This window comes from Salmo trutta, chromosome 11, assembly GCF_901001165.1.
Source record: "Salmo trutta chromosome 11, fSalTru1.1, whole genome shotgun sequence".
NCBI lineage: Eukaryota > Metazoa > Chordata > Actinopteri > Salmoniformes > Salmonidae > Salmo > Salmo trutta.
The window spans coordinates 6,330,400-6,474,578 of record NC_042967.1 but is presented as its reverse complement, the minus strand read 5'-3'; the positions used below and the strand labels follow the sequence as shown (position 1 = coordinate 6,474,578).

Genomic DNA, 144,179 nt, shown 5'->3' with positions numbered 1-144,179 from the left:
AAAGAGACCGCGTTTGTATGCGGCTTTATTCACTCAAATGTTTTTACATTGTTTTCAAACTGATATGTGACAGGAATTAATGCCAAAATAACATGCAAAACAGTCAACAAACCGGTGGTGCTCAAAACTGCCCTGAATGGCGGGTCGCCACTGCTGGCACCACACTGCCAGGTCACTGACCTCTTCTCTTACAGGCTGTGTCATTGTCGTCTGTGATCAGGCCTACCACCGTTGTCTTGTCGGCAAACTTATTGATGGTGTTGGAGTCGTGCATTGCCACAGTCGTGGGTGAACAGGCAATACAGGAGTGGACTAAGCACGCACCTCTGAGGGGCCCCTGTGTTGAGGGTCAGCATGGCGGATGTGTTGTCTACCCTCACCACTTGGGGGCGGCCCGTCAGGAAGTCCAGGATTTAGTTGCACAGGGAGGTGTTCAGTCCCAGGGACCTTAGCTTAGTGATGCGCTTTGAGGCACTGTTGTTGAATGCCGAGCTGTAGTCAATGGACTGCATTCTCACGTAGGTGTTCCTTTTGTCCAGGAGGGAAAGAGCAGTGTGGAGTGCAATCGAGATTGCGTCATCTGTGGATCTGTTGGGGCGATATGTGAATTGGAGTGTGTCTGGGATGATGGTGTTGATGTGAGCCATGACCAGCCTTTCAAAGCATTTCATGGCTACAGATGTGAGTGCCAAGGGAAGCGCAGAATCGTCTAGAATGTCATTGTATGCTGTAGCGTAAAGATTTCCCTTCACTTGAACTAAGGGGCCTAGTCCGAACCATGACAAACAGCCCCAGACCATTATTCCTCCCCCTACAAACTTTACAGTTGGCACTATGCATTGGGGCAGGTAGTGTTCCCCTGGCATCCGCCAAACCCAGATTCGTCCGTTGGACTGCCAAATGGTGTAGCATGATTCATCACTCCAGAGAACGCGTTTCCACTGCGCCAGAGTCCAATGGCAGTGAGCTTTACACCACTCCAGCTGACGCTTGGCATTGCGCATGGTGATCTTAGGCTTGTGTGCGGCTTCTTGGCCATGGAAACCCATTTCATGAAGCTCCTGACCAACAGTTCTTGTGCTGACGTTGTTTCCAGAGCCAGTTTGGAACTCGGTAGTGAGTGTTGCAACTGAGGACAGACAATTTTTACGCGCTTCATCACTCGTTGTTCCCGTTCTGTGAGGTTGTGTGACTTACCACTTAGCAGCTGAGCCGTTGTTGCTCCTAGTCGTTTCTACTTCACAATAACAGCACTTACAGTTGACCGGGGCAGCTCTAGCAAGGCAGAAATTTGACGAACTGACTTGATTGAAAAGGTAACATCCTACAACTGCCACATTGAAAGTCACTGAGCTCTTTAGTAAGTCCATTCTACAGCAAATGTTTGTCTATAGAGATTGCATGGCTGTCTGCTCGATTTTATACATCGGTCAGTAACGGGTGTGGCTAAAATAACCGAATGCACTAATTTGAAGGGGTTTCCATATAGTTTTGTGCATATATAGTGTACTATTGGACAATGATGCAGCGGAGGAGAGTGAGTTGGACCACTCCAGACCCATGTCTAAGGACGTCCATGACTCTAAGTCCTCCATAAGGAACAAATCAAAGGATCTTCTTGATGTCTCCTGTGTTGAGGTGAGCCACATTGCAGGATTGTGGGTATTGCAGTCATTTTAAAGTGCTGTAGTAGGCCTGTGTGTATCAAAACACTCACTGCACATCTCTTTCTCTATCTCTCTCTGTCATTTGGAGTTCTGGACAGTTCTGCTCAGAAACATTGGATTCATCTGAACAAAAAGAGAAAGCACAGACTTCCGGGGCTAAAGAAGAGAAATAAGATTGAATGGCTGGAAAACGGGATGAAAGAATCAGTGAAAATAGAAGGGTAGAAAGGAGTTGGACAAAAGCTGAGACCCTGAAATATAAAACAATTCTGCTGTTCTCTCTCTTTCCAGAAACAGAGACCTTCAAGAGAAGATGCACTGCAATCAAAGCCTCTCAAACCCTTTCCTCCTCCCACCATCACTCCCTTCTCCCTCCTCCTCATCTCCTGCCTCCTCCCTCTCTTTCTCCTCTTCCTGCTTCTCCTACCTATGTCTTTTCGTCCTCTGTTTTCTACAACATCCCTCCATCCGCTGAAGAACAAGACCCTGTGACATCACCGACACAGACAACCTCTCTGGAAAGTTCAGAGTTCATTTGACCCCGTAACCATTGGCAACATTTTCAAATACTGTACATTAACATGATGTGCCTCTGAAGTGTGTCTGAAATGGCACCCTACTCCCTAGTGCACTATAGGAATAGGATGTAATTTCAAACATAGCTTATTACTGAATGTACACTGAACAAAAATATAAACTCAACATGTAAATGGTTGGTCCCATGTTTCATGAGCTGAAGTAAAAGCTCACAGAAACTTTCCATACGCACAAACCGGCCTCACAACTGCATGCTGGAGCATTCATCTCCTCTTCAGGGATGAATCCCGGTTTCAACTGTACCGGGCAGATGGCAGGCAGCGTGTATGGCGCCGTGTGGGCGATCGGTTTGCTGATGTCAATGATGCAAACAGAGTTCCCCATGGTGGTGGTAGGGGCAAGCATAAGCTACACACAACAAACACAATTGCATTTTATCGATGGCAATTTGAATGCACAGAGATACATTGACAAGATCCTGAGGCCCATTGTCGTGCCATTCATCAGCTGCCATCACCTCCTGTTTCAGCATGATAATACACAGCCCTACTCGCAAGGATCTGTACACAATTCCTGGAAGTTGAAAATGTCCCAGTTCTTCCTTTGCTTTATACTCACCAGACATGTCACCCGTTGAGCATGTTTGGGATGCTCTGAATCGACGTGTACGACAGGGTGTTCCAAATGTAATGCAGATGTAAGACGGTTACGGTATCTGTAAGGGTGAGAGGCACAGGGAAGAGGTGAGATTACATTTTATATTATATTATATTAGATAATGGACTATCTCGACAAAAAAGGAGAAGAGAGGATGATTTACTTTAAAATGCCATTGTGAAAATTGTATTTTTTAATTTGTAATGACAGTCATAGAATAGACTTTATTCTCAGTCAATTTACCTGGTAAAACAGTGTAGTTATTCCATCGTCCCCTAGGTGGCGCTGCTGTATGACATGCCCAGAGCCTGTGACCTGAATACATTTGACGACTGTTACAGGCTGGGCACCTACTGCATCAAATACTAAAAGGCTTCTCTCAACTTCACTACCAATTTCGGTGCTTTATGAGAAAAAAACATACCATTTCACCTAGGAGCACATGTTCAATTTAATAAAAAAACATGTTTTCCCATCTCAAGAGGTTAATAAAATGTTTACTATAAGTCCCAAATGAAGTAACATGGTTGATGATTTAATCTTCAATCAGCCATAAATCCCCTTGTAACATAGGGAATGGAGGCTTGTTGAATGCAAGAGGAAGGGCAAATGAATGCAAGCTCCACCAAAAAATAAATCATGAAAACATTTCTAGCCTGTCTATGGGTAACAGGGTTGACGTGTTATGCTCGACCCACTCAGTTTTCCACCAGAAAACGACCAAAAGAAAGAGTAGAACCAGCTCACCTGCCCTTACACTATGATTTGACTATTAGATGTTAAATATTTACTTTAAAAAAAGAGTAGTTTCAATATATTAAAACGAGAGTTTAGTTCACCTAACAGGGTTGACCTTAAAATTAGGGATTACATTTTTTTTAATCTTCAAATGAATCACTAATCGCAAATTAATCAATAATAATCTTTAGAAATGACTTTGTCAACGCAACAAAATAACTCAGACTTACATTTTTTTTTATTTAACTAAGCAGCGAGGATTTGAACCAGGGACTGTAGTGACGCCTCTTGCACCGAGATGCAGTGCCTTAGACCACTGCACCACTAGGGAGCCCACATTGATGGTGAAAACTTGGAAACATTTTGGGGTTAAGTGGGTTAAAATCTTCCTGGATGTCACAGAGGGTGCAAAGAGGGACCTGTCAAAATTCTGAATTTGGGCAGTTAGGAAGTCTTTATTCATATTAAAAATCTGATTTATTGAATTCTCTATGTGGTCTATATTAAAGTTCACTGCATTGAATATAACAGGTTTTTAAAATTCAATATGGGTGCACAATTTCTACTTAACATTTCAAAGGGATGCAAAAGGCACTAACATTCTATGAGAGGACAAAGATGTTACAGTACAGTAGATAAGCTCCCAAAAAATACCATATTGTTTGATTTACTATGGAAGCGTGGAAATTGGCACACTTATATAATTTTTCACGCTGAACAAAATCTGATATAGGTCCATTTCAGCACCCCCTATAGGTCAATGGTGAAAAAGCATTCACCTGTATTGACGTTTTGGGTCATGGCTTCCCTTGTTGCCCCAAAATACCTTAAAATATTTGTATTTTATAACCTTTATGATCGCAACAATGATGAAAAACAGAAAACGCAGAAAACGCAGTAAAATGTTTATATTTGTACTTTCAATGTGGTGTATTAATTACAAAGTTACCTTTTACACTCAATTTTACACTAATGTATCCATCTCATCATTAAATGACAATTTACATGACGGTTTTGTTATCCATTCATCATGATGCATTACACCTCATGGCACAACAAGCTGCTTAATACTGATATAGAAATATACTTAATTTTTTCAAACATGCATTCCAGATGAAATCCAGCTCTCTATACACCATGTCACTTGGCTCCGTCATATCCTCACGTGGTCTCTCCTATCATTGCTATGTTGACGACAGTCAATGACTTTTCTCTTTACCCTCTACTGACACCCAGGTGCTGGCACGCATCTCTGCGTGCCTGGCGGACATCTCAGCTTGGGTGTCGGCCCACCACCTCAAGCTCAACCTCGACAAGACGGAGCTGCTCTTCCTCCCAGGGAAGGCTTGCCCGCTATAAGACTTCTCCATCATGGTTGACAACTCCACTGTGTCCTCCTCCCAGAGTGCAAAGAACCTTGGTGTGACCCTGGACAACACCCTGTCGTTCTCTGCAAACAAAGCAGTGACTCGCTCCTGCAGGTTCATGCTCTACAACATTCATAGAGTGCGACCTTACCTCACACAGGAAGCGGGGCAGGTCCTAATCCAGACATCTCCTCTCTCAACTACTAAAACTTGCTGTTGGCTGGGCTCCCCACTTGTGCTATTAAATTCCTGCAACTGTTGCAGAACACAGCAGCCTGATTGGTGTTCATCCATTCCAAGTTCTCCCATGTCGCTCCGCTCCTCCATACACTCCACTGGCTTCCAGTCGAAGCTCGCATCCACTACAAGACCGTGGTGCTTGCCAACAGAGCAGCAAGGGGAACTGTCCCTCCCTACCTCCAGCCTATGCTCAAACCCTACACCCCAACCCGAGCTCTGACACCTCTGGTCTCCTGGCCCTCCCACCTCTAAGGGAGGTCAGCTCCCACTCAGCCCAGTCAAAGCTCTTGTCTGTCCTGGCACCCCAATTGTGGAACAAGCTTGCCCCTGTCCATCTCTCCCGAAAACATCTGAGACCCTACCTCTTCAAAGAGTATCTTAAATAATCCCACAGCACCACCCACCCGACCCCTTGCCTTTTATCGAATTGACACTCGCACTTGACTTTTTTTGTACTAGCATTGCTAGTGCTTTTCCTACTAACTACTTCATTTAGGAAAATGTACTTACTATGACTGAGATAATATGGTTGTCCCACCTAACTATCTTAAGATAAATGTACTAACTGTAAGCTGCTCTGGATAACAGCGTCCGCTAAATTACTAAAATGTAAATGTTATTCAACATTGTGTAAAATAATCATAAAGTAAAACATTTTTGAATTACCCACAGTCCTCGAAAAATGGAGCCACTTGGCAAGTTGTTGCAAGAACTTAAATTATGTTTAGAGAAATATGATAATACATTTTGAGCAACATATTAAATAGGATTTATTCTGAAATGTGGTAAAATGTAATTAACAAATCACTGAAACTACTTGCCTTCATTTTCATTAAGTATATGTTTATTACCTTTTTTTGTCAATTTCAATTAACTCCAGAAATGTTTTTTTTTTTACACTGGCGACAGTAACAGTTTTGTTCTTTGTCCTAGAAGTGGGCTAGGACTATAAATCAGCATTAGTGGGAAATCAGGTGTGGTGGGACATTTGTGATTGATGGTACTGTACTATGATAATGTACACTACAGAGTAATTTCAGTGTGTACAGAATATTAAAATACATGGTAAGTGTGTGGTATGGTGCAATATTCAACCCAAGGTTCAGCTGTTGGAACAATATTGTGGCTTGATTGTAGAGGCTGGCTTTGAGACAAGTGGTCTGAAACTTGATGTTGACCTTCACTGCAGCAGATCCCTCTCTCCTGTGCGCCACCACCTCCTGCCTTCACAATCGGAGGCCCCTTTCAGATAACGGGTGACCTGAATCTGGACCCTCATCCATGGCAAGATAGCATCTGCCACACTGTCGACTTCAGGTTCTTGGCATTACAGCCAGAAACCTAAGCTACAAAATGCAAGATAAGTATTAGAAATGACTTACTATGTTAACATATTTCCCTCCCCCACCCCCTATATTTTTTATATATACATTAATTGTGACAGTTAATAAAAACATTTAAGTTCTTAACAGTTATGTTCTTACCTTCATGTCTGCGGCCCAAACTTGGCACTGTTGGCCTGTAGTGTCTCTCTCCTGGCCCTGATTGAAACAATAACGCCACATTGAAATGAATACCCTAATTGAATGAAACCAGAATAGCAACATGAATAAAAGGGGCTTCAACATGAATAAAAGGGGCTTTTTTCTCCTCTGAATGTGCATATAAAGTTAGTCAATGTTGTTAGCTATCTAGCTAACTAACATAAACAAACCATCTAAGGTTAGCAAGATGGCTAGCTACGTAACTCGGCTAGCAAGGACACAGTCAGATAGCAAACTAGCCAACTTAACAGCATTTACCCCATAATTTAGCTAGCTAGCAACTGCCAAGTTCATGTTTCTAGCTAGCTAAGTAGCTAACATTAGCAAGCCATCTAACTTTAGCAAGCTAGCCAAGTAACGTTAACTAGCTAGGCTAGCTATCTATCTTGCATAATTGTCGTTTTTTATGTTAATGCTTTACACAAGTAAAACTACACACAAATGAAGGAAAGCCGTAACGTTCCTTACTTGGGCAAAAAAACGTTGCATTCCAATCTGGTGCATGAACAGATGAGAACACATTTTTTTTGAACATTTCAAATTAAGTCTATTGTCTCCAACGAACAATCCACTCTCTCTATGCATGATTCAAAATCCATGCTAGTGAATTGGTGATCAATCTATCTACAGTCCCTTCAGAAAGTATTCACACCTCTTGACTTTTTCCACATTTTGTTGTGTTACAGCCTCCCTTTGAGCATGGTGAAGGTTTTCATTACACTTTGGATGGTGTGTCAATACACACAGTCACTACAAAGATACAGGCGTCCTTCCTAACTCAGGACTGGGGAAGGTGGAAAGCTCCTTGGCGTACACATCACTGACAAACTGAAATGGTCCACTCACACAGAGAGGCTGAAGAAATTTGGCTTGGCACCTAAAACCCTCACAAATTTTACAGATGCACAATTGAGAGCATCCTGTCGGGCTCTATCACCACCTGGTATGGCAACTACACCGCCCGCAACCGCAGGGCTCTCCATAGAGTGGTGCGGTCTGCCCAATGCATCACCGGGGCAAACTACTTGCCCTCCAGGACACCTACAGCACCCAATATCACAGGAAGGCCAAAAAGATCATCAAGGACAACAACCACCCGAGCCACTGCCTGTTCACACCGCAATCATCCAGAAGGTGAGGTCAATACAGGTGCATCAAAGCTGACTGTTAAATAGCCATTACTAGCACATTAAGCACATTAGAGCTGCTGCCCTATATGCATAGCCTTGAAATCACTGGCCACTTTAATAAATGGAACACTACTTACTTTAATAATGTTTACATATTTTTGCAGTACTCATCTCATATGTATATACTGTATTCTATTCTATTCTACTGTATCTTGGTCTATGTTGCTCTATTCTTAATTCCATTCCTTACTTAGATTTGTGTGTATTGGGTATATGTTGTGAAATTGTTAGATATTACTTGTTAGATATTACTGCACTGTCGGAGCTAGAAAAACAAGCATTACACTACACCCACAATAACATCTGCTAAACATGTGTATGTGACCAATAACATTTGATTTGAGTTGAGTTGCTGGAGAGGAAGTAAACTTCTCAAGGATTTTACCATGAGGCCAATGGTGACTTTAAAACTGTTACAGAGTTTAATGGCTGTGATAGGAGAAAACTGATCAACAACATTGTAGTTACTCCACAAAGTTAACCTAATTGACAGAGTGAAAAGAAGGAAACCTATACAGAATACAAATATTCCAAAACATGCATCCTATTTGCACAGCCTGGTCTCACAGACTAGACGTAACACAGTAAAGGTCAATCCGGGACACTCAAATGAGTATGATATGTAACGTTTGGTATGGTTACATCAGACAGATGGCTACTTAAGGCAACAACTGGGGAGTTTTTCAGGATAAAAAAGAAACGGAGTGGAGCTATGCACAGGCAGAATCCTAGAGGAAAACCCGTCTGCTTTCCACCAGACACTGGGAGAGGAAATCACCTTTCAGCAGGACACTAACCTAAAACACAAGGCCAAATCTACACAGCGTTGCTTACCAAGAAGACAGTGAATGTTCCTGAGTGGCCGAATTTTGAAAATAATAATGGGCAAATATTGCACAATCCAGGTGTGGGAATCCCTTAGAGACTTACCCAGAAAGACTCCAAAAGACTCCAGATGCCAAAAGTGCTTCTACAAAGTATTGACTCAGGGGTGTGAATACTTATGCAAATGAGATACTTCTGTATTTTATTTATTTTCAATACATTTGCAAACGTTTCTGAAAACATGTTTTCAGATTGTCAATATGGGGTATTGTGTGTAGATGGGTGAGAAAAAAACATATATTTCCACATTTTGAATTCAGGCTCTAACACAACAAAATGTGGAATAAGTCAAGGGGTATGAATACTTTCTGAAGGCGCTGTATATCGAATGTGTGCAGCTAGTGTATTATTGATCAGTATTTCAAAACGTTAGGTGTGTTACTAATGCCTCCTAGTAGGAGGGAGGTGCAGGAATCAGGAGCAGGAGAGCAAGGAAGTTCCAGTGGCACAAACGTTTATTATTGTAGTCCTGGCTCAAATACAACATAAGGGAAAAACACGCACAAAACGAAGTCGCCACACACAGGGAAACTAATTACACACGGAGGAGAAATCTCGACTCCTAAACAAAGTCTCGAAAACGGTAAACACTACCTAAATAAAACGAAAACCCCGTGGTGCAGACACGCACCCCTAACGTAGAAAACATACAAACAATCCCGCACAAAGACTAGCAGGCAGCGGGGTGTAAATAAACCCACCGAAATCAACTAAATGAACACAGGTGTGAAAAAACAGACAGACACAAACGAAAAGGAAATATGGATCGGTGGCAGCTAGTAGGCCGGCGACGACGACCGCCGAGCACCGCCCGAACAGGGAGAGGAGTCACCTTCGGTGGAAGTCGTGACAGGGTGGTGATAAATACTGACAATTAAACGGTTCTTTACCTCCAAAAGCCTGTGGCGTTTTCTTTCTAAAACCTACTGGCTTCTTTGTGTGGCATATTGCTGCCTTTCACAGTTTAGAAAGTGCATTGCACATTTTGTTCACAATAAAGGGAAAATGGAAATGGGGAAAATCTAAATTGCATTAACATCCAACCCTATATCCCCAACAAACCCACAACCCCATCCCACTACTTTGGCCCGGACAGATCCTATACTAGGCCATCAGCCTGAGAGGCTGGAACCCCTTTTCTCAACCCCCCCTGCAGTTCTGCACTAAAATCTCTTGACACCCAACAACGTCTCCGTTGCTACAACCAATTCAATCTTCTGGGACTTCCTTTCCGACTGTGCAGTACAATTAATGACCATCGTAATCAATGCCAAGAAGTCAGCCTTACTAAAGGACAAACTGTTCGGGTAACTCTGTACTGTCCTACTGACTCACAGTGATCCTCTCAGGCTCCCTCACCCTTAGCCCACCATCCTCTACTTTCCTCACAGCCTCAGAGCTACTAGCTACTACCAAGTATCAAAGACAGCTTTGAAAACTTGATGGAGGATGGCAAAAAAACGACTTCCTGTTGAAGGCTTTTCAGCTTCTTCTGTGGGGTTTACACGGTGCCGCCACCTACTGTGACCTACACTTTTCATCCAGTGGGTGAGGCGGTTCGGATTGCCTCAAAAATATTGTATATTAAATCAATGGCAAACATGTAGGCTATTTTGGGGTATATCCTGAGTAGAGAGGACAGCTATCAATCACATCTTGAACGGCAAACTCCGCTCACTTGCTGGCTGTAGGAATTTATAGGCTAAAACCGGCCCTGGTTGGCCTACTTGTTTAAGGAGTAGGCAAGTAGTCAAAGTGTGTGTGCGTGTGTGCGTGTGTGTGTGTGTGTGTGTGTGTATGTGTGTGCGCATCCGTGCACTCCTGTGCACAACATCTGATACACTGTAACACACACCGTAACACACACCAACACCTCAGAACCTCAGTGGAAACAGACAGGGGATTCTATGTGACCCCTTAGGACCACAATAATGCAGAGCTCATATTCAAAGGAAAGCTTGTTGCAGTGATTGAGGATGATGATGGTGATTGTGTTGATGATGATAATGATCCACAATTGGAAGTTTTGACTGAAAGGGACAACGGTCTGGAATCATCAGACAGGGATTCAGAAAGAGAAGAATGGCATTTTGGTATTCCATTTTTGGATGCAGGATTGAAAAAACTGGGCAACGAGGAGGAAGAGGAAACCAGCGAAACCCCTGCTGTGATTCCCAGATGGGAGGGAAGGCAGTTGCTACCCTGTCCCCCTGGACGCCAGACCCCCGCTTCCCCCCTTTTCCCCCAAGAGGAGGGCTAAACCACCGCTACACCCTACAGGGCCACCACCGCCGCCCCCTCCACCAGCCCTCGACCCTAGCCAGAGTGCTCCTGTGTGGGGGAGAGTGGTAGGCGAGGGCCCAGGCTGTGAGCTGAGGCCTACAGGGCATGGGAGAGGGCCTGGAGGCCAGGAGGAGGATATGCTATCGTCCTCAGCAGATAGGCTGTCAATATACTCAGCTGTCACCCTTAAGTCAGAACGCCGATTCTCACAGCCCATTCTGGATTTTACTCCGGGCTCTACAGCACAGAGGGGTGGGGGCGTGCAGCAGTTGGAGACGACTGTCCGTGGCAACACAGGACCCTTCCCACTTGAGGGGGAAGGATATAGGGCGCCCCCCTAAAGCCTCTGAGCCGGTGGGGATGGGGGTAATGGGGATACCCAAACCATTGGAATTCACCGCACCCAAGCCACTTATGCCAAAACCTCCACGCAGAAACAGATCTCTGCCCCAGGGACCTGAGGGGAGAGCCCAGGACAGCCCAGATGGAAGTGCCTCTTCTGGCTGTGAAATGAGAGACATCCCCCCTGGCCTCCAGTCTATACCTCCAGAGACAGAGGGAGTTAGAGAACCACCAGAGCCTAGCAAACACATCGCAGATGGGAGCGAGAGCTCCAGAACCCCTGCAGAGATTCGGTGTAACACGGAGGAGGGAGGTTTGTTAGAAGGGGGGAGGAATTTAGAAGGCACGCAGGAAGTCGTGGTTCAGGACACTGCAACATGGGGTGGTGGGGGTATGCTTGGGTCGAAACGCCCGAATATGAAGAAAATAAAGGGAGGAAAGCTGAAGAAATTGACCAAGAAGATGATGAGCAGATGGAAGGAGAGTCGAGAGGAGAAGAGAGGAAATGGAGAGATTCAGGAGGACGACGGAGGAAAAGAGGTGGAGAGCGAAATGCCGTTAGTGAGTCTTTCTTGCTCATTAATGCGACGAAAGGACATTCGTATTCTTTCTTTTACGCCAATGAACTATCTAACATTAAATAATGAGACAATTATTGCATCAATTTCCTCTTACAGTTATGTTATAACAGGTGAACCTCAATCAAGATCGACATCCAGTTGAACTATTTAACATTGATTAAGAATGAAGTCGCCCTCTTCTTTTAGGGTGATGATCATGGTGTGATCTTTTTGACAGGTGGACCTCCATCGACATTCAGTCAAGTTGCATACTAAAATGTCCGTCATAGAGGAAGAGGAGGAGAAAGAGGAGGAGAAGAGGAGTGATGAGGCTACACAGGAGTCACTAACGATGGAGCAGCCCAGCCAAGCTGAGACGGAGAGGAAGCCTGTGGGACACCATGCACGTTTTCAGAGGTGAGAGACAGAATGAGAGGGAGTAAGATGGGGAGAAAGAGAGAGAGACACGGTTTCAGAGGTGAGAGACAGAATGAGAGGGAGTAAGATGAGGAGAAAGAGAGAGAGAGACACGTTTTCAGAGGTGAGAGACAGAATGAGAGGGAGTAAGATGAGGAGAGAGAGAGAGAGACACGGTTTCAGAGGTGATAGACAGAATGAGAGGGAGTAAGATGAGGAGAGAGAGAGAGAGAGACACGGTTTCAGAGGTGAGAGACAGAATGAGAGGGAGTAAGATGGGGAGAAAGAGAGAGAGAGACACGGTTTCAGAGGTGAGAGACAGAATGAGAGGGAGTAAGATGGGGAGAAAGAGAGAGAGAGAGAGACGTTTTCAGTGTTGATGGAAAGTGAGTTTTGGGGAGTTTCCATCCACCACACCCTCTCTTTTTCCTTGACTCTAATTAAGATGCACAAGATACTGTGCTTGTCAGAGCAGAGCACACACATTCCTTGGACTCTGTGTGTGTGTGTGTGTGTTATGTTGATGAAGTTACAGTAACTCAGACACTACTTCCCCATAGCTGTCATGACTCCCTAAGTGCCCTAAAGTCACCACACACACACACACACACACACACACACACACACACACACACACACACACACACACACACACACACACACACACACACACACACATTCTGTGCTCCGAGCTGTTAGGCCAGTTATGTGGCATTTTTGCAATATCATTATTTCCCCCCCAATCGCTTTGGTGCTATTTTCACAAGTATGTGGTGAATTTTCCCACACAACGACATGGGTGACTCATTCACCTTGACAGGCCTGCTCAATCTCATGGAGTAACTCAATGAGATGTGCAGCATTGTAGGACCAGTGTGAAACCCCCCCTACAAAAAGAACAAAAACAACATTATTTTCAATCCGTTCTTACTGTGTGGGAGATGCATCGGTTGCATACAGTACATCTCTGTTCTTGTCAATATCAGATTTGTTTTTAAACTTACCGTAGAGTCAAATCACAATAGCCATCATCATAATTGTACATTACAGTATACATCCCTTTCCATGACATAGACTGAGCGGGTGAAAGCTATGATCCCTTATTGATGGCACTTGTTAAATCCATTTCAATCAGTTTAGATGAAGGAGAGATAGGTTAAAGAAGGATTTTCATGAGACATGGATTGTGTATGTGTGCCATTCAGAGGGTGAATGGGCAAGACAAAAGATTTAAGTGCCCTTGAACGGGTTATGGTAGTAGGTGCCAGGCGCACCAGTTTGAGTGTGTCAAGAACTGCAACGCTGCTGGGTTTTTTGATGCTCAACAGTTTTCCGTGTGTATCAAGAATGGTCCACCACCCAAAGGACATCCTGCCAACTTGACACAACTGTGGGAAGCATTGGAGTCAACATCCCTGTGGAACACCTTGTAGAGTCCATGCCCTGACGAATTGAGGCTGTTCTGAGGACAAAAGGGGTACACCTCAATATGAGGAAGGTGTTCCTAATGTTTTGTACACTCAGTGTATATCATACGTTATATGTTTATACTTCACAAATATACATTTTTATTCTGTAGTTATAAAAATGAGAATATAGGTTATCAATTAAGAGCAGTTGGATTAAGGAATAGAACAATGTATTTGAACAAATGAGAACAGAATCATATCATAAGTAATGTGAACAATGCATTGTGAAAGGCTATTACTTTATATGAACATGTATTGCAATGTCAAACATGCATTTCTAGATTAAACCCTGATTAAGTGTGGTGAAAAAGTGACTGTGTGATTTTGTGTGTTGTACTTTGTCAATTGAAAATGTAATTAAAGTTTTGAAACAACTGCCTTTTAGATGATATCTTTTGAGTTTTGTACTATCTAGAGTTGTGAAAATGTATCACATACTTGTGAAAATTATTATTATATATATTTGTTTAAAGAAATGTGACTACTGGTTTCATCAACCCATGACAGACGACATAATATATATTTTGTTTCCCAAATGGCACCCTATTCCCTATATAGTGCACTAACTGGTTAAATGTAGTGGTCAAATTATGTGCACTTTATAGGGAATATGGTGTATAGTTTTATCAGAGCACTGTTCAAATGTAGTGCACTATATAGGGAATAGGGTGCCATTTTGTGACAAAACTATTAACTTCAATGTTTTTTCCCCTCTATTTTACAGCTCCTTCAGCTCTTTCAAGTTCAACTTCAGTCCCATCAGCTTGGTGGACGAGATTCTAACAGGAGAGGAGTGGGCACCATTCCTGTCCATCAAGAACAGTCCCGCCCCCTCACCGTCCGTTTACCAATCAGAGGCTGCTAGCCAACACGGTTATGATGAAGGCGACCAATTAAAGACTGGACCAGAGTCACGCCTTCCCAGCGACGTTCAACGTAACCACGAGGACATAGGCCTTTCTTTATACGAGGCCGTTAGCTTCAGCCAATCAAGTCCGAATGAGATCGTGGACAACCAATCGGACAACAGACAACAGGAAGTAGACAACAACAATGACACAGGAGCTGATGCCATTGCTGTCATCAAACCGAAGATACTATTGGACAATGATGCAGCGGAGGAGAGTGAGTTGGACCACTCCAGACCCATGTCTAAGGACATCCCTGACTCTGTTGAATTGTGCAAGTCCCCCATAAGGACCCAATCAAAGGACCTTCTTGACTTCCTCTGTGTTGAGGTGAGCCACACTGCAGGATTGTGGGTATTGTAGTCATTTAAAGTACTATTGTAGGACTATGTCTATAGAACAGGGCTCTCCAACCCTGTTCCTGGAGAGCTACCCCCCCGTGGGTTTTTGCTCCAACCCCAGTTGCTACTAACCTGATTCATCTTATAAGCCAACTAATTATTAAAATCAGGTGCTCTGGATTAGGGTTGAACACCTATGGGACAGTAGCTCTGCAGGAACAGGGTTGGAGAGCCCTGGTATATAAACACTCACTGCAAAATCTTGTTCTCTCTCTCTCTCTCTCTCTCTGAGTTCTGCTCAGAAACATAAAATTTGTCTGAGCAAAAAGAGAAAGCACAGACTTCCGGGGCTAAAGAAGACAAGTAAGAGTGAATGGCTGGAAAACTAGATGAAATAATCAGTAAAAATATACGGGTAGAAAGGAGTTGAACAAAAGCTGAGACACTGAAATATTCATTTTTTTCTGCTGTTCTCTCTCTTTTCAGAAACAGAGACCTTCAAGATAAGATGCACTGCAATCAAAGCCCCTGAAATAAAATTCCTCAAACCCTCTCCTCCTTCCACACTCTCCCCCACATCACTCCCTTCTTCCTCCTCCCTCTCTTCCTCCTCTTCCTGCTCCTCTCCCTCCTATGTCTTTCCGTCCTCTGTTTTCTACAACATCCCTCCGTCTGCTGAAAAACAGGACCCTGTGACATCACCGACACAGGACAACCTCTCTGGAAAGTTCAGAGTTCATTTGACCCCGTAACCATTGGCAACATTTTCAAAGACTGCATATTAACATGATGTGTCTCTGAAGTGTGTCTGAAATGGCACCCTACTCCCTAGTGCACTATAGGAATAGGATGTCATTTCAGACAGACTGTAGCTTATTACTGAATGTGATAATGTATATTAGCATCACTAACCTGGTTTCCATCCAACCTTGTTACGTGAGTAAAGTACATGTCGGATAAAACATGTCAGGACAGGCCTGATGGAAACAACACATTTGGCTGTAAACTTTCCAAATGTCGACAAAACAAAATACGCCAGGCAAGGTGGGATCTTTCTGTGTTGGTAAAATGAATTATGCGAGAAATGGCGGTGGAAACACCTTTATGCGTAGATGTTGATATAATAACCATCATATCGAAGTCAACTTGGATTCAGGTGATATGGTGTGTGGTCCTCCCTCTACGACTCGGGAAAGGCTACAGTTTATTAGGCTAGAGGTGAAATAAGTTATGATGAACTTTACAGGGTGGTGAAAGTGCACAGTGATGAGCTTGATCCTGGGTTGACAAATAAAAATAATCTTTAAATAATCTTTTTTTCCATAATATGTCATCACGCACAGCTTTTTATCACAAAAGGTACATTTTAAGGAAACACATCTCTGGTGGGAAAATAGTGAAGTTGTTTTTATGCAGATTTTAGAATATTGACATGAAAATCTGTCGCCAATTGGATGGAAACCTAGATATTGGCAGAGACCACTTCAGTACTCCAAATATTTCAAAATGGTTCTTTCTCTCGCTCTCTCGCTCTCTCTCGCTCTCTCTCAGAGACCACTGACAGCAGCAGAAAGCCAGGTTCAAGTCCCAAGCCGCCGCTGTCCAAATTCATGACAGTCCTGAGAGACAAAACCAAAAGGAAGCTTAAACAGTGAAGAGAACTAGGTCTTGGTGATCCAATAGTAACCCATAGCTTCTTCTCCATAGCCCCTACCTCTAAGCCCTAGCCGCTACCTCTTTAGTGTTTACAGTTTTAGGTGAGTAAGCGATAACACCGCAGCTGCACACAGTAATGAAATGTGTATGCCTATCTTTGATCAAATTATTATCTTGCTATATTGAGTGTGTTACCAACACTTTTAGTCACTAATACATTTTCTCTAACATCAGTGAGATTCTGTAAGATCTGAATAAATGTTATTTTTTTTGTATTCACCCCCCCAATTTCGTGGTATCCAATTGGAAGTTACAGTGTTGTTTTACATTTACATTTTAGTCATTTAGCAGATGCTCTTATCCAGAGCGACTTACAGTAGTCTCATCACAGCAACTCCCGTATGGACTCGGGAGAGGCGAAAGTCAAGAGCCGTGAGTCCTCCGAAACACAACCCCAACCCAATCAAGCCGCACTGTTTCTTGACACAATGCCCACTTAACCCGGTGAGTTTCCTCTGCACCAATGTATCGGAGGAAACACTGTACACTTGGCTACCGTGTCAGCGTGCACTGGGCCCGGGCCGCCACAGCAGTCGCTAGTGCGTGATGGGACAAGGACATCCCTGCCGACCAAACCCTCCCCTAACCCAGACGACGCTGGGTCAATCCATGGGTCTTCCGGTCGCGGCGACAGAGCTTGGACTCAAACCCAGAATCTCTAGTGGCACAGCTAGCACTGCGATGCAGTGCCTAAGACCACGGAGCCACTCGAGAGGCCCCTGAATTTATTAATTTAAGCACAAGTATATGGTGTTGCATGGTAAAATGATAGAGGGTCATAAGAACTGAGAGATCTGACTATGGGGTATTATGAGGGAGTTAACACTTTTCAGTAGCCAGCCTCTGTGACAGCTTTAACTGCAGTTCATTGTGCTAGCAAATAAGCATTTCACTGTACTTGTGCATATGACAATAAATCATGAAACTTGCTGGTGTCACCACACCACAACAGAGTGTTAACAGGAAGTCTGCGTCTCAAATGGCACTGTAGTCCCTATATAGAGCTCTACTTTGGACCAGAATCCACAAGAATAGTGCCATTTGGGACACAGAGGGAGAGGGGTGGGGAGGGTATTTTGAGGACACAAAACACTTATGAAAACTGTATACAAAAAAAATCTGCCACCCCAAAAATACACTATAGAACAAGAACACACAAACAATTAATCAATGTATCCATCCATCCATCAGTTTATCAAACAATTTATTGGAACTAGATCATGATGATAATGATAATGCAGAAGTAAGACATTATGGTATCTGTAAGGACGGGGTGAGAATTACAGGGAGGAGGTGAGAATACATTTGCTATAAAAGAGGGGAGTACCAAATGTGTGAGAGAGAAAGTATGAAAGAGGGAGAAGCAACCTAGTCCACACTCTGGTAAGGTTATTTTTCAGATTACATTGTGCAAATGTTCCTTTTTTTTGCTTTGCATTATCATGACACAAGGCGAGACCCAAATGCAGACACGGGAGGCAGATGGTTGGAGTTTAAGATGCAAGAGAATGGTCGTGGACAGGCAAAAGGTCAAAACCAGATCAGAGTCCAGGAGGTACAGAGTGGCAGACAGGCTCGTAGTCAAGGCAGGCAGAATGTACCCGCCTGCCTGACCAGAGTCCAGAAACAGGCAAGGGTCAAAACTGGGAGGACTAGCAAAAAGAGAAAAGAGAAGGCAGGAGCACGGGGAAAACTTAACTTAAACACACGAAACCAACTGGCACAGAGAGACAAGAAACACAGGGATAAATACACTGGGGAAAACAAGCAACACCTGGAGGGGGTGGAGACAATAACAAGAACAGGTGAAACTGATCAGGGTGCCTACCTGGGCGCCTACCTGGTTGACCGGGGTGTCGGCGGTGGAAGTTGGTGATGAGGGCTGGATCCAGGATGTCTCTAGCGGGAACCCAGCACCTCTCCTCCGGGCCGTAACCCTCCCAGTCAACCAGGTAATGGAAACCCCTGCCCCGTGGTCGAACACCCAGGAGATGTTTTACCGTGGGGGGGGGGGGCCTGGGGACAGAAGACAAAGAACAGTGAGACACGGGCTTAATCTTAGACACATGGAAGGTAGGGTGAATACGGAGGGTACGGGGTAACACAAGACGGGCAGCGGTGGAACTCAGGACTCTGGAGATGGGAAACGGCCCAATGAAACGAGGGGACAGTTTGCGGGACTCAACCCGAAGGGGCAGGTCCCGTGTGGACAGCCATACCCTCTGCCCAATGCAGTAGTGGGGAGCTGGAGTTCGGCGGCGGTCCGCTTGTCGATGATACCTGGAGTTGGTCTTGAGAAGTGCTACCCGAGCTCTTCTCCAGGTAGGTCGACAGCGGCAGACGAACATCTGGGCCGAGGGTACATTGACTTCCGGTTCCTTTTCTGGGAAGAGTGGCGGTAGATACCCCACGGAGCACTCAAAAGGGGATGAACAGGGATGGTGTTCCGGGCATACTCCACCCAGACCAGTTGTTGGCTCCAGGTAGTGGGATTGGTCGAGACCAAGCATCTTAGGGTGGTCTCTAGGTCCTGGTTAGCTCGCGCCGACTGGCCGTTCGACTGTGGATGAAACCCGGAGGATAGGCTGGCCAACGCCCCAATAAGGGTGCAGAACGCATTCCAGAACTGTGTGTGGCAGAGGAACTGTTTTGGCGAGAGAGAGCGTCAGGCTTCACATTTTTGGACCTTGGGCGGTAGGAAATGGTGAGTTTAATCTGGTAAACAACAGAGCCCACTGGGCCTGCCTGGAGTTAAAGCGCTTGGCTGTACAGAGATATTCCAGTTTTTTATGGTCGGTCCAGACCAAGAATGGCTGTTCTGCTCCTTCCAGCCAGTGCCTCCACTCTTCCAACGCCATCTTGACTGCCAGGAGTTCTCGGTTGCCTACATTGTAGTTCCTCTCTGCAGAATTGAGACGATGGGACAGGAAGGCACAGGGATGAAGCTTTTGGTCCTGGGCAGATTGCTGGGACAGAATGGCCCCCACTCCAACATCAGATGCATACACCTCAACCACAGGTCCGGATGGATGAGGATGGGTGCTGTTGTGAACCGATGCTTCAGGTCCACAAAGGCTTTGTTGACAGCAGGAGACCATTTGAACGGTACATTGGGAGAAGTGAGTGCCGAGAGGGGGCCTGGCAGGGTGCTGTAACCTAGAATGAAACGGCGGTAGAAGTTTGCAAATCCTAGGAAACGTTGCAACTGCACCCTGGACGTAGATTGAGGCCAATCCACCCCTGCTTTCACCTTTCCAGGATCCATCTGGACATTACCCTCAACAATGACATATTCCAGAGAAGCGATTGTAGAGCCGTGGAACTCACACTTCTTGGCTTTCATGAACAGAGGTTCAAAAGCTGAGGAGAGGAGTGGTAATGTGTAACGATTTTTTACAACAATGCTATTCAGTCCCCGGTAGTCAATGCACGGAGGGTCTTGTCCTTCTCCACAAAGAAAAACCCTGCGCCGGCAGGAGATGCTGACGGACGGACGGCCCCAGTGGCCAGAGACTCCTCTATGTACTTCTCCATAGCCTTGGTCTCTGGCCTGGATAGAGAATATAGCCTGGGAGAAGATCAATGGCACAATCCTAAGGACGGTGCGGGGGTAGGGAAGTAGCACGTGCCTTACTGAAAACTTGAAGCAGGTCATGGTACTCAGTGGGAATGACAAACATCCGAAGCCTTGCTGACGTCCTGAGGAAGACGTCTGGGGGAAAGTTGTGCTGCTTGAAGACAGTGGGAATGGCAAGATGGGCTCCAACCCATGATGGAGCTTGTGGTCCAGTCAATAATAGGATCATGTTTTTGGAGCCAGGAAAACCCCAAAACAACAAGTACATGGGGAGATGCAATGAGGAGGAACTGTATGGTCTCACTGTGGTTACTGGAAATCCGTATTTGAATGGGCACTGTACAATAGGTGACTCCATCTATTGAGCGGCTGTCCAGTGCCCTAGCATCCATGGGAACCGAGAGAGGTTGAATGGGAATACTTAGCTCAGAAGCAATAGTAGCATCCATAAAACTCTCATCCGCCCCAGAGTCAATAAGCACTCGGAGAGACTTAGATTGGTTTCCCCATAGCACAAGCACAAAGAAAGGTTTCCGGGTGATGGGAATTAGGGAACTCCCAGTCTGACTCACCAAAGTACTTGTACCCACCAGAGACAAGGGTTTCCTAACAGGGCAGGTAGCTATGTAATGTCCTGCCTCTCCACAGTACAGACAACAGTTGGAATTCAGCCTACATGAGTGTTCCCCAACCGATAACCTAGCTCTTGCCAACTGCATAGGCTCAGGACAATCCAACTCACCCGTCGTAGATAGTTCACAAGGGAGCTCGGGTGGCTTCAGATCCTCTCGGGAAAACTGCCTTCGTGAACTTCCGGATTCCTTTGAAAATGAGCGAGCCATAGCGGGTGAACGAGTGTGCCCGAGGCCAGACCTCCTCTCACTCCTGCGTTCCCTTAAGCGTCCATCAATTTTAATGGTAAGGGCGATGAGGGAGTCGAGATCCACCGACAATTCCTGAGCAGCTAGCTCATCTTTTACCACCTCGGATAATCCATGAAGAAAGGTATCGAAGAGAGACTCTGGATTCCAGGCACTCTCGGTGGCCAACATGCGGAAATCCACCGCATAGTCTGCCACATTATGGGAGTTTTGACGTAAATCAAGAAGTTTACTGGCCGCCTCTCTCCCGGATACCGGAGACTCGAATACCTTCCTCACTTCTGCCATAAATTCCTCCAGATGACAAAGTGTGGATTGTTGCTCCCAGACAGCCTTGGCCCAGGAGAGCACCCTTCCCGACATTAGCGTAATAATATACGCCATCTTCGATCGGTCCGAAGGGAACGAAGATGGCTATAGCTCAAATAAGCGAGCACTGAGAAAGAAAACCCCGACAGGTACCAGGATCTCCAGAATATCGCTCCGGAGAAGGTATGCAGGGTTATCGGGGAACTGGGGTAGGCTGTACCAACTCACCACTAAAAGGAAAAAATGTACTGGGAGGTTGGGGTCTCTCAGGGATGGCAGACATGCGTGCCCATCTCCATCCGGAGCAGCTTCTGGAATGACCTCCGCAGGTAGTTGCATCGACATTTGAGGGGCCGAGACCAAGCACTCTCCGATACATTCTCCACCGGGCTGCCAGAATCCCAAAGGCGCATTCAACAACTAACCTTGCCCTGGATAGTCGTTTGTTAAAGATCCTTACAGGCTTTGGCAATGGCAGCTGGCGTCCAGCGTAGGGCCTCATGAGGTTGGGTCTCAAAGGGAAGGCCTCGTCGCTGACGAAGACGTGGGGAACGGGTCCCAGGTGGCCCTGGTCCTCCAGTCTTCCTCCTTGGGGACAGGCATGTATTCACCAACCAGACAGTCCCAAATGGCTTCTGCCACAACTCGGAAGCTGAATCCGAAGGTCCTGTAGGAGTCCCCTGTTGCCAAGAATCTGAAATATAATTTAAAATAATTATATTTCCCCAAAAAAGGTATGGCATGAGCATGTCATACATGGGCTATATAGTAAGACAGAGGGGCGCTGTTTCGCTTTCTTGGATGCTTTCTCCGCTGATAGTTTCAGCCACTTGCGAATTGAAGGAAAGTTGACGGGTGCACAGCGTACAGCTCAGACGCTGGACTTATTTTGGATAAACGTACGAAGGTAACCTACTTTTTGAAGTGATTTGTTTAACAATCAGATAAAACCTCATGACTGGTTGTGTTCATGGCACATTAAAAGGTAATACATTTGTATAGTTAATTAGATGTGTTAACTATAAATCTATGGAATGCCGTTTGGGTTTTTACGTGTCAAAAAAGATACACATCAAATAACACTATTCGACGTGTTAAATAAGCTTTTAATTTGTCACGTCAAATAACACAATTCTATTAGAATGTTATGTGTGATGAGTTTGCACGTGTAAGCCAAGCTCCACCACTATCAGTAACACTGTCAAAGCTGTACAAAAATGTTGGCAAACAAGCACACACTGGCCACGAACGATGTGTTTACAGTACCGCGATTATTTTAGATGATGGCACCTAACTATATAGCTACTGAAACAGATTGACGTTTTGCTGTGTTTTTGGGGAAGAACGTTGTTTGCATCCATGAGCTAGCTAGCTTTATTTTATGACCAGCACTGTAGGTGCGCGAGACAACTTTACCAGCGTCATAGCATACGTATCGATGAATCGTTGTGACATATGAAATACGATGTTTGAATGTTAAATGACGAGACAGAGGCATGGATGCGAGTAACCAGTCTTGTTCAGTATATTGCAATACATCCGGGTATTTCAAGCACACCGGTAAAACACTGGAGTTGCAGTAATTAACATTTACCAACAGATGGCATCACTGTGCCATCTTACACCCATAACATCTTTCCTTTTATAAAATAGGACAGGAGCTATCTATTCACTAACAAAACAAACCTAGTAATAATTTCCAACATGAACAGTTTAGTATTTTTTTTTTTTTTCAGGTAACAACTTAACACATTTTGATACTCTCTTCACTTTTATCTCTGTCTGTCAACAATCCCTAATGGGAAACCTACAGATTAAGTATTTTTGGTGGCTGGGACAGACGCCCACAGCGTGAAAAGACAGGGGGCTTGTCTGCGAGGACTGCGGGTTCCCGCACAGGCGTGTCACCTGACTGTCTAAGGGGAGTATTGATGGGCGAGGGAGCGGCCGACCTGTGATCCCCTGGCTCTTCGCCCAGTGCCTCAGGCCCCATGTGACTTGCTGGGGTTCTGTCTTTTGTCATGCGACCCCTTTGACCATCAGGGTTCTGAGTAGGTGCTGGCTCAGCAATCCGAAGGTCAACCCTGTTACGACGGTACCGTGATCCATTCACCTCGACCAAGTAGGAGCGTGGTGCCACTTTCTGTACACAGGATCCGAGTCTCCAGAGGCCAGTCCGGTCCCCTGGTAGTGGCTTCATCCGCACCGTTTCACCCACCCTGAGCTCAGGTAAGTCTTTTGCTGATTTGTCATAGATGAACTTGGAGACCTGTCTTCTGTGACGTAGCTTCACCAGCACGTCTGTCACCACACATGGCTCCAGGAGAGTGCTGGCTACTGGCAGAGCTGCTTTTAAGCGCCGTGCCATGAGGCGCTGGGCCGGGCTGCTATCCATGCCTTCTGTCGGGGTATTGCGCCACTGCAGGATTGCTTTCCAGGCATCTTTGCCCTCTCGCAGAGCTTTTTTGCAGAGGTTCTTTGCGATTTTGACTGCGGACTCCGCCTTCCCATTAGCTTTTGGGTGTCGTGGTGATGAAGTGACGTGCTCGAATTCCCAATCTGCAGCAAATTTTCGGAACTCAACTCCGGAGAATTGGGGTCCATTGTCTGAAATTACCCTATCTGGCTGGCCATAGCGGGCAAACTGAGCCTTGCAGCGTTTGATTGTTGTCTCTGCTGAGAGGTCGGGGAGGAGGTCAATCTCCCAGAAGTCTGAGTAATGATCGACTACCAGCAGAAAGTCTTTGCCACTGTGCTGGAAGAGATCTAGACTTACTATCTGCCAGGGGCGCATCGGTAGCTCGTGGGACATCATCGTCTCTCTCTGTTGCTCAGTGGCATATTCATTGCAGATTGTGCATTTACTGACATAGTCTTTGATTTCACTCTGCATTCCTGGCCAATACAGTGTGTCACGTGCTTGTCTGTAACAGGCCTCACCTCCTATGTGACTTGAGTGCACGCGCGCCAACATCTCAGGGCGCAGAGACCGGGGAATAACGACTCTCTGACCCTTGAATATTACTCCGTTTTGAACACTGAGCTCCTCTTTGACTGGCCAATAATCTCTGACGGCTAAAGCAGTTTCTTCCTTGCAGTCGGGCCAGCCCATCAGAATCACAGACCTCAATGCCTGGAGTTGCTCGTCCCTGTCTGTGTGCTGTCTGATTTGTATAAGGCGCTGGTCCGTGACATTGAGGTAGTCAGCCTGGTTGATGTGTTCAACATCCACTTGCTCTGTTTGTAAGCTGCACACTGCGTGTCGTTCATGCATGGAGCGTGTGTGAGTGCCTGATGCAGTAGCCCTGCTGAGCGTGTCACTCACATACATCTCTGGCCCTGGCTTATACACCACCTTGAGGTTGTAGTTTTGTAGGGCCAGTAGCATGCTCTGCAGTCGTTTCGGGGCATTCAGGAGAGGCTTGCAGAATATAGCAATAAGGGGCTTGTGATCTGTCTCTGCGGTAATATTGTCGCGCCCGTACAGATAGTGGTGGAAGCGTTGGCATGCAAACACAATGCTGAGGCACTCCTCTATCTGGGCATAGTTCTGCTCTGTTGGGGTGAGTGCCCTAGAGGCGAATGCCACAGGCTGGCCCTCCTGCATGAGGCAACAGCCAAGTCCATACTGGCTTGAGTCACTCTGAATCGTGACAGGTTTTGACACATCGTAGTATCGCAGTACAGGTGTCTGGGTGACCAGTTGTTTTATTTCCCTCACCGCTGCGTCATGTTTTGGGAGCCAATGCCAGATGGTGTCCTTGTCCATGAGCCTCCTTAGTGGCTCACACACTTCAGAGAGCCGCGGTAGGAACTTGGCCAGGTAGGTGACGAATCCGACGAAGCGCTGCACTGCCTTCACGTCAGATGGGTGGGGCATTTCCAAGACAGCCTTCACTTTTTCAGGATCCGCCTTCAATCCAGTGGAGGACAAGATGTGCCCATGAAAGCGGACCTCTGGCACTTTAAACTGAAGCTTTTTTATGCTTAGCCTTAGCTTGACCTGTCTGCATATGACCATCAGGGCCAGCAGCTTGGCGTCATGGTCACATTCTGCCTCCTCATCACTGTCCCCACAGCCCACTACGAGGATGTCATCTGCTATGGGTTCCACGCCACTGAGTCCCATCAACAGCTCATGCTGTTTCCGCTGATACACCTCTGGAGCCACGGAGACACCAAACGGGAGCTTCAACCACCTCTTCCTGCCCCAGGGTGTCCAAAAGGTGGTCATGTAGCTGCTGGGCTCGTCGAGCTTGCACTGCAGGAAGGCATCTCTGGCGTCCACGAGCGTGAAGACTCTGGCCTTTGGGAGCTTGTAAAGAACATCCTCCAACGTGGGCATAATGTAATGTGAGCGTCTCAGAGCCCAGTTGAGGTGTTTAGGATCAATGCATATCCGTAGCTTGTCTGGTTTCTTGACGATGACCATATTACTTATCCAGTCTGTAGGCTCGGTGACGGATATCATGTGGCCATCTGCTTCGTATTTGTCAAGCTGAGCCTTTGTAGCTGCTTTCATGGCCACTGGTACATTGCGGGGTGCACACTGGACAGGCTGGATTGCTGCGTCCAACTCAAAGTGGACTTCGCCGGGAACTGACTCGACCGGTGCGTTGAAGACATCATGGTACTTGCTCAGGAGTGTCTCCTTGCTCAGGGGCCCAGCCTGGACATTGTCTATAATGTTAAGATCAGCTGGGATGGTGAAGTTAATGAGTCCAAGGCGCTCGCATGTAGAACCTGACAGTAATGGCTGTTGACTAGCCTCAACTATTTCAAACTCAAGGGTGTGTTTCTGGCCACGTAAAACACACTCTGTCACAAACAGGCCTAAAGAGGTCATGAACTGTCCCGAATACAGTTTCAGCTTGGTGCTACTCTGTGTGAGTTTGTCTCTAGGCGCGAGCCTCCTTTTGTCTCTAAGGCTCATAACGTTACATGTGGCCCCTGAATCTAGCTGGCATTGCTGTGGTTTATTATTAAGTAGCAGAGTGACAAACCACTTTTGTCCTTTTGCCCTCACTGCCCCTATGCACTCGCTAGCATATACATCCTCTGTGCTGTTGTTCCCTTCATCTGTGTTTGTTTCAATGGAGTGCACTTTACCCTCCTTTCTCTTGCTTTTCATGCAGACCCTTGCGAAGTGATTAGCTGTACCACAGGATTTGCATATTTTTCCATAGGCTGGGCAGTATTCTTTTCCTCGTCCATGAGAAATGCCACAATATCTGCACGTATTGGGGTTGTCTGCTGCAGAGTTGGCTGTAGTATTAGCATTAGCAGTGGCAAAGGGGAATTTCCTTACTGGCTGCCTGAATGTAGCATTGACATTGTCCATATGTTGTCTTTCTAGTTCCATGGACCTTATCCGTATATCAGTAAGCTCTGCTGCACGGCATGTCTCCACCGCCAAGACCAGCGTCAGGTCGCGTTCTCTCAGCAAACGTCTGCGGGTGCCCTCATCAGTTATGCCAAGCACTAGCTTATCTCTGATCAGTTCATCTCTTAAAGCACCATAGTCACATGTAGCTGCCTTTTCCCTTAGCCTAGTGACAAAGCTGTCAATGGACTCCCCGTCCTCCTGTTTGCAACAACCGAAAACATAACGCTCGTAGATAACGTTCTTTGCTGGCTTGAAGTAATGTTCAAGAGCATCAAGAATAGCTGTAGCGTTACCTTGCTGAGCTGCTGTTAGGTTCAGGTTGTGTTTGTATATGTGTCGGCATTCTGTTCCCATTATAGTCCTCAAAGTGGCAGCCACTACCTCATCGTCCTTTTCCAGAAGTCCCGTTGCTAGTGCATAGTCCTCCCATTCACCTCTAAACGTATCCCAGTTTGTGCTCCAGTCTCCGCTAAGCTTCATAACGGCGGGAGGGGGAATGTTCGCTGCCATGTCTAATCGGTGCTAACAACACTGAAGCTAACTAGCAAACTCACTCTAGCTAAGGACAATTCCGGCGTCAGGCGAAGTTTTACTCAAATAAGCATTTTTCAGGGGGTAAACCAGAACAGGTGGCTCTAATTTGCGGAAAGCATGGTTAGTTATCCGACTCTGACACCATGTTTGAATGTTAAATGACGAGACAGAGGCATGGATGCGAGTAACCAGTCTTGTTCAGTATATTGCAATACATCCGGGTATTTCAAGCACACCGGTAAAACACTGGAGTTGCAGTAATTAACATTTACCAACAGATGGCATCACTGTGCCATCTTACACCCATAACATACGAGTGATAGTGTAATCAATGTGAAATAACTACGTAAAAAAATTATGAACGCGTTAAATTATTATGTGACGTGTAGTCATATTCAGGTCCTGATTGGTCAACAAGCTTATTTGACACGTCAAATAGTGTTATTTGACACATCAAATAAATAGTATATTTTTTGACACGCAAAAACCCAAACAGCGTTCCATATAAATACCATTAAAAGAAAATGGTGCATGCGCATTAGTGGCATGGGCCTCTGACTGGCCTCTCCCTGGTGCTCCAAATCAATTGGTCTGCATATTCTTACTCCTTCTCGATCTCTCTCCTTCCTCCTGCCCTCTCTTTTTCTCTCACTCCTTCCTCCTGCGCTCTCTTTCTCTCTCACTCATTCACTCTTTCTCTTCCCTCCACCTATTTTCTCTCTTTCCTTTCCTCCTCTCTCACATCCCTCTCAGATGAAGTGCATCTGCTGCCCCCGGTGGCCACCTTGTGTCAGTTTATAACAAAAAGGGCAACGCGGACCTGCTTTAGAACCAAGCCAAAAGCCCTCGCATCTGGCTGGGAGGCTTCAAACTCTTCCAGGTAGGAGAGGAATTGATGGATGGAGAGAGGGATATGGATGGAGAGAGAGGGAGTGATGAAGACAGGGCGGATAATGGGTGGATGGAGAAGAAGGTAAATTAAGGTGGGAGGAAAGAGTGATGTTCGGTAGAAGGGGAATGAGGGAAGCTTTGCAGCACAACATTTACTTTGAACATATGACTTCTGTCTTTATCTACATTTACATTATTCCGACCCCCTTCACTTTTTCCACATTTGGTTACGTTACAGCCTTATTCTAAAATGGATTCAATTGTTTTTTTCCTCATCAATCTACACACTACCCCATAAATGACAAACACAGGGTTTTAGAAATAAAAAACGGAAATATTACATTTATGTAATTATTCAGACCTTTTACTCAGTACTTTGTTGACGCACCTTTGGCAGCGATTACAGCCTCGAGTCTTCTTGGGTATTACGCTACAAGATAGGCACACCTGTATTTTGGGAGTTTCTCCCATTCTTCTCTGCAGATTCTCTTAAGCTCCGTCAGGTTGGATGGTGATGTCACGTTCGTCGTAAGGATGGGACCAAGGCGCAGCGGGAATGTGTATTCTCATCTTCTTTATTTACAAAGAAAACCAAAACAAACACTTAAACAAAAACAATGACGAGAAACAGTCCTGTGAGGCACACAGCTACACATACGGAACAACTACCTACAAAAACCCATGAAAAAACACCCCTACTAAATAGGACCTTCAATTAGAGGCAACAAGAAACAACTGCCTCCAATTGAAGGTCAAACCAAAAAACTAAGCATAGAAATAGATAAACTAGACACAGACATAGAAATAGACTAACATAGAACATTGCCCAACAAACCCCGAAACACATTAAACAAACACCCCCTGCCACGTCCTGACCAAACTACAATAACAAATAACCTCTTTACTGGTCAGGACATGACAGGTGAGCATCGCTGCACAGCTATTTTCAGGTCTCTCCAACGATAGTAAATCGGGTTCAAGTTCGAGCCTGGCTGGGCCACTCAAGGATATTCAGAGACTGGTTTTCATCAAGGATCTCTCTGTACTTTTCTTCATTCATCTTTCCCTCGATCCTGACTAGTCTCCCAGTTCCTGCTGCTGAAAAACACCCCCACAGCATGATGCTGCCACTACCATGCTTCACCGTATGAATGGCATTGGCCAGGTGATAAGAGGTGCCTGGTTTCTGTGACACTTGGCATTCAGGCTAAAAAGTAAAATCTTGGTTTCATCAGACCAGATCATCTTGTTTCTCATAGTCTTGAGAGTCCTTTAGGTGCCTTTTGGCTAACTCCAAGTGAGCTGTCATGTGCCTTTTACTGAGGGGTGCTTTCCGTCTGGCCACTCTACCATAAAGGCCTGATTGGAGGAGTGCTGCAGAGATAGTTGTCCTTCTGGAAGGTTCGCCCATCTCCAGAGGAACTCTGGAGCCCTGTCAGAGTGACCATTGGGTTCTTGGTCACCTCCCTGACCTAGGCCCTTCTCCCCCGATTGCTCAGTTTGGCCGGTCGGCCGGCTCTAGAAAGAGTCTTGGTGGTTCCAAACTTTTTCCATTTAAGAATGATGGAGGCCACTGTGTTCTGGGGGACCTTCAATGATGCAGACATTTTTTGGTACACTTCCCCAGATCTGTGCCTCGGCACAATCCTGTCTCGGAGCTCTACAGACAATTCCTTCAACCTCATGGCTTGGTTTTTGCTCAGACATGCACTGTCAACTGTGGGACCTTATATAGACAGGTTTGTACCTTTCCAAATCATGTCCAATCAATTGAATTTACCACAGGTGGACTCCAATCAAGTTGTAGAAACATCTCAAGGATGATCAATGCAAACAGGATGCAACTGCGCTCAATTTCCATTCTCATAGCAAAGGGTCTGAATACTTATGTAAATAAGGTATTTCTTTTTTTAAATTTATAATACATTTGCAAAAATGTCTAAACCTGTTTTTGCTTTGTCATTATGGGTTATTGTATGTAAATTGATGAGGATGTCACATCCTGACCAGCAGAGGGAGCAATTGTATTAGTTTTGGTCAGGACGTGGCAGAGATTTTTGTGTTACATGTGAGTTGGTTGTTGGACTCCCAATTGAAGGCAGGTGTGTTGAGTTGCCTTTGATTGGGAGTCCTATAAACAGGTGTGTGTTTTCCTTTGGGGTTGTGGGTAGTTGTTTTTGCATTGCGTTTTGTGTGCCTGCAAAACTGTTCCTGTCGTGTTTATTGTTTTTTGTCCTGTGGATGCTTTACTCGTGTTGATTAAAAATATGAGTATCCACATTCCCGCTGCGCCTTGGTCCATTCCTGACGACAGTCCTTACAGAGGAACATGTTTTATTCAATCAATTTTAGAATAAGGCTGTAAAGTAACAAAATGTGGAAAAAGTGAAGATGTCTGAATACTTTCAGAATGCGCCATACATATTTTCTCAACACCTGTCTTTCTATCGCTCTCTCTTTCTTGAACCACCTCTTTCTCTCTCTCCCTCCTTCTCTCAGTGTTGTAAGTTTGTGTGGACTGACGGCTCCAACTGGAACCCCTGGGGAGCCCATCGCCTGCTGGACGAGCCGCGAGGACTGTGTGGAGATGAACTGGAGCAGTAAGAGATGGATGGAGGGAGGAGTGATGGGAAGGAGAGAGGGATGGATGGTTTTTACTTGCAATAGCTGTGATATATGTTTGTTTTTACCTACTTAAGTTGAATGCAGTGGCTAATTAACGGCTAAAATGACAAACGTGAAATAAACATTTAATGGAAGGTGGTGGGGAGGAAGTTAGAATGAATGGTGGAGAGAAGAGATGGTATTTTGAACTCACACATTTTAACCTCTGTTTGTCTGTCTGTCTCTCTGTATATGTGTTCTCTATCTCCAAGGCATTGGGAAGTGGAACGACCACACGTGTTTCACCAAGAAGAGCATGTGTGCTTCAAGAACAGAGTTTGAGGAGAGAGAGAGAGAGACTGTGGGTCTTTTCCAATATCCACACTCACATACTTAGAATGAAGCAGCAATGGGTCCCCTGGTCAAAATATTGCACTATAAAGGATAGGGTGCCATTTCGCACTCACCCTGCTCCTTTCTCTAATGATCCCAACCCACAGATCTCCCACTGTGAAACCAGACCACAGAGAGATGTGCCTGCTTTCTGCAAACTAAACAATGCATGAAAAATAGAAATAGAGTGTTAAGCAAGTAAACAACTAGAGTTTTTGTTTGTCTGTTTCGAGCAGGATTTGAGTCTCTGGCAGAATCAAACCAGAATCAAATTGAAGTGACATCATTTTATTTAAGTTGTGGGTAGACTTTAATACTTTGTAGAGGTAGGAGCTCAAATACAATAGTCCATGGTGGGTCACATGCAAAGTTAAGGATTACACATACAACCTCCACTATGGAAATATTACAGGTAAATTACAGGTTCATGTGAAATATTAGGGATATTACAATGCTATACATATATGCATTCTCTGTCCGGGGTGAAGTCTACCCTAGATCCAGATCCAGGATCTGCTTCCCCTTTCCCAATCCTTACCATAACCATTTGTGGGGAAAATGTTAAACTGATCCAAAATTAGGGTCTATGGGCAATATCACCCTAAACCTACATTTGCAGCCAAACATCCCAAATTGCCACCACCCACCCCTTTCCATTCCATTGGCTGTCCGTTAGCCGTATTGCCCAATGGAAAAGGCCCCTGAGTCGTTTGACTGCTTCTCTACTCCAATGAACTCCCTACTCCGATACAGCCCATTGCTGGATAAGGAGTTCTCGATCTGCGTGTCTGATACCTAATGGAGTAATGGTAGATTGGGGGAGAGAGAGGAAATTACTTTATTGAATTGTATACACTTGAAGAACATCATGTGCACATTTTCACTTAGTCTCCAGTTGCTATCAATGCATGATTTAAGTGGAAGTTAGAATTTGCCCCTTAGTTTCAACTATTCCTCTGGGCCGTATGTATCAACTTCTCAGAGTAGGATTACTGATTTAATATCAGTTTTGCCTTTTAGATTACAATGAATAAGATCATGGGATAGGGGTGAGCTGATCCTAGATCAGCACTCCTACTCTGAAATGGGGCCCCAGGCTTGCAAAGGCTGACACTTGTTATTAAGAGAAATATCTATATCACAGTAAGCAGGGTTGGTGTCTTGCCTATAATTTTACCTCCTCAAACTTCTTGGCCTTGTATTGCTCTGCTCCCTTCAGAAAGTTCAAGAGTATGATGTCACAAAGCACGGTGCCCTGCAACCAATCCAAGGCAGAGAAAGAAAACAAGGTTTTAAAATAGAATTGAAGAAATGAGGAGAGGAGAGAAGATGAGAAGAAAGGAGAAGAGAGTAGAAAATAAGAATAACTTTATTTTCCCCGGAAATAACTGCAGTTGGCGAGACATTTTCAAACTAGCCAATAGAGACTGTGTGGATAATATTATTACAAAGTTAAGAGACTGAAGGTGGAACAGATATGTTTTAATTCAAAACTAGCCTAGAGACGGTGTGGATACTTTGTGGATAGAAAGTAGCAACTGAAAAGAAGGGCTCACCACTCCAACTGACGTAAAAGCAGCTACCATGTTGATCAGAGTAGGGATCATGTTAAACTTCCCTGCCTGTAAGAAACAAGTTAAGTACTTTTTTTTTAAGGGGTTAAGTATTTTACAGAAGTAAACACACACATACATGACCCCCCCATCTAATAACACATACATGTAGAACAGTCATGGACCCACATAGGCAATTAGACACACACACACACACACACACACACACACACACACACACACATACATAAAATCACTCATACTTCCATTAAAATCACTCACATTTCCATTGACAAGCACATCAAACCTGATGGCATAGGCCTTGAGCAGAGTACGGTAATCTGTCCCGTTGTCCATCTTGTAGTACTTAGCATACCTATCAGCACAACATGGACAGAGAGTAAGGACATGGGCAATGCACATGGGTTGACAGCTAATCCTACCCCGAGTCCCTATTTACAAACGAAGCATGTATTTAGTGAGTCCGCCAGATCAGAGGCAGTAGGGATGACCAGGGCTGTTCTGTTGATAAGTGTCTGAATTAGACCATTTTCCTGTCCAGCTAAGCATTCCAAATGCAACGAGTACTTTTGGTTGTCAGGGAAAATGTATGGAGTAAAAAGTACATAATTGTCTTTCGATTTTGGAAAATTGCGCTGAAGAGGATGGCTGACGTTTTACATGCCCGTAATCAATTGTGCTATTTTGTTAGGTTTTTTTGCGTTGTTCGTAACTTATTTTTTTACTTATTTTGTGCATAATGTTTGTGCTACTGTCTCTTATGACTGAAAATAACTTTTGGACATCAGAACTGGGATTACTCACCACGGACTGGAAGAAGCTTTTTCCTTTAACGAGTCCAACGAGAAAGATATACTGCTCTCCCGGGGACAGGCCCAGGTCCCCGTCATTTGCGTGAAGAAAAGACGTAGGAAAAGAGGACGCAGATCAAGCTGCCTTTTGAGAATCCATAAGCAAGCGAGTAAACTCCCATTACCATCAATTCTTCTTGCTAACATGCATTCATTGGAAAATAAAATGGATGACCTACGATTACGACTTTCCTACCAACGAGATATTAAGACCTGTAATATCCTATGTTTGGCTAAACGACGACACAGACAATATAGATCTGAAGGGATTTTCAATGCACCGGCAGAACAGAGAAGCTACGTCTGGTAAGACAAGGGGTGGGGGTGTGTGTCTTTTTGTCAATAACAGCTGGTGCGCAATGTCAAATATGAAAGAAGTCTTGAGGTATGATAAGCTGTAGACCACACTATCTCCCAAGAGAGTTCTCATCTATATTATTCGTAGCCGTCTATTTACCACCACAGACCGATGCTGGCACTAAGAGCGCACTCAACCAACTCTATAAAGCCATTAGCAAACAAGAAAATTCTCTCCCAGAAGCGGGGTTCTTAGTGGCTGGTGACTTTAATGCAATCAAACTTAAATCAGTTTTACCAAATTCTTACCAACATGTCACATGTGCAACCAGAGGGGAAAAAACTCTAGATCACCTTTACTCCACACACAGAGATGCATACAAACCTCTCCCCCGCCCTCCATTTGGCAAATCCAACCATAATTCTATCCTCCTGATTCCTGCTTACAAGCTAAAACTTAAACAGGAAGTACCAGTGACTCGCTCAATACGGAAGTGGTCAGATGGTGCGGATGCTAGGCTACAGGACTGTTTTGCTAGCACAGACTGGAATATGTTCCGGGATTCATCGAATGATATTGAGGAGTATACCACCTCAGTCATCAGCTTCATCAACAAGTGCATTCCCACAGTGACCGTACGTACATATCCCAACCAGAAGTCATGGATTACAGGCAACATCCGCATCGAGCTAAAGGCTAGAGCTGCCGCTTTCAAGGAGCGGGACACTAATTCGGACGCCTATATGAAATCACGCTATGCCCTCAGATGAACCATCAGCCAAACAAAGCGTCAATACAGGTTTAAGATTGAATCCTACTACACCGGCTTAGATGCTCGTCGGATGTGGCCGGGCTTGAAAACTATTATGGACTACAAAGGGAAACCCAGATGCGAGCTGCCCAGTGAAGCGAGCCTACCAGACGAGCTAAATACCTTTCATGCACTCTTCGAGGCAAACAACACTGAAGCATGCACGAGAGCACCGGCTGTTCTGGATGACCGTGTAATAGCGCTCTCATTAGCCGATGTAAGCAAGATCTTTACACAGGTCAACATTCACAAAGCCGCAGGGCCAAATGGATTACCAGGACGTGTACTCAAAGCATTCGCGGACCAATTGGCATGTATCTTCACAGACATTTTCAACCTCTCCCTGACTGAGTCTGTAATACCTACATGTTTCAAACAGACCACCATAGTCCCTGTGCCCAAGGAAGTGAAAGTAACCTGCCTAAATGATTACCACACCGTCGCACTCACGCCGGTAGCCATGAAGTGCTTTGAAAGGCTGGTCATGGCTCACATCAACAGCATCCTCCTGGATACCCTAGATCCACTCCAGTTTGCATACCACCCCAACAGATCCACGGATGACACAATCTCAATCGCACTCAACACCGCCCTTTCCCACCTGGACAAAAGGAACACCTACGTGAGAATGGTGTTCATTGAGTACAGCTCAGCGTTCAAGACCATAGTGCCCACAAAGCTCATCACTAAGCTAAGGATCCTGGGACTAAACACCTCCCTCTGCAACTGGATCCTGGGTAGGCAACAACACGTATTCCACACTGATCCTCAACACTGGGGCCCCTCAGGGGTGTGTACTCCCCTCCTGTACTCCCTGTTCACCCATGACTGCGTGGCCAAACACGACTCCAACACCATCATTAAGTTTGCTGACGACACAACAGTGGTAGGCCTGATCACCAACAACGATGAGACAGCCTATAGGGAGGAGGTCAGAGAACTGGCAGTGTGGTTCCAGGACAACAACCTCTCCCTCAATGTGAGCAAGACAAAGGAGCTGATCGTGGACTACAGGAAAAGGCGGGCTGAACAGGCCCCCATTAACATCAATGGTGCTGTAGTGGAGCGGGTCGAGAGTTTCAAGTTCCTTGGTGTCCACATCACCAACGATCTATCATGACCCAAACACACCAAGACAGTCGTGAAGAGGGCACGACAAAACCTTTTCCCCCTCAGGAGACTGAAAAGACTTGGCATGGGTCCCGAGATCCTCAAAAAGTTCTACAGCTGCACCATCGAGAGCATCCTGACCGGTTGCATCCCCGCCTGGTATGGCAACTGGCAAGGGATGGAATAAGAATATGTACATATAAATATATGGATGAGCGATGGCCGAGCGACATAGGCAAGATGCAATAGATGGTATAAAATACAGTATATACTGTACATATGAGATGAGTAATGTAAGATATGTAAACATTATTAAAGTGGCATTTTTTAAAGTGACTAGCGATCCATTTATTAAAGTGGCTAATGATTTGAGTCTGTATGTAGACAGCAGCCTCTTTGTGTTAGTGATGGCTGTTTAACAATCTGATGGCCTTGAGATAGAATCTGTTTTTCAGTATCTCGGCCCCAGCTTTGATGCACCTGTACTGACCTCGTCTCCTGGATGGTAGCGGGGTGAACAGGCAGTGGCTCGGGTGGTTGTTGTCCTTGATAATCCTTTTGGCCTTCCTATGACATTGGGTGCTGTAGGTGTCCTGGAGGGCAGGTAGTTTGCCCCCGGTGATGCGTTGTGCAGACCGCACCACCCTCTGGAGAGGTTGATGGCGGTGCAGTTGCCATACCAGGCAGTGATAGAGCCCGACAGGATGCTTTTAATGTGCATCTGTAAAAGTTTGTGAGGGTTTTAGGTGACAAGCCAAATTTCATCAGCCTCTTCTTCACCACTCTGTCTGTGTGCGTGGACCATTTCAGTTTGTCCGTGATGTGTACGCCGAGGAACTTAAAACTTTCCACCTTCTACACTACTGTCCCGTCGATGTGGATAGGGGGATGCTCCCTCTGCTGTTTCCTGAAGTCCACGATCATCTCCTTTGTTTTGTTGAAGTTGAGTGAGAGGTTGTTTTCCTCACAACACACTCCGAGTGCCCTTACCTCCTCCCTGAATCCTGAACCAAATATTGTGTGTCATTCAGTTGTTGTAGCCACTAGGTGGTGATCTACCTCAGTGGTTATCAACTGGTGTGCCGCGAAACTTTTCCTAATCTGGATCATTTTTTGAACACTCACTTATACACGTGACCTGTGAAATGCACATGGAATTTTGTCTTGGGAGCACCAGTGCCGCTCAGTTAATACATTGAATGGCACATTGTTTCAAGTCCCGTGTGCTCAGGCTGTTGTTACCTTTGTATCATTTGAAGGTCACGCATGAGGAGCAAGGTCATTTTTATAATTTTACTTTGCCTGTGACTGAGAACCATTAGCACATGCACGTCTGATTAGGCTTACCTGTACCACAGCCTCTGCCATAGAAAAATACGGAGCGTGGTTTTGTGTTCCTGGTTGCATCTTCACAATGCAGAAAACCAATGTCTTTAACCCAACCCGTTCAAAATGAATGACCTATTTTATCAGAGCTAAAAAAAAAATCCTTCCAGCACATTTTTCGCGGGGTGCTCATTAAGGGGTATCAGAAAAATGTATCAAATAAACCCGATTTAATCTATTAAAATTTTTGTCAATAGAAGTAGATGACTTGCAGTTTGGATCAGATGACACTGAGGTAATTTACACTAAATCAATTAATAGGGACATTTTAGGTGTCAGACCAAATTTTTTCTTCCATCACGCTGTGCCGTGGTAAAATCACTGATCTAGCTTAAAGCCATTTACTACTCATAGGCAACCCAATTTGAAGAAGAAGACAATGCTCTGATCATTGACTGATCGCTCCCAACCCATAGGAATCCCCACCAATTTGACTACTTTAAAATGGTGTAAGCCCTCAATGGCAATGTCCATGCAAAAACTGGTTATATACATCTAGATATCTCTATGTATCTCTATGGGGCTCACTCTCTAAAGGCCAGAGGTTAGAGGTCAGAGGTCATGGCTACCTGAAGTTATACCCGGGGGAGACGCTGTTCTTCTCCGACATGGCGTCCAGCCGGGTGAAGGAGTAGGAGGGGTTACACTCATCCTCTGACTTGTCCAGGTCACACATCCAGCCAATCTTTATACCTATCACCCCTCCCTGTAGGAAGGGGTTGACATACATTTAGAAAATCTCTCTCATTTGTTACTTTATGAGAGTGGGAAAAAGACAGCATTTGAATGTAGCCTAAAGGGGAAGGAGTGAATACAGCCAGCGGGTAGGAAAAAGAGAGAAAGAGAGCATAATATGTGAGTATGTAAAAAGACTAATATCGATGGAAATAACTGTGGATAGAAATCACAGGAGGCTGCTAATAATGGCCGGAACGGAGCAACTGAAATGGCATGAAACGCCTGGAAACCACGTGTTTGATGTATTTGTTACCATTCCACTGATTCCACTCCAGTCATGAATAAGAACCTGCTCGCCCCAATTAAGGTGCCCCCAACATTCAGTGATAGTAACACAGCGCATTCAGAAGGTATTCAGACCCCTTCCTTCATTACACATTTTGTTACATTACAGCCTTATTCTAAAATGGATAAAATCATCCCCCCCCCTCATCAATCTACACACAATAACCATAATGACAGAGCAAAAAATGTTTTTTAGAAATGTTTGCAAATGTATATATATTTTTTAAACAGAAATAACTTAATAACATAAGTATTCAGACCCTTTGCTATGAAACTTGAAAATGAGCTCAGGTGCATCCTGTTTCCATTGATTATCCTTGAGCTGTTTCTACTACTTGATTGGACTCCACCTGTGGTAAATTCAATTGATTGGACATGATTTGGAAAGGCACACACCTGTCTATATAAGGTCTCACAGTTGACAGTGCATGTCAGAGCAAAAACCAAGCAATGAGGTCAAAAGGATTGTCAGTAGATCTCCGAGACAGGATTGTGTCGAGGCACAGATCTAGGGAAGGGTTCCAAAACGTTTCTTCAGCATCAAAGTTCCCCAAAAACACAGTGGCCTCCATCATTCTTAAAAGGAAGAAGTTTGCAACCACCAAGACTCTTCTTATAGCTGGACACCTGGGTCAAACAGAGCAATTGAGGGAGAAGGGCCTTGGTCAGGGAGGTGACAAAGAACCCGATGGTCACTCTGACAGAGCCCCAGAGTTCCTCTGTGGAGATGGGAGAACCTTCCATAAGGACAACGATCTCTGCAGCACTCCACCAATCAGGCCTTTATAGTAGAGTGGCCAGATGGAAGCCTCTCCTCAGTAAAAGGCATATGACAACCCATTTAGAGTTTTCCAAGAGGCACTTAAAAGGACAAGATTCTCTGGTCTGATGAAACCAAGATTGAACTCTTTTGCCGGGCACCATCCCTACGGTAAAGCATGGTGGAGGCAGCATCATGCTGTGGAGATGTTTTTCAGCGGCAGGGACTGGGAGATGAACGAAGCAAAGTACAGAGATCCTTGATGAAAACCTGCTGCAGACTGCTCAGGACCTCAGCCTGGGCAATGATCCTAAGCAAACAGCCAAGACAACTTAGAAGTGGCTTCAGGGCAAGTCTCTAAATGTCCTTAAGTGGCCCAGCCAGAGCCCGGACTTGAACCCAATTGAACATCTCTGGAGAGACCTAAAAGTAGCTGTGCAGCGACGTTCCTCATCGAACCTGACAGAGCTTGAGAGGATCTGCAGAGAAGAATGGGAGAAACTCCCCAAATACAGGTGTACCAAGCTTGTAGCATCATACCCAAGAAGACTTGAGGCTGTAATCAATGCCAAATGTGCTTCAACAAAGAACTGAGTTAAGGGTCTGAATACTTATGAAATGTGATAGTTTTTTATATAAAAAAGAAATGTCAAAAGAATCCAAAAGCCTGTTCTTGCTTTGTCATTATGGGGCATTGTGTGTAGATTGATGAGGGAAAATAACAATTTAATCAATTTTAGAATAAGGCTGTAACATAACAACATGTGGAAAAAGTGAAGGGGTCTGAATACTTTCTGAATGCACTGTATGCCAGGTTAATATACTAGTATGGATATATACCTGGGAGTGAACCACTATACCTTCTGTGCCAGCGTGGTGAAGTTCTGGTGTGCATAGCGGATGACGTCCCCCACCCTGAAGATGGGACAGTAGGTGTTGTTCTCATGGTCAAAGTTACACGCCTTGATGTACTGAGGGGTTATGGTGGGCAGGAAGTTACCCCTGAGATGCGCACACACACACACACACACACACACACACACACACATAAACACAGGAGAGACAGGGGACCAGTTAGAGTTGTAACATGATTATCTTTATCTTTGTCATCATCGTCAACATCATTATCAACATAATCATCATCATCATCATAATCAATCATCATCATCATCATCATCCTCACTTGGTGAAGTTGAAGAGGGGGAAACGGATGCTGTTCTTGATGAAGATGGTAAAGTTCTCCACCTCCATCATAGGATGCCTGAGGGAAGGTCAGAAAGAACCATGTTCATCAACATACACATCTGAGCGTGACGTATGTTTGTTGTTGAACGCCGAAAGCTGAACGAGAGACCTCGGTTTATTGTTTTTGTAAAGCTGTCAGTGTCTTTATATACTTTTATTTGATTTTGGATCCTGCGGCTCTGTTGGGCTTAGTTGCTCTGAGCGCTGCTGTCTGTCCCGGGATCCCTCAGGATTCCGCAGAGGGGGAGAGACATGGAAGCCCAGCTAGACTAGCTGGCTCTGCGGTCTCAAATTGAGGTCGCTGTTGAACGTTTCCAGTGCTGCAGGAGCTGTGTTTACTTTGCTTTGTTCCAGGACAACGTGGACCATGCTGACTTTCAATGCAGCAACTGCTTGCTTGCGGAGGACTACAGGAGCGAAGTGGCTACTCTTAGCAAGCAAGTAGCAAACCTACACAAGCTACTGGGGAATCCACGCCCGCGTACTTTTTATTTTTCTTCCACCCCAGTAGCCGGACGCCGCTCTGTTCTGGTGGAATGGAACACAAGTCACTTTAATAATGTTTACATATCTGGCATTGCTCATCTCGTGTGTACAGTTAAAGTCAGAAGTTTACAAACACTTACGTTGGAGTCATTAAAACTCATTTTCAACCACTCCACAAATGTCTTGTTAAAACTTCTTGGGGCTATGTGGGACGTTAGCGTGCCACCCGTGGCGCACCCTATCAACAGCAGGTGCATTTCAAGAGCTGCAAATTTGAAACCAAATAAATGTCAAAATTCAAATTTCTCAAACATACAACTAACTTACACCCTTTGAAAGATAAACATCTCCTTAATCTAACCACGTTGTCAGATTTCAAAAAGGTTTTACGGGGAAAGCATAAAGTTAGGTTATGTTAGGAGAATACATTGACAATAGCTGTGTGTAATGTATTGTCGATTCAAAGACAGGCGTCACCAAAACCATAAAATCAGCTAAAATTATGCACTAACCTTTTACAATCTCCATCAGATGACACTCCTAGGACATTATGTTAGACAATGCATGCATTTTTAGTTCTATCAAGTTCATATTTATATCTAAAAACAGCGTTTTACTATGGCGTTGATGTTCAGGAAATCGTTTCCCTCCAATACCGGCAGTCAAGTCATGACAACAAAATAATTAATTAATATTAGAAAACATTGGTAAAATATTATATTGTCATTCAAAGAATTATAGATTTACATCTCTTGAACGCAATGGACTTGCCAGATTTAAAATTAACCTTACTGGGAAATCACACTTTGCAATAATCTGAGCACTGCGCCCAGAAAAATACGCATTGCGATACAGACTAACCGCCATGTTGGAGAGATCTAAAATCGAAAATACTATGTAAATAATCCATTACCTTTGATTCTCTTCATCAGATGTCACTTCCAAAGAATCCCAGGTCCATAACGAATGTAGTTTTGTTCAAAAAAGCTCATCATTTATGTCCAAAAACCTCTGTGTTGTTAGCACATGATCTAAGCCAGCCGGACTTCACTTCACGAACGGAAAAAATATATTTACGTTCGTTCAAACATGTCAAACGTTGTATCGCATAAATCATTAGGGCCTTTTTTAACCAGAACATGAATAAAATTCAAGGCGGACCATTGGGTTCTCTTTTAAAACGTTTCGGAATGAGAGTACCCACCATCAACTCGCTCGCCAGGTGTCTAATGGGCCATCACCGTTCCAAGGCTCTTCTTCGGTCAGATCTCACTGTAGAAGACTCAAAACACTTTGTAAAGGCTGGGGACATCTTGTGGAAGCAATAGGAAGTGCCAAAACATTCCTCAGCCCCTTTGTTTTTCAATGGTATAGGCTTAAAGTCAATTCAACACATCAGGTATCCACTTCCTGTCAGAATCTGTCTCAGGGTTTTGCCTGCCAAATGAGTTCTGTTATACTCACAGACACCATTCAAACAGTTTTAGAAACTTTAGGGTGTTTTCTATCCATATATAATAAGTATATGCATATTGTAGTTACTGGGTAGGATTAGTAACCAGATTAAATCGGGTACATTTTTTTTCCAGCCGTGAAAATACTGCCCCCTATACCCTAACAGTTACAAACTATAGTTTTGGCAAGTCGGTTAGGACATCTACTTTGAGCGTGACACAAGTCATTTTTCCAACAATTGTTTACAGACAGAATATTTCACTTATAATTCACTGTATCACAATTCCAGTGTGTCAGAAGTTTACATACACTAAGTTGACTGTGCCTTTAAACAGCTTGGAAAAATCCAGAAAATGATGTCATGGCTTTAGAAGCTTCTGATAGGCTAATTGACGTCATTTGAGTCAATTGGAGGTGTACCTGTGGATGTATTTCAAGGCCTACCTTCAAACTCAGTGCCTCTTTGCTTGACATCATGGGAAAATCAAAAGAAATCAGCCAAGACCTCAGAACAAAAATTGTAGACCTCCACAAATCTGGTTCATCCTTGGGAGCAATTTCCAAATGCCTGAAGGTACCACGTTCATCTGTACAAACAATAGTACGCAAGTATAAACACCATGGGACCATGCAGCCATCATACCTCTCAGGAATGAGACGTGTTCTGTCTCCTAGAGATGAACGTACTTTGGTGTGAAAAGTGCAAATCAATCTCAGAACAACAGCAAAGGACCTTGTGAAGATGCTGGAGGAAACCGGAAACCAGTACAAAAGTATCTATATCCACAGTAAAAAGAGTCATATATCGACATAACGTGAAAGGCCACTCAGCAAGGAAAAACTGCTCCAAAACCATACTATATCTTAGTCTGTTCCGCTCTGACATCGCTCGTCCATATGTATATAGTCTTAATTCATTCCTACTTAGATTTGTGTGTATTGGGTATATGTTGTGTAATTTGTTAGATATTACTTTTAAGATATTACTGCACTGTTGGAGCTAGAAGCACAAGCGTTTCGCTTCAACCGCAATAACATCTGCTAATCACGTTTAATAAATTTGATTTGGAAGTGTCGCCGCCGTGTCGGCTCTCCACAGCCGACTGGCCGGTGCTCAGCAGGGTTCCATCCACGAAGGTGTCTCCCCCTTCCCTGAAGAACAGAGCTGTTCTCGACCCAACCAACCAGCCATGGAGATACGTCACCCGACGTGGAAGTCGAAGACCGCGTCCTCTGGCAACAGGGGTCTTCTTGGAGATGTTGAGCTCGTACCTGACACAGACCAGAAACAGCTTTGTCGCCCTGGATCCAGAGGTTCCAGCACCTTCTTCCTTGGGGGCTTCCCACTCAAGATCGTATATGGAGGTACCTGTGTCTTCATCCTCTGTTCTGTCTCCCTCACCGGTGACTTCTACCTCGAGTTCAGATCCTCGGAGCTACCACCCTCATCAGACTGTGAGGCTGCGTGAGAGACAAGCCCATTTAACATCGCCAGCTGTCATCATAAGCAGCTCTATGAAACATCTTGGTTCCCAAGGCAAAAACCCTGTGCTGCCCAGGAGCACGACTACAGGACATCACAAGGCTGCTTCCGACTGTTCTACAACAGATGCCGGGACGCTGACACTGTCGTAGCCATGTGGGGTCAAACGACATCAGGAGGGCTAGCTCGGAACATCTGAAAATGGATTTTAAGAACTGATTTTAGCATTAAAAGACAAAAAAAACAGCCAATCATTTCAGGTCCAGTACCATCGTTGGGCCGCGGGTGTGAAACATTCAGCAGGCTACTGGCCTTACACATCTGACAAAAATATTATTGTAGCTCTGCTTGAGTCACTTTTATAGATAACTTTGACACCTTCTGGAAACTGCATTTCAAGGCTGCATTGAAACAATGACTTATCAATGACCCAAGACCAGCTCAGCTAATCCGTACCATTGAGATGTCATAATGCTGCATTAAATGTACATTATCATAGGGGCATTGGCAGACACAATGTAAGTAACTTAATTTATGTCCCGCTAATTGCCCTGAATACCTTTGTTAACCCTACAGCTATTGGATGCAGTAATCATGAGCCTATGAACAAGAGTTACACTGTTAGCACTGAGGCGGTGTACCCTAGTAGGAAGACCACTTTTTGCAGCTCACCATGCACTATCAAGTCTACTTCTGATAAGCTTCCCAGTAAAGCATTAAAAACAATCAAGCAACCCAGAAAAGTGCTAAAAATAGCCCACATTAACATTTGCCCGCCTGAGAAACAAGGTCCATGAAGTCAATAACTTGCTTGCAACAGATGACATTCATATGTCATTCATATATCTCTCTTTCGTATCGTCCGAGATCCCTGAAGATTGGAAAGCTGCCGCAGTCATCCCTCTCTTCAAAGGGGGTGACACTCTAGACCCAAACTGTTATAAACCTATAACCATCCTGCCCTGCCTTTCTAAATTCTTCGAAAGCCAAGTTAATAAACAGATCACTGACCATTTCGAATCCCACCGTACCTTCTCCGCTGTGCAATCCGGTTTTCGAGCTGGTCATGGGCGCACCTCAGCCACGCTCAAGGTCCTAAACGATATCATAACCGCCATCGATAAAAGACAGTGCTGTGCAGCCGTCTTCATCGACTTGGCCAAGGCTTTCGACTCTGTCAATCACCGTATTCTTATCAGCAGACTCAACAGCCTTGGTTTCTCAAATGACTGCCTCGCCTGGTTCACCAACTACTTCTCAGACAGAGTTCAGTGTGTCAAATCGGAGGACCTGTTGTCCGGACCTCTGGCAGTCTATGGGTGTGCCACAGGGTTCAATTCTCGGGTCGACTCTTTTCTCTGTATATATCAACGATGTCGCTCTTGCTGCGGGTGATTCCCTGATCCACCTCCACGCAGACGACACCATTCTGTATACATCTGGCCCTTCTTTGGACACTGTGTTAACTAACCTCCAAACGAGCTTCAATGCCATACAACCCGCCCGCCCGACTAGCATCACTACTCTGGACGGTTCTGACTTAGAATATGTGGACAACTACAATTACCTAGGTGTCTGGCTAGACTGTAAACTCTCCTAACAGACTCATATTAAACATCTCTAATCCAAAATTAAATCTAGAATCGGCTTTCTATTTTGCAACAAAGCCTCCTTCACTCACGCCGCCAAATATACCCTCATAAAATGGACTATCCTACCGTTCCTTGACTTCTGCGATGTCGTTTACAAAAAAGCTTCCAACACTCTACTCAGCAAACTGGATGCAGTCTATCACAGTGCCATTTGTTTTGTCACCAAAGCCCCTTATACCACCCACCACTGCGACCTGTATGCTCTAGTTGGCTGGCCCTCGCTACCTATTCGTCGCCAGACCCACTGGCTCCAGGTCATCTATAAGTCTATGCTAGGTAAAGCTCCGCCTTATCTCAGCTCACTGGTCACAATAACACCACCCACCGGTTACATGCACTCCAGCAGGTATATTTCACTGGTCATCCTCAAAGCCAACACCTCCTTGGCCGCCTTTCCTTCCAGTTCTCTGCTGGCAGTGACTGGAACGAATTGCAAAAATTGCTGAAGCTGGAGACCTATATTTCCCTCACTAACTTTAAACATCAGCTATCTGAGCAGCTAACCTATCGCTGCAGCTGTACATAGCCCATCTGTAAATAGCCCACCCAATCTACCTACCTCATCCCCATATTATTTGTATTTACTTTTCTGCTCTTTTGCACATCAGTATTTCTACTTGCACATCACCATCTGCTCACTCCAGTGTGAATTTGCTAAATTGTAATTACTTCGCTACTATGGTCTATTTATTGCCTTACCTCCTCACGCCATTTGCACACACTGTATATAGACTTTCTTTTTATTTCTATTGTGTTAGTGACTGTATGCTTGTTTATTCCATGTGTAACTCTGTGTTGTTGTTTGTGTCGCACTGCTTTGCTTTATCTTGGCCAGGTTGCAGTTGTAAATGAGAACTTGTTCTCAACTGGCTTACCTGGTTAAATAAAGGGGAAATAAAAATAATAAAAAAATATATATTCTGACTATCTCTGAAACTCACTTAGATAATACCTTTGATGATACAGTGGTAGCAACACATGGTTATAATGTTTACCGAAAAGACAGAAATGCCAATGGGGGCAGTGTTGCGGTCTACAGTCGGGCAAAAAAGTATTTAGTCAGCCACCAATTGTGCAAGTTCTCCCACTTAAAAAGATGAGTGAGGCCTGTAATTTTCATCATAGGTACACTTCAACTATGACAGACAAAATTAGAAAAATAAATCCAGAAAATCACATTGTAGGATTATTAATGAATTTATTTGCAAATTATGGTGGAAAAATAAGTATTTGGTCAATAACAAAAGTTTATCTCAATACTTTGTTATATAGCCTTTGTTGGCAATGACACAGGTCAAACGTTTTCTGTAAGTCTTCACAAGGTTTTCACACACTGTTGCTGGTATTTTGGCCCATTCCTCCATGCAGATCTCCTCCAGAGCAGTGATGTTTTGGGGCTGTCGCTGGGCAACACGGACTTTCAACTCCCTCCAAAGATTTTCTATGGGGTTGAGATCTGGAGACTGGCTTGGGCACTCCAGGACCTTGAAATGCTTCTTACGAAGCCACTCCTTCATTGCCCGGGCGGTGTGTTTGGGATCATTGTCATGCTGAAAGACCCAGGCACGTTTCATCTTCAATGCCCTTGCTGATGGAAGGAGGTTTTCACTCAAAATCTCACGATACATAGCCCCATTCATTCTTTCCTTTACACGGATCAGTCGTCCTGGTCCCTTTGCAGAAAAACAGCCCCAAAGCATGATGTTTCCATCCCCATGCTTCACAGTAGGTATGGTGTTTTTTGGATGCAACTCAGCATTCTTTGTCCTCCAAACACGACGAGTTGAGTTTTTACCAAAAAGTTCTATTTTGGTTTCATCTGACCATATGACATTCTCCCAATCCTCTTCTGGATCATCCAAATGCTCTCTAGCAAACTTCAGACGGGCCTGGACATGTACTGGCTTAAGCAGGGGGACACGTCTGGCACTGCAGGATTTGAGTCCCTGGCGGCGTAGTGTGTTACTGATGGTAGGCTTTGTTACTTTGGTCCCAGCTCTCTGCAGGTCATTCTCTAGGTCCCCCCGTGTGGTTCTGGGATTTTTGCTCACCGTTCTTGTGATCATTTTGACCCCACTGGGTGAGATCTTGCGTGGAGCCCCAGATCGAGGGAGATTATCAGTGGTCTTGTATGTCTTCCATTTCCTAATAATTGCTCCCACAGTTGATTTCTTCAAACCAAGCTGCTTACCTATTGATTCAGTCTTCCCAGCCTGGTGCAGGTCTACAATTTTGTTTCTGGTGTCCTTTGACAGCTCTTTGGTCTTGGCCATAGTGGAGTTTGGAGTGTGACTGTTTGAGGTTGTGGACAGGTGTCTTTTATACTGATAACAAGTTCAAACAGGTGCCATTAATACAGGTAACGAGTGGAGGACAGAGGAGCCTCTTAAAGAAGAAGTTACAGGTCTGTGAGAGCCAGAAATCTTGCTTGTTTGTAGGTGACCAAATACTTATTTTCCACCATAATTTGCAAATAAATTCATTAAAAATCCTACAATGTGATTTTCTGGATTTTTTCTTTCTCATTTTGTCTGTCATAGTTGACATGTATGACAGGCCTCTCTCATCTTTTTAAGTGGGAGAACATGCACAATTGGTGGCTGACTAAATACTTTTTTGCCCCACTGTATATAAAGAACCACATTCCTGTAAAGCTTAGATCTAATGTTAAATACTGTTGAAGTAATATGGCTACAGGTTCATCTGCCTCAGCTAAAGCCCATTCTTGTTGGAAGCTGCTATAGACCACCAAGTGCTAACAGTCAGTATCTGGATAATATGTGTGAAATGCTTGATAATGTATGTGATCTCAACAGAGAAGTATACTTTCTGGGTGATTTAAATATTGACTGGCTCTCATCAAGCTGCCCACTCAAGAAAACACGTCAAACTGTAACCAGTAACCTGGTTCAAGTTGTCGGTCAACCTACCATGGTACTTACAAACAACACAGGAATGAAATCATTAACAATTGACCACATCTTTACTAATGCTGCAGAAATTGCTTTAAAGCAGTATCCAAATCCATAGGATGTAGTGATCACAATATAAAAGCCATATCTGAGAAAACCAAAGTTTCAAAAGCTGGGCCTAATATAATGTATAAGAGGTCATACAATACGTTTTGTAGTGATTCATATGTTGATGATGCAAATAATATTTGCTGGTCTGTGGTGTGTAATGAGGAGCAACCAGACGCTGCACTTGACACATTTATGAAATTGCTTATTCCAGTTACTAATAAGCATGCACCCATTAAGAAAATGACTGTAAAACTGTTAAATTCCCTTGGATACATGAGGAATTGAAAAATGTTATGTTTGAGAGGGAGGAGGCAAAAGGTATGGCAAATAAGTCTGGCAGCCCAACTGACTGGCAAACGTATTGCAAATGAAGAAATAATGTGATTAAGCTAAATAAAGATAAACTATACTATGAAACAAAGATAAATGATATAAAGAATGATGGAGCACCTTAAATGACATTTTGGGGGAAAAAACAACTCAGCTCCTTCATTATTTGAATCATGCCAGCAACAAATGCTGACACTACACATCCAAGTATATCTGACCAAATTATGAAAGACAAGACTTGTACTTTTGAATTCTGTAAAGTCAGTGTGGAAGACGTGAAAAAATGATTGTTGTCTATCAACAATGACAAGCCACCGGGGTCTGACAATCTGAACGGAAAATGATTGAGGATTATAGCGGACGGTATTGCCACTCCTATTTGCCACATCTTCAATTTAAGCCTACTAGAAAGCGTGTGCCCTCAGGCCTGGAGGGAAGCTAAAATCATTCCCTACCCAAGAATAGTAAAAAACCCCTTACTGGCTCAAATAGCCAACCAATCAGCCTGTTACCAACACTTAGTAAACTTCTGGAAAAAATTGTGTTTGACCAGATACAATGCTATTTCACAGTAAACAAATTGATAACAGACTTTCAGCATGCATATAGGGAAGGACACTCAACAAGCATGGCACTTACACAAATTACTGATGATTGGTTGAGAGAAATTGATAATACAATTATTGTGGGGGCTGTCTTGTTAGACTTCAGTGCAGCTTTTGACATTATCAATTAGAGTCTGCAGCTGGAAAAACGTATATGTTATGGCTTTACACCCCCTGCTATAATGTGGATAAATAGTTACTTGTCTAACAGAACACAGAGGGTGTTCTTTAATGGAAGCCTCCCAAACATAATCCAGGTAGAATCAAGAATTCCCCAGGGTAGCTGTTTAGGCCCCTTGCTTTTTTCAATCAATACTAATGACATGCCACTGGCTTTGAGTAAGGCCAGTGTGTTTATGTATGCGGATGACTCAACACTATACATGTCAGCTACTACAGTGACTGAAGTGACTGCAACACTTAACAAAGAGCTGCAGTTAGTTTTGGAATGGGTGGCAAGGAATAAGTTACTCCTAAATATTTAATAAGTTACTCCAAAACGAAAAGTATTGTATTTGGAACAAATCATTCACTAAATCCTAAAACAAAAATTTAGCAAGTTGAGGTGACTAAACTGTTGGAGTAACCCTGGATTGTAAACTGTCATGGTCAAAACATATTGATACAGCAGGTGCTAAGATGGGGAGAAGTCTGTCAATAATAAAGCGCTGCTCTGCCTTTTTAACAACACTATCAACAAGGCAGGTCCTACAGTCCCTGGTTTTGTCGCACCTGGACTACTGTTCAATCGTGTGGTCAGGTGCCACAAAGAGGGACTTGGGAAAATTGCAGTTGGCTCAGAACAGAGCAGCACGGCTGGCCCTTAAGTACACGGGGAGCTAACATTAATGACATGCATGTCAATATCTCATGGCTCAAAGTGGAAGAGAGATTGACTTCCTCATTACTTGTTTTTTACTTGTTTTTTGACAAACTGAATGTACCGAGCTGTCTGTTTAAAATACTAACACACAGCTCGGACACCCATGCATACCCCATAAGACATGCCACCAGAGGTCTCTTCACAGTCCCCAAGTCCAGAACAGATTATGGGAGGCACACAGTACTACATAGAGCCATGACTACATGGAACTCTATTCCACATCAGGTAACTGATGCAAGCAGTAGAATCAGATTTAAAAAGCAGGTAAAAATATACCTTATGGAACAGCGGGGACTGTGAAGTAACACAAACATTAGCACAGACACATGCACACACATGATAACATATGCACTATACACACACATACACATGGATTTTGTGTTGTAGATATGTGGCAGTGGAGTATGGGCCTGAGTGCACACACTAGGTATTGTAATGTTTTTAAAATTGTATAACTACCTTAATTTTGCCAGACCCCAGGAAGAGTAGTTGCTGCCTTGGCAAATACACACACACACACACACACACACACACACACATGCACGCACGCACGCACGCACACGGTTACCCACGTCTTGATGTAGTCGATCTCCGCGGGGCACCAGCCTCTGATCTCACAGGTGTTGAGGGTGTCGTTGAAATGTACACACCTGCCCGTCGGAAGACCTGAGGAAGAGAGGGAGGGGTAAAGAGAGAGGGGGAAAGAGAAAGAGAGAGGTAGGGGAGAGAGAGACACAGAGAAAGAAAGAAAGAAAGAAAGAAAGAAAGAAAGAAAGAAAGAAAGAAAGAAAGAAAGAAAGAAAGAAAGAAAGAAAGAAAGAAAGAAAGAAGGACAGATAGGGACAATAAATGACAAAGACCAAACCATTATTCTGGAAGCAACTGTTTGGCAAATTCTGTAACATCTTCAATCCTCTGAAGGAAAGACAATAAGAAAGGGAAGCGAATTGATACAGAAAAAGTGGAGAACCTCACCATTTCCTCCAGGCTTGTTGAGGAACCTAGTGCAGTTGTTGTCGTGCGTACACTTGAATTTCATCTCACTCTGTGCATCACACATAATACACTGTTAGAGTAACATACAGAGACAGAAGAAGACAGACAGACACAAAGAGACAGACAGAGAGAGAAAGAGACAGACAGACAGACAGACAGACAGACAGACAGACAGACAGACAGACAGACAGACAGACAGACAGACAGACAGACAGACAGACAGACAGACAGACAGACAGACAGACAGACAGACAAAAACACAGAGAGAGAGAGAGAGAGATAGAGAGAGAGAGAGAGAGAGAGAGAGAGAGAACGAACATATGGGGGGGAGACAACAGAGGGCCAATGGTAGAGTAAGTGGTCTCACTTCGGGACAGTATCCCTGCACCTGGTTCTCTGTGGTGATGAATTTAGTGATGATGCAGAACACAGAGGCCCCCTGTCAGACCACACACACACACACACACACACACACACACACACACACACACACACACACACACACACACACACACACACACACACACACACACACACAGCATCAAAAACACTCCCATTTCCATTGACCAGCACATCAAACCTGATGTCATAATCCACACATACCTCAGTATCAATATTTGGTATTCATTTTGTGTCAAGTATTAAGCGATGTTTAAAGGGCTTTTAACAAATCCACTACCCACCAAGCGCCTACAACAAGCCAGATATAAACAAAGACTGAGCAAGCAGAGGAGACAGAGGCTATACAACAACTATACAAAGGCTCCTTAGTCTATCCATCAATGCCAATTGCCAACATTAACATAAGGAATCCAAATATCTCAGACCATAATCAATAGAGTGTCGCCTGTCGGTGTGTGTGTCCTGTGTGTGTGTGTGTGTGTGTGTGTGTGTGTGTGTGTGTGTGTGTGTGTGTGTGTGTGTGTGTGTGTGTGTGTGTGTGTGTGTGCATGCTTGGGTACCTACAGTACGTGCGTGCATGTGTGCGTGTGTCTGTGTGTGCGCATGCACGCGTACAGATGTTTGCGTGTGTTTGTGTGTTACCTGAGAAGGGGTGACGTACTCAGCTACGTCCATGACTCGGTTGTTGTACAGTCCAAAGCCTTTGACTTTGGTCATGACAGACGACTCTATAGCCGTGTCTCTGATCTGGTACGCCTTCTCATGCACAAACACCCACCTGAGAGAGGTGCAGGAGAGGAAGAAGGAGAGAGAAGAAGAGAGAGATGGGGATGGAGAGAGAGGGGTTGAGATAACATAATGTGAAAATCATTCAACCACAGTTTCCCTTCTCTTTCTGTCACGTATAGAGTAATAATGAATGGTCTATGAGTCTTTAAAGACTGGCCCTTCGTTGGGCTGAAAGAGATTCTAATTAACAAACAATAGATTCATAAGATTCAGCTCCATAAGCAGAAGATGTTGAAAAAAACGTTTGGTTGAAAAGACGTTGAAAATACCTAAAGCACAGCCTTTATAATGAGAAATGTGCATCTGACTGGAAGTGTGCGGAGACTTTTTCCTGTTTCTCCAATGAAAAGACGTTGAAAAGACGTCTTTCAACCAATTTTTCTCACCGGGAGATCCAGAATGAGCATAGGGTGATAGTACTTGCGTCTGACTGGAAGTGTGCGGAGACTTTTTCTTGTTTCTCCACTGAAAAAACGTTGAAAAGACGTCTTTCAACCAATTGCTTTCACTGGGAGATCCAGAATGTGAGTGATAGAGCGATACTACTGACCCGATGAAGTAGGTGATGATGAGGAGCTGTACGACGCGGTTGATGATCCCGATGGTCCAGCTCTTCACCACCACCGACTTGGTGGTCTCGTAGGTGAAGAAGTCCGTGATACACGTCCACATCCTGGCGTTGAGGCAACCCGCAACACCCAATAAATTCAACGTGTCACAACGAACAATTCACAGAATGCCTCTTCAGAGTGTGTACAGTATGTGTGACTTAGCTACACCCCCCCCAAAACAAAAGACAAATCTCAAGATGTGTTGATTTCCCTACATACTAAAACACTGCTATTTGTTCCAAAAAAGCAACCTGATCCTATTCTTTGCTTCTTTCAAAAAGGTCCAAATAACAGACCTCAGTGTCGCTGCTGAAGTAGTGAAATGGTAAACATCCTTACTCTCCCCCTCCCCCTTTCTCCATCTCTCTTTTCCCCCCTCTCTCCATCTCTCTCTTTACCTCCCTCCCTCCCCCTCTCTCTTTCTGTCTCTGCTTTTTTCTTTCCTCCACTAAACCAGATTGACTCTGAACCCCTTTATCTTTCTTCCTCCTCTTCTGCTTCCCCTAATGCTCACACACACACACACACACACACACACACACACACACACACACACACACGCACGCACGCACGCACGCACGCACGCACGCACGCACGCACGCACGCACGCACGCACACACACACACACACACACACACACACACACACACACGCACGCACACACTAAAAGATGAGGAAAAGACTTGAGCGTTTCTAAGGAGGAGGAGGAGGAGATTCATTTCCTGAGTGGTGCCAGTCAGTCTGTCAGCATCCTCAGTAAAATGACCAAAACTGGAGTTCGAAGTAAAATACAATCCCATTACAATTAACGACAGACACAACGCACGCACACACTAACATTTAATGAGCAGTAACCTGGATTGTTCATTTCCTCATCTGTTGTCTTTGGCCCTTAACCTGAGGTTTAGAAGTCCGTGACCATAGCTATTGCATGCTACTGTATGTATGTTATAGATACATTTTCATAAATATCGATTTCACCCGATGTTTCAACCGTGTCTTCATCCCAAGTGGCACCCTATTCCCTATATAATGCCCTACTTTTGACCAGGGTCCATAGGACAAAAGTAGTGCACTATGAAGGGAATAGGGCGTCATTTGGGGTGCAGACCCTTGTCTTTGACCATGCTCATTGAAAGATGAACATATAACCTAATGTACTGCTCCACCACTTTTCAGCCTTATTTTCATTATCTCCAGCACAATACCAGTGTCTTCATATGAGAAAACGGTATATTTCTACATTTTGTAAAAAAAACATTTAAAGTTAACATTTTAAAAACAGTGATTTTCAAACACCCTGACATTCTTTTTTAACCACGCTCTGTTTTCACATATGGATTGGTGCTGGAGATAATAAGGTTGAAAAGTAGCTCTTTAATAATGCATAATAATTGATTGGATTTATATAGCGCTTTTCCATAGACTGAAAGATACTAGAGATTAAGGCAGTATCTCTAGATGTCAGATATGTGTATGTATACAGTATAATAATAATACATTTTAATTGTACAGCGCTTTTCATTCCAGAGTTGTCTCAAAGGTCTACGGAGGGGGAAAAAAGTAAATACACTACCATTCAAAAGTTTGGGTTGACTTAGAAATGTCCTTGTTTTTTAAAGAATAGCACACTTTTTGTCCATTAAACTAACATCAAATTGATCAGAAATACAGTGTAGACATTGTTAATGTTGATAATGACTATTGTAGCCGGAAATGGCTGATATTTTATGGAATATCTACGTAGGTGTACAGAGGCCCATTATCAGCAACCATCACTCCTGTGTTCCAATGGCATGTTGTATTATTTAATCCAAGTTTATCATTTTAAAAGGCTAATTGATAATTAGAAAACCCTTTTGCAATTATGTTAGCACAGCTGAAAACTGTTGTCCTAATATGGCTTTTTCTTTGCAACTCTGCCTGGAAGTCCAGCATCCCGGAGTCACCTCTTCATTGTTCCAAACTTCTTCCATTTAACAATGGTGGAAGCCACTGAGTTCTTGGGAACCTTCAATGCTGCAGACATTTTTTGGTACCCTTCCCCAGATCTGTGCCTCGATACAATCCTGTCTCAGAGCTCTACGGACAATTCCTCTACGGACAATTTGCAAAGATAAAAAAAAAAATGTTTTCACTTTGTCGTTATGGGGTATTGCGTGTAGATTGATGAGGATTTTTTTTATTTAATCATTTTTGAATAAGACTGCAATGTAACAAAAAGTGGAAAAAGTCAAGGGGGCTGAATACTTTAAGAATGCACCGTATTTCTGTATTTTGAAAGTTATATATCTTGAAAACTTGATTGCTGACATGCAATACATTTTGGCACTATATCAACAATTGACTAATAAAAACTATTCCAAAATATCTTCTTCCTTTACATTTCCTCGGGTTGAGGTGGCCTAGTTATTAAGAGCATTGGGCCAGTAACTGAAAGGTCACTGGTTCAAATCCCAGCACTGACTACATACAGTGAGGGAAAAAAGTATTTCATCCCCTGCTGATTTTGTACGTTTGCCCACTGACAAAGAAATGATCGATCTATAATTTTATTGGTAGGTTTATTTGAACAGGGAGAGACAGAATAACAACAAAAAAATCCAGAAAAACGCATGTCAAAAACGTTATAAATTGATTTGCATTTTAATGAGGGAAATAAGTATTTGACCCCCTCTCAATCAGAAAGATTTCTGGCTCCCAGGTGTCTTTTATACAGGTAACGAGCTGAGATTAGGAGCACACTCTTAAAGGGAGTGCTCCTAATCTCAGCTTGTTACCTGTATAAAAGACACCTGTCCACAGAAGCAATCAGTCAACCAGATTCCAAACTCTCCACCATGGCCAAGACCAAAGAGCTCTCCAAGGATGTCAGGGACAAGATTGTAGACCTACAGAAGGCTGGAATGGGCTACAAGTCCATCGCCAAGCAGCTTGGTGAGAAGGTGACAAAAGTTGGTGCGATTATTCGCAAATGGAAGAAACACAAAAGAACTGTCAATCTCCCTCGGCCTGGGGCTCCATGCAAGATCTCACCTCGTGGAGTTGCAATGATGGGAACGGTGAGGAATCAGCCGAGAACTACACGGGAGGATCTTGTCAATGATCTCAAGGCAGCTGGGACCATAGTCACCAAGAAAACAATTGGTAACACACTACGCCGTGAAGGACTGAAATCCTGCAGCGCCCGCAAGGTCCCCCTGCTCAAGAAAGCACATACACATGCCCGTCTGAAGTTTGCCAATGAACATCTGAATGATTCAGAGGACAACTGGGTGAAAGTGTTGTGGTCAGATGAGACCAAAATGGAGCTCTTTGGCATCAACTCAACTCGCCGTGTTTGGAGGAGGACGAATGCTGCCTATGACCCCAAGAACACCATCCCCATCGTCAAACATGGAGGTTGAAACATTATGCTTTGGGGGTGTTTTTCTGCTAAAGGGACAGGACAACTTCACCGCATCAAAGGGACGATGGACGGGGCCATGTACCATCAAATCTTGGGTGAGAACCGCCTTCCCTCAGCTAGGGCATTGAAAATGGGTCGTGGATGGGTATTCCAGCATGACAATGACCCAAAACACACGGCCAAGGCAACAAAGGAGTGGCTCAAGAAGAAGCACATTAAGGTCCTGGAGTGGCCTAGCCAGTCTCCAGACCTTAATCCCATAGAACATCTGTGGAGGGAGCTGAAGGTTCGAGTTGCCAAACGTCAGCCTCGAAACCTTAATGACTTGGAGAAGATCTGCAAAGAGGAGTGGGACAAAATCCCTCCTGAGATGTGTGCAAACCTGGTGGCCAACTACAAGAAACGTCTGACCTCTGATTGCAAACAAGGGTTTTGCCACCAAGTACTGTCATGTTTTGCAGAGGGATCAAATACTTATTTCCCTCATTAAAATGCAAATCAATTTCTAACATTTTTGACATGTGTTATTCTGGATTTCTTTGTTGCTATACTGTCTCTCACTGTTCAAATAAACCTACCATTAAAATTATAGACTGATCATTTCTTTGTCAGTGAGCAAACGTACAAAATCAGCAGGGGATCAAATACTTTCCCCCCTCACTGTAGGTGAACAATCTGCCGATGTGCCTTTGAGCAAGGCACTTAACCATAATTGCTCCTGTAAGTCGCGTTTTATAAGAGCATCTGCTAAACGACTGAAATGTTAAGGAATTGAATGGGCCCCTATGGGCGTTAAAGCGGTCAGAGATTGTGTCACGGGGGTGGCGACAGTGTCCTAGTCCAAATTACAAGCACTGTACAACGGATCGTAAGCATTTATGGCCATGACCCTGTTAAGTATTCAGCACACCATAGCATCCGTCTCTCTCTTAGCCCAGAGGGTTAAGTCCCAAATTACACCCTATAGGTCCTGGTCAAAAGTAGTGCACTATATAGGGAATAGGGCACCATTTGGGATGCGCACAGAGAGTTACATTTGTCATAATGATGATTGTGGCGCCGTTAGAGAATACAGATACTGGGAAGTTCTTTCCAACCTGTTATTAGATTTCCTTAGAAATGGGAGAATGAGAGAGGGGGAGAAAAAGAAAGATTGCCGGGGGAGAGACAGAGATGAAGAGAGAGAAAGGAAATGGACTTAATAGCTGACAAATAAAACTCATCCACACCTTAAATTAGATTACCTAGTAAGTGGTCTGAGAGGAAGGAGAGAGATAGAGGGATGGAGAGGACAGACAGACAGACAGACAGACAGACAGACAGACAGACAGACAGACAGACAGACAGACAGACAGACAGACAGAAGACGGAGGCGAAAGGGGATGGAGAACAGACAATGATAAGGGGAGAGAGAAACAACAAAAAAGAACAAAGGACATGATGGAAAGGACGGCAGGTAGCCTAGCGGTTAGAACGTTGGACCAGTAACTGAAAGGTTGGTTTGAATACCCGGGCTGACAAGGTGAAAAATCTGTCGATGAGTAAGGCTGACCCTGTAAAACAACACATTTTACTGCACCTCTCCGGTGTACGTGACAATACAAGATATATCTACTGTATACAGGTATATCAATCCAGGGCTAATATATAGAGAGAAGAGGGTAAGTGTTGTGGCAGATAAACAATATAACTGTCATATACAGAAGATGGTGTGGTTGGAGAGAGGGGTGTGCAGAGAAACACAGAGAGAGAGAACAAAAGGGAGTGTGAGAGAGAGAGAAAGAACAAGAAAATAGATTTTGAGGTTGGCTAAGAAGGAGAGGGGAGAGAGAATTGATAGTATGGCTGGAAAGAGAGCGAGGGAGCAGCAGGAGATTGTGTTAGTTTCGAGCGCTTGTCATCAGTATCAGATTACGTACCGACACTTAAAAGACAGGCCTCCTCCACCCATCCCTCTCTCCTGTCCTCCCCGTCATTCTCACTTCTCATAGTTGACCACACCGTGGCATATTGAAACCACAGCCCTCTTCACTACTCTAACTCAGTCCAACACCACACATCCTTCTAAACCACGTTGAATAACCATAGAATGTTTATTGTGCGTCGCTAACAGCAAATGGTTGTTTATGTGTGTGTGTGTGTGCGTGCATGTGTGTTTGTGTGTATGAACATGTGTATATGACAGACAGCATTTAAGCCAGTCAGCACCAAAACACTCAAGACATGAAAAAGAGCCTTTACTTATAATATTTAATTGAGTAATATTCTGGAAAACTACATTTCACAGTAGGCAAGGGTTTTTACCTGAGTTGTTCACAGCCTAAACCGACAGACAGTGTCATGCATGTGTAGCTGGGAAATATAGTCATGACACTGGTCAGGTTATGGGATTTTTGCACTGGGCTAAAACAATGAAATACGGTATTTTGCTTCCTGAGATAAGAGGGATAGTTTTACAATTCCTGGACAGAATATTTTTGAATACATCGGTATGAATTATCTTCATACTTGCTTCATGTACTTTAAAACATGAATATAATTAGCGTGTGAGAGAGGAACAGAGGGCGGTAGAGAGTTCACAACCCCTCTCCACACGTTGCCCTCTTTCCCCTCTCCATGTCCTTCCCCCTCTCTTTCTCCCTCTCTTTCTCCCTCTCTTTCTCCCTCTCTTTCTCCCTCTCTTTCTCCCTCTCTTTCTCCCTCTCTTTCTCCCTCTCTTTCTCCCTCTCTTTCTCCCTCTCTTTCTCCCTCTCTTTCTCCCTCTCCTCTCAGGCGCGCCTCAGTCTGACCCTGAGTCAGAACTGGGTGGGGTCAAGGCCACCTCCTCCTCTTGTTCATCTGAACCCTGAGAGAGAGATGGAGAAAGAGAGAGGGGGGAGAGAGAGAAAGAGAGAGGGTAAAAGAAGAGGCGTGAACATGATTAAACAAAACAATTGTCTGAAATGCCATACTTGTAGCAAAATGCTTTGTATGTGAAGTACAGTGTGTGTGTGCATGCGCATCCTCACCTTGCGTTTGTCCTTGCCTCTGACTCTGAGGAGCTCTCTTCGCTGTAGATAAACTCCCTGCTCTTAAAGCTGTCGTTTCCTGTCTCCCTCTCTCTCTCCCTCCCTCCACCAGACTTCCCCTTCTTATTCTCCTCATCACTCTTCCCTCCCTTCTTTTTCCTCAACCTGAACACATGAAAAAGAGGAAGAGATATATTCAAGACAGGATAAATAAGCAAACGTTCAGACAAAAATACTTCAAATATGATGCACCTTTTGGTGTTATGATCAACAAAACTCTTACATGATAATCTATGATAATCTATGATAATCTATGACACAGACCCAGACTAAGCCTAGTCCTCGATTAAAAAGCATGCTCAATGGAGAATCTCAATTAGAAATGATTTCTAGTCTAGCAGTATGCTTGATCTGGGTCTGGGAAACCATCCCACGTTATATGTACACTGTAAATTATATACAAGTAGTGCATCAATTGTATCTAAACTCTTAGAAAAAAATGTTCTGGATAGAATCAAAAAGGGTTGTAGTGCTTTCTTCATATTCATAGGTTGCACCTCCGTCACTCGGCGGTGCCATAGTGGTGCCCTAAAGTGGTGAGAAACCCAGTCACTCTGGACAGAGGCTAACTACGGTTTAGTCTAAATTACACTACAGTGCCTGGAAATACAATGACATTACTAAAGTAGTCAAATATTTAGTAGGAAACAACTTTGACAGCATTATCATGTCGTCAAATGTACTTTACAGATTGCAATGTGGTCATTAGCTAGCAAAGTTTGTCACAAATAGCTAGCAATGCTAATGTTAGCGAGCTAAAATCCGGTGGCCTCTCCTCAATCTTAGCTAGATAGCTAACGTCTAAAGTCAATATGGCGACATCAAAATGATGACAAATGGTTTTCCTACTAATTATTTGTCTCCTTTTGAATGTCATTGTATTTCCAAGTCACTGTAATGCACTTTTGATATAATCTTCATCAACACTCATTGACGATGCATTGAGTAGAATGCTCAGTCGGGCATCAGTCCAAAATGAACGTTCAAAACAATATTGTGATGAAACAGGCAACCCATGAATATGGCACTCAGGTTCTATATAAAACCCTTTTGTAGGGTTCTTTGATCAGAACCCAAGGGGTTCTTCTTCACTGAACCAAAATTGGTTCCATATAGAACCCTTGGGTTTCCTACAGGGTTCTATATGGAACCAATTTTGGTTCTATATTGAATCTTAATCAATCAAATGTATTTATGAAGCCCTTTTTACATCAGCCAATGTCACAAACCCAGCCTGAAACCCCAAACAGCAAGCAATGCGGATGTAGAAGCCATGTACAGAGCATTCAGAAAGTATTCAGACCCCTTCACTTTTTCCACATTTTGTTACAGCCTTATTCTAAAATTGATTAAATCGTTTTTTCTCCTCATCAATCTACAAACAATACACCATACTGACAAGGCAAAAACAGGTTTTTAGAAAATGTTGCAAATGTATAAAATATAAAAAACGGAAATATACATTTCCATAAGTATTCAGACCCTTTACTCAGTACAATGTTGAAGCACCTTTGGCAGCGATTACAGCCTCGAGTTGTCTTGGGTACGATGCTACAAGCTTGGCACACCTGTATTTGGGGAGTTTCTCCCATTCTCTTCTGCAGATCCTCTCAAGCTCGGTCAGGTTGGATGGGGAGTGTCGTTGCACAGCTATTTTCAGGTCTCTCCAGAGATGTTCAATCGGGTTCAAGGACATTCAGAGACTTGTCCTGAAGCCACTCCTGCGTTGTCTTGGCTGTGTGCTTAGGATTGTTGTCCTGTTGGAAGGTGAACCTTTGCCCCAGTCTGAGGTCCTGAGCACTGGAACAGGTTTTCATCAAGGATCTCTTTGTACTTTGCTCCGTTCATCTTTCCCTCAATCCTGACTAGTCTCCCAGTCCCTGCCGCTGAAAAACATCCCCACAGCATGATGCTGCCACCACCATGCTTCACCGTAGGGATGGTGCCAGGTTTCCTCCAGACATGACACTTGGCATTCAGGCCAAAGAGTTCAATCTTGGTTTCGTCAGATCAGAGAATCTTGTTTCTCATGGTCTGAGAGTCCTTTCGGTGCCTTTTGGCAAACTCCAAGCGCGCTGCCTTTTTTTTTAGGCTGCAACGTAACAAAATGTGGAAAAAGTGAAGGGGGTCTGAATACTTTCCGAATGCACTGTATGAAGCAAGCATAGAACCCTTTTTGGTTCTATCCAGAACCTTTTTTTGTAAGAGTGTAGGATGTAGGTGTTTAACGGGGACATGATACTGAACTTTTTGGAGTGGGCAGAGGATCCTCCTCCACTCTTTCTGTACTCCCTCATAGTCCTTCTTCGCCTCCTCCGCGTTCCACGACAGACAGAGAGACAGAGAGACACAGGGAGAGACAGACAGACACAGGGAGAGACAGAGAGACACAGGGAGAGGAATCGGGCGGAGAAAAAGAAAGAGATAGTGAATAGATCAAAAATGAACTACATTTTTTATAATGCACTACATTTATTCACACTATTGAAAGGGAGAGCAAAAGAAAGACAAGAGGGAAGGATGAGAGGAGGACAATTGCAATACTGGTCTCTCTCTCTCTCTCTCTCCCTCCCTCTCCCTCCCTCCACTTTCTGCTCCTTCCCCAATTCCCTCCACATCTCCCCGGCCCTCTTGGAGATCTCTGTGATGGATATCCCAGGGTGCTCTGCTTTGATGCTATCGTGACTGGTGTTCAGCCACAGGAAATAGGTGCTCATCGGCCTCTTGGGGGCGCCACTGTCCTTCGGCTTCTTCTGAGGAGAGAGAGGGAAGGAGGGAGAGGGGAGAAAAGAGGGAGGGAGAGTGGAAGGGAAGAAGGAGAAAAACAGAGGTGAAGAGAGAGAACACGCAAAGAGGAGGAAGGACAGAGAAAGAGAGGAAAGAGGAAAAAGGAGGAGAGAGGTTGAGAGATAGAAAGGAAGGGAGGAAAGAAGGGTTCATTTCAGATAAGGTACTTAGTTTTACCTCTCCTCCCTCTTTCCCTCCATTCCTCCCTCCTTTACCTTGCATGGTTTCCTCTCCTTCACCAGTTTGGCCTTCTTGGCTGGTCTCTTCTTCTTTTTCTCTCTGTCACTGTCTCCCCCCGCTGCACTGCTGTCACTGGCTGACGCCTTACTGTCATACCTGAGAGAGGAGACAGAGAAAGAGAGAGAGTGTGAGAGAAAGAGAAAGTGTGAGAGTGAAAGAAAGTAGACAAGTGAGAGAGAGGGAGGCAGGATGAGAAGAGAGAGGGGAAAGTGAAAGAGATTGAGTGATAAAAACATTGAAAAAAAAGCGGTAAATTGAAGGGAGTGATGGATTGGAAACAAATACATACTCTTCCGCTATGTCATCCTCCTCCTCTCCAGGGTTAAAAGACTAATCTGGTAGACAAGAGAAACAACTGTGATTGGCCCTGCCTCCTGTCACTCACCACTCTCACCCTGACTGACATCGTTTCAATTATTTGAGTTCCATTTCGTTCCGTTTTTTTCCCCTGTGATCCCAATGTGCAGTTACTCTAGAGATAAATTAGGTCAAGTCCGAACTGTGTGATGTAGTAAAGAGTTGTAGTTTCCAACAGGCCAATATTCTATACTGTTTAGTGCAGAAAACATGGTAAATAACTACAATGACCATAATACATTGTGCGCCTACTTGCATTGCGCGCCTACTCAGGACAGACACCGAGAGGGAGAGAAGAGACATAAGAATGCGCTATCGAGAGGAATAGAGAGCAGTTGATTCGCAAGGCATTTAAAAAAAATACATGATATAAGTGATTGATAGTTGGTATTAAAAGTATGGTCATAAAAGTATGACTTATTTACTTTGAAGAACTACTAAAATAAGGATTTTGTCAGACAGCATAGGCAGCAGCTCTATAGAGGTCAGATGATGACTTGGAATGAAATAATAAACTAATAAAATAAAACAAATGTAATATACACAACAACCGAAATATTTTATTAACGTTAAGTAATGTGAATAAATGTTGGTTAATAAGTGATAAGCAGTAATGGGCAGTCACTACCATCATGGGACTTGTATTAATTGTTTTATTCTCTGTTGTTACAGCATTCAACCCACATAATGCATAGTGCATTTAATATTTACAAAAATGATCTAAACCGAAATCGAAAACAGTGATTATTTTTTAAGAATCAAACCGAAACCGAACCGACATAAATAATCGCTCAGCAATATCTGTCACTCACTGTTCTCACCCTCTGATTGGCCCAGCCTCCTGTCACTCATTGCTCTCGCCATCTGATTGGCCAAGCCTTCTGCCACCGCTCTCTCCATCGGAGTCATCGCTGTCATTGGCCTCCTCTCTGATCTTGCCCTCCTCTTTCATCCTCTCCAGGTAGGCATCGTGCTCGTCCTCGTCTGAATTCTCCAACATGTCATCTTTACCCCTCATACCCTGACAGGACAAAAATACCCAGCAGTATTATAGTAAATACATAGTAGTATCATAGTAAATACATAGTACTACTGTAGTAATACAAGGCAATATCATTCATTGTAAAACGCAGACAACCCATGTAAAGATGCTAACTAACTGTGGGAAATATACACAGTGAACAAAATGTAAAATGTTGTCACACTTTACCAAGTTAGGTGTCACTTTGCTATATCATCAGTAATAACACACATAGATTTAGACTCCTCCCACCCCCACAATTCCATAAGAGACAGGCAATGCAATTAACACCCCCAATCCTGATCATAACATTCTCCCAAATCACACACCATGCAGTTTAAAACCAAACCACCACCTCCGTACAGGACCAACCTTTTTCTACTGGACCACAACACAGAGAGACAGAGAGGACAGGTCAGTGGACGAAGGGATGAAAGCACATCTAATGAAAGAGTGAAATAGTGGAGTTGACAGGTGAACAGGTGAGATGTTTACCTCTTTGAATCCTCTGTTCTTGATGCTGAGCTTCTTGGCGGGTCACAAAGTCAAAAAGCTTCCCGTACCCCTTCATTGACAGAGAGATAGAGAGAGTGAAAGAGAGTGGATGGAGTGAAAGATGAGACGTGACAAAGGTGTGTGTATGTATAAGTGCATGTGTGTGAGTGTTCGTGTGTGCGTTTCGTGTATGTGTGTGTGTGAGTGTTTGTGTGTGCGTTTCGTGTATGTGTGTGTGTGTGTGAGTGTTTGTGTGTGCGTTTCGTGTATGCGTGTGTGTGAGTGTTTGTGTGTGCGTTTCGTGTATGCGTGTGTGTGAGTGTTTGTGTGTGCGTTTCGTGTATGCTTGTGTGTGAGTGTTTGTGTGTGCATTTTGTGTATGTGCGTGTGTGAGTGTTTGTGTGTGCGTTTCGTGTATGCGTGTGCGTGAGTGTTTGTGTGTGCGTTTCGTGTATGCGTGTGTGTGAGTGTTTGTGTGTGCGTTTCGTGTATGCGTGTGTGTGAGTGTTTGTGTGTGCGTTTCGTGTATGCGTGTGTGTGAGTGTTTGTGTGTGCGTTTCGTGTATGCGTGTGTATCCGTCACCTCTCGATGCTGCTGAAGATGAACTGGGTGCCCTGCTTGGTTTCGATCTCAAAGTCGAAGGAGCGCATGGTGGTGGTGGTGGTGCCTCTGGCGAAGTTAACACACGACACCTGGACGGATGCAGAAGAAGGAGTAGAAGAAGTAGACGTTTACTTTATCGTCCAATGTAGGCCTGCGAATGAAGGAATGAAAGAACAACAACAAAAAAGATACTTGAATGTCCCATAAGGACAAATAACAAGCATACAGCACCTCCTCGAAGCGCAGGTGCATGGGGGGCTTGTGTACGTAGACAAAACCCCTCTCCAGAGGGTAGAGCAGGCCTGACGACGCTTTGTAGGAACATGTTATACACTGGGTCCCCGAGTGACTGCAGGGGAGAGAGTTAGAGCTTTAAGAGAAAGTTCGATTTTAGAGTGGAATGAGAGTGTGATAGAGACAGACCAACATGAACGCTGGCTGTGCGCAGCAGTTGGCCGTCCTATCGCCTCTGACCACAGAACATCGGACATCATTTTCCGTTCATTTCCAGATGATTTTAAATGTGGAATCGGCACAGTTCGTCGACTACTGCACGCGGCTGACATTCATGTTGCTTAGTCTTGTCTTAGAGGTGTGTGTATGAATGTGTGTTTACTCCTGGAAGTTTGTGTGTGTGTGTGTGTGTGTGTGTGTGTGTGTGTGTGTGTGTGTGTGTGTGTGTGTGTGTGTGTGTGTGTGTAAACATGTGTGTGTGTGTGTGTAAACATGTGTGTGTGTGTTTACCCCAGGAAGTTTCCTGGCACGGTGATCTTCTTGTTGACCAGAGCCTTCATCACCCTGCTGACCATCTCATAGAGAGAACCTGACATGTTCTTATTGAGCTTCCCCCTATAACGCTTCTCCACTCCCTCCCTAGAGAGAGGAGAGAGGAGAGAGGAGAGAGGAGAGAGAGAGAGAGAGAGAGAGAGAGAGAGAGAGAGAGAGAGAGAGAGAGATGTACAAATTCAATGGTAGGCCTCGAGTGGACTCCTATGGTAGGTACACCTATAGCTTATCTATAGGTGTACCTACCATAAACACTAAACAAACAACAACACCAAGAGTTATCTATTCAAAGTGGAGATATATGGATAAACCACTTCTCCAATATTTTTGGGTCTATAACAAAGAACAAACAGCAAAAACATATACATGATCAAATACAAATCTTAGAATCAACTATTAAAGACTACCAGAACCCACTGAACTACAGGACAAAATACAAACCCTCCAACCCAAAAAGGCCTGTGGTGTTGATGGTATCCTCAAATAAATTATAAAATATACAGACAACAAATTCCAATTGGCTCTACTTAAACTCTTTAACATCATACTTAGCTCTGGCATCTTCCCCAATATTTGGAACCAACGACTGATCACCTCAATCCACAAATGTGGAGACAAATTACGGTGGGATATGCGTCAACAGCAACCTTGGGAAAATCCTCTGCATTATCATTAACAGCAGAATTGTACATTTCCTCAGTGAAAACAATATACTGAGCAAACGTCAAATTGGCTTTTTACCAAATTACCATATGAAAGACCACGTATTCCCCCTGCACGCCCTAATTGACAAACAAACAAACCAAAACAAAGGCAAAGTCTGCTCATGCTTTGTTGATTTCAAAAAAGCCTTTGACTTCATTTGGAATGAGGGTCTGCTATACAAATTGATGGAAAGTCGTGTTGTGGGAAAAACATACAAGATTATAAAATCCAAACAACAAGTGTGCGGTTAAAATTGGCAAAAAACACACACATTTCTTCCCACAGGGCCATGCGGTGAGACAGGGATGCAGCTTAAGCCCCACCCTCTTCAACATATATATCAACGAAATGGCAACGGCACTAGAACAGTCTGCAGCACCCGACCTCACCCTACTAGAATCTGAAGTCAAATGTCTACTGTTTGCTGATGATCTGGTGCTTCTGTCCCCAACCAAGGAGAGCCTACAGCAGCACCTAGATCTTCTGCACAGATTCTGCCAGACCTGGGCCTTGACAGTAAATCTCAGTAAGACAAAAATAATGGTGTTCCAAAAAAGGTCCAGTTACCAGGACCACATATACAAATTATATCTAGATACCGTTGCCCTGGAGCACACAAAAAAGTATACATATCTCTGCCTAAACATCAGCGCCACAGGTAACTTCCACAAAGCTGTGAACGAGCTGAGAGACAAGGCAGGAAGGGCCTTCTACGCCATCAAAAGGAACATAAAATTCGACATACCAATCAGGATCTGGCAAAAAAATCAGTTATGGAACCCATTGCCGTTTATGAGGTCTGGGGTCTGCTCACCAACCAAGAATTCACAAAATGGGACAAACACCATATTGAGACTCTGCATGTAGAATTCTGCAAAAATATCCTCTGTGTACAACGTAAAACACCAAATAACGCATGCAGATCAGAATCAGGCCGATACCCGCTAATTATCAACATCCAGAAAAGAGCCGTTAAATTCTACAACTACCTAAAAGGAAGCGATTCCCAAACCTTCCATAACAAAGCTATCACCTACAGAGAGATGAACCTGGAGAAGAGCCCCCTAAACAAGCTGGTCCTGGGCCTCTGTTCACAAACACAAACAGACCCCACAGAGCCCCAGGACAGCAACACAATTAGACCCAACCAAATCGTGAGAAAACAAAAAGATAATTACTTGACACATTGGAAACAATTTACAAAAAACAGAGCAAACTAGAATGCTATTTGGCCCTAAACAGAGTACACAGTGGCAGAATACCTGACCACTGTGACTGACCCAAAAATAAGGAAAGCTTTGACTATGTACAGAGTCAGTGAGCATAGCCTTGCTATTGAGAAAGGCTGCCGTAGGCAGACAAGGCTCTCAAGAGAAGACAGGCTATGTGCAACACTGCCCACAAAATGAGGTGGAAACTGAGCTGCACTTCCTAACCTCCTGCCAAATGTATGCCCATATTAGAGACACATATTTCCCTCAGATTACACAGAGCCATAAAGAATTCAAAAACAAACCCAATTTTGATAAACTCCCATATCTATTGGGTGAAATACCACAGCGTGCCATCACAGCAGCAAGATTTGTGACCTGTTGCCACAAGAAAAGGTCAACCAGTGAGGAACAAACACCATTGTAAATACAACCTATATTTATGTTTATTTATTTCCCTTTTGTACTTAAACTATTTGCACATCGTTACAACACTGTATATAGACATAATATGACATTTGAAATGTCTTTATTTTTTTGGAACTTCTGTGAGTGTAATGTTTACTGTTCATTTGTATTGGTTTATTCAACTTTTGTTTATCATCTATTTCACTTGTTTTGGCAACATTAACATGTGTTTCCCATGCCAATAAAGCCCTTGAATTTAATTTAATTGAAAGGGGGGGGGGGGGCAGGGGGGTCACAAAGTAAAGGGGCACATCTTCCTACTTTTGCCACAGTTGAAGGGGTAGTTGGCATGAATAAGGTTTGTGTGTGCCTACCTGCCCCTGCATATGTGTGCATAAAGGTGTGTGTGTATATGTGTGTAAAGGTGTGTGTGTATATGTGTGTAAAGGTATGTGTGTGTATATGTGTGTAAAGGTGTGTGTGTAAAGGTGTGTAAAGTTGTGTGCGTATGTACCTGCCCCTGGGCGTGAGACACTGCAGCTCTTTGAAGATACACACAGCATCTCCGGTAGCCTGGATCACATCTGCCTTGGACAGCACACTGTCTCTAAACACCTGAGAGGGGGACAAAACATGTTACATTCCATGCAATATCTACATTTATTAATTTATTAATTTGAGGCATTTGGCAGAGATCTTTGTTCAAATCCCCAGTAGATACTCATTTATTTCAGATTTAACATGTCGATTTTTTATCCCAATAAAGTTGAACTTGACGGTTGGTGGCAGTTCAGTTGACTGCCAGTCCAAGCCGTTTGAGTGTCTCATTATTCAGACAGAGATGTCTAGTCGCTGAGTCCTGACACTGAAGTTTGTTGTGGAGAAGAGTTTGCTCTGCAGGACTGAAAAGGTCAAAACATCCATAATACAAGCTGACTTCGGTCATCAGTTGGACAGTGTTTCCTCCGACACTTTGGTGCGGCTGGCTTCCGGGTTAAGTGAGCAGTGTATCAAGAAGCAGTGCGGCTTGGCAGGGTCGTGTTTCGGAGGACACATGGCTCTCGACCTTCGCCTCTCCCGAGTTCGTTGGGGAGTTGCAGCGATGAGACAAGATAGCAACTACCAATTAGAAATCACGAAATTGGTGAGAAAAATGGGAGAAAAACATAAACAAACAAAAACATCCATAATACTGGATGCTATGAGAGACTATGCATTATCCTGACGACTTACTGTAAATATCAGTTGCTTCGTTCTGTTGTTGTGTTTTACAGTTTAATATATGATCTTGACTGTATGTACTTTGACTGCTGCAAAATGAATTGCCTTTTGAGGACGTTAAAAGTTTTCTGAATCTGAATATGGGACTAATATGGGAGTCTAAACCAGACTTTGACGAACGCTGCCATCCATTTGTTCTGATCTCCGCTGCAACAAAAAAACCATTAACAACTTAAAGAACATTTCAGTGAGTGTGGGTTTTTCCTTTCTTTAAGCCTATACCAGACACACGCTCACACACAGCCCCCCCACCTCCACGGGTTCTGGCCCCTCTTCCGTGGTGGCGGTGTCCCCGGGCGGGACATAGAAGCGGAACTCCGTGAGCGACACCTCTGCCTCATCGTTCTGGTGGAACTCCAGCGTCACCTCGTTCTTCCCCGTGGCACACTGGGACACGCTGGCCAGGGGGATCTCAAATGCTGGGCTGTCACTCACCTCGAATGCCAGGAGAGGGCCTGGGGATAGCAACTAGACTGTGTTGGAGCCAAAATGTTATAACCAAAATGGCCTCTGAGAACTTGAATATGTGGTACTGTTGTCCTTACCAGAGAATTTGGCGGTGCCCCAGTTCCAACCTTTCACACATAATTCCTTCTCTGACAGCTCCACTTTGTAGTGTGCTTTGAAGTACTCAGATATCTTCTCAAAGCCCTGGAGAGAGACAGGAGAGGGATGTAGAGAGAGAAGACAATGTTTATTTTCCATGCAGATTTTTCGGTTTCAAATGATTCTATACTCCTCTTTGATCTCGTTCCTACTCCAAACTCACTCTTTACTCTCTTATCATTCCCATTCTTTCCTCTTTCCACCTCTTTCCTCCCTGTTCTCATTTTTTCTCTCTTCCATCATCCATACCTCCCTCCCCTGCATCCTTCCCTCCATCTCTCTGTCTCCCCTCAACGATATCTCCCTCCCTCTCTCTCTCCTCCCACCCTCCCTCCTTTTTTCCTCTCCTCCACCCCTTTCCTCTCCTCACTTCTCCTCTACCCTCCTCATCCCTCTCTCTTCCCCCCCATCCCTCTGGTCACCGTGTCTCTGAAGCCGTCATATTTGTAGATGTGCCCGGTGCTGGTGGTCACTGGGCCTGAGACAGTTCCACAGATGGGATGCTGTCCACCTTCCCTGTCTTACTGCTCTTATACACAACACTCTGTCTACCGAACCGCAGACGGCCGTCATTCTGGGGAAAACACAGTAAATAGTGTTGACACACAGTTGAAGTCGGAAGTTTACGTACATACACCTTAGCAAAATACATTTCAACTACATTTTTCACAATTAATCTTAAATGTAAGTAAAAAATCCCTGTCTTAGGTCAGTTAGGATTACCACTTTATTTTAAGAATGTGAAATGTTAGAATAATAGTAGAGAGAATGATTAATTTCAGCTTTTATTTCTTTCATCACATTCCCAGTGGGTCAGAAGTTTACACACACTCAATTAGTATTTGGTAGCATTGCCTTTAAATTGTTTAACTTGGGTCAAACGTTTTGGGGAGCCTTCCATAAGCTTCCCACAATAAGTTGGGTGAATTTTGGCCCATTCCTCCTGACAGAGCTGGTGTAACTGAGTCAGGTTTGTATGCCTCCTTGCTCGCACACACTTTTTCAGTTCTGCCCACAGATTTTCTATGGGATTGAGGTCAGGCCTTTGTGATGGCCAGTCCAATGCCTTGACTTTGTTGTCCTTAAGCCATTTTGCCACAACTTTGGAAGTATGCTTGGGGTCATTGTCCATTTGGAAGACCCATTTGCGACCAAGATTTAACATCCTGATTGATGTCTTGAGATGTTGCTTCAATATATCCACATAATTTTCCTCCCTCATGATGCCATCTATTTTGTGAAGTGCAGCAGTCCCTCCTGCAGCAAAGCACCCCCACAACATGATGCTGCCACCTCCGTGCTTTACGGTTGGGATAGTGCTCTTCGGCTTGCAAGCCTCACCCTTTTTCCTCCAAAAATATCTATGGTCATTATGGCCAAACAGTTCTATTTTTGTTTCATCAGACCAGAGGACATTTCTCCAAAAATTACGATCTTTGTCCCCATGTGCAGTTGCAAACCGTAGTCTGGCTTTTTTATGGCGGTTTCGGAGCGGTGGCTTCTTTCTTCCTGAGCGGCCTTTCAGGTTATGTTGATATAGGACTTGTTTTACTGTGGATATAGATACCTTTGTACCTGTTTCCTCCAGCATCTTCACAAGGTCCTTTGCTGTTGTTCTGGAATTGATTTGCACTTTTCGCACCAAAGTATGTTCATCTCTAGGAGACAGAACGCGTCTCCTTCCTGAGCGGTATGACGGATGCGTGGTCCCATGGTGTTTATACTTGCGTACTATTGTTTGTACAGATGAACGTGGTACCTTAAGGCGTTTGGAAATTGCTCCCAAAGACGGACCAGACTTGTGGAGGTCTACAATTTTTGTTCTGAGGTCTTGGCTGATTTATTTAGATTTTCCCATGATGTCAAGCAAAAAGGCACTGAGTTTGAGGTAGGCCTTGAAATACATCCACAGCTACACCTCCAATTGACTCAAATTATGTCAATTAGTCTTTCAAAAGCTTCTAAAGCCATGACATCATTTTCTGGAATTTTCCAAGCTGTTTAAAGGCACAGTCAACTTAGCGTATGTAAACTTCTGACGTATGTAAACTTCTAAACCCACTGGAATTGTGATAGTGAATTACAAGTGAAATAATCTGTCTGTAAACAATTGTTGGAAAAATTACTTGTGTCATACACAAAGTAGATGTCCTAACCGACTTGCCAAAACTATAGTTTGTTAACAAGAAATGTGTGGAGTGGTTGAAAAACGATTTTTAATGACTCCAACATAAGTGTATGTAAACTTCCGACTTCAACTGTACATATACTGTATAGAAACACCTGACGTAAACATAGACAAACACACATTTAGAAAAGTTGGTAATAGGTTTTAACTGTTGACTTGTTACTGCATTGTCAGATATCTGTTGCTGTGCAGAAACACACACAAACATTCTCTCCTCGAGTCCTCCCTCTCTCTATTTCTCTCACACACACACGCACAAACACGCACGCGCATGCACACACACGCACCCACGACCCTTTGACCTCCTGGTAAATGTCACTGAACTCCAGTGGGTCGCCCATGGCAGCTATTCCTCTGGTCCTCAGGAGCCACTGTACCTCTAACACCACACACAGAGGACAACCATCTGCCTTCATTATACTGGTCCTCGAGCTCAATTGGTAAAGCATGGGGCTTGCAACGCCAGGACGGTGGGTACGATTACCGGGATCACTCGTAAATAAAGTGTATGCACGCAACTGTAATTCGCTTTGAATAAAAGTCTCTGCTAAATGGAATATATAATTATTATAATATTATCACCGTATCTACTGTACTGTACTGTCTATAGTATAAACTAACTACAAACTCATAGAGATATCACTGTCTAACTCCACATTTGTAAGAAATATATATTGTTTCAATGATTTACATTTTATGTGCAGGAAGTGGACTAAATATTGAATGAAATACATCTAAACGATTTATATGGAAGCCTGTATGAACTGCATGCCCCAACAATTTATCATAGTAGGCCTTGCAGTGATGATTATAACAACCCGACCAAGCTTGCTTGTTATGTGTTGCTGTCAGCTGTCAAGCAAATTGGGACTGAGACATGTAAATAACCCTTATGACATGTAAAAACTATTATGCAATATAGTGCAGCTTGCTATAATGGTGCCATTACTATGTTATTGTCTACCGATTATAGTTGATCTGTGGAATAACGTCTTGTTTACAATACTAACCGTTGTGTTGTAGCTGTCAACTTGTAATGTTGTGCGTGGGGAGAACGTGAAGTCTTTACGTCGTGTGCGTCGAAAGTGACGTGGCCAAGGCTGTTATGTGTTACGTTTGACGTTTTTTTCTTCTCTTGGTCCGGGTTTGTTGCGTTTTGATTGTTTTGTTCATGAGAACATACAAATTGATCGTCAGGCAAAAACCGAAGTGGAAAGACATCGAACAGAATTGCGATCTGGTATGTTATAAAACAATATCAAGGGCTTGATAAAAAACGTTTTTGCACGCAAAGAATTGCACAAGTGCAAGAAACCAATGAAAACGCGCAGAATAGGTTATATGATAGTAATGCATACAAAATGTTCACAATACTTTGCATTGGTGGCGAGATATGGTCGAAATTGCAAGTTATGCAGCTAATGTTTGCATGACACCTCAATCCATTTGTAAAGGAACTGAGGTTGGGGGCGGACGTTCAGTCGCTGTGTCAAAATGTAGTTATGCCCTGTGTGTAACGTCAACCCGCAAACTATACTGCAGACTTGGTTTAAACGAAACAAGAACCCAGATTCTGAATTTGACTATTGAAATAGAAACACTACCTACTCATCAATGTCAGTAGAAAACACACCCTGTCTGTCTGTCTGTCTGTCTGTCAGCCATGACGGCCAAACGTGCAGCTCTGATCACCGATTCCTACAAGGTGGTAAAGAGATCCAGGAGAGAGGAGAAGAGAGAGAAGAGGGCCCCATCGCCTCCCCAGAAGGGTTAGACTTGTGTGTGTGTGTGTGTGTGTGTGTGTCCAGCAAACCACACAGCAGTCATTCAAGACAAATGGAACATAGTAGAGTATGAAATTGAACAACTGTTTTCAAATGACACCCAAATAATTGTATTGACACAATGAATAAAATGAAATAGCGTGCTAGAATAGTTTTATCGGTCTCCGGAGAGGAAATTAGTGATGCAACTCAACTTGTCAATAGAGCACTATTGCCCAGCTGTATGTGATTGGTCATGGTGGTGTCACTCTAACCTCGCTTCCTGTCTCTCGTCCAATCAGACACTGAGCCGCGCCCCCTCACGGCCAGAGAGATAGAGCTGCAGGAGCTGAGGCAGTTTGACCAGGACTGGCGGTATGGACCCTGCACAGGTAAAATTCAGCAACTATCTGACAACACATTTTTAATACCGTTGTTCATAATAACAATATGCAGCACAGCGGAGAGCCAGTGTTTCGTCTTTGCACAGTTCCTTTATAGTGTGATGTTTTAGCGTTTCCTCTCCTGTGACGTATTGCTTTGTGAATGGTTTTAAACCAATCCAATTGTTTTCCTTCCTGTATCTCATAGTGTTATATGATCTACAGTAGCATTCCTACTCCCACTGTACTCACACTCTATCTCTCTCTATCAGGTATCAGTCGCTTGCAGCGGTGGGAGAGAGCTGCACAGCATGGGTTAAACCCCCCTCAGGAGATCAGAGACATGCTGCTTAGCGCAGACACAGACCCGGACTACACACACTGGTACTATGATCAGAATAGTACACACACAACGAACAAGCAGATGCACACATACACATACACAAATGCATGTATATTCTTAGAAAAAAAGGGTTGTTCGGCTGTCCCCATAGGAGAATCCTTTTGGGTTCTAGGTAGAAGTCTTTTGGGTTCCATGTAGAACCCTCTGTGGAAAGGGTTTTACATGGAAACCAAAATGGTTCTACATGGAACAAAAAAGGGTTCTTCAAAGGGTTCTCCCATGGGGACAGCCGAAGAACCCCTTTAGGTTCTAGATAGCACCTTTTTTCTGAGTGTACACACACCACAAACACAGTCAAAAACACACAAAAAAACTCTCAAAAACACACACACACTTGATTCTGGACCATTACAAATGTATTCCAGCAATACAGTATCATAAGTAACGTTGTGCATAACAGTAATGAGAAATTATACAATTGTCTTAAAATATTGTGTTTGTACTGTTTTGTCTTTCAGCCTGTGGAGTGACTATCCATTGTGAGAAATAAAAAGTGGAGCGACAGAGAAGATAAAAGTGAAATGTCCAAAGTTCATGTGGTTTTGCTTTTGTTCAGTTCAGGTTTGACTGCTAACCATCACACTACACGTTTTTGATTAAAATACCCTTTTCTACCCAAATATCTGTTTTTGTTAGGTCTGTCACACAAACACACACACACCACTGCCTACGTCACACATTTGGTACACTTTTGACAAAAAAAATAGGTAACCTATTTCAAAATAAAGTATTTCAATTGTATATGTACCAGAGTGAGGATGAGAGAGAGAGGGACAGTCAGATGTTGCTATTACCTGCTAATGTTGTGTAGACAGTGACACATTCTATTACAGAGTAATACACATTGAGTATACCAAACATTAGGAACACCTTTCTAATGTTGTGTAGACAGTGACACATTCTATTACACAGTAATACACATTGAGTATACCAAACATTAGGAACACCTTTCTACTGTTGAGTTGCCCCCCCCCCCCACCCTTTACCCTCAGAACAGCCTCAATACATCGGGGCATGGACTCTGCAAGGTGTCGAAAGCGTTCCACAGGGATGCTGGCCCATGTTGACTCCAATGCTTCCCCCAGTTGGCTGGATGTCCTTTGGGTGGTGGACCATTCTTGATACACATGGGATGGCACACATACACAATCCATGTCTCAATTGTCTCAAGGCTTAAAAATCCTTCTTTAACTTGTCTCTTCCCCATCATCTACACTGATTGAAGTGGATTTAACAAGTGACATCAATAAGGGATCATAGCTTTCAGCTGGATTCACCTAGTCAGTTGTCCATGGAAAGCGCAAGCGATCTTAATGTTTTGTATACTCAGTGTATATGTAGCTATACAGACAAGTTTTCGTCACTCATTGTGTATTTATTCCTTGTTTTATTATTTTTCGAGTATTTCAATTTTTTTCTGTGCATTTTTGGGAAGGGCCCGTGAGTGTTAGTCTATATCTGTTATTTACTAAGCATGTGACAAATAAAATGTGATTTGATTTGAGTAATAGCCCAGAATACGTGATGTAGGCTAATGTGTTGCGTCAGACTAGCAATAGCCTACTGCTTTTAACGTGACGTCTTACAGAGCAGATAGGTGTGTGTGTGGGTGTGTGTGAGAGAGAGAGAGATGGGGCGGGGGGCACATAATTTCTGACCACATATGACTTTAGGTACATATGCGACCATATATGCCGCGTTCAAAACAACTGGGAACTCGGAAAAATACGAGATCAAATCATGATGTCGGTGTTCTTCAGGTCGGAGCTCTAGAAAGAGTCCGATATTGCGCGTCACTCATTAGCCGTAAGACGCATTCTGGTGACAGATGGGCGTTGGGGGAGGGAGCTCTCAGCTTTACCTTTAAATCTACGTCCCGCCTATTTTGCTTGACAAACTTCACTATTGGTCAGGGGTAACGCGAAGCGAGAGTCCTTGACGAACCCATTGGGTTGTACAAAAGTCAATCATCTGAAAAACGACTGTCGCACAGCACGTTCATTGGTCAAGCACTGAGCCAAGGGCAAGGTTGGGGTTCCACCCTCCTGCAGCAAATCACCGGTAGGCGGGTTTATGGAAGTTGCTGCAATGTGATTCGCTGTACAGCCATTTCAGTCTAAATCCCAGGTCTCTAATTGGCCTAACTTCTGCTCCTACGATTTCTGCCACTGAAGCGTAACTGTGTAATTCTGTGGCCTAGCATTAAGTAAAGCGACGGCTATTTAGATAGCTATGACATAGCGGGTGGATTAAAGCGCACGACATCGGTGTTGTAATCTAATATAAAAGTAGGGGAATACGCCTCCAACAAACCTTAGTTGTACCGGAAGAAAATGACTGTTATTCTCTGAAAATGCCTTTCTTATAATTTTCCAGGACGCAACGTTAGCTAGCGATTCAGTGGGAGAGATAGCCAGGCAGTTAATGTAACGTTAGATCGATTTCTCAATTCGTCGTGGGAATTAACGTTTTCTTTTTGTGGTTTTCTAATCCTATTTGTTTTGATATTGTGTTATTTACTCTACGTTTCGGAATTAGTTGTTAGTCAACGCAATACCGGGATACGTATTGCACTGGTAAGTCTCCCTAAATGATTTGAGCGTAAACGTCCCGTGCAAACAGGATTATTCGCTAGTTACCGATTCTGAGAACGCCAGTTAGCAAATGTTAGCATATTGAAGGCGTCGCAGCGGATCGGCCTGGAAGCAGGACATTTACCTTCAATGCAGATATTTAAAAGCTCGTCAACAAGACTTTATCGTTGTATATCAACAAACAGACGATATTGCTTTTATTTTATTTGTAAAATAAGGTGAGAATGGTTGACAAACAGTTGACCTGCGTCTGCGTGCTCACTTGAGCTCTGCGTTGGATGCTGCGAAGATGATTCAGTAAGATTCTGAGATTGTGACATTGTATCTTCTTCGAACCATCGATAGATGCAATTTAGCACAATGTAACGGGGGATTCACGGTTCTAGTATATTATGATGTTGCTAAGTTTACTGTGTCATGTGTTGAATCCCCTACTGAACCGGAAAAGGTGCCGTAAATCAACCTAATTTACATGCAACAGGTGCAACTGCTCACCTGATTCACTATCTAGGCTCGTTTTGTAATGTCCCCAGGCGGTTATTTCGGTATTTACAATATGAAGTCGGTCCCCATATTGTGGTAATGTTTCATTCAGTGCAGTGAGATCATGAATAGAATGAAATGGAGAGTACACAATTATTCCCCCCCCCCATCCATTTTATTACCACTAGTTAAGATTTAATGTTATGTAGGCCTACTGATGTGTTGTGCATCTCCCTTCACGCTCTCTCTCTCTTTCTCCCCCCCATCCTCTCCGTCCGTCTCCACCCCCCTTCTCTCCATCCCGCTCTCCTTCAGGGATGGACAATGCCCATACTAAGACGGTCGAGGAGGTGTTGGGGTATTTCTGTGTGAATGAGTCGACAGGCCTGAGCTGTGAACAGCTGAGGAAGAGCAAGGAGAGATGGGGCCCAAACGGTATGTCCTAGTTCGTGACCTAAATGACACTATTACCTATGTAATGTGTTGCTTTTGACCAGCGCCTGTAGGACTCAGTTCACTATTTTTGACCAATGTAGGAAATAGGTGCCATTTGGGACACTGCCCTAACCTTTCACTCCTAATCCTTAACCCTTGACCCCTATTTCACCCTTAAATTAAAAAAACGCCTGACTTTTACTCTCACCAGTATTCAATTGTTTCAATGATTATTATAAAGTAATGACACCCAAGTTAGGCCTATGTTTAGTAATGTGATGATGATATTGATGATGGCTGATAATAGCAATGTTATTACTATGTTTATAACAATCTCTTTCTCTCTTGATTTCTGAAATCCATGATGCAGAGTTACCGGCAGAAGAAGGTAAGATGTTCATTATCTCTCTCTGTTCGCTCTCTCTCTCTCTCTCTGTCCCCTGCATTTACATTCTTTCCATCTGTGTTTCCAGGGAAGTCGCTATGGGAGCTGGTCCTGGAACAGTTTGAGGATCTGTTGGTTCGGATTCTTCTGCTGGCTGCCTGCATCTCCTTCGTAAGGACACACACACACAAAGACAACCTGAACAAACACTATCGTAAATACTGTAACTTTACAGTAAATGGCTATGTTACAGCCTACCCAAAGCCAGTCAGACATATATTTATAGCTATTTCAATATTTTGTTCTGAGCATTACTATTCACTCTTTATATCCTCACAGTATTACCATCCCTGTCACATACTCTCTTGGTTCTTGAAAACACGTTCCTCTTTAACCTCTCTCTTCTCTCTCTCTTTTCTGACAGACTCTTGCCTGGTTCGAGGAAGGAGAGGGGACCATCACAGCCTTCGTGGAACCCTTCGTCATCCTCCTCATCCTCATCGCCAACGCTATCGTCGGGGTGTGGCAGGTAAAGTCAGTGTTTTGACATGTTGCATCAGTGCGTGTTCCTTCCTAAGTGTGTGTGTGTTCATGCATAAACAAGTTTATTCATGTAAGAGATGATGTGTGTTCATTCGCGTGTGTGTGATTCCAGGAGCGTAATGCTGAGAACGCGATCGAGGCGCTGAAGGAGTATGAGCCTGAGATGGGGAAGGTGTACCGACAGGACAGGAAGAGTGTCCAGAGGGTCCGGGCTAAGGACCTCGTACCTGGGGACATAGTGGAGGTGGCAGGTAGGCAGAACTACAAATCCCAGAGTCCTCTAGGGACCACAGTGTTCTACACTATAACTGATAACATTGTTGAGGTACTATAGCAGGTAGGCAGAAAAATCCCACCATCCTCTAGTCATGGGGCCCAAGTGTATTTTAGAAGAACAGCAACTCCAAAAAAAACACACCTATGATATTGAGGTACTATAGCAGGTAGGAGAAAACGCTACAAGTTCTGTAACTCCTGAAAGGTCCCTAGTGTTCTGTATATCATGCCTGGGGAGTAGAGACACAGCGAAGGTGGCAAGTGTGTAGGGGGAAACAAAAACTACAAATCCCATAACCATTTAGTAAATCCCATACCCAAAGTGTTCTATTATTGACCGAGTTGTTTAAACGTAAAAAAAAAAATGTTTAGTTACCCTTGACATTTTTTTATCTGTATGGGTTGGCTCTTTCCAGTGTTTTACTTGCTATACTTTATTTACTTTGCCACCATGGCCTTTTTTGCCTTTACCTCCCTTATCTCACATCATTTGCTCACATTGTATATAGTCTTATTTTTTTTCTTCTGCATCATTGATTGTATGTTGTTTTATTCCATGTGTAACTCTGTGTTGTTGTATGTTGTCGAACTGCTTTGCTTTATCTTGGCCAGGTCGCAATTGTAAATGAGAACTTGTTCTCAACTTGCCTACCTGGTTAAATAAAGGTGAAAAATCTTTGCCCTCTCGCATCATCATGGAAATCAAAGAAGAAAGGTTTTATGGGAAATTAATAATTTAATCAAGGTGCTGTCAGTTGATGTGATATTCGAAGAGGCCTACAATACCCAATATCCCTGCATCTTGATAAGCTCTGGGAATGAGGCCAGACGAGTTCAGCGATGCTAACCTTTTTTTCTTTTTTTTTGACTGAAAATGCAGTTTGGGTGTCAGTTTCACATTTCTGTGTGACTTTTAGCGACAACACAGTTCGAAGGGTTAAGACCGCCCCAATTGTCGAATCCTCAAGGCGCTCCGTTTCTATTCTTAGAGCTTCAAAGAAGTAACAGAGGAAATGGGGGTTGAGTGTGTTTTTTTATTTGTGTGTGACTCAGAGAGATTCACAGTGGCGATGTTTGGCTTAAAGAGCATGGGAACTTTGTGACACCAATCACAGTTTACACAGCGGAACACTGGGGGATGCGTCCCAAATGGCACCCTATTCCCTTTTATTTTTGACCAGAGCTAGGGAATAGAGTGCCATTTGGGAATCATCCATGGAGGATTGTTAAAAATGTAACGCACTGTTTATCTCATCAATCATCACATCACTGCCTGTCTGTCCCTCTGAGCCAATGATCTTGCAGGGTTTGAGATGTTTATCAATGAATTTGGTTGATTGACAGGTCATAATTAAACAAAACAGCAGTTATGTGGAAATAAGAGGATAATAGTCTATGGGCTTTAGTTTAGTCACGCTGTTCTAAGTTATGGGTTGTATTAGAACAAACTTAACACAATGGTCAATCTAAGCGCTGGCGGTGTCAGAAATATTTTAGCTAATTTCACAACCATAATTATCAACGCTGTTGCTGGCATGGGCGGTAAAGGGCTGGGTTTTGATGAATAAACAAGTTTAGGGTGTGTCGAGGCTTGGCCCCTCACTGGCCAATCAGAAACGTGCTCCATGGCGAAATATGTGGTTGCTTTAAGTTGTGTATTTACGGTCTTTTATGTATTGCCTTGGAATCAACTCCAATTCCAATGTTAGTCTGTTTATAGTTTGTTCAACAGCTTACAGAAACAAAATAACAAAATGTAGACCTATCCCATCTTTGCTAAATTCAGTATGTCAACTTGACCCTGTTTACATTCCACATTGTTCTAAGAAATTGCATGGCTTCAATGTGGAAATATACACAAGTTGAAACAACTTGTTTTAAATACAGTAGCTGGACAAAGGTCCACTATAAAGGGAGAATGTCCGCTCACCTTTTTAAACTGCTACCATATATGTTTTATATACAATACCGTTCAAAAGTTTGGGGTCACTTAGAAATGTCCTTGTTTTTGAAAGAAGAGCACTTAAAAAAAATGTTTTGTCCATTTTAAAATAACATCAAATTGATCAGCAATACAGTGTAGACATTGTCAATGTTTAAATAACTATTGTAGCTGGAAACGGCAGATTATTTTATGGAATATCTACATAGGCGTACAGAGGCCCATTATCAGCAACCATCACTCCTGTGTTCCAATGGTACGTTGTGTTAGTTAATCCAAGTTTATCATTTTAAAAGGCTAATTGATCATTAGAAAACCCTTTTTATGTTAGCACAGCTGAAAACTGTCGTGCTGATTTAAAGAAGCAATACAATTGGCCTTCTTTAGACTAGTTGAGTATCTGGAGCATCAGCATTTGTGGGTTCAATTACATGCTCAAAATGGCCAGAAACAAAGACCTTTCTTCTGGAACTCGTCAGACTATTCTTGTTCTGAGAAATGAAGGCTATTCCATGTGAGAAATTGCCAAGAAACTGAAGATCCTCTACAACGCTGGGTACTACTCCCTTCACAGAACAGTGCAACTGGCTCTAACCAGAATGGAAAGAGGAGTGGGAGGCCCCGGTGCACAACTGAGCAAGAGGACAAGTACATTAGTGTCTAGTTTCAGAAACAGACTCCTCACAAATCCTCAACTGGCAGCTTCATTAAATAGTACCTGCAAAACACCAGTCTCAACCTCAACAGTGAAGATGTGACTCCGGGATGCTGGCCTTCTAGGCAGAGTTCCTCTGTCCATGGTCTGTGTTCTTTTGCCCATCTTAATCTTTTATTTTTATTGGCCAGTCTGAGATATGGATTTTTCTTTGCAACTGCCTGGAAGGCCAGCATCCCGGAGTCGCCTCTTCACTGTTGACGTTGAGACTGGTGTTTTGCGGGTACTATTTAATGAAACTGCCAGTTGAGGACTTGTGAGGCGTCTGTTTGCTTACAGTTGACCGGGGCAGCTCTAGCAGAGCAGAAATTTGACCGACTGACTTGTTGGAAAGGTGGCATCCCATGACAGTGCCATGTTGAAAATCACTGAGCTCTTCCGTATGGGCCATTCAACTGCCAATGTTTGTCTATGGAGATTGCATGGCTGTGTGCTCAAATGTTATACTCCTGTCAGCAATGGGTGTGGCTGATATAGCCAAATCCACTAATTTGAAGGGGTGTCCACATATTTCTGCAATGTAAGACTTGAACCATCACCTCCCTCATTCCGCCCCTTTTTTCCCCAGTGGGTGATAAAGTCCCAGCAGACATCCGGCTGACCTCCATCCGCTCCACCACACTGCGAGTGGACCAGTCCATCCTGACGGGGGAGTCGGTGTCGGTGATCAAACACACAGACCCAGTGCCTGACCCGCGAGCCGTCAACCAGGACAAGAAAAACATGCTGTTCTCTGTAAGTGGGAGAGAGAGAGAGAGTGTGTGTGTGTGTGTGTGTGTGTGTGTGTGTGTGTGTGGGCGGGGGGGTTTAGGAGGTCATTATCTGATTAGAAATAGACCGGCCCAGCATGCTGGAGTAAAGCCTCAAGCCAAAAGGTGCACATTTGTTTGTGTAAGTATAGAAGAGCGAGTGTGTGTGTGTGTGTGTTTTATTGATCTAATGGGAGATATGGTGTGAGAGAGGAACCAGAATTCAGGACCGTGTGTGCATGCACTGGGATGCTTTGATGTGAGTGTTGAAGGTCTGACTCAACCGTTTGTTGAATAAAACATCACTCGCATTGTTTGCACAGGACACATAAAAAAACACAATATACTGCGTGACGTAATCTACTAAAGCGCTCCTAATACACTTCTGAAGAGGCAGGTGAACGAATTTCAAGACCACTCAGTCTTCCAGGTTAATGTACTGATAGTGGAGCAATCGAACTGGACCATCGAGGGCTGTGTTGGTACTGGACCTACACCCACGTACTGATTCTGTTCTGTATATCACTAAGCGATACCGAATGTGCGAGATGCAAGTCGTTGATCCCCACGCCACCTACATAGTCAAAACACAATTTAGTGATTTTATAATACATCTACCCTATGAGCACAAGACGTTGGAAACACTTTGTGGTTTAAATGTCTTTGACAAAATGTTGAAAATACAGTATGTATTTCTGGTTGCAAAGACGTCTTTCTGCTCTTGCGCTGACTGTGTAACCCATACATTTTCTCTGGCTCGTTTTTCTATTTGATCTGGAAAAGTATGCTGCTTTACAGATCAAACTCATGTAGTAGTTAGTGTACCAACACATTGCTTTGTATCGTTGTTGTTCCAGGGCACCAACATTGCGGCGGGCAGGGCTATAGGTGTGGTGGTAGCTACAGGGGTGCAGACTGAGATCGGGAAGATTCGTGACGAGATGGCTGCTACAGACCCAGAGAGAACACCGCTGCAGCAGAAACTGGACCAGTTTGGAGAACAGCTGTCCAAGGTACAAGGACTTTCCTTCTCTTCCCTCTTTTCTTTCCCTCATACCTTTTATTTTTGAATCTGTCAGCTGTATTGTTCTTAACTGACTTGCCTAGTTAAATAACAAAAAATATATTTGTTTTAAATTGTGAGTGGCAGTGTTGTGATTACAGGCTCTCTCTCTCCCTCCCTCTAGGTGATCACGGTGATCTGCGTGGCAGTGTGGGGTATCAACGTGGGACATTTCAATGACCCGGTCCACGGTGGCAGCTGGCTCAGAGGGGCCGTCTACTACTTCAAGATCGCTGTGGCGCTGGCTGTAGCTGCCATCCCTGAGGGTACGTAATGGGACCAACCACCTCTCTCCTCTCTCTCTCTTCTCTTATTTCCTTCTCTGCCTCTGTGTGACACACACAAAGTAGAGCATGAGTCAATTCCGTTCTATTCTGAGCAATTTAAACCAAAATGAATTCTCTCAAGACCGCTCCTCTCTGTGTCCATGTAGACTCTAACTCGATAAATAGATTGATCAGTGTACTTTAGTTACATGACTCAGAGGAACCATTATGGAACCATATATTTAACCCTGCTAACCGTCCCTTCACCCTATTCAATCTTGCCCCCCCCCCCCTCCCTGCAGGCCTACCCGCTGTGATCACCACCTGCCTGGCTCTGGGGACCAGACGCATGGCCCGGAAGAACGCCATCGTCCGCAGTCTGCCCTCTGTGGAGACCTTGGGCTGCACCTCGGTCATCTGTTCCGACAAGACTGGCACCCTCACCACCAACCAGATGTCTGTCCACCGGGTAAGAGGGGGAGGGAGGGGAAAAATGGAGATAGGAGAAGAGTAACCACTTGGGTTCCCTGGAGCTGACCTGAAATTGGAATGGTTTGGCATGTTGATTGACAGACACTCAGCCTGATGCTGACCTAACCTTACTGATTGTGACAATGAGTGTGTATTTTCTAACCCGGTCTGTCTGTATCTGCATGTGTGTGTAGATATTTGTTGTGGACAGTGTGTCAGGGGAGCGATGCGCCCTGAGTGAGTTTTCGGTGACTGGATCGACTTACGCCCCGGAAGGGGAAGTGTGAGTGCCTTTAACCTTTTAACCCTTAACTAATGATTGCCACGTTCAAGATACCTGGGAACTCAGGAACAAAACCAGCCCAGACAGGGAAAAATCGCTTTGAATGGTCATCCAACATGAAATTCCATGTCAGAAACTCTGGCATCTTTCTAGAGCTCCGAAATTCTGACCTGAAGATTAGGGACATCATGATTTGACCTCGTTTCTTTGTTCCCAGTTATCTTGAAAGCACTAGATGTCGTGACGAATCACTCATCCCCAATTTTGCTAGGACTGTCTGAGCGGGGAGGGGAAAACTGAAAACTAGCTGTTATTGGCAGAGGGGTTTGGAACTCTTTCTTATTGGTGTATTAATTAATTTACCGCCTGGTGATGGCACCAGGCAGGCCAAAACTCCATCCCACCAAAATAGGCTGAAATTTCAAGCAGTCTTGTCAAATGGACATGATAATTTTTCACAATTTCCGTTTTATTCCAACCTCAGTGTGGATAGATAGATAGAGATAGATAGAGATAGAGATATATATATATATATATCTCTATCTCTATCTATATATCTCTTTCTAAAATTTGGTTCCCCTCTACTACTTTCTTTCTCTGGTCTCGTTCTCCCCCTCTTCTGGCTTTTCACAATCCCTTACTTCTCACTCCATCTTACACTCTCTCCCTCTTATCTCTCTCTCTCCCCCAGGTATAAGGATGAGACGGTAGTGAAGTGTAGTCAATATGAGGGCCTGGTGGAGATGGCCTCTATCTGTGCTCTGTGTAACGACTCCTCTCTGGACTACAACGAGGTGAGAACAGCGCCAGCCTACTTTGCACACTGCACACTGCACACTGCACTGCACACTGCACTGCACACTGCACACCACACTGCACTGCACACTGTAACCACTGCACTGCACACTGTAACCACTGCACTGCACACTGTAACCACTGCACTGCACACTGTAACCACTGCACTGCACACTGTAACCACTGCACTGCACACTGTAACCACTGCACTGCACACTGTAACCACTGCACTGCACACTGTAACCACTGCACTGCACACTGTAACCACTGCACTGCACACTGTAACCACTGCACTGCACACTGTAACCACTGCACTGCACACTGTAACCACTGCACTGCACACCGTAACCACTGCACTGCACACAATGATACACACAAATGTCCATGGACAGACACTTCTTAGTTCTAGTCCTGGAGAGCTACTTTTTTTGTTCTAGTCCAGTAGCATCTGTTTGGAATAATACGTTCAAATAATATCCTTGTTGACCCTTAACCTGTGGTTGTGTGTCCCAGTCTAAGGGTGTGTATGAGAAGGTAGGCGAAGCCACAGAGACGGCCCTGTGCTGTCTGGTGGAGAAGATGAACGTGTTCGACACAGACCTCCGAGGACTGTCCGCTGTCGAGAGAGCTACTGCCTGCTGCTCGGTGTGTGTGTCTGTAATATAATAAAATCTGTGTCTGTGAAAAAAATCTCTGTGTACCATTTGAGATGTGCTGACCTAATTTACCTCCTGGCAGGATGATTGAATGATATATCTCCTCTCTCTCCCTCCCTCTATCCTCTCCATCAGGTGATTAAACAGTTGATGAGGAAGGAGTTGACGTTGGAGTTCTCTCGTGACAGGAAGTCCATGTCAGTGTTCTGTTCTCCCAACAAGCTCAGCCGCTCTGCCACTGGGGCCAAGATGTTTGTCAAGGTCAGCTCTCTCTCCTCTCTCTCTCCGTTCTTCCTTATCGTTTCTGTTCCTTACGCGTTTCTTTCTTCTGAGCTCTTTCTCTAACACTCTCTCTCCTCACTTTGTATCAACTTGTCGCCTCTCTCCCAGGGAGCTCCGGAGAGCGTGCTGGAGCGCTGCCGTTGGATCCGGGTGAACGGGGGCGCGCGGGTGCCCATGACACCAGCCGGGCGGGAGCAGCTCCAGGGGACCGTCAGGGAGTGGGCCACGGGGCGGGACACCCTCCGATGCCTCGCCATGGCGACCCGGGACTCGCCCCCCGAGATACGCTCCCTCAACCTGGAGAACTCGGCTACCTTCGCCGACTACGAGGTGAGTGATTTTTAGGATCATTTCATCCTTTGTGTTATTATGCACTTTTTATTCATCTCTTTTATTGCTCTTTGACTATAAAGTGTGTTGTGGATTTTTAAAGGCACTTCAAATACAGTTTATTTGATTAGCGTTAAACAACAATGCCCCCCCCCCCCCAGTCGGACCTGACCTTCGTGGGCTGCGTGGGGATGCTGGACCCCCCCAGGAAGGAAGTACTTGGTGCGGTCCGCATGTGTCGACAGGCTGGCATCCGGGTCATCATGATCACAGGTATGACACCTCGCACCCTCTCCGTCTGTTTGTTGTGTTGTGATACATGTTTGTTGGATGGGAAGACGCATAATCCAAGGGGATTCAATGAAGTCAAATGAACAGAATTTCTAGCCTCACACTCACCTACCTTAAAATGATATTATAACGTGAAAGGCCGGGACGATACCAGCATTGCATTATTTTTTTCAATGGCAGAAAGGAATACACGATGCAGAAAACAACTTATTTTTTTGTCCTTTAAAAAGCTGCTGTATGTCAAATATTGTATGCTTTAGCTTGGAAAATGAAATAAATGTGACATTAGGGCTTTTTTCCTCTAAGTTAAATCGGTTTTGTTTACTTGGCACGATACTGGTATCGGCCCCGCCCTAATAACGCGGTTTCAAACCGTTTTACCTGCTGGGTGTCATCTCTCCATCTGTCTTACCTCTAAACTCACCCCCCCCCCCCAGGTGACAACAAGGGCACGGCCATGTCCATCTGTCGTCGCGTGGGCATCATCACGGAGGAGGAGGAGGAGGCGGGCAGGGACGACCCGTTCTCAGGGGGCCTGACGGGGAGGGAGTTTGACGAGCTGCCCCCCCACCTCCAGAGGCAGGCCTGTCGTACCGGGCGCTGCTTCGCCCGTGTGGAACCCACACACAAGAGCCGCATTGTGGAGTACCTACAGAGCCTCGATGACATCACAGCCATGGTGAGAGGGGGCTGTGTGTTTAGGGGGTTGGTGAACGTGTCTCTCTGGCAGCAGCGTCCCTGTCTAGGGCTCTACTTTGTGACACTCAAAAAGGCATGTTTGCATTGTGTGGGGCCTTTCACGCGTTTCCTCCCTGTTTTGACTCACCGCCTGTTCTTGCCCCCTCCCATCCCACTCTCCCCCAGACTGGTGATGGAGTGAATGACGCGCCAGCCCTGAAGAAGGCCGAGATCGGGATCGCCATGGGTTCAGGCACGGCTGTGGCCAAGTCCGCCTCCGAGATGATCTTAGCTGATGATAACTTCTCTACCATCGTAGCGGCTGTAGAAGAGGGCAGAGCCATCTACAACAACATGAAACAGTTCATACGATACCTCATCTCTTCCAACATAGGAGAGGTTGTCTGGTGAGCATAGGGGGACGAGAGGGATGGATTAGAGGAGAGGAAGGGAAAGCCATCTATAACAAAACGAAACAGTTTTATACTTAGAGGTTGTATGGTGTGGAGAGGGGGATGGAAACAGGGGAGGGAGAGACGGTGGTGGGGTTACGGTTATAAATAAAGGGGAAGGATAACAGAACAGTGGTGCACATTTAGGAGAGGATTACTTTTTAGGTCAGGGAGAAGGAAAATGTAAAAAGGAGAGATGGTTGAAGGGATTAACTTGAGGGAAAATAGTGGTCTGGGACAGAGAGAGGATTTCTGAATTATTATGTTGTATCCCTCTCTCACCCTCTTCCCTCCAGTATTTTCATGACCGCTGCTCTGGGCATGCCCGAGGCCCTGATCCCGGTCCAGTTGCTGTGGGTCAACCTGGTGACAGACGGCTTCCCGGCCACTGCCCTGGGCTTCAACCCCCCTGACCTGGACATCATGTCCCGCCCCCCACGCTCCCCCAAGGAGCCACTCATCTCCGGATGGCTCTTCTGCAGATACCTCATTGTCGGATGTGAGTAAATCTACTATATCTCGATCTATATCTATGGCAGATACCGCACTGTGAGGTTATAGATTATGAACAGTCAGGGTTTTTGTATTTTGAACTTGTACACTTTGCAGAGGTAGCCTCGTGAGCACTTTGTGACAGATGTATTTGTAAACCAGTAACATTTGGACGATTGATTGATTTTATGTCACAATATCAGCTGGGATTCTAGAATATACACATCTAACCTTTGACCTCTCTCTCAGGCTACGTGGGAGCAGCCACAGTAGGAGCGGCAGCCTGGTGGTTCATGGCAGCACACGACGGACCCAAACTCTCCTTCTACCAACTGGTAAGAACACGTCCCTCTCTTCTCTCACTTCTCTTACTTTACCGTCTCTAACCTCCGACCTCTCACTCCCTCCCCATCTCGCTCTTTTGTTTTTGTTGTTCTCTCTCTCTCTTCTCTCTCCTCTCAGTCCCACTATCTCCAGTGCAGTGAAGGCCACGGGGAGTTTGCGGGGGTGCAGTGCTCAGTGTTCGAGTCGCCCTACCCCATGACCATGGCCCTGTCCGTGCTCGTTACCATAGAGATGTGTAACGCCCTCAACAGGTACGCTACTAAAACTGCAACTCCCAACGATTCCTTGCGGCACTTAGCATCGGTCATAGAGATCATTATTTATGACGTGACACAGAACAGGTTTAGTTCTCGTACCATAACATTTCTATTTATTAGTCACAGTACATTCTACATGTATGAATAGCAACTATAAAGTTCATTCAGTTCTGTTGCATTTGTTGTCCACCTTTTGCTCTTTTCAATCAGACATAAACGTTTAAGTCAAATAAAACCAAAAAAATGATCATGGTATACTGATATCCAGAGTTCTGTTGTGTTGGTATCAATATTTTATTGGCATCTTTTGAGTTTGTACTGGTCCATCTCTGAGCGCTGCTGTGTGTGTCCTCGTCCTCAGTCTGTCGGAAAACCAGTCCTTGCTGAAGATGCCTCCTTGGTCCAACCCCTGGCTGGTGGGAGCTATCTGTCTCTCCATGGCGCTCCACTTCCTCATCCTCTACGTTGACCCCCTGCCTGTAAGTCTGTGTGTGTTTGTTCATCTGGCATAATTTTGTCAACAACAATAACATATTAGTCAAACACCTATTTTTCAGTGGCAATTGTCGTGACTATAACTGACTAAATAGACTCAGAAAAAACTAAAACGAGACTAGACGAAATCTCTGACTACTAAATGGACTGGAAAATAATTGTGGGAGAGCTTTTCAGCGTGTGCACAATTAATATTAGCAGCACAGATGCGCAGGGAAGGATGCCCCAGACCCGGCACAGCACACACAGCCTACATCCACTGGTGAGCTGCAGGGGAGCTAGCGTTGAGTGTGAGCAGAGAGGGGCTCCGCTCCAGCTCCCCCTCCGATTATACACGTCGTGGTGGCGACTCTTGCTTCCCCGTAGCTAACCAGTCACCACCAGCCTTCTAGTCAGTTACCCTTTGCCTGGTTAACTAGTATGGGCTATGTGGGACGCTAGCGTCCCACCTGCGGGACACAGCCAGTGAAATAGCAGGGCGGCAAATTCAAAACAGCAAAAATCTCATCATTCAAATTTCTCAAACATACAACTATTTTACACCATTTTAAAGATACACTTCTTCTTAATCCAACCACGTTGTCTGATTTCAAAAAGGCTTTACGGCGAAAGCAAAACATTAGATTATGTTAGGACAGTGCCTAAAAAATAAAAGCCACACAGCCATTTTCCAAGCAAGGACAGGTGTCACAAAAAACTGAAATACAGCTAAAATTAAGCACTAACCTTTGATGATCTTCATCAGATGACACTCATAGTGCATTCATGTTACACAATACATGTATGTTTTGCTCGATAAAGTTAATATTTATATCCGAAAAACCCCATTTTACATTGGCCCGTAATGTTCAGAAATGCTTTTCCTCCAAAAACTTCCGGTGAATGAGCACATCAATTTATAGAAATACTCATCATAAACGTTGATAAAATATTAAACTGTTATTCAAAGAATTATAGATTAACATCTCCTTAATGCAACCGCTGTGACAGATTTCAAAAAAGCTTCACGGGGAAAGCACACTTTGCAATAATCTGAGTACAGCGTTCAAAAAACATCAGGCAATACAGATACAGAATTCACTCCTCGGAATCCAAGGTCCACAATAAATGTTGTTTTGATCAATAAAGTCCATCATTTATGTCCTTTTTGTTAGTGCGTTCAGTAAGCTACTTTAAATGTAGGAAGCGCGGAGAAAATTTCACGACGAAAAGTAAAAAAAAGTTCCATTTATGTTCGTAGAAACATGTCAAACGATGTATAGCATCAATTTTTAGGGCCTTTTTAACATAAAAGTTCAATAATATTCCAACCGGACGATTCAAAAATCTTCAAAAATGTAATGGAACACAGCTACCTCTCACGTGAACGTGCGCAACTGAGGCCATGTCATTCTCTCGGTCATCAGACTCCAGGAGGTCTTGTTCGCTCTCTGTGCACTGCAAAAGCCTGAAACAACGTTCTGAAGACTGTTGACATCTAGTGGAAGCCTTAGGAAGTGCAAAATGAACCCTAAGTCACTGTTCACTGAATAGGCCCAACCACTTCCTGGTTGGATTATTTTCTCAGGTTTTTGCCTGCCATATAAGTTCTGTTATACTCACAGACATCATTCAAGCAGTTTTAGAAACGTCAGAGTGTTTTCTATCCAAATCTACTAATATGCATATCCTACATTCTGAGCCCGAGTAGTAGGCAGTTTAATTTGAGCACGTCATTCATCCGAATTTCCCTGTCACTAAAAAGTTAAGAAACACAAGCTGCTTTATAAAATTAAAAGCAACTTTAATAGTAAAACAACAACCGGGCTATGCTTTTCTCCCTTGAGTAGGCTGTAGAAAAGACACTTTTTGAAAAAAAAATGTCTTGCTCTTTTCCCACTAAATTTCATATACAGGTTCTGTAACCAACGTAGCCAAGCCTCCCTCTTTTCCTCAGAATGACTTGATTATCCGTTCAAAAGACATGACCCATAATTCCTCCACTACATTTTTTTATTCTTTCTGTCGTGCATTGGCAGGCCGCATTTCACATTCATAAAGCATATTGTGGGCCGTTCTAAAACTAGTTGACTAAATTCCGCATCCCACTACGCTATATCTGACTGGGTAACACGGACTCTGACTTCAGCCACTCGGACTTGGGAATCGATTCGGACTCGAGGTTTAGTGACTCGACTACATCACTGGGCGAAACAGTCATTAGCTCCCATTCTACTTCTGAACATCAATGTGGCTGGGGCGTCTGGAACGTTGTTATCAATGGCAATGACGCAACCGCGTGATGGAGGTGCAACCATACTACTTTGCGGCATCATCTGGCGATGGTGCTTCTCTCTCTCTCATTCCATCTGTCTCTCGCTCTCTGCGTTTGTCTGTTTGTTTAGTGTGTAATATCTATGTAGGCTGAATTAGGAATTTACATGGCCAGATAATTCTTATAAACTCAGCAAAAAAAAAGAAATGTCCCTTTTTTTTTCAGGACCCTGTCTTTTCATAGATAATTCGTAAAAATCCAAATTACTTCACAGATCTTCATTGTAAAGGGTTTAAACACCGTTTCCCCATGCTTGTTCAATGAACCATAAACAATTAATGAACATGCATCTGTGGAAAGGTCGTTAAGACACTAACAGCTTACAGACGGTAGGCAATTAAGGTCACAGTTCTGAAAACTTAGGACACTAAAGAGGCCTTTCTACTGACTCTGAAAAACACCAAAAGAAAGATGCCCAGGGTCCCTGCTCATCTGTGTGAACGTGCCTTAGGCATGCTGCAAGGAGGCACGAGGACTGCAGATGTGGCCAGGGCAATAAATTGCAATGTCCGTACTGTGAGATGCCTAAGACAGCGCTACAGGGAGACAGGACGGACAGCTGATCATCCTCGCAGTGGCAGACCACATGTAACAACACCTGCACAGGATCGGTACATCCGAACATCACACCTGCGGGACAGGTACAGGATGGCAACAACAACTGTTCGAGTTACACCAGGAACGCACAATCCCTCCATCAGTGCTCAGACTGTCCGCAATAGGCTGAGAGAGGCTGGACTGAGGGCTTGTAGGCCTGTAGTAAGGCAGGTTCTCACCGGCAACAACATTTGAGCCTATGGGCACAAACCCACCGTTGCTGGACCAGACAGGACTGGCAAAAAGTGCTCTTCACTGACGAGTCCCGGTTTTGTCTCACCACAGGGGTGATGGTCGGATTTGCATTTATCGTCGAAGGAATGAGCGTTACACAGAGGCCTGTATGTTGGAGCGGGATCGATTTGGAGGTGGAGGGTCCGTCATGGTCTGGGGCGGTGTGTCACAGCATCATCGGACTGAGGTTGTCATTGCAGGCAATCTCAACGCCGTGCGTTACAGGGAAGACATCCTCCTCCCTCATGTGGTACCCTTCTTGCAGGCTCATCCTGACATGACCCTCCAGCATAACAATGCCACCAGCCATACTGCCTGTTCTGTGTGTGATTTCCTGCAAGACAGGAATGTCAGTGTTCTGCCATGGCCAGCGAAGAGCCCGGATCTCAATCCCATTGAGCACGTCTGGGACCTGTTGGATCAGAGGGTGATGGCTAGGGCCATTCCCCCCCCCCCCCCCCCCCCCCCCCAGAAATGTCTGGGAACTTGCAGGTGCCTTGGTGGAAGAGTGGGGTAAAATCTCTCAGCAAGAACTGGCAAATCTGGTGCAGTCCATGAGGAGGAGATGGACTGCAGTACTTAATGCAGCTGGTGGCCACACCAGATTACTGACCCCCCGCCCTATTAGTCACATGTCTGTGGAACTTGTTCAGTTTGTCTGTTGTTGAATCTTATTATGTTCATACAAATATTTACACATGCTAAGTTTGCTGAAAACAAAGGCAGTTGACAGTGAGAGGACGTTTCTTTTTTTGCTGAGTTTATGATATTATTCTTATTTATGCTTTGTGGAAGAATATGATCTCATGCAGAAAAATATCTTGGTAGGATAAGGTTATGTATGTTTATGCACATGGAAGTCAGTGATATGTTTAATATTTACTATAGGTTAATGAGGCAATACAAATGTGATGTGGCTAAAAATGAAAGGACATTTTAGTTGACCAAAATGGCCCATTGTTTTCATTATTTTGACAGACTAGACTAAATCATTATTCAAATGACAAAAATGGGACTAAGACTTGACTGAATTAAAAAAAAAGTGGCAAAATTACCTCTGCTGGACAGTGAAGTGCCTGTGTGTGTGTGTTACATTGTGCTCTCCGATATCTCATTGTCTAACCACCCCTTGCCTTCTCTCTCCCTTCCCTTCTCTCCCATCCAGGTGGTGTTCCAGATCCGCCCACTGTCGTGGCCACAGTGGGTTGTAGTCCTCAAGATGTCCCTGCCCGTCATCTTCATGGACGAGGCCCTTAAGTTCCTGGCCCGGAACTGGATCGAGCCGGGTACCAACGTGGAGCGCCAGGAGGAGGAGCGGGAGCGCCGGCGGAGGGGTCAAGGGCCAGGGGGCATGACCGCCGCCGTAAGCAGGGCGTTCAAGGGCGTGTCCTGGTCGTTCGTTTTAATGTCGTTCCCTCTATTGGTCTGGATTTACAGCCTGGACTCTGATATTACTAACATGTTCTATGAGTGACGGGGAGAAGAGGGGGTGGGAGGGGTTTGGGGAATGAATGAAAGGGAAGGAACTATAAAATAAATAGGGGAGCAAGTTGAGGTGAAGATGGAGTGCAGGGAAAGAAAAATAAAAAATATTTTTTTTTAGAGGGATAAAGCCAGGGATGGAGGGATGAAAGGTGAACAATCTGAGATGGTGAGAGAAAGAGGGGTACACAGGAAGTGAAGAGGAGGGAGCTGATACATCCTAGCTCAGCACTCTGACTTTTTTAATACGGGCCCTGATTGTAAGTGAGGGATTTTACAAAACTCAAGGTCCTATTTAATCAAGCCTGGTTTAACGAGTTACGGGAATAGGTCTTGAGAATATCACTCCTCTTGTGCAGAAAGAACACACGTTTGGGTTCACTTAGCTCCTTGACAACATCATTTTTACAATGTGGGACAAACCAGAGAAGAAACGCAACTTTGTAGTTGATTCAAACAATCTTTCTGGCTGCTCAGAGTGAGTGTTTTATTTTTTTCCAATTTAACTTCTCCCCAGAGAGCTTATTTGATTGAATATGGCTTTTGCTTGTGTCTTGAACTCTCTCCTGCATATTTATTCAATTTTGAAAGGTAAATTCCTGTCCATAGATGATTTCTAACATGAGATAGTACTTATTAATTTCATTCCAGTTTCTCTACCTGTAAGGTGACAGGTGGGAAGGTAGAGAGAAAGCGAGGGAGAGAAAAGCTTCTTCAGTCCAGTCTAGGGAATGGAGGGATGACTGAACAAAAAGCAAGAAAGGGAGAGCTGAAGAATCTTCCAGCATCAGTCAGACTGGCCCACACACTGACATTCCAGCCAGCTTCAGAAATACAATCAATAATCAATTAACATTTGATTTAATTTAGATGTCATCAACTGTGTCTAGAGAAGAGGACAGCAGAGTTACTTCTTTTAATGTGTATTTCTTAGGGTTATGGGCTGGCAAAGCTGAATTTTGAAAAGTAAAAGATTTTTCGTTCGTTTTCACTGCACTATTCATATTTATTAACGACACTGAATTGTTTTCTTTTTTTTGATTTCTGTCAGATTTTTCTATGCCCAACTTCTTTGCTACAGAATGGACGTTGCCGCCATGTATGGTTCTGATAAGGAGACAAAGGGTATGATGTCATAAAGAGTAGCCAACCTTCTTTATCCTCATGCATGTTTGAGATTGACTACTGGTACATTGCAGATGGACTGCTCAGAATCACTGATCTCCAAATCACCTTGCATTCTAAATAACTACTCATTATGTGATCAAGATTAGCGATTCTGCGCTGTGCCTTGCTCAAACACATCCTCCTCAAACACGCTGACTGTTGATCTATACTAGAACTGTCCAGGTTGGGTAGTAATGGGCTTTAGGTGCAGGCTTGGCAACTTTTTGCGTGGCCAGATTCGTTCTGATGTCCTCCACACGATTTCAGCTTGGAACTGCGTCCTTAAAGTTATGTCACAATCCTCACGTAGGCCTAGAAGTAGTCGACTTGCCTCTCCGGAAGGCTCCAACATCTCTGACATTGTTGTCAGGCTGAGAAATTGCATCATATTTTAGCTAGGCTACTCTACCATTCTACTAGTTGACCCTGTGTTTTGATGGTCTTAACAGCCACTGTGACATCGCACCTTGAACTAAAGGTACAAAGATGTGTCGTCTGCTTATGTGGACACCAATACCACTTCCCCTATAGTAGTGGGTTTGTTGGGGCTGGGAACACTTTTGTATTTTATTTACTACACACCAAATTTGCTTACTTTTTCCCCCCCAGACTTGCAACATTGTTTTTAGTTATTATGATTTGATATAACTACTACGGTAATTCGGATTAATTGTCGCTGTGGCATCTGTAGTACCCCTACTGTGCCTGTAAAGAATTAGGGGTGCTATTTTATTTTCTGAATGTAGTAAAGGGTGGGGGGGGGGGTTATTATTCAAATCATTAATAGGTGTAAGAATGAGAGGAGTGGAAAAGGGGGATTAGGGAGGAGAAGAGGGGCAGTCTGACAGGGTGGCTTTACAAAAGAAAGGGATGAGGGAGAGATGCTGAGAGAAGAGGTCTCTTTTCTTTCCATCTCTCTGTTTCTCTACTAGCGTTCTGACTCTGTCTTCATCTGAAACCAATAAGCAAAATACTTATTAAATTAACGACTTCAAAGAAATACACATTGAGTGGAGTTATTGGAACTTTTTTTAACATTTTTCTTTTGACTGAATTGAAGTGGGAATGTATTTTGTTTATTGTAAATTGTTCCATTGCTGTCTGTCACATTACTGCTATTTCAAATATGGAAAATGCTTTATGGGATGAAAACAATAAAATTGTTAATTTAAATGTACGTTTCTGTGGTTGCTGATTTGACAGTGTAATTATATCATTTATATATATTTTTTTACATTTACGTCATTTAGCAGATGCTCTTATCCAGAGCGACTTACAAATTGGTGCATTCACCTTATGATATCCAGTGGAACAACCACTTTACAATAGTGCATCTAAATCTTTTTAGGGGGGGGGGGTGTTAGAAGGATTACTTAATCCTATCCCAGGTATTCCTTAAAGAGGTGGGGTTTCAGGTGTCTCCGGAAGGTGGTGATTGACTCCGCTGTCCTAGCGTCGTGAGGGAGCTTGTTCCACCATTGGGGTGCCAGAGCAGCGAACAGTTTTGACTGGGCTGAGCGGGAACTGTGCTTCCTCAGAGGTAGGGAGGCCAGCAGGCCAGAGGTGGATGCAGAGGCAGTGCCCTCGTTTGGGTGTAGGGCCTGATCAGAGCCTGAAGGTACGGAGGTGCCGTTCCCCTCACAGCTCCGTAGGCAAGCACCATAGTCTTGTAGCGGATGCGAGCTTCAACTGGAAGCCAGTGGAGTGTGCGGAGGAGCGGGGTGACGTGAGAGAACTTGGGAAGGTTGAACACCAGACGGGCTGCGGCGTTCTGGATGAGTTGTAGGGGTTTAATGGCACAGGCAGGGAGCCCAGCCAACAGCGAGTTGCAGTAATCCAGACGGGAGATGACAAGTGCCTGGATTAGGACCTGCGTCGCTTCCTGTGTGAGGCAGGGTCGTACTCTGCGAATGTTGTAGAGCATGAACCTACAGGATCGGGTCACCGCCTTGATGTTAGTGGAGAACGACAGGGTGTTGTCCAGGGTCACGCCAAGGTTCTTAGCACTCTGGGAGGAGGACACAATGGAGTTGTCAACCGTGATGGCGAGATCATGGAACGGGCAGTCCTTCCCCGGGATGAAGAGCAGCTCCGTCTTGCCGAGGTTCAGCTTGAGGTGGTGATCCGTCATATACATGGCTGTGGTTATTCTTCACATTGTAAAGCCATGGCGTGTCTCAATATGGCCCCTCACCATGTAGTCCAGGGTTTCCCAAACTCCTACATTGGGAAACCCTGATGTTGGCTAACCTCACCAGGAAAGACTATGCTGTTTGTTAGTGTATATATATATTTATATCGCCGCAAGGTGGCGCAGTAGAGCAGGGTTTGAAGATTTGACAGCTGTGAAGTCCCACTGACAACTGGGCGTGCATGCGTAAATGGAAACTCGTTGCGGCGTGTGTGGCGGTGGGGGGTTTATATAGACCGTAGGAAGGAGAGAGGAGGGATTTAAAGCCATGCAGATGTAATGAAGTTGTGACGAGGAACTAACCGAATGGAAAGTGAAGTTTCACAAGACCCACAGTAACTGACTGTGTAACGTGTTAGCAACACATGAACACTTTAAGTCCCGCTTTTTTCACTAAAGAAGGGAAATAAACCATTTACCATAGATATCAATTCTTTCAGGGATTAGCGTCTGAAGTAAGTCATTTCCATCATATTTTTTTGGTTTTGCATGTTCAGAAATGTTAATCTTTTGTGTGTGTGGTAAGAGGAATTTGACTTTACGCACATGGCATAAGACTTCTCTTGAATATTAGTTTTTTCCCCTCATTCTATTTCATTCTTATTTTACATAGTCTTTCATTTGTTATCCAATTAATGTACATGCCTTTTGTGTAGACAGAGTGACAAGGATGATTTTATATCAGTTTGCACAATGCTAAAGTTAATATGTTGACACTATTATGTTTGGCGCTAATTATATACACATCACAAATTTGGTCTTGACACGTTTCAGGTGTTGTTTGGCCATAAGAGTAGTATAATGGAGGGTGACCAGTAGATTGTTTGTTTATAGTCAACTTTGTATATTTGGAAATGGGTCCAGATTTGAACGCGGCACTGGGCAGTCCATGCGCTGTGCACGTAAAAGGTGTCACCACCGGTGTCACCTGGACGCAGCTGTTAGTGCGCACACAGGGGAGCAAGAGGAGAGGTCAAGTGACTGGCCGCACTAGGGGAAACAGCTGAGAGTGAGTGACAGAGAGAGAGTCGAAAGAGAGGTGTGGCGGTTTTACCACCCCTGGTTTTAGGAAGAGATCTGTGACCATCCATTTTAACTACATATTACTAGTAGTAGTAAACCAACCTATAACCATGCCAACAGCACCAATCAACCAGGGCCACAGACTTGGTTGTGATGCAAACATTCTATGACATGTCATCTCTTTCTTACTGGACACACTTCACAGTTAGTTGGTGTCAGTAGACTGATCTGTTCATGACATGGCCAGTGAATGGTGGTGCCACTGTTAACATATTGTGTATTTACTCTGCCTTAACTGGTGTCTACAGCAGGAATTGGAAATTCAGCAACTCTTGGAGGACAGTGGAAGTTGATAAAAGGGCTTCTTTATTATTTACCAATAAAGAAGATCTTTATCAACTTCCACTGTCCTCCAAAAGTTGCTGAATTTCTGAGAATTATGCTTTTTTAAATCAAATAAAATGTTATTGGTCACATACACATGTTTAGCAGATGTTATTGCGGGTGTAGTGAAATGCTTGTGTTCCTAGCTCCAACAGTGCAGTAGTATCTAACAATTCACAACAAAACACACAGATCTAAAAGTAAAAGAATGGATTTAAGAAATATATAAATATTAGGACAAGCAATGTCGGAGTCCGGAGTATAAATATAAATATATGATGGAATGTATAGACATTATGGACAGTATGTGGAGAGAATATTTAGTATATATGTAGAATACGTAGGATAGAATAGTATTTATACAGCAATGGTTGAATGGGATGGACTTGACTCGAATACAGTATATACATATGAAATGAGTAAACCACTATGTAAACATTATTAAGGTGACCAGTGTTCCATTATTAAAGATACCAGTGTTCCATGTCTATGTACAAAGGTCAGCAGTCTCTAAGATGCAGGGTTGAGTAATCGGGTGGTAGCCGGCTAGTGACAGTGACTTAAGTTCATGGCAGGGTACTGGGTGAAGAACAAAAAAACACACAAAAATACTCCAAAGTTGCTTAGGAGCTAGAAGCAGAGCTGCTATGTCTGTCGGCGCCATCTTTCTGCTGAAGGGAAAGATAATTCATTGACAGACCATTTCCCCTTTTCCCCCTTTGGTTCCACTGGCACACTAAACAAAAAATTACTTATGACCAGTGCCTGAATTGGGCCAGTACACACCAGTAATATGTACAGGCTCCTCTATAAACAGTACCAGCACCCATTTTAGTCCACATCAAGCCACATCTCCCTGTTTTTTGTTTAGTCATTTAGCAGACACTCTTATCCAGAGCAACTAGGGTTAAGTTCCTTGCTCAGGGACACAGCAACAGATTTTTCACCTTGTTGGCTCTGGGATTCAAACCAGCAACCTTTCGGTTACTGGCCCGATGCTCTAAACCGCTAGGCTACCTGCCGTCTCCGTCTGAGGGATGGTTGGAAGTGACGTGACATCCCGTTGGTGATCGTCGTTATAGCAATCACAACACGACCAGCCAGACAGACAGTCAGTCAGTCATTGTGGACAGGACTCGTGTGGCGGGTGCAGTCTCTCTGGATGCATCCCAAACGGGCACCCTATTCCCTACATAGTGAACTATAAAGGGAGTAGGGTGCCATTTGGGGCCATCCTCTATCTGTCCCTGGCAAGGTTGAGATACAACTTTATCTGTTCTGCTGGGGGGCATCGGGGTGGAAAGAATCAGAGACAGACAGACGAAAGAGGTGAAGAGCGAGATAGTAAGGGGAGAGAGATCAACCAAAATGGACAGGGGAGGGGGATTCTTCAGAGGGGGTCTCCTCAGATCCGGCATCAGGAGAAAATGAAGTTACAAAGATAAAAGAAAATATGTTTTTTTCCGATGGCATGATCCGGAGACACTGATGACATCATCGGGTGTGAATCATGTGATTTTAGCCAACTATGAGCAGGCAAAGATTACTTACGACCACGTCTATATGACATAAGTATATTGTATCTGGAATGTGCTCATACTGAACCCAAACAGAAAAAAACATGTAATTTAACCTTTATTTAACTAGGCAAGTCAGTTAAGAAAAAAATCTTATTTACAATGACGGCCTACACCGGCCAAACCCGGACGACGCTGGGCCAATTGTGTGCCGCCCTATGGGACTCCCAATCACGGCCGGTGATTGGGAGTCCCATCCCCAGATCCTCAAAAAGTTCTACAGCTGCACCATTGAGAGTATCTTGACCGGTTGCATCACCGCCTGGTATGGCAACTGCTCGGCATCTGACCGTAAGGAGTTACAGAGGGTAGTGCGTACGGCCCAGTACATCATTGGGGCCAAGCTTCCTGCCATCCAGGACCTAAACTCAGCAAAAAAAGAAACATCCTCTCACTGTCAACTGCGTTTATTTTCAGCAAACTTAACATGTGTAAATATTTGTATGAACATAACAAGATTCAACAACTGAGACATAAACTGAACAAGTTCCACAGACATGTGACTAACAGAAATGGAATAATGTGTCCCTGAACAAAGGGGGGGTTAAAATCCAAAGTAACAGTCAGTATCTGGTGTGGCCACCAGCTGCATTAAGTACTGCAGTGCATCTCCTCCTCATGGACTGCACCAGATTTGCCAGTTCTTCCTGCCTGAGAGATGTTACCCCACTCTTCCACCAAGGCACTTGCAAGTTCCCTCACATTTCTGGGGGAATGGCCCTAGTCCTCACCCTCCGATCCAACAGGTCCCAGACGTGCTCAATGGGATTGAGATCCGGGCTCTTCGCTGGCCATGGCAGAACACTGACATTCCTGTCTTGCAGGAAATCACACACAGAACGAGTATGGCTGGTGGCATTGTCATGCTGGAGGGTCATGTCAGGATGAGCCTGCAGGAAGGGTACCACATGAGGGAGGAGGATGTCTTCCCTGTAACGCACAGTGTTGAGATTGCCTGCATGACAACAAGCTCAGTCCGATGATGCTGTGACACACCGCCCCAGACCATGACGGACCCTCCACCTCCAAATCGATCCCGCTCCAGAGTACAGGCCTCAGTGTAACGTTCATTCCTTCAATGATAAACGCGAATCCGACCTTCACCCCTGGTGAGATACAACCGCAACTCGTCAGTGAAGAGCACTTTTTGCCAGTCCTGTCTGGTCCAGCGACGGTGGGTTTGTGCCCATAGGTGGCGTTGTTGCCGGTGATGTCAGTTGAGGACTTGCCTTACAACAGGCCTACAAGCCCTCAGTCAAGCCTCTCTCAGCCTATTGCGGACAGTCTGAGCACTGATGGAGGGATTGTGCGTTCCTGGTGTAATTCGGGCAGTTGTTGTTGCCATCCTGTACCTGTCCTGCAGGTGTGATGTTCGGATGTACCGAACCTGTGCAGGTGTTGTTACACGTGGTCTGCCACTGCGAGGATGATCAGCTGTCCGTCCTGTCTCCCTGTAGCGCTGTCTTAGGTGTCTCACAGTACGGACATTGCAATTTATTGCCCTGGCCACATCTGCAGTCCTCATGCCTCCTTGCAGCATGCCTAAGGCACGTTCATTCAGATGAGCAGGGACCCTGGGCATCTTTCTTTTGATGTTTTTCAGAGTCAGTAGAAAGTCCTCTTTAGTGTCCTAAGTTTTCATAACTGTGACCTTAATTTCCTACCATCTGTAAGCTGTTAGTGTCTTAACGACCGTTCCACAGGTGCATGTTCATGAATTGTTTATGGTTCATTGAACAAGCATGGGAAACCGTGTTTAAACCCTTTACAATGAAGATATTTGGATATTTACGAATTATCTTTGAAAGACAGGGTCCTGAAAAGGGGATGTTTCTTTTTTTACTGAGTTTATATACTAGACAGTGTCAGAGGAAAGCCCACAAAATGTTCAGATACTCCAGTCACCCAAGTCATAGACTTTTTCTCTGCTACCCACACGGCAAGCGGTACTGGAGCGCCAAGTCTAGTTTCAAAAGGCTCCTTAACAGCTTCTACCCCCAAGCCATAAGACTCCTGAACCATTAATCAAATTTCCACCAGACTATTTACGTTTACACCCCCCCCCCCCCCCCCCATTTGTTTTGTACACTGCTGCTACTCAACTAACCTGTACCCCCGCACGTAGACTCGGTACCGGTACCCCCTGTATATAGCCTCGTTATTGTTATTTTACTGTGTTACTTTTTATTGTATTTTACTTTAGTTTATTTGATAAATATTTTCTTAACTCTCTTGAACTGCATTGTTGGTTAAGGGCTTGTAAGTAAGCATTTCACGGTAAGGTCTACACTTGTTGTATTCGGCACATGTGACAAATAAAGTTTGATTTGATGTTAGGGTGGTGCTAGAGATGACCAATTTCATGTTGAAAAAGGGTGAAGTTTCTCTTTAAACACTTCTCCAGCCATTGTAATAACCAGATATTCTGTGCAACATAGATGTGTTCCCATGTAGTGTACACGTGTAGTTAAGTGTAACTGGGTCTGTGACCACTGCAGCTATTTTTGGCCCCAGCTGGCAGGAGTCCCAGTCCGGCTGCAGGCCTGTGCTCAAGATAGGTAATAGACCCTCAGTCAAACCTGCTTTACCTACACACACAGTCACAGATAGACTGGCATTTATTCACACTTATATCAAAGATTTTTATAACTAAACCAAGAAAGACCACAGCCTATCATTTCAAATGGGAACAAATGAGTCATAGTGGGCAGAACAAGCAAGGTGGTGGGCAGAGCCAAGCACGAGCTAGCGAGATCCTATTGGCATGCTCTAACATGCATTTGCATGTTTATGTTAGGGACCGCCTACTCTGGAGTGTGTGTGTGCAATAACTCAATTCGTCTTTGCTCTCCTTCTAAACAACATAATTTTATATATTTTTTTCTACAAAACTTAGTCCACTCTGTTCATAACAGATTCTAGTTTTGGGAACAGAAAACTGAATTGAGATCAAATCTTTCATTGATGAGAAAATTAGCAGAACGTCGACCAAAATCCATCTCGTTCCATCTTCTCCCACTGCCGGCCACTGGGCTTCCTCTCACAACCATATTTGGTCGTGAGTGGAAACGCCAAGCGGATGTTTCAAATGTATACATCTGGTGAAATATCTGTCTCATTGTTCTATCTGTGCTTATATGTATACACACTCACACATACATCTAACATACAGACGTCATGCCTATTGGCCACAGGTAAACATGTACAAATTTGTGAGTTATACTCAGGAGGAAAATCTTCTCACTAGAATTTCAATTTTTACAAGGCATATTGCACAAGGCTAAACTCTCCCTAACTAGGTCAGGCTGTGTGGGTATGTGTGTGCCCATAGGCACATGCAAATAACAGAGTGTGTGTTCGTGTCAGTCCATGCTCTCTGATACCTGATAGGTCCACAGTGTGAGGTCAGACACACAGCAATAAGGTCAATGTGATGTGGTGAGGTTGGAATATGTGTTCTGGAAGGGTTTTGGAGAAGATCAGGATGCTATCGAGGTAAACAAAGACTAACCGATTCAATATATCCCTAAGAGTGTCAATGCTTGAAAGACTGCCAGTAAATTCAATAATCCGAAGGGCATGACTAAATACTCATAGTGACCACTAGGGGTATTAAAGACAGTTTTCCACTCATCTCTCTCTCCCTGATATTCACCAGATTGTAAGCGTTGCGGAGGTCCAGTTTGGTGAAGAATTGGGCCCTTTTTGCCAACTCCAAGGCGGCGGACATCAGAGGTAGGGGGTAACGATTCTTGATCGTAATCCGGTTCAGCCCGCTGTAATCGATGCAAGGACGCAGGCCTCCATCCTTCTTACCCACGAAGAAGAAGAAGTCTGCACCAGCTGGATGTAGAAGGGCGAATGAAACCTGCCTCCAGCGACTCCCGGATGTAATTGTCCATGACCAGGAGAATAGTAGGTTATGTAGAGCTAGACAGGGGTACCCTAGGATGAGGGTGTTCTCGGGAGCAGTGATCAAAAGGAAACTAAGAGTCTCTGAGTGATTCACCCCAACCTGCAGTGGAATGGGCTTGGTCTGATATTCCACCAAGCCAGAGACAATGGGGCATCCATCAAGGGCTTGAATCTGCAGAGGGATGTGACATTTCACGCAGGGGATTTGTAATTTGTAAAAGTCTTGACCAATGAAATTCTCTGTGGCCCCGGAGTCCACGAAGGCTTGAATCTGGTGCTGACGGTTGTCCCAGTGGAGGGTTTCGGGTAGTGACAGACGGTGACTGGGTAGCTGGGAGGTATCTGCACAGCTTGTCAGGGTCTCCCTTTGTCCTTGCGAGCCCTGGCGTTTCCCGTCAGCTCTGGGCATGTAGCTCAGAGATGGCTGAGACCTCCGCAGTAGAGGCAGCAGCCTTCGAGGAATGCGCCTGTCACGCTCCTGTGGGCTCAGACGTGTGCGTCCCAGCTCCATGGGCTCCTCAGTGCTGGGTTCGGGGGGACTTGGGATGCGCAGGAAACTGGAATACTGGGGTGGTGTCATAAAGGCGCTGTCTCACACATTCTCAGAGGCGGTTGTCGATCCTGATTTCCAGCGTTATCAGGGACTCGAGGTCCTCTCCCAGGTCCCAAGAAGCCAGTTCATCCTTGATGGAGTTAGACAAACCCTGGTGGAAAGCGGTGACCAAGGCCTCCATATTCCACCCACTCTCGGCGGCGAGGGTGCGGAACTCAATGGTGAAGTCAACCAATGGTCTGACCCCTTGGCGGATGTTGAACAGTCAGCTGGCCGCTTCTCGTCCGCCAACTGGGTAGTCGAAAACTCGTCGCAGCTCGGCAGTGAAGGCTAATATGGAGTTGCAGGATGGTGGCTGCTGTTCCCACACCGATCGGTGTGGAACGAGGAGGACTGTAGCTCGAACACCAGGGAACAATGAGTGAGGAACCCCTTTCATCCTCCCGGGTTGCCGACATACCGCTCGGGGGCTGGGATCTTGGGTTCCAGGTGCAGGTTCCCTGGAGGAACTACGGCGACGCCTGTAGAACTGGGCGATGAGACTTGGGCATTGGCTCCTCCTGGGTTGAGGTTGGACTGTGGTTGGAGGGAGTTGGTAAGTGCCCAGAGGCTCCTTGGTGGGTTACAACATTCTTGATCTGGGTGACAGGTGGGACCATGACAGTCAATTCAGGGGTCACTACTCAAATCAAATCAAAGTTTATTTGTCACGTGCGCCGAATACAACAGGTGTAGTAGACCTTACAGTGAAATGCTTACTTACAGGCTCTAACCAATAGTGCAAAAAAAGGTGTGTGTGTGTGTGTGTGTGTGCGTGTAGGTAAGTAAAGAAATAAAACAGTAAAAAGACGTGAAAATAAGAGTAGCAAGGCTATATACAGACACCGGTAAGTCAGGCTTATTGAGGTAGTATGTACATGTAGGTATGGTTAAAGTGACTATGCGTATATGATGAACAGAGAGTAGCAGTAGCGTAAAAGAGGGGTTGGCGGGTGGTGGGACACAATACAGATAGCCCGGTTAGCCAATGTGCGGGAGCACTGGTTGGTCGGGCCAATTGAGGTAGTATGTACATGAATTTATAGTTAAAGTGACTATGCATATATGATAAACAGAGAGTAGCAGCAGCGTAAAAGAGGGGTTGGGGGGGGGGTGGCGCACAATGCAAATAGTCCGGGTAGCCATTTGATTACCTGTTCAGGAGTCATGGCTTGGGGGTAAAACTGTTGAGAAGCCTTTTTGTCCTAGACTTGGCACTCCGGTACCGCTTGCCATGCAGTAGTAGAGAGAACAGTCTATGACTAGGGTGGCTGGGGTCTTTGACAATTTTTAGGGCCTTCCTCTGACACCGCCTGGTGTAGAGGTCCTGGATGGCAGGCAGCTTAGCCCCAGTGATGTACTGGGCCGTACGCACTACCCTCTGAAGTGCTTTGCGGTCGGAGGCCGAGCAATTGCGTTACAAGGCAGTGATGCAACCGGTCAGTATGTTCTCGATGTTGCAGCTGTAGAACCTTTTGAGGATCTCAGGACCCATGCTAAATCTTTTTAGTTTCCTGAGGGTGAATAGGCTTTGTCGTGCCCTCCTCACGACTGTCTTGGTGTGTTTGGACCATTCTAGTTTGTTGTTGAGGTGGACACCAAGGAACTTGAAGCTCTCCACCTGCTCCACTACAGCCCCGTCGATGAGAATGGGGGCGTGCTCGGTGCTCCTTTTCCTGCAGTCCACAATCATCTCCTTAGTCTTGGTTACGTTGAGGGATAGGTTGTTATTCTGGCACCACCCGGCCAGGTCTCTGACCTCCTCCCTATAGGCTGTCTCGTCGTTGTTGGTGTTGATACTCTACTCACCGCTCAGGTCTTTTCTCATCTTTATCTCTCTTTTATTTTCCTCTACACCAATCCCTTATTCCTCTCCCTCCTCAGGGCAGTTAGTTCTTTCCACTTTGTCCCTGTTTTTTAAGCAGTTATTGGTCATGTACTGTATGGTCAGAATTAGGTACTAATGGATTACATGTAGCCGGGATTACGTAATCAGATTACAAAAATGCAGTATCTAATCAACCCAAAAATAAATAAACACAAGTATTCTGATTACAGTTACATTCTTAAAAACAGCTAATTACATTTTGGTTTACCCTATCTAATATCAAGATGTGGGCTTCAAGTGTTTGTCTCAAACACACTGAGTTTTTGAAAGCTGTGCTGAGCCACACAGCTTGGAAGTAACCTTTCAGTGGGAATGGAAGCTTTTCCCTTTTTTTCTAATCTATTTGAAATCTCCAAAACTTCAACATTTGCTCTCTTGGTTGCTTTCCACAGAACATTTTTTTTTACCAAAAAACATCAGACCCCCACTTACTGAGAACTGAATCGTCCCACATTGTGTCAGGATTATGAAATAAGGAACATTTTTGATTAGTCAACACAGCCCCATCCTGTTCACTTCCCAAGCACAAATCAGCTGCTTACTCGGCGAAACCTCTAGTTTCAGTGGAAATGAGTACACTCAAATCTACCCTTCTGTCTTTGCAGGAGTGCTGAGCGATTAGTGCTTTTTGAAGTCAGTTTGGTTTCAGTTCTATTATTCAAAAAATAATCACGGTTTTCGATTTCAATTTAAAAATAAATAACATTAAATGCACTATGCATTATGTGGGTTGAATGCTGTAACACAGAATAAAACAATTAATAAAGTCCCATGATGGTAGTGACTGCCCATTACTGCTTATTACTTATTAACCATCATTTATTTATGTTACTTGAATAAAATATTTCAGTTGTTGTGTATATACTAAAAACATTATTTGTTTACTTTATTTTTTCATTCCAAGTCATCTTATCTCTAGCTGCTGCCTATGCTGTCAAAGAAAATCACTTATTTTGTAGTTCTTCAAAGTAAATAAGGCATACTTCTATGACTGCTGAATACCAATTATCAATCACTTAGATCATGTATTTTCAGGTGGAGTTCCTCACAAAGGAACTGCTCTCGATCACACATTCTAACTTAGCAGGCATAACAGAAACACACAGACCGGACAAGTAGGCGCACAATGGATTATGGTCATTGTAGTTAATTACCAGGTTTTCTGCGCTAAACTTTGTCGAATATTTGCCTGTTGTAAACTAAAACTCCCTACTACATCGCACAGTTCGGGCTTGATCTGATTTATCTTTCGAGGAATCGGCAATGTGCGCATTGAGCTCACAAAAAATTTAATAACTAAATGGAATTCAAATAATTGAAACCAACAAAAAATGATAAATAACCAACACTTCGGCTCATCGCTCAGCACCACATTACAGACAGATGTATGTGTTTTTTGCTAACTTAGAATAGTCTACATTCAGAGTATTTCCACAATGAATTATCCAACTCATGAAATAATTCGATTTCTCTTGGAGCCGTTACATCTGTCTATTGAAGTCTTCATCGTACCAGTCTGTTATGTTAAGGTTGCTATATGTTTTATACAAAGTCAATGTCAACACATTCAGGGATTATAGCAGAATGGGCAGAGAAACCACTCAGCACAGCTTCCTTCCAGAAACCAGAATAATGTTGTCGCCGTGATGGTGGTGATGATGAGTCAGTCATGTGGTTAACCTCACTCTCAGTAGTAGTATCCCACAGAGAATTTATATTGCCGTCCCCGTCATTTTGTTGCTCTCTGAGCTCAGATGAAAGTGAGGAGGAAAGCAGCTGCATACTTAAAAAAAAAAAACATCCTTTCTTGCTTTGATATGTATTTTTAGTTTTTGTCGACCTTTGACGTTGTTGATGCCACATTGAAGTTCTGTACGGAGAGTGTGTGCAGTACTTCATTCTTTAAGACAGGATTGTTAAATGTTAAACTCTCTCTCCCCTATCTTCCCCTTCCTCTTGTCTTTTTCTTTCTACCACCTTCTCGCTCGCTCTCTCTCTCTCTCTCTCCCCCCAGAGCAGCGATGGCTCCTTCTCTGGCCCAGGCCTATCGTAGGCGGTGGTGGATGGCGGTGACTGCGGTCATAGAGAACCTGCTGTTCTCTGCTGTGCTGCTGGGCTGGGGATCTCTACTTATCATGCTCAAGAACGAGGGCTTCTACTCACACCTCTGCATAAGTACGTCCCCATCCATGGGTAACACTCACACAGGGATACCGTATACTTCAGGGTTGAGGCCAATTCCATACTAAGGGATACCGTATACTTCAGGGTTGGGGTCAATTCCATACTAAGGAATACCATATACTTCAGGGTTGGGGTCAATTCCATACTAAGGGATACTGTATACTTCAGGGTTGGGGTCAATTCCATACTAAGGGATACTGTATACTTCAGGGTTGGGGTCAATTCCATACTAAAGGATACTGTATACTTCAGGGTTGGGTTCAATACCATTTAAATTCCAGTCAATTCAGAAAATAGACCAAATGCCAATTCAAATTGTTTCTCATTGAAAAGTATTGAACAGAATTTCAGAGTACTTCCTGAATTGTCTGGAATTGAAATGGAATTGACCCCAGGTATACATAAACCTGTGCATAGATACTGTGGCGTGAATCCTAACTACCACTGATATCAATGCATGACTAAGTGAAAATTCAACTGCAGTGGACCTTGGGATTCGCCCCGTATACGGCCATAGATAGATATGTCTATAGCACATGTGGTTTCCTGTGTCTTGTATAGTTCTCAACTCCCCCCTCTCTCATCCCCTTCCTTACCCTTCTCCTGCTCCCCCTCTCTCTCTCCTCCTCCCTACCTTTCTCCCCCCTCTCTCTCACTCTCTCTCTCCACCTTACCCTTCTCCTTCTCCCCCCCTCTCTTTCTTCACCTCTCTCCACCCCCCCCCCCCCCCCCTCCCAGACAATGAGACAGTGTTCAGTAACATCAGTTCGTGGGACAGTGGTATCTGGCATAGCTGCGTGGACCAGGAAGAGATGTTGAATTTGGGCTTTACCATTGGCTCCTTCCTGCTGAGTGCAGCCACTCTGCCGCTAGGTATCCTGATGGACAAGTACGGGCCCCGCCCACTCCGCCTCCTCGGCAGGTAAAAGACGGGACACATCATCATCGGCATTGCCATCATCATTATAGTAATAGTAAATCAACAGCGATTAACACTGTCATTGTCATCATCATCATTATTATTGCAATCATCATCATCATCATCATCACAAATACCATTGAGCATTGTCATCGTCATAATTATTTAAACAATTATCATGTTCATCGTCATGACCATAGTCATTATCTACACAACCATCATCATCATCATTATCTTCCATCAGTCAGCATCAGTCAGCAACTCTCTCTCTTGCAGTGCGTGTTTTGCTTTCTCTTGTGCCATGATAGCCGGAGCTGCCTATAACCCTGAAGGTAAGAATCCTAAGCCACTGTAAGTCACTGTAAATGAACACTAAATGTACAGAAAAATCACATTAAAACACATCTGCTTATTACATTACACTGCACACACAGATCTCACTAACTCTGTCCTCTTCCTCTTGTCTCCTCCTTCCTCCTTCTGCTCCTCCTCCTCCTCCAGTACTCTCGGCCCTCATTTTCATCGCAGTCTCCTTCAATGGCTTCGGAGGAATCTGCCTCACCTTCACCTCCCTTACGGTAAGACATGCGCACACACACACACACACACACACACACACACACACACACACACACACACACACACACACACACACACCATCCTTCTCCTCTACATGGACACAACGACAACATATCCAAAGCTACCAAGTTCCCACAACACGCCAGCGGCTGGTTGGAGGGGCTATAGGAGGACGGACTCATTGTAATGGCTGGAATGGAATTAATGGAACGGTATCAAACACATGGAAACCACGTTTGTCTCCATTCCATTCCAGCCATTATAATGAGCCCCTCCTCCTATAGCTCCTCCCACCCCTCATGACCAAAACCTCCCGTCACCTGAAAAGTTTCTTACCGCGTGCTGTGGCCCATAGAGACTAAAGGACTGCAGTCTATGCTGCACCCCGCTTTAAGTCATCTCTGTACACAAAATAACTGCACTCTACTGCATTTGCACTCTGTTCATGTCTCTGCATGTAGATACATTCTTACTGATACAGTGGATGTACACATTTACAGTATATCAGCAGTATACCCACTGTATGTCAACCGTATACCCACTGTATATCAACAATATACCCACTGTATGTCAACCGTATACCCACTGTATATCATTAATATACCCACTGTATATCAACAATATACCCACTGTATATCAACAATATACCCACTATATATCAACAATATACCCACTGTATATCAACAATATACCCACTGTATATCAACAATATACCCACTGTATGCCAACCGTATACCCACTGTATATTTGTATATCTGCTCATTCTCTTATAGCTCTATGCTCACTCTACCTAGTTGTATATAATGTATGTAAACTTTAAACTCCTCTGCCTGTATTCTGTCTCTAAATGTTGTCTATCACTAGCAGCACCATATCACCAAGTACAATCCTGAGTATGTGTAAATGTACTTGGTGAATAAAGGTGATATAATTCTGACCAGCCTCCTCTGAAACATACATACAGTGGGGCAAAAAAGTATTTAGTCAGCCACCAATTGTGCAAGTTCTCCCACTTAAAAAGATGAGAGAGGCCTGTAATTTTCATCATAGGTACACTTCAACTATGACAGACAAAATGAGAAAAAAAATCTAGAAAATCACATTGTAGGATTTTTAATGAATTTATTTTCAAATTATGGTGGAAAATAAGTATTTGGTCAATAACAAAAGTTTATCTCAATACTTTGTTATATACCCTTTGTTGGCAATGACACAGGTGAAATGTTTTCTGTAAGTCTTCACAAGGTTTTCACACACTGTTGCTGGTCTTTTGGCCCATTCCTCCATGCAGATCTCCTCTAGAGCAGTGATGTTTTGGGGCTGTCACTGGGCAACACGGACTTTCAACTCCCTCCAAAGATTTTCTATGGGGTTGAGATCTGGAGACTGGCTAGGGCACTCCAGGACCTTGAATTGCTTCTTACGAAGCCACTCCTTTGTTGCCCGGGCGGTGTGTTTGGGAGTGTCACTGCACAGCTATTTTCAGGTCTCTCCAGAGATGTTCGATAGGGTTCAAGTCCAGGCTCTGGCTGGGCCACTCATGGACATTCAGTGACTTGTCCTGAAGCAACTCGTGTTGTCTTGGCTGTTTGCTTAGTGTCGTTGTCCTGTTGAAAGGTGAACCTTCGCCCCAGTCTGAGGTCCTGAGCGCTCTGGAGCAGGTTTTCATCAAGGATCTCTCTGTACTTTGCGCAGTTTATCTTCCCTCGATCTTGACTAGTCTCACAGTCCCTGCCACTGAAATGCATCCCCACAGCATGATGCTGCCAACACCATGCTTTACCATAGGGATGGTGCCAGGTTTCCTCCAGACATGACGCTTGGCATTCAGGCCAAATAGTTCAATCTTGGTTTCATCAGACCAGAGAATCTTGTTTCTCACGGTCTGAGAGTCCTTTAGGTGCCTTTTGGCAAACTCCAAGCGGCTGTCATGAACCTTTTTCTGAAGAGTGGCTTCTGTCTGGCCACTCTACCATAATGGCCTGATTGGTGGGGTGCTGCAGAGATGGTTGTCCTTCTGGAAGGTTCTCCCATCTCCACAGAGGAACTCTGGAGCTCTGTCAGAGTGACCATTGGGTTCTTGGGCCTTCTCTCCCGATTGCTCAGTTTGGCTGTGCTGCCAGCTCTAGGAAGAGTCTTGGTGGTTCCAAACGTTTTCCACTTAAGAATGATGAAGGCCACTGTGCTCTTGGAGACCTTCAATGCTGCAGAAATGTTTTGGTACCCTTTCCCAGATCTGTGCCTCGACACAATCCTGTATCGGAGCTCTACAGACAATCCCTATGACCTCATGGCTTGGTTTATGCTCTGTCATCCACTATCAACTGTGGAACATTATATAGACAGGTGTGTGCCTTTCCAAATAATTTCCAATCAATTGAATTTACCACAGGTGGACTCCAATCAAGTTGTAGAAACATCTCAAGGATGATAAATGGAAACAGGATGCACCTGATCTCAATTTAGAGTCTCATAGCAAAGGGTCTGATTATGTAAATAAGGTATTTCTGTTTTTAATTTTTAATACATTTAAAACCCTGTTTTCGCTGCATAATTATGGGGTATTGTGTGTAGATTGATAAGCAAAAAAGTAATTTAATCAATTTTAGAATAAGGCTGTAACGTGACAAAATGTGGAAAAAGTCAAGGGGTCTGAATACTTTCGAATGCACTGTATAAGGCATACTGTAGCTATTACTATTATACTCTATATTAACGTATATTTTTGTCTGTTGGTGTTTTGAGAGGATGTATACTTTTTTCTGTATAGTATGTGTGTATTTTTGTTTTTCTTTGCGTATAAATGTGATTAATAGTGTGTGTGTGTGTGTGTGTGTGTGTGTGTTGGCCATTCAGAGTCTCCACGGCACATGCTGTTCTGCTCCTGGCTCTAAATTCTGGCACACGTCCGTCAGCCAATCAGATCACTGGGCTGTTGACACGCTCGTCCCTGCCCCCCACCCCTTCCCAAAACACACAAGGACACGCGTCTCTCCCTCTCTCCACCCTCTGTCTATCTCCCTCTCCCCCTCTCTCTACCCCCCCTCTCTCTCTACTGTATATCTCTTTCTTTTCCTCTATATATACACACACACTGTAACCCTCCGGGTCTGTACCAGTAGTTCCGTCTGTACCAGTAGTTCCAGGTGGTCAAGGCCCTTTCGTTCCATTGACCTAAATCACACGTCCGTCCGTCAATCCGTCAGTCAGTCAATATTAGGTACATGAGCTATATGACCTTACATTCTCCAGGGCAATCTTTTTTTGTTCTTGTAGAATGTTGTTCTGATTCTGTTTTTAAAGCTCCCTGCTTTTTCTCAAGTTCACCCATCTTCCTACCCCCTCTCTGTCTCTCTACCCCTCTCTCTGTCACCTCTCTGTCGGTCCCTCTACCTCTCTGTCGGTCCCTCTACCTCTCTGTCGGTCCCTCTACCTCTCTGTCGGTCCCTCTACCTCTCTGTCGGTCCCTCTACCTCTCTGTCGGTCCCTCTACTTCTCTATCTGTCCCTCTACCTCTCTATCTGACCCTGTACCTCTCTCTCACTCCCTCTCTGCCTCTTTCACACACGTACATGTACACATACCCACCAGTGGAGGCTGGTGGGAGGGGCTATAGGAGGACGGGCTCATTGTCATGGCTGGAATGGAATTAATGGAATGGAGTCACACGTTGGTTTCCGTATGTTGGGTGTGTTTGAGACCGTTCCATTCATTTAATTCCCGCCATTACAATGAGCCCATCCTCCTATAGCTCCTCCCACCAGCCTCCTCTGATACCCACACATGACAGGGCTCTATGCTGACCTTTTTTTGACAAAGAGCATGTGTGCGCCTAAGATGAAAAATGTAAGCGCTCACAAAGTAATTTAGGAGCACAATGAAAAATAAAGGAGGTAATGAAGCCAGAATCGCCCAAAAATGTTGGCGCACTGGTGCTCCTAAATTAAAATCCCAGGTCGCAGCAAATATATTTAGGCGCATATGCAAGTAAATGGTTACACTGTAGAGCACTGCATGACGTGGCAAACGCCTCACACGTTTCCCTCCTAGTCATTGACTCTTTCGTTCCATCCACCTAAATAGTGTCAACCTTTGGTTCTGCCTGCCTGTCTCTGTCTGTCAGTCCATGTCCATGGTAGTGTGTGTGGGGGCCACGTAGCTGAGGCCCCTGAATACCTCCGATGGGTCATTAAGAACGAGCTGGAGCTCAGCCATGACCCATACACTGACCTACAGGACCTGGAGAAAGAATGGTCATGGTCATGGGGCGACTTTATCCGTACCTCTGCCAAGACCTGACCAGGGAAAACTGCAGGCCCTAGTTATTGGCTAAAACTACACTCTTAGGAGAAAGGTTTCTATGTAGTACCAAAAATGGTTCTATCACTTCATATAGCAACCCTTAAGGTTCTATATAGAACCCTTTTGTAGGGTTCTTTAATCAGAACCCTATGGGTTCTATATAGTAAGTGTAGGGGTTCTATATAGTAAGTGTAGGGCACAGGGTTGTTCCTGGTCAGTTCACTTGGTCTGGAAAACTGTGGTACTGGCTAGTATGTCACTATCAGCAGGGTTAAATTGGGGGGGGGGAGTGATAAGAATGGAAAAACAGGGAGAGAGACTGTTGTGGAAAGCAGGAAAGATCTAGAGAGGGAGAGAGCGGGATAAGGAGGAAGAGAGGGATAGGAAGGAGGGGAGGACAGCAGTATGTCCTCAGTTAAACTTAGAAAGTGACCAACTGGAAGTAGGGTGTCAAAGTGTGTGTTTTGCTTCTTCCTGGTTTTTTGTGTTTTTTTTTACACCATTTTGCATTTAATTGTTAAAGAGAGATAACTGCCCAAGCATCAGAAGAATATCTTTTTATTAAAGGAGTGGTAATTCCCACCCTTTTCCTATTTTCAGATTTGAATTGAACTGATAGTGAAGGGATGACAGAGGGGAAAGATATACAGAGTTATTATTTCTATAAATGATTTATATAACTTGTTTACATAGATGCTGTCTTTATAGATTCCGGTTGTAATGCACATCTTTAAATAGAGGTTAGCACAATGGTGTTTGATATATCTCTTTAAGCTCAGCTTGGCACAGTGTGGAGTGTCATAGTTTGCATCCGAAATGGCACCATATTCCCTACATAGTGGTCAAAGGTAGTGCACTATATAGTGAATAGGGTGCTACTTCAAATCGTAACGCATATCTATATAGAGAAGTGCAAACAGTGCTGTAGCTCTGAGTCTGTACGTTTATATACAATGTACAAAAAAGCTAATCACATAAATTTGATTTAAGCCCCCATAGAGAAATTGTGTCACAATTCTGGTATGTATTTAAGCTGTGTGGTGACACAGTATGTGTTGTCACTAGATTTAACTTGAACTAATTACCGCTCCGTGCAGCGAACATTCATGTAAGCTCGCGAGATCAGGCGATGTTTTCCAAAGGGAGAGTGGTGCTGACACACAGCGTGATGTGATGTACGGTATTATCTGTGTGTCTTTTTATCTGCGTAGGCTGGCACTGGCACAGTGTCGTTGGCACGACATAGGGGTAAATATTCACAGCTGTTTGTGTTGGGTATTACTTCAGCAGGTTACGGAGGACACTGCTTCTACTGTGCCACCTGCACAATTTCACGCACACACACGTTCACGGCAACAACAAAAAATGCATTTTTGGCACGCAGACACTCAGTACTTGCACAACGTCCTCCAACAGAGAAAAGAGAAGGGGGAGAATGGGTGAGGAAATGGGTGAGGAAAATAGGAAGGCAACGACAAGACTTCTTGTATGGCATTTGTTCATTCATAACCCCGTATGTCCACATTTTCTACCTTTTCCCTTTGTTAAACCGTTAGTTTTGCAAAAGTGCCAGCAACCAAAACATTTCTAAAATTAACCTTGTACTGTGTAGCAATATTATATACCAAGTCAGAGGCTGTGAATACAAACCAAGGCTATTCCCCTTGCCTCGGGCTAGCATGTGTCTTCTAAAGCAGCAGGGTAACTGACCTAACACATGTTGCGAAGCTGCATATTAGGACCCTCTCCATAAAGATGAACAGCTCATATGACCACCTGGTGTTTCTTTCATAGAATTGCATCTTGAGCACTACCAGTGCCTTCAGGAAATATTCACACCCCTTTACTTTTCCCAAATGTTGCTGTTAGAGCCTGAATTTAAAATGGATTCAATTTAGATTTTGTGTCACTGATCTACACACAATACCCCATAATGTCAAAGTGGAATTTTGTTTCTAGAATATTTATTTTATTTTATAAAAGATGTTAAGCTGAAATGTCTTGAGTCAATAAGTATTCAACCCATTGTTATGGTAAGCCTAAATAAGTTCAGGAGTAAAAATGTGCTTAACAAATCACATAATAAGTTGCATGTTCAATAATAGTGGTTAATATGATTTTTGAATGACTACCCCATCTCTGTACCTCACACATACAATTATCTGTAAGGTCCCTAAACCGAATAGTGAATTTCAAGCACAGATTCAACCACGAATACCAGGGAGGTTTTTCAATGCCTCGCAAAGAACGGCACCGATTGGTAGAATTGTAAAAAAATTATAATTAAAAAGCAGACACTGAATATCACTTTGAGCATGGTGAAGTTATGAATTACACTTTGGATCGTGTATCAATACACCCAGTAACGACAACGATACAGGTGTCCATCCTAACAGTTGCCGGAGAGGAAGGAAAGCGGTCACGGATTTCACCATGAGGTCAATGGTGACTTTTAAAACAGTTACAGAGGTTAATGGCAGTGATAGGAGAAAACTGAGGATGGATCAACAACATTGTAGTTACTCCACAATGACCTAAGCTAAATTAGAGTGAAAAGAAGGAAGCCTGTACAGAATAAAAATATTCCAAAACATGCATCCTGTTTGCAACAAGGAAATTAAGTAATACGGCAAAAAATGTGGCAAAGAAATAAACTTTTTTGTTCTGAATACAAAGTGTTATGGTTGGGGCGAATCCAATACAACATTGTATATTTATCATATATTTTCAAGTGTGGTGGTGGCTGCATCATGTTGAGGATATGCTTGTCATCGTTAAGGACTAGGGAGAAAAAAATTAGCAAAAAAACCCCGGAATACAGCTATAAGTGCAAGCAAAATCCTAAAGGAAAACCTGGTTCAGTCTGCTTTCCAACAGACACTGGGAGAGGAATTCACCTTTAAGCAGGACAATAACCTAAAACACAAGGCCAAATCTAAACTGGAGTTGCTTACCAAGACAATGTTGAATGTTCCTGAGTGGCCTAGTTACAGTTTTGACTTAAATCGGCATGAAAATCTATGGAAAGACATGAAAATTGTCAGACTCCAGCCACCCTAGTCATAGACTGTTATCTCTGCTACCGCACAGCAAGCGGTACCAGAGCCCCAAGTCTAGGTCCAAAAGGCTTCTTAACAGCTTCTACCCCCAAGCCATAAGACTCCTGAACAGCTAATCAAAGGGCTACCCAGACCCCTCTTTTACGCTGCTGCTACTCTGTTTATAATCTATGCATAGTCACTTTAATAACTCTACCTACTTGTACATATTACCTCGACTAACTAGTGCCCCCGCACATTGACTCTGTACCGGTATCCCCTGTATATAGCCTCGCTTGTTATTTACCTGCTGCTGTTTAATTATTTGTTACTTTTATTTTCTATTTTTTACTTATCTATTTTTTACTTAAACATTTCTTAACTTCTTAAAGTGTTGTTGTTTAAGGGCTTGTACGTAAGCATTTCACTGTAATGTCTACACCTGTTGTATTTGGCGCATGTGACAAACACAATTTGATTTGATTTGAAATGCCTGTCTGGCAATGATCAACAATCAACTTGACAGAGATTAAAGATTAAAAAAAAAAAAATAATGGGCAAATATTGCACAATCCAGGTGTGCAAAGCTCTTAGAGCCTTACCCAGAAAGACTCTGAGCTGTAATCGCCCCCAAAGGTGTTTCTACAAAGTATTGCCTCAGGGGTGTGAATAGATATGCACATTTGATATTTCTGCGTTTCATTTTCCATCAATTTGCAAAAAATGCCAGATTCAGTTAACAGTCACTGCTCACCTGTGATCTTTGTCTGTATTCCTCTCCCTCCCTCTCTTCTATCTCCCACTCTCGCTGTTTCCCCTCTTGCTACCTCTCTGTCTCCCCCCCTCCCCCCTTCTCTCTGTCTCCTAGTTGCCCAACATGTTTGGGAACGTGCGCTCCACCATCCTGTCTCTAATGATCGGCTCCTACGCCTCTTCAGCCGTCACCTTCCCTGGAGTCAAGGTAGGAGAGTTACTCCTCAGTTCCCTCTGGGTGTTTAGGTCCGTGTTTGTTACGGTAAGCACCTTGGGACAAATGTTGATTGGTTTGTTGATTGATTGAGGATTCACCGAAAGGCATTACCTTATGGCTTTACTTGATATCGTGATATATTATAGTTGAATTTGCGAACCTCTTTCCCATACTTCTCTCTCTCCCTCCCTCTGTTTCTTCTCTCCAGTTGATCTATGATCTAGGTGTGTCCTTCAGGGTGATTATGTGGGTGTGGTCGGGGCTAGCCGGTCTCGTCTTCCTCAACTGCTTCCTTAATTGGCCGGTGGAGTCCTTCCCCGCACCTGAGGACATCAGTTACACGTCAGTATCCATGACAACGTTACTATCATAACACAACATTACATGACTTAACTCTAACGTTAAAGACTGTTACAGTAACCCAAAATCATTGAATAACAGAGGGATTTTTTTTTCTCTCTCTCTAACCTCTCCTCCCTCCCACCTTGCCCCCTTGCTCCCACAGTAAGGAGGTGAAGCTGAGCGGCATGGTGATGGATGACAAGGTGACGGGGGACAGATTCTACAGTCATGAGACCACGATGGAAAAGAAGATGGCTGCGAAGCAGCAGGAACCAGATCCCTCGTCAGAGCAGCTCCCAACTGGAGAACAGACACAGGGTGAGGAATAGCATGGGATCACAACAAAAACAGTTGGAACCAGTCAGATCTAGAAATGACTGCTTAGAACCGGATACAGTTAAATGGAACTGGTCAGAACCGGTCAGAGCTGGTCTTCCAGGGCTTCACTCACCAACCAGAATAAATGGACGATATTGAGCTCAACCCTACTTTAATTTGTTCAACTTTTTAATCAAAATTGAGAAATTGAGAAAGTAACTTAGCCAAGTGACATTATCTCATGTTTAATTCTTACCCCCGCACCTCCCCTTCTTTCCCCTGACAGGTGGCCCTCCTTTCCGCAGTTCAGTCTGCTCGCCCATCTTCCTGTGGAGTCTCATCACCATGGCGATGACCCAGCTACGCATCATCTTCTTTATGGGCGCCATGAACAAGATGCTGGAGTTCCTGGTTACCCACGGCGACCCACACCGTAAGGACCAATCACTCGTAAAGGCTTGAAGTTGTGGGCACTGTCCCATTTGCCTTGTGAAACCAGACTGATTTCGTAATAGCTCACATTCTGTTTCACTTCAAGTGATGTTAAACAAAACATAAGCGCAGCGGTTAGTCTGCCAAATCTTTATTCTGTCACATATCTTAATCTTTATATTTTTTTGTAAAGTATATTGTGATGATAAAATAAAAGTTGACTTGAATATCTGTGGCGCCGAATGGTCACAGTTGTCGGAGAATGGCATCTGTGATTTGTTATGATGTTAGTGGGTGGGAATTTGTGACTTCCATGACTTTCTGTGTGTTTTTTGTTTTCAGCCTCTAACGATCTATTGATGGAGGCAGAGCAACAAGGTGAGAGAATGAAACAGAAAGATCCTTGTTTGGTATTGGAAGCTTGTGTGTGTGTGTGTGTGTGTGTGTGTGTGTGTGTGTGTGTGAGAGAGGTGTGTTTGTGCATGTGTGCGTGTGTGCATTCGGGTGTGTGAGAGAAAGAGAGAGAGTGTGTGTGTGTGTGTGTGTGTGTGTGGTAATGTATAGTGACTGTGTATGTGCACATGTACGTACGTGTGCGTGTTTTCTGACCGTGTGTCTCCTCTCCTTAGTGGGTTTCTACTCGTCAGTGTTTGGCTCTCTGCAGCTGCTCTGCCTGCTCACCTGTCCTCTGATTGGCTACATCATGGACTGGAGGATGAAGGAGTGCGACGTAGACCAGAGGTGTGCGTGTGTGTGTGTGTGTGTGTGTGTGTGTGTGTGTGTGTGTGTGTGTGTGTGTGTGTGTGTGCACGCGTGTGTGTAACAGAGTGAAACAGAGAGAGAGCGAGAACGTAGGAACTTCGGTTATAAACCACCCATCTCATCCATCATGCTGATTGGACAGTGTTTACACTTACAGCCCACCAAGAAAATCTCTGGGCCCTAGGTATTGTAACACATTCACTTGGTCATTCGTGGCCCCCCTAGTAAACGGCATGTCCTTGCATGTGTCTATTGGTGCCTGGGATGCATTAATACAAAATCACCACTAGCTGGCGACATAAGCTGTTCATCCCTATGGAGACATGGACAACAGTTGACTAATATTGGTCACTCAGCTGTCTTTTATTTATTATTTTTTATTTAACTAGGCAAGTCAGTTAAGAACAAATTCTTATTTACAATGACGGCCTACGCCGGCCAAACCTGGACAACGCTGGGCAAATTGTGCGCCACCCTATGGGACTCCCATTCATGGCTGGTTATGATACAGCCTGGATTTGAACCAGGGTGTCTGTAGTGATGCTTCTAGCACTGAGATGATGTGCCTTAGACTGCTGCGCCACTCTCTTTAAGGGAGAAATAATTCAGAAGGGACCAAGCATGACATGTTGAGAGAGAGCCGGGTTGTGATCATCAGACATCCAACTAAAGAAAACTGACTAAAATGCAAATTTTCTCTTTCCTTTGTAAAAAATGTTTCAATGTTTTCTGTGGCATTCCATAATAAACACAACTCTTGGTATTTTCCTGATGCTTACATTTTTTTTATTTTATCCCTGACCTCTTCTTTCCAGCCAACCTGAACCCCCGAAGAGAGACAGGAAGATCCAGAAACTGACCAACGCCATCCGCGCTTTCATCATCACCAACGTTCTACTGGTCACCTTTGGAGTCATCCAGATGATAGACAACCTGCCTGTACAGGTAAGAAGACAGCCACATGACCCTACCGCACACAGCTCACCTGGGGTGCGTTCAACAGGACACAGCTTTGTGGAACGTTTCGATAGAAATATATGGGGGGCCTCCCGAGTGGAGCAGTGGTCTAAGGCTGTGCCACTAGAGATCCTGGTACGAGTCCAGGCTCCGTCGCTGCTGGCCGCGACCAGGAGACCCATGGGGCGGCGCACGATTAGCCCACCGCTGTCCAGGTTAGGGGATGTTCTTGTTCCATCGCGCTATAGCGACTCCTGTGGCGGACCGGGCGCAATGCACACTGACACGGTTGCCAGGTGTACGGTGTTTCCTCCGACACATTGGTGCGGCTGGCTTCCGGGTTAAGCGGTGTCAAGAAACAGTGCGGCTTGGCAGGGTTGTTACGAAGGATGCACGGCTCTCGACCTTTACCTCTCCCGAATCCGTACGGGAGTTGCAGCGATGAGACAAGACTCCGGAGGGATGCGTGGCTGTCACATTTGTTATTTGAATAAAGATTTAGACTAGTTACTGTATTGTCAAAATGATGAAAACTGTGGGCCGTTTTTGTCAACTAAATGCCCTTTCATTTTAGTTACATCACATTTGTATCGCCTCATTAACCTACAGTAAACATTAATCACTGACTTCCATGTGCACAAACATACATAGCCTTGTCCTATGAACATATTTTAATGCATAACATCCTACAACCTGACAAACATATATAAGAATTATCTGGTCATGTAAATGTCTAATTCAGCCTACATAGATATTGCACATTACATACAAAACAAACAGATACACACAAACACAGGGAGAGAGAGAGTAGCACCAGATGGTGCCGCAAAGTACCGTATTGGCAAAGTAGTATGGGTTGCTCCTCCTCCACTCGGTCGCGTCTGTCGTGTCTTTGGCATCATTAAAACTGAAGACATATTTATCAAATAACTCTCTGTAATTATTGTTACGCGATTAACCTGATTAATCATGTAACTGTAATTAACTAGGAAGTCGGGGCACCAAGGAAAATATTCAGATTACAAAGTTATACTTTTCCTAATATAACTTTCAGATATTTTAATATCTGATCAATTAGTCTTCTAATTAATGACGTATTCTTTACCTCACGTCAGTCTCATTCCAAACGTCGTAAATTGTTGGTTATCTGCACGAACCCAGTCTTCACTATGAGTCATCCATACATCAATTGTCTTAAAATCATTTATTTACTAACTAAGTAATTCACAGAAATGCATAACAAACAGTAGATATGGGTATATGGAAATGATAGGAGAATGTGCCCTAGTGGGCTAAACCGGCATGGCGGCTTGTTAGACAAAAGAGGAGTGGGCGGTCAACTGAGAAGGCACTACGGAGTTGATAATTATAACAATTGAAATGCTAATCCTTTGCACATGAACGCTCACTCATTCGGGAACAAATGCAATCAATATATATATTTACGCTCAGTGTGTCGTCGGGATCTCTGTTGAAAAGTTTGTTTCTGTTGGAGAGTCTGTCCGCCCTCTCTCTCTCTGTCGTGGTTAGAATGGGTAATTCAGAGTGACATTCATTAATGTCGTTATAGGACAGATGTTTCGGCGGTTGTCGGTCTTCACGTTCAATGATACTGAATTCCTAGCTGCAGACTAGTAATTAATATCAAAAACTTGTTCTTATTCTGTCGGTATCGATAGTCTAAGAGTATAACCACGTGGTATGGTTAAAAGTTCAGCAAGAGGAATGCATGGTCAAACCTTGGCCCTCTCGTTATCGAGGTAAGCTGGTCTCCAACCTTTAGCCATCTCGTAATTGATGTAAGCTCGGTCGCCAACCTTTAGCCATCTCGTAATTGAGGTAAGCTCGGTCTGGTGATATAAAACCCCCACCTAGGTTTTCTTCGGAAGAGCAGAAAAAGGCTGTCTCATGACGCCAGGTCCTGTCTGTGTTTATGGGTGTTCCTCTGATTTAGTTAAACTCCAAAGGGAATTGGAGTTTCCTTCATTAAACAGTCCAAAATCACATTACACAATTTCACAAATAGCTTCATCCTTATTCATTCATTTTATACAACCATTAGATGTAAGTCTCATACCTGAGACTCTTCTATAAACATGATTATGGTAATGTGGCGGTATTGTCTCTCATGGGTTTCACAAAATTGTACCAAACAGACCAGTTCGTAGCTGGATTCTTCACCGATCTTTTATACCTTCTCCAGAACATAAATGTCGTTCGGTTCTCCAGTTCTGTGAGGTGGAAGAACTCCTTTGTTCTCTATGAAACCCACTCTGTCTCTATACTGTGGCCATGAGGAGAGAATCTCCTCATAGGAATTTACGACCGCTCTTACAGAGCCTGGTGTCAGAAGTATAGAGGTTGGGGGATGGTGCATAGAAAAGGCCTGGTGCAGAGGGAGGGGGGTCATGTCACGTCCTGACCAGTAGAGGGTGTAGTTGGGTCAGGACGTGGCAGCAGAGTCTGTGTGTTTTGTTGGTTCATTAATTTTGGCCGTGTGACTTCCAATCAGGCACAGGAGGGTTGTGGCTGATTGGGAGTCACACATAAGTGGCCTACTTTGCCTTTTGGGTTTGTGGGGAATTGTTGTGTGCACTGCGTTTGGACGAGCCTGCCACACTGTTGCTGTTGTGAGTATTGTTTGTTTGTTTGTTTGTTTGTTTGTTTGTTTGTTTCAAGTGGATGCTCTACTCCTTCTTTTGAACATTAAAAAATATGAGTATCCATACTTCCGCTGCGCCTTGGTCCTATTTCACCAACGTCAACCGTGACAGGTCAACTGTGCTCGCTGTACCCAAAGAGGGCAACGTCATGACACGTCATTGCCATTGTTTTCAACGTTCCACAGACGCCGCTGCCACATTGGTGTCTGAAAGTATAACGGGGGCAGTGGTGTAAAAATACTTTAAAATACTATTTAATTCATTTTGGGGGTATCTGTACTTTACTTTACTATTTTTATTTACTTCATGACATTCCTAAAGAAAAAAATGTACTTTTTACTCCATATATTTTCCCCGACACCCAAAAGTACTCGTTAAATTTTAAATGCTTGGCAGGACAGGAAAATGGTCCGATTCATGTACTCATCAAGAGAACATTCCTGGTCATCCCTACTGCCCATGATTTGGTGGACTCACTAAACACACAATTCGTTTTTTTAAATGACGTCTGAGTGTTGGGACTGTGCCCCTAGCTATCCATGAATTAAATAAAAATAAGAAAATGGGTCTTGTCTGATTTACTTAATATAAGGAATTTGAAATGATTTATACTTTTGATACTTAAGTATATTTATAACCAAGTAGTATTTTACTGGGTGACTTTGACTTTTACTGAAGTCACTCTCTATTAAGGTATCTTAACTTTTACTCAAGTATTACAATTGGGTACTTTTTCCACCACTGAAAGGGGCTAATGACTTTGGAATGGGAGCTAATGACAGTTTCGCCCAGTGATGTAGTCAAGTCACTAAACCTTGAGTCCGAATCGAGTCCTGGTCCACATTAACTAAAAATAAAGTTATTTACCCAGTCAGATATACCCTTACTAAAATTATTGCAATTTTGAAACTGCAGTAAAAGTGCAGTAACTGCAGTCGACTGGTATTCTAGATGCAGAATAACTGCAGTGTACTGCAGTGTACTGTAAAACTGCAGCTACACTGCAAAATTACTGTAGTAAAAAAAACAGTTATTTGTGACGCAGTATTTGCAACATACTGCACTTTAACTGTAGTTATACTGTTTTGTACTGCCGTTATACTGCACTCTGTCTGCAATCTTTTTTCATAAGGGTAATGCAGTGGCAAGAGGAATTTAGGGAATTTCTTTCTGTGCCACCAAATGTTTGCATGTTTCCTCACAATATTGTTTTGAACGTTGGTTTTGGACTGATGCCTGACTGAGCATTCTACTTAGTGCATCGTCAATGAGCAATGAAGAAGATTTGATCCAAACTGCATTACAGTGGCTTGGAAATACAATGACATTCAAAAATGAGGCAAATAATTAGTAGGAAAACCTTTTGTCATCATTTTGATGTTGCCAGATTGACTTTAGATGCAGTATAACGTTTGCTAGCTAAGATTGAGGGGAGGCCACCGGATTTTAGCTAGCTAACGTTAGCATTGCTAGTTATTTTTGACAAACGTTGCTAGCTAGCTAATTACAACATTGCCATCTGTCTAAAACAGGCCTGGGCAATTATTTTCCATGGAGGGCCACATTAGAATATATTTTTGCCATCGTGGGCCAGAATAAAATTACAGGATTATACATCGTGTGTATGACTGTGTTGACAGATATATCTACTGTAAATCACGTTCAGATATGCTACTTATTTTTCTTTTTTAACATGCACAGAAATAAACCACATCCATGTTCTCCTTTTGGTAGTTATTTTCATTATTAAACATGCAATGAGCTACACAGAGGGAAAAGTACACTGCATTCATCACCACGGACAGAACTCTTGTTAACGGGTATGCGCAAAAACATAAGAGCGGGAGCTCAACATTACATTTAAACTAACGTAAACTAACTCACTCTTGTACATCGCCTTGGTCCGTACAATTGACCTTATTTTAGCGCCCCAAAAACATAATACTTCCAGATCAACTGTAATATCAATACCATTGTAAAGCACAATTTCTCCCCTTTCCAACAAAATCAATGACGAGACCTTCACGCTGCCCGTTTCTGTATGATTCAAGAAGGCAATGAGCTCCGTCGGGTCTTTTTAAAAATGGCGGGTGGGGAAGCGAAACTAATGCGTGATAGTGAGAAGGAGAGATGTCGTGTGGGGAAAAGGCTTTTTTTCACTCGATCTGTCCAACTTATCGCCTTATCGCCTCTAAAATGTAAATAAAACTATAAAGAGTATATAAAATGTGTCATTACATACCTATTTGAAGGTTTGTGTCGAATTTGAATCGGGTTATTAGGGCGGCGCTAAAGTGATCTTCAGAAGTAAACAGCGGCTTTTGAGAGTCATGATTGCTTACAGTGACGACGCAAAAAATGACTAGGTATCCCCCCTTACCCACGTCACTGTCCATTTCTTGTTTTTAAACGATGAGAGAAGTGCTACACCTGGTGGAGAGAGATTGTAAGACAGAAATAGTTGCTTTATGCGTGCTGTACGTTACGGCATGACACGTCACGATGTAACGGAGGGTCAGTTTTCTCAACTTTTCTCCAATACTATAGAGCCATTACCATGTCGATCAACGCTTGAATAGAAACGTAGTTCACACCCCAGATTTTGATGTCAACACAGTCCTATTAGTTTTCTTTGCAGCCTCGTTTGAATGTCGCGGTTGCTCACATTTGTACGGAATGGGGTGAGTTGACGTTAGTCAATCAGTGTGAGGAGTGAAGTTGTCTGATGGGCATTGACTAGAGCAGTGAAGTCAGGTGTAGTTTCTGACGTCGCTATGTGCAGGATTGCTGAGAGGTGAGAGTCAGTAAGAGATTATCTGTGCATTGACTTGTTATATTTCATCACTGAAAATGTCTGTTCACATACATAGGTTGACCCAAACAGTACAAACATCTTCTGAGCATGACTCCTAATCTTTGGAAAGTTTTTTTCATCAAGAGATGACATTGTTTTGAATAGTTCTCCAATTACTGCATCAGACTGAAGATCGATAAGCTCAAGTTGCAGGTCAGTGGGAGCGTTATCCATATTGAAGATGAAAGGAGAGGAGACCAACAGCATGTAATTTTACAACACTTTGAAATCCTCAAAATGACGAGAAAACTCACCGTTCAATGCATGCAGCAGCGATGTATACTTCTCCCGCTGGTCATCTGATAGGGAACAGACTAGTAGTGTAGGAAGGTGGGTGAGATTGTTGGCTTGTACTTGGCGGGTCAAGCGGAGTAATTTTCCCTTGAAGGCTTTGACAAGGCTGTACATCTGATGTGGAAAAAGGCCCTTCCCTTGTAGTTTGGAATTCAGTTAATTCATGAGGGCCATGATGTCCACGGTGAAGGCAAAATCAGCCAACCATTCTTTATCTTGCAGTTGAGGGAAATCCACATATTTTCCTTTCATTTGCAAAAACTCAGCAATCTCCGACTTCAGGTCCCACACCCTTTTAAGCACCTTCCCCAAACTCAGCCATCTCCCGTTTGTGTGGTAGAGGAGATCTGCATGACCTGACTCTGTCTCTTCCAACAGTGAGACAAACTGCCTGTGGTTTAAAGATTTTGCTCTTATGAAGTTTACCACTTTAGTGACTGTATCCACAACATGGCTCATTTTCAGAACACATTTACAGAGCACCTCCTGATGAATAATGCAATGCAGGAAAATCATTTTCTGATCTGGGTTCAGCTCAGCTACTTGATCTTGCATCCTTTTCAAAAGACCAATGCTTTTTCCTGTGAAGTTTGGGCACCCATCAGTGGTCACACTGGATAACTTTTCAAAACTCAGTCCCAGCTTTGCCACACACTTATTAACCTCCTCCAATAAACATTTCCCTGTGGATGTGCTCTTCATTGACTGCACAGAAGCAAGCTCCTCTGTCATTTCAAAGTCTGGGGTTATGCCTCGTAAAAATATCAACAACTACGTCTTGTCACGTGCATCACTGCTCTCATCCAGGGCCAAGGAGAAATAGATGAAATCCTTTACCTTGTCTTTCAACCTTCGTTCCATATTTCTTTGAAATCTTTGAAAAACTATTTTTTTGTGCAATTTCTATCTAGCTACTATTTGTAACTGTGACGTGTGTGTCAACCTGTCAGTCACTGTCTGTCATCTTCCAGTTGTTAATTTATACGTGCCTTCAAAATAAATGTCCCACAAGCAGTGGGAGTTAAATCCTTACACGAAGGCAAGTATTCATTGCGCTTTTAATTTGAATAACATTTGTATTTACGTTTTTATAAACTTTATTATTGCAAATTCTTTATGTGATCTGAGCATGATTCCGCAGGCCTTATTGAATCAGGTCGCGGGCCGCATACGGTCCCCAGGCTGACCTATGCCCAGGCCTGGTCTAAAGTAAATTTGACGAGATGGTAATGCTGGCAAAGATGTTTCCTACTAAATATTTGAAAACTTTAGCAATGTCAACATATTTCCAGGCACAGTAGTGTAATTTAGACGAAACAGTAGTTAGCCTCTGTCCAGAATGAATGGGCTTATCACCACTTTAGGGCACCACTATGTCGCCGCCGGTAAACGGGCGCCTTGAGAACGTTCATAGCAATGGCAAGACGCGACCGAGTGACGGTGATGCAACCTATGAATGAATAGGCTACCAGGGTCATGTTCAGTTGCAAAACGTTCTCAAACGTTTCAGATATAAATTCCATCAACAGATAAGATGTTAGTTCTTATTCAAAGTGTCAGAGAGGCGTGTTTGTCCTACATAGCATTTATATCTGAACGTTCCAAAACGTTGCGTCCTACTGAACGCGCCCCCAGGTTGTTAATTATAGCTAACAAATGAGGTAACATGACTGAACAAGGTGTAGCCTAAACAAATGGTTAACGGTACGGTCCGCATGTGGCCTAGTTTTAGTACGGCCCGCGATATGCTTGATTATTGTAAAATGCGACCCACCAATGCAAGATAGAAAGTAAAAAAAATGTAGCTCTGGTATTATGGGTCATACACTATATATACATAAGTATGTGGACACCCCTTCAAATTAGTAGATTCGTCTATTTCAGCCACAGGACAGACGTATAAAATCGAGCACACCGCCATGCAATCTCCATAGACAAACGTTGGCAGAAGAATGGCCTTACTGAAGAGCTCAGTGACTTTAAACATGATACTGTTTGACGTGATACTTTCCAACAAGTCAGTTCATCAAATTGCTGTTATTGTTATTGCGGTTATTGTGAAGTACAAATGTTTAAGAGCAACAATGGCAGGCCACACAAGCTCACCGAACGGAACCGTTGAGTGCTGAAGCCCATAGCGCGTAAAAATCGTCTGTCCTCGGTTACAACACTCACTACCAAGTTCCAAACTGTTTCTTGACGCAACTTCAGTACAAGAACTGTTCGTAGGGAGCTTCATGAAATGGGTTTCTATGACCGAGCAGCTTCACACAAGCCTAAGATCACCAAGCGCAATGCCAAGCGTCGGCTGGAGTGGTGTAAAGCTCGCCGCCATTAGACTCTGGAGCAGTGGAAACGTCTGAAGTGATGAATCACGTTTCCCCAACTGGCAGTCCGATGGACAAATCTGGGTTTGGTGGATGCCAGGAGAACGCTACCTGCCCAAATGCATAGTGCCAACTGTAAAGTTTGGTGGAGGAGGAATAATGGTCTGTGGCTGTTTTTCATGGTTCGGGCTAGGCCCCTTAGTTCCAGTGTAGGGAAATCCTAACACTATAGCGTAAAAGTACATTCTAGACGATTCTGTGCTTCCAACTTTGTGGCAGCAGTTTGGGGAAGGCCCTTTCCTGTTTCAGAATGACAATGCCCCTGTGCACAAAGTGAGATTCATACAGAAATGGTTTGTTGAGATCGGTGTGAAAGAACTTGACTGGCCTGCACAGAGCCCTGACCTCAACCCCATCAAACACCTTTGGGATGAATTGGAACACCGACTGCGAGCCAGGCGTTATTGCCCGACCTCACCAATGCTCAAGTGGCTGAGTGGAAGCAAATCCCAGCAGCAATGTTCCAACATCTAGTGGAAAGCCTTCCCAGAAGAGTGGAGGCTATTACAGCAGCAGGAGGGGGACCAACTCCATTTTAATGCCTGTGATTTTGGAATGAGATGTTCGACGAACACGTGTCCACATACTTTTGGTCATGTAGTGTATCTTTTGAATGGTAAGGGCTAGAATCAATGCGTTTTCTCTGAGGAAAAGATTGAGAATTGACTACATTGACTACAGAACCTGGCTCTGAAATCCATTGGGGAAAGTATAAGGATTAAGCGAGACTGTGCTGCTAATATTAATTGTGGTTATCACAGAAAAGCTCTCAATCTCTCCAAAAACTCTTGTCCAGTCCACTTAGAAGTCCGATTTTTGTCAAAAATAATTTCATCTTGTCTCGTTTTAGTCAACTGTACTGAAAATCACTTTTACTGTTTCCTCTCTATTGATGAGATTATGTATTTTGTTGTGTATATATTTAGTTTTCATGTATTTTCAAGAGGGCCACAATGGAACTTTTTTGTGTGTCATCCTTGATGATTTTTAAATGCAGCAGTATCCAGGTGTGGTTGTATTGTGTTTTTAATTGTCCAAATAAAAGAAACTATTTCTCTCCCTCTCCGTCCCCCTATCCTTTTATTTTCCTAATACCCCCCTTTCTCTATCTCTTTCTCTCCTCTCTTTCCCTCCCTCCCAGATCATTTCCTTCATCGTCCACACCATGGTCAGAGGTTTCGTCCACTCCTGTGCTGGAGGACTCTATGCTGCTGTGTAAGTACAATACAACGTCAACAAAACGCATTGCTGGACATTTGCTTTCCAGCATATTACACCCACGCTGTGATCGTCTCAGTAAGATTCGTAGGTGTCAGATAGCTTTGAGAATTGTTCGTTACACATTTTGGAAAACACTATGTTACATATCAATAGCAAGCAATGAAAGGCTAAATTATTTGATACAATTCACAAATGTCACAAATTGCCGCAAACACAAAAGGTAATATATATATATATATATATATTTTTTAAGTATTATCTTAACAAAACACAGGTAAGGTGTCTGTTTTGGTCAGGTATGGTACAGTCAGTTTTGATTGGAGAGGTAACCATTACATCCTGCCCCTTCCAGATATCCGTCCAATCACTTTGGGACATTGACGGGGTTGCAGTCGATGATCAGCGCGCTATTCGCTCTCCTCCAGCAGCCTCTCTTCGTCATCATGGTGGGACACCTGGGAGGAGACCCCTACTGGGTAAGGCTACACACACATACACACACACGCACACACAGAGCATACAGACACACACACACACGCACATGCACACATACACACAAACACGCACACAGAGCATACAGACACAGATCACATACATGCATGCAGACACACACAGCACACACGATGACATTAGTACTTTGCCATTGTACTACTGAGAATGTAAGGCGAATGAATAAAAATGGATTCATGTGAATGGGCAGAAACAGACAATTGAGGCAATAAGATTTATTAGAACGTTATGTCTCAAACACGTTCTTTCTCTGACTAACTCTATCTTCCGATCAACAGATCAACCTGAGCCTGCTCATTGCCTCATTGGCTGGATTCCTGTTGCCCGGATACCTGATCTATCACCGTAGGAACCTGATGCGAGAGAAGGTGGAGGAGTGTGAGAGGGAGGCCGCTAACCAGTCAGAAAGAGAGAGACAAACCTTATTGCAATCAGAAAATGGCCATACCAAAAACCATACTAATGGACATCTCAGCAATTAAGCTTCAGAGTCTTGACCAAACTAGCTGTCGAATATCATAGTCGTTAATTGTAAAATATCATTATAGACCATCGTCATGACGATGACAAATGATGGTTGTCATTTTCGACAAGGACAGTGATGACGATATTGTGTTTGGACATGTTGCCCTTAAGCCCTTTTTCATTTGACATCAAAATACACACTCAATATACTAATTTTTGTTTTAGGTATGACATGCCAAAGAAATCCTAAAATATACATTTAAGTAATATTTATTTTAGTTAAAAACATTTCATGGCTAAACGTGAAATAGAAATCTCACTGGAAATTGAGGTTTGGCAATTCAATAATTAAGCAACAATATTTACGCTGACCAAAAATTCCATGAAGGTTATTGGTACCATTTCAGGTCACCCTTCCACCAACCAGAAGCAGAGCTCTCAGTATTCTGTAGTAGACAGGAAGTGGATCTCTTTCGCTATCAGATTGGCTGGTGTAACATTGAACTACCTCCCCCACCCAACTCTCACAACCCCACAGTCACTTCATTAATTTAGGCCTAGCAGCCAGTCTGGTAGTAATATTTTATTGGTCATTGTTTGTTTGTCTTTCTGCCTTTCCCGGTTCCCTCCCTGTATCTATACTTGTCTTTATTGTGTCTTTACATCCAGCGGAGAATACAGATTAGGAGGAGACAAAGTGGGAATGGTGGAGAAGGGGAACTGCACATCCCTATTAATTTGACTATCAATCTGCACCTGCAATCTTTCCCCGTATCCCCTTTTTTATGTCCATGTCAGACCTGTCATTGTAAGTCCACTAAGTACTATGCCCACTTGGTCAAGTCTGCGGCTATGTCTGAAATGGCACCCTATTCCCTATATAGTGCACTACTTTTGACCAGAGCCCATAGGGAACAATTTCAGACACACCCTGGGTCACTACGTCTATGTCCCTGTGTTCATCCCAGAGTTAGTATTTAAATAACTCTGTGCATCACAACGTGTCCACCTGAAATGTGTGATAGTCCCAAATGGCGCACTACTTTTGACCAGAACCCTATGGGCCCTGGTCAAAGGCAGTATACTACATAGGAAATCGGGTGCCATTTGGGACAGAACCTAGGTTTTGAGATGACATCATCATCCATTGTTATTTCAGCCAATCATAGCTAAGTTCAGGACAGTGGTACGGTGTGTGAGGTGTTGTGCAGGCACAGCCTAGTTTGTAACAAAATGTATGGAATTTTGTTTTTAGACAATCATGTTATTGAACTTGTTGCATATCCTAAAATTGGAACGTGAAATGTCTGTGTAGTTAAAGAGAAATGCCAATCAGTACCCATCACCAAAACCTTTAAGGTGAGCTGTTACACATTAGCTTTTACAGAGAGCTGTTGATTAGTTTAAAAGAAAAGTATTTATATAAATGTGGGCAAGAAAGAGCACTTGTCAAAAGCTGATTCAATCTGGTCCAACAGCCCACCAACCAACCATCTTCAAATGTTAAACTGTGTTTACAGTTAGCAGTACTGTATGAGATAAAATAGATGTACAGATGTGTTGCTCAAATCAACTCCAAAAGCTGGTTGAATCTGATCAACCAACCGTCTTCAGTATTTAAAAACAATACATTATTTACAGTTAACAGTACTCTATGAGGTCAAATAAAACAGTATTTACAGTTAACAGTATTGTATTTGGTCAAATAAAACAGTTTTGTTAGTTAACAGTACTGTATGAGGTCAAATATAACAAACAGTATTACTAGTTAACAGTACTGTATGCGGTCAAATATAACAAACAGTATTACTAGTTAACAGTACTGTATGAGGTCAAATATAACAAACAGTATTACTAGTTAACAGTAATGTATGAGGTCAAATATAACAAACAGTATTACTAGTTAACAGTAATGTATGAGGTCAAATATAACAAACAGTATTACTAGTTAACAGTAATGTATGAGGTCAAATATAACAAACAGTATTACTAGTTAACAGTACTGTATGAGGTCAAATATAACAAACAGTATTACTAGTTAACAGTACTGTATGAGGTCAAATATAACAAACAGTATTACTAGTTAACAGTACTGTATGAGGTCAAATATAAACAGTATTACTAGTTAACAGTACTGTATGAGGTCAAATATAACAAACAGTATTACTAGTTAACAGTACTGTATGAGGTCAAATATAACAAACAGTATTACTAGTTAACAGTACTGTATGAGGTCAAATATAAACAGTATTACTAGTTAACAGTACTGTATGAGGTCAAATATAACAAACAGTATTACTAGTTAACGGTACTGTATGAGGTCAAATATAACAAACAGTATTACTAGTTAACAGTACTGTATGCGGTCAAATATAACAAACAGTATTACTAGTTAACAGTAATGTATGAGGTAAGATGGATGCACCTGAACCCCAATATCACTGTCCCCATGACAACGACAGTAGAATCACCTCATTGGAGCAGGGCTTCATTTAGCAGGTGCATTGCCGCTACCAGGCAATTTATTTAGTGTGCATCCCACTAAATCCCTATGTAGGGTATGGGGTGCATTTGTGATGGAGACAGTGTGTATCACTTAGTAGCGCTTGAATCTGAAAGATAATACTGTAATGTATGTATGTAATGATATGTAATAAATTGAATGTGTGTGCTTTATTGTAAGTGCCTGGGAAGCAAGTATTTTTGTGGTAGTCTGGTCTCAGATCTGTTTGTGTTTTTCCCAACTCTATTGCAAGACAAACATGGCATGACAATAAGTGAAAAGGAGTTGACATGATTGCACAAACAGAATGGCACTCTGGCTACTTTTGTGCAATGTAGTGGTATGTGTAGTACCTATAGTGTCTGAATTGCACTATGAGAATGTAAAGCCATAGTTTTGCTACATATGCGTGTTGAATGTTTTCTCATCTTTTTAAGACTTGAGAGTTGCTGTGCTATTTATTTTATTTGAGCATCAGAAAAAGAACAGTTGGTTCATCCACATCACAGTTGCTTTTCAACTATGCCTCTCAAGAGTAGGAGTGGTGATCTAGGATCAGTTTAGCCTTTTAGATCATAATTCATTAGATAACATGGACAGGGGGGGACCAGATCCTAGATCAGTACTCCTACTCTGAGATGTTTTATGATTACATGCCCAGAACATAGGGCAACTTTCACATACTGTACTTCCACCTCTGTGTTTGAGAACATTCATTATTATCACTGATCTTATTACATTTGTAATAATAAGATCATATTATGTGGGCAATGTGGTGAAGAGAATGTAAGAGGATCCAAAACAATTTATTATAAATAGGCTTTGAATAGAAAATGTCATATTTAAAGACATGCTCCGGAACTTTGACGACTAGTGAGTATTTTTTCAACCTCCCGCTAAGGGTTGGATGCGTCCATGTGTAGTTCATGCATGCCTAATTACTGTCTACTTCATTAGCCACGAAATCCCAAGTTTGAAGGCGACTGTTTTCTGGAAGCTGTGTGGCGCCATTTTCCCTACATTTTCCCCCACGTGGGCCAGCCCCTCGCCATTTGAGTGACACCTAGCAGGATGTAAACACAGCAGAGAGAGAGAGAGAGCAATGACGTGTTGCACATATCTGCACATATGTAATTTCCAGGGACCACTTTTGGCTCGTGGTCATTACTTTCAGAACTACTGGCTAAAAACAATACAAAGTACCGTAGAATGTGGTTTTACTGATGTTCTGGGGCACTTCTCTTTGTGAAGTAATAAATGAACAGATTTCAACTTGCGAGCCTGTATTTTATTGGTTTCTAGTGAACACAACCCAGGTGTGGGTCATTAGGTCATTCCCTGGCTGAGGGATTACAGAACTGTGGACTTGACAGACCAACTCTACAGAAAATAAACATGGCTGGTGAGAAACCTTCTCAAACTGTAATAAGACACATGGGAACTTTATTTTTCTAACTGTAAGGATAAGGGTATAACATAAGGCTACAACAATAGGGCAAAGTGAAGTGTCTATTAGTTAATAAGAAGTGGCAAGGAGTCTTCTAGTAGAAACTGACCTAAGATCAGTTATGCGTTTCCTCCACAATTGTTTTTAAAGGAAGGGATTGGTGTTGAGTAAACTGATCCTATATCTGTGTCTAAAGGGCAACTTGTAGCCTACCTGGAGTGGGACGCAAACTGCAGATACCTTTTCTTTGCAGTAATGTGACTTACACTGAAATAGAAGGACGCATTAGATCAGGGTTTGTAAACCAGTCCATTTATTCTTAACCTCCTTCCCAGTCTCAATTTCTACTGCCTAAAGAGTCAGCTTGTAGATTAGATGAATTATTTCTTATATTTTATTTAGTGTCAGTTAGGGGTGCGAAGAGTGTAATGCAAAGACACATTGTCTATGAAACCACATGACACTCAAAGAGAGTAAAACTGACTAACGCCATATCCCATCTCTTCAGAGATGTTCCTTAGTATTTGATACAGGCCATCTCCACCTCCGCCCATAAACTCTCCTGAAGGCTGAGGCCTCCCTGTGGGTTCTGCCCCCTCACCCTCTACACCCTCATCCTCTACTCCAAATCTTATTCCGTCAATTTATTGAATAAACGGCCAAATTCCATGCATGAATTGAGCCTAACAATGACTTTTGTGTTGTTGTGTAACGTAATAAATTGTCCTCCAATACGTGGAAATAACCACCAAGGATGTAACATCTACATTATTATAAGCAGTAAGAGCTACAATAATTCAAATTGGGCTCTGAAGAGTAGATTCATGTCCCTGAAAATTGGCATTGCAAGCTGAGCTATGAAATACATTTCTGAAATATGCCCCTGAAGGTCTTGTTAGAGTACATCCACTTTGAAGCAAAGGTTATTACAAGTTTACTGTTGGAAGTGACTTGCATCCCAGTTAGCAATGAGCACTCGGTAGCCCGGCGTCCCTCCATAGTGGTCTATCGCGGTGCACCAGCTTTTTTCCCCCAAACCGCCTCACAGAGCACTTGCGATAGGCCGTTTGGGTCACGCTGCTACTCCCACTGACATACCGTTTTCCTTACACAACCCAGTCGCCCTTCTCCAGACCGGCAACACGACAGCTGCCAGTCGGAGCCAGTGGCATACCTACTCCCTGTCACCACTTATTTTATACATATTTATATTATTTAGAATACATTGAATACCATGTCCATTTGAAAAAGGTTTGTTGAAAAGTACAGTAAATCATTGTGTGTGTGTGTGCAAAATATATCCGATAACGAGGGGCAGTCCTGGTCACCTGGATCCACTGGTGACAAATCAAATTCAGTCAAATCAAATGTTATTGTCATGTACCTGCAGGCTTCTCACACAGTTCAGTGACATACTGTAGTAACAGCAGGGGTTTAGGTAGGTGTGCTGGTTATAAGGTGTGCGTTTAAAAAAAATGCAAATAATATGATTATTATTGTTGCACATGTGCGTGTAGATAGTTATTTTTGGTTTTCAATATATCAAACTGTCCCTGCATATTGGTTGTTGATTTGGACACTTTAAAACTGTGTTTTGACATTGGGCTATTTATCAATATGTCTTAGGGAAGCAGCGACAGCATCATTTTCAACTTAAAGATGCACTATGCAGATATCGCTCTGCCATTTCCTGGTTGCTATAATTAGAATAGTTTGCTCCCATTGTACCATCTAAACCGCTGTGAACTTGTAATGAGTGCACTGAGAGTCGGGAAGCAAGTTCAGGGAGTGAGTGATTTAATCAATAAACGAAAAATAATACAAAACAAGAAACACGAACAACGCACAGACATGAAACAGAAACGGAAGCAATGATGCCTAGGGAAGGAACAAAAGGGAGTGACATATAGGGCAGGTAATCAAGGAGGTGATGGAGTCCAGGTGAGTGTCATAATGCGCTGACGACCTAGAGGCTGGAGAGGGAGCACACGTGACAGAAGTATATTTTCCATAACCAAAAATATTGTATTTTCAGCTGTTAGAAGCTGGTGCAAAAAAATAAAAAAATTACACTTATTTTTTTATTAATTTAACTAGGCAAACCAGTTAACTAGGCAAACCAGTTCTTGCATTGAGATGCAGTGCCTTAGACCACTGCGCCACTCGGGAAGTATAGAAATAACCCACATTGAACATATATACCGGTTCTTAGACTTGCTTTCGATGAGAATGACAGATCTATAGCACACATTTTTATGTGAATTTTATCAGGTCACCCAAAAAGTTACATATTGCAGCTTTAAAGTTTTAGGAATATAAATGGAACTTTAATGTAATGCTATTATATATATATATATATATATATATATATATATATATATATATATATATATATATATATATATATATATATATATATATTAATGCTATTATACTTAACCAGGTAAAAAACCCTGAATGAGTCCAAAAGCATACTGTGATTGATTTATTTTGATATACTAATAACCACCAAAACGGGTTTTCCCTGCTTACTCCATGATTCAAAATCCAAGCTAGCTAACATTAGCTGGTGCTCTATCTATATCGACTGAATGGTGGCCACTAGTGTATAATTTGTTAAGTATTTCAAAACGTTTGGTGGTGATAAATACAAACAATTTAACTGTTCTTTACCTCCAAAAGCATGTGGCATTTTCTTTCCAAAATTCACTATTCTTCTTGCTACTAGCCGAGAATGGTAACTTCCTGTTGAAGTTGCTGTATGGAATTAATGGATACTCAGAATGCAGTCCAAACACTTAAAAGACACACCCTATCCCCTCAGCCCTCAAATTAAGTGGACACTTCTGACGAGTATACACTTGCAGGGCGAGGTAGGAATAAATTATTTTTAAATGGACCACCCCTGGCCGGAAATGTGTTACTTGTTCATCCTGCGATGATTGTGTTTTCAGACACCGGTAACTTGTGGGTAATTTATATGCGCTACAGTCAATTGAGTGCATGTCTACTTATATTAAATATATAATTGTTAATATAGGCCTACTGTATGATAGCTAGCAAATGAATTAGCTAACTAACTTTAGCCTGCATAGCTGGAACTTCTGAAGAAGGAAAATGTTTTATTTCTACAATTTCCAAAAGATAACCAAACAAAACATTTACTTTTTATGAGAGGTGTTTGTGCCGTCATGTGCATTAGTAGCACAATTTCTGACTTATTTGCATTCGTTTTTACTTACATTTGTGTCTTGTTTTGTACGCTTTGTACAAAATAATAAAATGCAGTACTACAGGATATTTCTTAACGTAGCTCTTTATTAGCTAGCTACAACTGGCATGTTCACGTATCTCCAACCATGATCAACTGACCATGACCTAACCATCTGGGTGGTCTTAACCAATCATAGCACAGTATGACACGGCGGTAAAATGCATCCAATTATAATTCAGTATGTTTACACATATGAATATTACAACTTGTATGCTGACTTCTCCATTGAGGTTGTTTTTAAGTTTTCGCAGCATTTTCTTAGCGGATGTACAATCGTTGCGAATTGAATTATGCGGAGTTTCAGGCCCTGGAGTGAACATAATTGTACACTCGCAAACGCGACAAAAAACGAGGGCTGAGGGGCTTACGTTGCAAACTTCCCTTGCTTGGCTAATCACTTGGACCGCCCACCAAGATAGCAATGGGGATTCCCCCAAGGGCATAAGGCGAGGGTAAGTGGACAATGGTGTGTGTTTTATGAGTTTGAACCGCAGCCTCAGACTGCTCTCCTCTTCTTCTCTGGTATTATGGCGGTCCGCAAACAAACGTTGAAGGTGCATGCCACCACCTACTGTACGGGTAGTGAATGAGGAAAAAAATATCCATTGCTGGAAAGGGGAAAAACCCAACATCATATACAACAATTTAAATAAATCCAAAAACCCATCCCACTCCTTCAAAGTCCAAATAGCATCATTACACAGGATTCCTTGTAATGTTTCTGCTGTAAAATCCCTGATTCCCCCCATTTTCAGCCGCACTCAACGATGCCTATTTTCTCAGATTTCCTCTTTGTTTGTGCTGTACAGTTTATAACCAATGCAATAAATGATATAAAGTATTTATTTTTAACATGGAACATGTCAGGATCCTTTGGTAACTAACATTTATTGGTTTCTCTAATCCAACTACCATGGTTTCTTCAACGTTACTCCACTCTTCTTAACACCTCTGGATAGGAGACATGCTGGACAGCCCTCCTTCACCCTAACTTGGCACTTCATGAATTCGGGCGCATGCTCGCCACCACAATTGCAGCATTTCACCTCAACCGGAATACGATACTCCTCCCGTCTACATACACTTAACACATGTCCAAAGACGAAGGCTCTTACAGGGTATCTCACCCAAATATACAGTACATGCGAAGGGAGAGACTCTTCTTCAAAGAACAAAATAATGGATGGAGTGGTCTTCCTCACTCCATCAACCATATGAGTCAGTTGGAGTGGATCTACTGCATATTCAGGTTATATCAACGTGTCATGAGTCCAACAGTTTGTACCTTTTCACGTGAGTTCCAAACATCTCTAAGGGTTGCCAACAGTGTGAGTGTTTTTAGGCACGTGATGTCAGAATGCACTCACTCTTCCAAAATGGGATTGTTACACAACAGGACAGTTAAAGCACGCTGCTTCAAACCAAGACACACCGCATGCTAATAATCTATAGGCTATGTCAATTTCAAACTAACAAGTTTTATTTTCTAACAACAGTTGGATTTGAGGTGTGTTAAGCCTCCTCATTAATTCACATAGAAGTAGCCCATTTCAGTGTTGCGGACAAAGATTGACTTCCGGCGCCGACAGAGATGGCCGCCTCGCTTCGCGTTCTTAGGAAACTATGCAGTATTTTCATTTTTTTAATGTATTATTTCTTACACTGTTACCCCAGGATATCTTAAGTCTTATTACATACAGCCGGGAGGAACTATTGGATATAAGAGCAACGTCAACTTACCAACGTTATGACCAGGAATACGACTTTCCCGAAGCGGATCCTCTGTTTGGTCCACCACCCAGGACAATGGATCGGATCCCAGCAGGCGACCCAAAACAACAGTGCCGCAGAAGGGGCAGACGGAGCGGTCTTCTGGTCAGGCTCCGTAGATGGGTGCATCGCCCACCGCTCCCGAGTATACTACTCGCCAATTTCCAGTCTCTTGACAACAAGGTAGACGAAATCCGATCAAGGGTTGCCTTCCAGAGAGACAGAGATTGTAACATTCTCTGTTCCACGGAAACATGGCTCACTCGGGATACGTTGTCAGAGTCGGTACAGCCATCTGGTTTCTTCACGCATCGTGCCAACAGGAACAAACATCTCTCTGGTAAGAAGAAGGGCGGGGGTGTATGCCTTATGATTAACGAGTCGTGGTGTGATCATAACAACAAACAGGAACTCAAGTCCTTTTGTTCACCTGACCTAGAATTCCTTACAATCTATTGCATTATCTACCAAGAGAATTCTCTTCGATTATAATCACAGTCATGTATATCCCCCCAAGCAGACACCTCGATGGCCCTGAAATAACTTCATTGGACTCTATGTAAACTGGAAACCACATATCCTGAGGCTGCATTTATTGTAGCTGGGCATTTTAACAAGGCTAATCTGAAAACAAGGCTCCCTAAATTTTATCAGCATATCGAATGCGCGACCTGGGCTGGCAAAATTCTGGATCATTGTTACTCTAACTTCTGCGACGCATACAAAGCCCTCCCTTGCTCTCCTTTCGGCAAATTTGACCACGTCTCCATTTTGTTGCTCCCAGCCTATAGACAGAAACTAAAAAAGGAAACGCCCGTGCTCAGGTCTGTTCAACGCTGGTCCGACCAATCTGATTCCACGTTTCAAGATTGCTTCGATCACGTGGACTGAGCAACAACATTGATGTATATGCAGATTCGGTGAGCGCGTTTATTAGCAAGTGCATCGGTGATGTTGTACCCACTCCGGCTATTAAAACCTTCCCCAACCAGAAATTGTGGATTGATGGCAGCATTCGCGCAAAACTGAAAGTGCGAACCACTGCTTTTAATCAGGGCAAGGTGACCAGAAACATGACCGAATACAAACAGTGAACAAAGTCACACAAGCTTCATCATTTTTCATTTCTCATATACAACATAGACGATGGAGACTTCGTACATGTAATGTATATACTTTTCAAGTTACAGTATTTCCCTTAACCTTTTTAATGACATCACAAAATAACAATCCATATGACATGATGATTCTTTAGATCCCCACTGATCATTCCCCACATTTTTACGTGAGAAATATTGTTCCAGTACTCACTTTATGAACGTGTTAGAATTTCGGGCATGAAAAAGGATGTTAACAAAGTATATTCCTTTGGTTAATACTGAAGGGGGAGAGAGACAAACTGATCTGACCCATTCTGATCCTCACAGGACAGTCCTAACACAGGTGTATAAAATTTAGCACACAGCCATGCAATCTCCATAGACAAACATTGACAGTAGAATGGCCTTACTGAAGAGATCAGTAACTTTCAACATGGCACCATCATAGGATACAAGTCAGTTCGTCAAATGTCTACCCTGCTAGAGCTGCCCCGGTCAACTGTAAGTGCTGCTATTGTGAAGTGGAAACATCTAGGAGCAAAAACGGCTCAGCCGCAAAGAGGTATGTCACACAAGCTTACAGAACGGTACCACCAACTACTGAAGTGCGTAGGGTGTAAAAATTGTCTGTCCTTGGTTGCAAAACTCACTACGAAGTTCCAATCTGCCTCTAGAAGCAACGTCAGCACAATAATTGTTTGTCATGAAATGGGTTTCCATGGCCGAGCAGCCTCACACAAGCCTAAAATAACCATGCACAATGCCAAGAGTTGGCTGGAGTGGTGTAAAGCTCGCCACCATTGGACTCTGGAGCAGTGGAAACGCATTCTCTGGAGTGATGAATCATGCTTCACCATGGCAGTTCAAACGGACAAATCTGGGTTTGGCGGATGCTACGATAATGCTACCTGACCCAATGCATAGTGCCAACAGTAAAGTTTGGTGGAAGAGGAATAATGGTCTGTGGCTGTTTTTCATGATTCAGGTTAGGCAGCCTTAGTTCCAGAGAAGGGAAATCTTAATGCTACAGCATACAATGACATTCTAGATGATTCTGTGCTTCCCACAGTTTAGGGAAGGACCTTTTCTGTTTCAGCATGACAATGCCCCCGTGCACAAAGCGAGGTCCATACTGAAATGGTTTGTTGAGATCGGTGTGTAAGAACTTGACTGGCCTGCACAGAGTCCTGACCTGAACCCCATTGAACACCTTTGGGATGAATTGGAACGCCGACTGCAATGTTCCAACATCTAGTGGAAAGCCTTCGCAGAAGTGTGGAGGCTTTTATAGCAGCAAATTGGGACCAACTCCATATTAATGC

At 43.7% G+C, this 144,179-nt stretch overlaps 5 protein-coding genes, 1 long non-coding RNA gene and 2 pseudogenes across 9 annotated transcripts in view; 6 read left to right on the top strand and 2 right to left on the bottom strand.

The window, feature by feature from the left end:
• Positions 1–1,837, top strand: part of LOC115202157 (uncharacterized) — a 3,261-nt gene extending 1,424 nt beyond the window's left edge. Inside the window, exon 2 of the long non-coding RNA XR_003879920.1 lies at positions 1,490–1,837. This is a non-coding gene — a long non-coding RNA (uncharacterized LOC115202157). The remainder of the gene's footprint in view (positions 1–1,489) is intronic.
• Positions 1,838–2,811: 974 nt separating this feature from the next.
• LOC115201986 (lectin-like) lies at positions 2,812–31,609 on the top strand (annotated as a pseudogene).
• Positions 11,815–15,659, top strand: LOC115202153 (uncharacterized). Its single transcript, XM_029766086.1, has 4 exons — positions 11,815–12,011; positions 12,249–12,427; positions 14,621–15,134; positions 15,632–15,659. Exons 1-4 carry the CDS (start codon positions 11,844–11,846, stop codon positions 15,650–15,652), a joined length of 882 nt encoding a protein of 293 aa, XP_029621946.1. The 5' UTR covers positions 11,815–11,843; the 3' UTR covers positions 15,653–15,659.
• A 53-nt stretch (positions 31,610–31,662) lies between the features above and the next one.
• p2rx3b (purinergic receptor P2X, ligand-gated ion channel, 3b) lies at positions 31,663–53,533 on the bottom strand. Its single transcript, XM_029765888.1, has 12 exons — positions 53,149–53,533; positions 52,452–52,587; positions 51,775–51,846; positions 51,387–51,456; positions 50,984–51,077; positions 40,433–40,510; positions 40,110–40,251; positions 38,036–38,172; positions 33,272–33,365; positions 32,993–33,058; positions 32,614–32,691; positions 31,663–32,231 (listed from the first exon to the last, which is right to left on the bottom strand). Exons 1-12 carry the CDS (start codon positions 53,268–53,270, stop codon positions 32,109–32,111), a joined length of 1,212 nt encoding a protein of 403 aa, XP_029621748.1. The 5' UTR covers positions 53,271–53,533; the 3' UTR covers positions 31,663–32,108.
• Positions 53,534–59,389: 5,856 nt separating this feature from the next.
• LOC115202152 (FACT complex subunit SSRP1-like) lies at positions 59,390–72,782 on the bottom strand (annotated as a pseudogene).
• Positions 72,783–73,458: 676 nt separating this feature from the next.
• pold4 (DNA polymerase delta 4, accessory subunit) lies at positions 73,459–75,544 on the top strand. Its single transcript, XM_029766085.1, has 5 exons — positions 73,459–73,615; positions 74,037–74,144; positions 74,441–74,530; positions 74,794–74,905; positions 75,383–75,544. Exons 2-5 carry the CDS (start codon positions 74,039–74,041, stop codon positions 75,405–75,407), a joined length of 333 nt encoding a protein of 110 aa, XP_029621945.1. The 5' UTR covers positions 73,459–73,615; positions 74,037–74,038; the 3' UTR covers positions 75,408–75,544.
• Positions 75,545–77,089: 1,545 nt separating this feature from the next.
• Positions 77,090–97,169, top strand: LOC115202150 (sarcoplasmic/endoplasmic reticulum calcium ATPase 2-like). Its single transcript, XM_029766084.1, has 23 exons — positions 77,090–77,500; positions 78,317–78,436; positions 78,807–78,824; positions 78,910–78,992; positions 79,246–79,350; positions 79,477–79,615; positions 82,866–83,032; positions 83,904–84,059; positions 84,234–84,375; positions 84,678–84,844; positions 85,041–85,129; positions 85,821–85,923; positions 86,438–86,569; positions 86,716–86,841; positions 86,971–87,192; positions 87,354–87,465; positions 87,921–88,162; positions 88,348–88,568; positions 88,910–89,112; positions 89,355–89,440; positions 89,568–89,701; positions 90,069–90,186; positions 94,513–97,169. Exons 2-23 carry the CDS (start codon positions 78,319–78,321, stop codon positions 94,819–94,821), a joined length of 3,192 nt encoding a protein of 1,063 aa, XP_029621944.1. The 5' UTR covers positions 77,090–77,500; positions 78,317–78,318; the 3' UTR covers positions 94,822–97,169.
• A 1,280-nt stretch (positions 97,170–98,449) lies between these two features.
• slc43a1b (solute carrier family 43 member 1b) lies at positions 98,450–136,123 on the top strand. 4 transcript variants are annotated; one of them, XM_029766083.1, is made up of 17 exons: positions 98,450–98,642; positions 109,581–109,741; positions 110,489–110,672; positions 110,946–111,001; positions 111,171–111,247; positions 119,457–119,549; positions 119,767–119,900; positions 120,064–120,218; positions 120,505–120,651; positions 120,993–121,028; positions 121,280–121,391; positions 122,228–122,357; positions 131,709–131,782; positions 132,141–132,264; positions 132,577–134,639; positions 134,907–134,996; positions 135,039–136,123. In XM_029766083.1, the coding sequence occupies exons 2-15, from the start codon at positions 109,588–109,590 to the stop codon at positions 132,778–132,780; spliced, it is 1,680 nt and encodes a 559-aa protein (XP_029621943.1). In that variant the 5' UTR covers positions 98,450–98,642; positions 109,581–109,587; the 3' UTR covers positions 132,781–134,639; positions 134,907–134,996; positions 135,039–136,123. The 4 variants fall into 4 exon arrangements, with proteins under 4 accessions (XP_029621943.1, XP_029621942.1, XP_029621938.1 ...); XM_029766082.1 differs by having other exon boundaries at positions 132,577–134,549; positions 134,907–136,123; XM_029766078.1 differs by having other exon boundaries at positions 134,907–136,123.
• The last annotated feature ends 8,056 nt before the right edge of the window (positions 136,124–144,179 follow it).

Excerpts from the sequence above, each read along its gene's own strand:
- slc43a1b (XM_029766082.1), top strand. The coding sequence starts at position 109,588 with ATGGCTCCTTCTCTGGCCCAGGCCTATCGTAGGCGGTGGTGGATGGCG. Across the intron at positions 119,901-120,063 it reads CCTGAGGACATCAGTTACAC|TAAGGAGGTGAAGCTGAGCG; the intron begins GTCAGTATCCAT and ends TTGCTCCCACAG. Across the intron at positions 131,783-132,140 it reads GGAGGACTCTATGCTGCTGT|ATATCCGTCCAATCACTTTG; the intron begins GTAAGTACAATA and ends TGCCCCTTCCAG.
- p2rx3b (XM_029765888.1), bottom strand. The coding sequence starts at position 53,270 with ATGTGGACGTGTATCACGGACTTCTTCACCTACGAGACCACCAAGTCG. Across the intron at positions 40,252-40,432 it reads CCCCTCTTCAACTTCACCAA|GGGTAACTTCCTGCCCACCA; the intron begins GTGAGGATGATG and ends TGCGCATCTCAG. Across the intron at positions 38,173-40,109 it reads TCACCACGCTGGCACAGAAG|GGAGGGGTGATAGGTATAAA; the intron begins GTATAGTGGTTC and ends CCCTTCCTACAG.
- LOC115202153 (XM_029766086.1), top strand. The coding sequence starts at position 11,844 with ATGCTTGGGTCGAAACGCCCGAATATGAAGAAAATAAAGGGAGGAAAG. Across the intron at positions 12,012-12,248 it reads TGGAGAGCGAAATGCCGTTA|GTGGACCTCCATCGACATTC; the intron begins GTGAGTCTTTCT and ends TCTTTTTGACAG. Across the intron at positions 12,428-14,620 it reads CACCATGCACGTTTTCAGAG|CTCCTTCAGCTCTTTCAAGT; the intron begins GTGAGAGACAGA and ends TCTATTTTACAG.
- pold4 (XM_029766085.1), top strand. The coding sequence starts at position 74,039 with ATGACGGCCAAACGTGCAGCTCTGATCACCGATTCCTACAAGGTGGTA. Across the intron at positions 74,531-74,793 it reads GCGGTATGGACCCTGCACAG|GTATCAGTCGCTTGCAGCGG; the intron begins GTAAAATTCAGC and ends TCTCTCTATCAG. Across the intron at positions 74,906-75,382 it reads GACCCGGACTACACACACTG|CCTGTGGAGTGACTATCCAT; the intron begins GTACTATGATCA and ends TTTGTCTTTCAG.
- LOC115202150 (XM_029766084.1), top strand. The coding sequence starts at position 78,319 with ATGGACAATGCCCATACTAAGACGGTCGAGGAGGTGTTGGGGTATTTC. Across the intron at positions 84,376-84,677 it reads TGTAGCTGCCATCCCTGAGG|GCCTACCCGCTGTGATCACC; the intron begins GTACGTAATGGG and ends CCCTCCCTGCAG. Across the intron at positions 89,441-89,567 it reads AACTCTCCTTCTACCAACTG|TCCCACTATCTCCAGTGCAG; the intron begins GTAAGAACACGT and ends CTCTCCTCTCAG.